This window comes from Sorex araneus, chromosome 4 (genome assembly GCF_027595985.1).
Source record: "Sorex araneus isolate mSorAra2 chromosome 4, mSorAra2.pri, whole genome shotgun sequence".
Classification (NCBI taxonomy): domain Eukaryota; kingdom Metazoa; phylum Chordata; class Mammalia; order Eulipotyphla; family Soricidae; genus Sorex; species Sorex araneus.
The window spans coordinates 109,671,694-109,815,872 of NC_073305.1; the positions used below are offsets into that span (position 1 = coordinate 109,671,694).

General features: G+C 37.7%; 1 protein-coding gene across 5 annotated transcripts; it reads right to left on the reverse strand.

The window, feature by feature from the left end:
* Positions 1–10,845: 10,845 nt before the first annotated feature.
* IBTK (inhibitor of Bruton tyrosine kinase) lies at positions 10,846–89,271 on the reverse strand. 5 transcript variants are annotated; one of them, XM_055136407.1, is made up of 28 exons: positions 88,521–89,271; positions 79,611–80,287; positions 74,816–74,912; positions 72,467–72,591; positions 71,014–71,124; positions 68,579–68,749; positions 66,162–66,279; positions 64,211–64,391; positions 62,099–62,222; positions 60,472–60,649; positions 57,274–57,415; positions 55,442–56,038; positions 54,551–54,637; positions 53,433–53,515; positions 53,317–53,354; positions 52,666–52,762; positions 51,383–51,484; positions 48,503–48,620; positions 45,270–45,330; positions 40,943–41,061; positions 39,530–39,642; positions 35,807–35,955; positions 34,285–34,439; positions 32,936–33,028; positions 31,688–31,828; positions 20,788–20,937; positions 13,521–13,653; positions 10,846–12,055 (listed from the first exon to the last, which is right to left on the reverse strand). In XM_055136407.1, exons 2-28 carry the CDS (start codon positions 79,929–79,931, stop codon positions 11,924–11,926), a joined length of 3,936 nt encoding a protein of 1,311 aa, XP_054992382.1. In that variant the 5' UTR covers positions 79,932–80,287; positions 88,521–89,271; the 3' UTR covers positions 10,846–11,923. The 5 variants fall into 5 exon arrangements, with proteins under 5 accessions (XP_054992382.1, XP_054992384.1, XP_054992381.1 ...); XM_055136409.1 differs by having other exon boundaries at positions 35,807–35,910; positions 57,274–57,448; XM_055136406.1 differs by having other exon boundaries at positions 57,274–57,448.
* Between the last annotated feature and the right edge of the window lie 54,908 nt (positions 89,272–144,179).

Sequence of the window (144,179 nt, forward strand, 5' to 3'; positions counted from 1 at the left end):
GTTTTATCATACTCTTTCTCTACCTGGTAGCAGAGGATTCTTAATCAGATTTAGAAAACAAGACAGTCCTTCGCATTTTTTTTCACAGATATGCAAATTTATTTTATCCCCAGGCAGGGATTCGGGTGCATGCACTCGCACATATACACATGTACATATACACAGGCACATACACACATGTGCGCTCATATACACACACGGACACAGACATATGTACACAAGACACACATGCACATGCACACACAGACACGCACACATTCATACATTCATGCACACATACACGCACACACACATACACACATGCACACACATACACATACACACATGCACGCACACATAAACACGCACGCACACACACAAACATGCACACACAAGCACACAGACATACCAGACACATACACACACATACAGGCACACACACACAGACACACATGCACACACACACAAAAAACACATGCACACAGACAGACCAGACACATGCACACGCACATACTCATGCACATACACATGCACATATACAAACACATGAACATGCACACATAAACATGTAAGCACATACACACTGCATATTTTTTAATTAAAATTTTTTTTTTTTGCTTTTTTTGGGTCACACCCGGTGATGCTCAGGGATTACTCCTGGCTTAGCACTCAGGAATTCCTAGCAGTACTCAGTGGTCCATACGGGATGCCAGGGATCAAACCCAGGTTGACTGCATGCAAGGCAAATGCCCTATCTGGTGTACAGATCATTCCAGCCCCAACAGCAAATTGTTAAAGAGCCAATAATTATCCTGCAGAGTTTTGCTTTTTCTGAATAACAAGAGATTGTAAGTACTATTAATTGCTACAAAGAATATAGTGAGAAACAGGCTTCCGAATATGGATTGGGCATGTATTCCATGCAAGTGAAAGTGGACCTATTGCTGCACTTAGTTTAGCATAGACCTCACCTGAGTGGAACCACTTTCCCACCCATCCTGTCTTGGAGGGGAGAGCCAAAGGGTCATCCTGGACCAGACCATCCCTCTTCTAGTCAGCTCAAGCTGTTGACATTTTACCACCATGTTGTTAAATATGAATTTTCACATCTAACTCCAATTCTTAAGTATTCTGGCTATTTTCAGTCTCTTCCAATCTTTAGGACTAAAAGAGTATGGCTACATTACCTCAGCTGAGTTGTACCCTTCTTACATAGCCCAAGACAGAACTAAACAGATGATAAAGATTTGATGATTTCAAATATGGTAGTATTTTAACTCTTTCCTTTTTGTGTTCTCACCACAAACCTTAGTACCAGCACCATATTCTGTATATTAATTATTCTGTATAATATAATATTTATTAGGTGCTCTATGCCTTACTGACATTTCATCTCTCTGGCCTGGGAAGTGCGGAGTAGAGATAAATCATGTTGCTAGGATTGTACTAGCAGTCTAGTCAACCAGAGATCTATTTAAAAATATCAAGATTAGTTTCAAAGTCTAAAAAATCTCAGCACCACCCAACTCAATTCAATTCACTGTTTCTCACTTAGGTTTCTCAGTCGAATAACTTCAACTATATTTCATTGATAGTTCCGGTTTCTTTCATACTGTAAGGAGAGGAAAAGAGTAAGAAAAAGAAAAGTTATGTGTAAGTCATTTTGTTCCCACTCTCTTCAAACACTATCTTCTTTCTAATACAGTATGGTATGTGGAGCATTTCCTGTTTCAAGGACCATCAGAATGAGTCTCCAGTGAATGCAAAGGGTGTACTATATTTTAATCAACATTGCATTCCAAGCCAGAAGAGACAAACATAAGTTGAAGCTGTTTAATTTATTCAGAAATTTTCCTTAAGACAAGGATTCTAGTTTTAGGATTTTAGGACTGGGATTAAGAGGGGAAACAGAGACTGAGGACCAGAAGAATAGAAGATAGAAATTTTAGTTAGGAAAATATAGCTAGAATTGAATCCATTTGGAAGCAACTAAAGACGAGGTATAAATCAAGAAACGAGAACATTTATATGAAGCTGGGGTTGGCATTTGATGGAGGTTATTAGAGTCCAGGGGCAGAGATGTTTTTGTTTGTTTTGAGTTTTGGGACCAGAGCTGTGGTGTTCAGGGCTTACTCCTGGAAGTGCTGGGGGTGACTATCATATGGGGTGCTGGGGGTCAAATGGGAAGAGTGGGCTGCCTACAGGGCAAGTGCTTCACCCCTTTGCTCTCTCTCCAGTCCCAAGTGATTTGAATTTTATGCCTGAAGTAACTTAGAAACAGTCGGTGCAAATATCAAATTATATATAGTCCTATTGGACCAGCTGGCTGGAAACACACTTCTAGTCTGCTTTCCTGACCCCACCTCCATAAGAAGTTAATTTGTATTGCACAACTCAGTCTTCTGGCTCAGACTGAAACATTTCATTTTTTTTAGAAATTACCAAAAATATTTATAGCTTGACTAAGCTAATTTAAAACACATCACCAAAGCATGCCATGCCTTCCATCCTCTGGGCTGCAGCTGTGGGAGGAGCTGCACATCTCTAAGTCAACCCGATGGCCCGGTCAGAAACTTGCTATTAAAAGCAACACTCCCTATTCAGAAAGACTCTTGCATAGATCATGTAGAATCTCTTTTCCTCGCTAAGTAACCATATGCCATGAAGATGCCTATTTCCTAACATGTTTTCTTCCTAACCTAAACTTTCAAGGCATTTGTGCCTTGAGCAAGATCCTGAGCTCATCTCAGGGTGAGGTTTTTCATGTCCTGACCCAGCAAAATATTTTACCATTTGTTTCCTAATCCAGGAAAAATTGAGTCTTACCCTTGTATAAACCTAAAATTTGCCTTGAAAAAATGAAAGCAATTAAAAAAACAATTCTGAAACGATTTCCTTTGTTCTGATGAGAAAATTCAACATTTGACCCAAGGCCACAGCCAACCCAGCAAGAATCCTCGCCACTATAAGAAGGTAGCCAACTCTACCATGCAGTTTTGAACAACACTCCAGATATTTCAGTGTCTTTTTTCCCCTTAGTGGAAGCTCTGATCATTATTATTATCCTCTTTAACATTAAGAGAAACAGCAGACAATTTTCAAATCTCCGAAGTGTATGAAGTTTACAAATTAGGATATAGAACAAACTCTTATTCTTCTGATTAAACTAGTAGTGCTCCTCTAAGAAACACTATTTTGTTTATACGTTATGAAAAAGCATGCAGGTACAACAGCAACAAAAACCTGTTTTACTCAAAAATGTACACAGAGATGGGGGCTGGGGCAATAGCACAGTGGGTAGGGCATTTGCCTTGCACGTGGCTGACCCAGGTTCGATTCCCAGCATCCCATATGGTCCTCTGAGCACCACCAATGAGTAATTCCTGAGTGAATGAGCCAGGAGTAACCTCTGTGCATCACCAGTGTGACCCAAAAAGCAAAATAAAATGTACACAGAGAAAAGGAAAATGAAAGGGAAGAGGGGAAGGGGAACATTAAGTAATGGATCACCAGTCACGATTGTTCTAAAAGCTTCTTAAAGCAGATGTTGATTTCACAACTTGCACTTGATACACATATGCCTCCTGATAAAAGCAAAGGGAACACATTACAAAATCCAAAATTGTCATCACCATAAAACAACATGCAAATTATGATCTTAAAATAAGCCTTTGAGAAGCCTGGGCAACTTCACTCATGAAGGGACTGTTCCTACTCTCTAACTCGACTAATCTTCAGTGTAGTGAAGATGGAGTTCCTATGAAGCACAGTGATGTGCTGCATGACATTTAACAGATGAGAAGGGGCCCTCTCCAATAACGCGCCACTTGGTTGAGACAGGGCAGAAAATAGCCTGAAATGAGTCACACCATGTAAGAAGGTACAAGAGATGATTCACCAGGTCCAAAGGAAAATAAATAGGAGTGAATGGCTAGTGTGCCTAGGGAAACATAGTTCCAGTGGGAAGAGTTTATTGGTCTCACCACACTGAGCTCCTTCACTGAGCTCAGTGATGAGACGCTGCTCCTGGCAACGTCATGGATGGCGGTGCAGGAATAGTTCTTTTGAGGGTGGTAGCATTGCAGTGGCTCCTGGTTTTCAGTTCAGGATCTCTGTTGCTGAAGGATACATCTGCACTAAGTGCTCTTAAGTGTATGATGTGAAATGATTTATCCAGAAGATTTCATAGCTGGCATCAGATAAAACATTTGGAATCATTTAGATGGTACATTACCTAGAGGCAGCATTCCCTCCCCAAAGCTAAATTTAAACCATTCCTGTCATTTCAGACTCTAATGAAATCTGTTTCTCATAGGATGTCTCTGTCTTGGAAACAACATGTGACACCCCCCCCCCACTCCCCACCCCTGTAAAATGCAAGAAAATTTAAAGCAGATAAATTACCCACCCTTTTACTTCACTCTCTATCTCCATCTCTTTCCCTCTTCCATCTCCCTCTCTCTTTTTTTTTTAAAGAAAAATATTTAAGACAAGAATAAGGAATACATGGAAGTGATAAAGTACTTCCCAGGATTAGAGGAGCTGGTGGCTGCCAATAGCTCACAAGCAGCAGTGCTGACTGACTCATGCAGAAGTCCCAGAGGGATCTTGGTTCCCTAGGTTACTCTCTAGAAGAAGAGGACAGAAAATGTGATATGATAAATATTCCCACAGAATCACTGTTCTACTGATTCCAAGGGAACCACAGCTTACATTGCTCTTCTCCATGCTGGAGTGTAAATAAGTTGATGTCCTACGTTGCTAAAATCCTAACAGAAAACACTCAACACATATTTATGCTTGCATACACACACGCGCGCGCATACACACACACACACACACACACACACACACACACACACACACCATGATTCAAGATCCAATCTGATTGAGTTATCCTGTGTTTAAAAAGCTTAAATATTGAAAGACTAGCTAAAATCTTCCAGTATTTTCTGGTTTAATTTAAAAAATAAGATCAGTATGTGAACATTAGAATCTATATCTCAACTACAGAGTTCAAAGCCTTTCAAAAATTAACTACCAAGTTTAAGCAGAACCCAAGAAGTGTTTCCATGTTAAGTTCCAACAAAGATACCCTGCACTGCACTGATAATGATAACCCAGAGTGAAAAAACTTGCCTGTATTCATCACTTATTATGTCAGTTTATAGAATAAATTACTGTTTTGTATAACTTTCCATATTACCTTGCAATGAGAGGTCTGCAAAGTTCAATTGCAAATACATCTATAGAATACAACCATATTCATAGTGATAAAATGGCATTGCCATATTCTACACTGGCTCTATCCTAAAAATTAGACTGGTATTTACAAACATCACTTGGGCAGACTTAGCCCAAGGTAAATTTCTCAATAAAACTTTGTCAATTGAAGCTAATCATCTTCTTGGTTATCACTCTCTTTACTTAACATGGAAAAAGTTTGATTGGTTGCATGTTGCCATTTAGAATGTAAAGAGAACCCATGTTTTCTTTTTGATTAAATCACTGTATCACTGCATCCTGTCATCCTGTTACTCATCGATTTGCTCGAGCGGGCCCAGTAACGTCTCCATTGTGAGACTTGTTACTGTTTTTGGCATATGAAACACATAGTAATTAGCAGAACCTAGCAATGCCTACATCATCATTCAAATATTTTTAAAGTACCTCAAGATGCTTCATAGCAAAAATTATGAAACTATCAGAATTAAATATAAAACTAGGTACAACTACTGATATCAACTGAAAAATAATCACTGTGAAGGAAATTCAAGTTTTAATAAGTAGAGAACTTTACTAAAGAGATAATTCAGCCAAAAGAGAACACAGATCTTGGAGAAACCATCCAAATACTGTGCAACCAGTCCCCATCTCAAGTCTGGTCTCAATTTGTGTAAGTAAGCAACACTTAGAATGTAAACACAAAACTAGCTCTTCTGTAACAAACAAAAAGAAGACATCTTGTATCTAATATTTCCAGTTCACTAACAAAGGCCGGTTTCCAATAAATTTGGTTAATAGATGGAGAAGCAGTGCTCGTAACTTCAGTGTATTCCCATTTACCCTCTAAATTCAGTGTATCCTGGAGCTCTCAGGACTCAGTACATACAGAAGCCGTCAGACATGCAAGTTAACGGGAGGTGGACATGGGGTCTCAGAGAAACCCCTTGATCTCACAAACTCAGTTCAGTCAGTTATCTGTGTTTGGGAGGATGAAAAGACCAAAGGTTATTTGAATTTCTTATCCTCAAAAAATAACCCAGTAGACATGAGGGCATCTCAAGTTCCTTCCTCTAGAATCTCATAAACATGACAGGGTAGATTCAGAGTGTGAACTTTTGGATATTATTTTCATGTCTCACCACAGAATTGTCTCTCTTGGAGAGCCCAGCAAGATACAGAGAGTATCTCGCCTGCACGGCAGAGCCTGGCAAGCTGCCCATGGGGTATTTGATACGCCAAAAACAGTAGCAGAAAGTCTCACTTGGAGATGTTACTGGTGCCCGCTCGAGCAAAATCAATGAGCAACGGGATGACAGTGACAGTGACCGCAGATCTTGAGAAAAGTACACCACTGTCTGCTGTGCCTCAACTATGAGGTGTCCCTGTCAGGATGGAGATATTTCCAGGAAACCAAAATTTAAGTTCTCTCTCTTCTCTCTCTCTCTCTCTCTCTCTCTCTCTCTCTCTCTCTCTCTCCAGGCATGCGCCAGTTTATAATAATTGCTGTTCCCTGAGGGTTTTCAATGCTCCTGGTTAAGACTGCATTGCACTTTTTACAGAGAAATTAGGATGTCTGAAAGGCCATTGACACTGTATAAGAGGAACTTTGAATTATGCCCTATGGTCTGGGCCAAGAATACAGGTCCTACTTTGACAAAAAGTCAATATTATTATATATTCAGGTTTTGCCCTCCCCCCCCCCCCCGCCCCGGTTCAGCTCAGGGCTTACTCTTGGCTCTATACTCAGGGATTACTCCTGGCAGAATGCAGGGAACTATATGGGGTGCCAAGGATCAAACCCAGGTCAGCCATGTGCATAGAAAAAACTCTCTACTCACTGTACTATCACCCCAGATCCTGACCAAAAAAAAAAGTCTATTTTATAATAAAAAATGTGATGGCATTCCCACTTATGTCAGAAAAGCTCAAAGAACTTGTTTTATTTTTAAAACAATTCTTAATGGCAATATACTGAAATAGAAACAGTTGCCAACTTCATAGTGCTTAAACAGGGGATTGTTTGGCATTCCAGCAAAAGCAGCAAAATTGAATCACTTGGATTAAATCTATTTCATCATTTCCAGTGTAGGTGTCACTAGGCTGACCCGCCAAAGCACCACTCTATGCATCAGCACACCACATACTTAATTCAAGATGTGAAACAAAATTCAGAATCATCTTCCTGTTAAACTAGTATTATAAGACTTCGGCTACTTTGAATCCAGTTATTTTTAAAAGGCAGTCATTGTGCTCATTGGTGCTTGGAATTTTGTTCTAATGGAAAAACCTGTGTAAAATAAATGCTAAGTTTGAAAGTTAGAAGAGCAACTGAGCCAAATTTATGTATCATTAAAACTATTATCTAAAGAGTACCCTGCACTAACCTAGGATTTTGAGGCACTATTTATTAAGTAGCTGATGGGTCTCTCAACTTTGTAAAATTATTCACTCTTAATTTATTACAGTGTACTCCACATAAAGTTAGACATGCTGAATATCCTTAGAAATCAAGTTAGGCTGTAAGATAGCATTTTTAATGTGTATGTATGCACTTAACTTTTCTGTTATTCAAATAGGACTAAATTACTGCTGTGAGTGGGTATAGTTACATGATGCGAAGGCAACTGCAGGGTTCTGAAGTGAGTTTTCTATAATACATTTTTCTCAGAAACGGGAAGGAAAGCGGGACTAGGAATAAGATCGTCAGTATTTGTTCATATGGCCATTCAAACTTCAGCATGGTCACTCACAATGGGAACATGAACTTAATCTATTGCGCTGCTCCCGGTATCCCGAGGTGCAGGGATGCAATCAAAGAAAAATGAACTCACTCTTTTTTTTTAATGGACGAGAACCTCCCAAGGAGTGCTCAGGGAATCGAGAGCTATTTATGGTGACACTCTGGAGTGATGAAATATGAGAGATAGATTCTAATCCCTGTGCATAGAAGAAATGAGTCTCTGACCACAGAACTATCTCAGAGGCTCTAGAAACTCAATTTTATTTTATATATTTTTTCCTGATAAAAATTTAATTTTTATAATTTATTATTTATTGATACACCATGATACAGTTACAAAGTTGTACTTGATTAGGTTTCAATCATATAGTGTTCCAACACCTGTCCCTTCACCTTCACCAGTGTACATTTCCCACCACCAATGTCCCCTGTTTCCCTCCCACCACCTGCCTCTATAACAGGCATTTTTCCTTTCTCTCCCTCTCCCTCTCCCTCTCCCTCTCTCTCTTCCTTTCCTTCTGTCCTTTTGGCATTACGGTTTGCAATAGAGGTACTGAAAGGTTATCATGTTTGTCACTTTACCTAATTTCAGCACTCAGTTCTTGTCCAGAGTGATTCTTTCCAACTATCATTGTCATAATGGTCCTTTCTCCTATCCTACCTACCTCCCCCCTACAACGCTTGAGGCACCCCAAACAGCCCCCTGCACTCCACCAGGAGTGATCCCCAAATGAAGAGCCTGGAGTAAGCCCTGAACACTGAATCAGTACACCCTCAAAACAAAAAACTGTCATGGAGATTTTTATGGGAATTGCATTGCATCTCTTATGTTAGACAAAAAACAGTCATTTTAACAATGATTATTCTAATCCATGAACAAGAAATGTTTCCACTCCTTGTATATTTATATTTATATTTTTCATTACAATGGGTCTTATACCTCCTTTGCTAAGCTGATTCCTAGATAACTGTTAAATTGATTACTAGATTAATAACAATTATCCACAATCATAAATGGGATGGTTTGTGCTTTTGGTAGCGGGGGTTTCCCAAGTGGTGCTCTAACTATTCTTGTTTGGATGCTACTTCAGTTTGTTGATTATATCCCAGCAGTCTTTCTAGCCTGTAAGATTTCATTCTAAAGATCTGCTGTGACTTTTATGTGGGCTCCTTTATAGGTAACTTTTGGGTTTGATCTCACTGTTCTCAGAATATATCTCCGGGTCTTGCCATTTTAATTACGATGTGCTATGATGTTTTTGTTTGGACTTATTATTTAAAATTTTGTTGTTGCTTTTGTTTTAGACCACACCTAGTTCTTAGGGCTTACTCCTAGTTCTATGCTTGGAATCATTTTGGAGGGGCTTAGAGGAACATATGGGGTGATAACCCAGGGTCAGAGGCATGCAAGGCAAACACCCTACCACTGTACCATTGCTCTGGCCCCTTAAATTTATTCTGATTGGAATTCTAGGCTTCATGGATCTAGATAGTTAAACTGATCTTCAGACTGAGAAAGTTTTGGGCTATTTTTGTCAAAATTTCTCCCTTAATCTCTCCTCTTTCTGGAGCCCCTATTATGTGGGTATTATTTCTCTCCAGCCTTCCCATAGATCTGATACTTCATTTTTCTTTTCAAATCCATTCACATCCCCCTACCAGCTGTCCTCATCTCTGGAGGACAGAGACCTCCAATTTGACCCCCTACCAACTAAAACTGATTTTAGTTTCTTGTTTATCTCAGGTCCTTCATGTAAATGAAGTTATACCCTATTACTCTTAACTCATTGCAGATACTCTCAAGACACATGACCCACATCTTATTTACTCAATCGACTATCATCACTAATCTTGGCCACTGTAAACCTGTAAACACAACAGTGAATGTAGAGGATTATGTATACTTTTAATAATTAGGCTTTTCTTAAGATATTCTGAAATTGTTTATAGTGTATTATTTATTGAGAATGCCATATGCTGTTTCCAATGTGACTGCACAAATTTACATTCCTACCAAAAGTGTATAAGGGCTTCCTTGTCTTCATACGTGTTAACATTTGTTTCTATTATCTTTCTGATAATAGTCAATCAACAAGAGTGAAGTGACAATCTAATTTTGGATTTGATATGCATTTCCTTGCCAATTAGTGATACTGGCGTCTTTTAGTAGTATCTGTCATCTGTCTGTATATTTAGAGTGTATACTCTGATCGTCTGTCCATTTTAAATTGGATTTTTAAAAACTGTGAGTTCTGTAGTAAAGATTAACCTTTTCAGACCTATGATTTGAAAATATTTCCCATTTAGTGGGTTGCTTCTTCATTTTAAAAGAAAATGATTCCCTTCGCTGTTCAGCTTCTAAATTTGATACTCTATTGTCAAATACAGCTATTTTGCCCCTACATTTGGGGGCCAGATCTAGAAAAACTATTTTCAGAAGAAGTAGTTTAACACTTATATTTTCTTCACGAAATTTCATGGACTCAGAAATTGTAACACAAATTTTTAATACCCTTGAGGACTCAAGTGTATTTCATTTGAAGCTAGTGCTGTTTTCCATTTGTTTAAGGAACTATCTTTTCTGCTCTATATTTTTGGCATCTTTGCCATAAGTTAACTGACTATAAATAGATGATTTATTTCTGGACTTATTTTCTATAACGTTGCTGTTTTATGTAAATGATAGTTTTAATTACTATAGTTTTGTAATGTAACTTGAAATCAGAACTCTCGATTTTTTTATGATTGCCTTAGCTATTTGTGGTTCCATACAAATTAAGATTGTTTTCTATTTTTATGAAAAATGACACTGAGATTTTGATAGAGGTAATTCTGTTCATAAGGAATAATTCTTCCAACACAGATGTCAATATAGTACAAAATATAGACAAACACGGTAGTGAAATGGATCAAGATTATATTTTATTGCACATTTGCTTATAAGTCTGATGCTTTTGGATCAAGCAAAACCTCAATTCTTGAGTTAGTTTCAACCACATTTCTATCATATCAACTTAATTATAGCAGTAAATTGCCTGTATGCACCCCTAGATTTCTGCCCCAGGAACTAGAACATTAACTTGTCTCAATATGTCTTCGTACTGTAGCAAGAGTAAACATTTGTTTTTGTTTTAATTTAAGCGCTCCAAACCAAATCAAACAACAAACTGTAAAGAAAATCTATTCATATGACCAGGCTCTGAGAATTTCTAAATGAGAAACAACAAATCAACCTTCTATTCATTTCCTGTACGTATAATAAAACATTTATTTAATTCTTTTAACACTTTAATAAACTGATCTGCTCACAATTATGATCCCCTCTCCACCATAAAACAACACACAATGACTACAAGTCTGAAAGAGTATTATCTTGGAGGTGTTAAGAAAGCATGTTTATATTTCTTTTCCACTGCTCTCCATATCTTAATGCAAAATGGAGAATGTGCTATCCAAACCCAAATATGGCATTTAAGCATTTCAAGTTTTAAATAGATACAGAACATTCATAGCTTGATGAAAAGACACAAAAACAGAAACACACTACTAAAACAAAAATAAAATTTTAGCCAGTAGCAGATCAGAAATAATGGCAGATGCTTTAAGTTTATGAGTGTCAATATAATAAAGGTGCAACAGATATATGGCAAATCCTAAAATAATGAAGTCATTTTCAATTTATCACTTTTAAATCTTAGACTTCATTCAGGTTTTCCTTTTAAGACTATTCAGAACAGAAGTTTCTATTTAAATTTAATGTAACAAGTTTTTCCTCACAATTTTACATGAAATGTAACTAAAATCACAATTTGGAGGATTTTTTTAAAATCACACAAACATTACACTTGAGTGAAGAAATTACGTGTCCTTATTTCATCTAGAATGAATCCTATCTTTCTTGTCATATTTCTAGAATTTTCTTTTATATTTTTGAACTACCACAATTTATGAAAAATGCAACTCCAACTGCAAGGCAGACTAGCATCCATGCTTATTCCACATAGGTACTGCCAGTGGTCCCTGTGGTGTCCTTTCAACAATCACAAATTCATCAGGGTTACCAACTGCTTCATAGAAAACCAGTAAGTCCTGTATTGCACGTTCTTCAATCTGAAAGAATGAAAAGTAAAAAGACTTTCTTTACTCTTTAAATTTACAAACTACGTACAATTCTATTAGCTTCCGACCACATTCTATGGACTCTATAGCAGAATTAAATGAGGTATTCCGTTATCCTCTTGTCAAAAGTATTTGCAGCTAAATTCCATCAGATACTTTTATTACTGTACAAGTCTGGCTCTCTGGTCTTTCAGCTAAATCTGAAATTTCTGTTTGTATGTTTTGGCAGTGCTCAGGGAACCATATGCTGGGGACTGAACCCAGATAAGCCACAGGCAATGCAAATGTATCATACTGTCCTATTTCTCTATCCCCTATATCTGGAATTTTGTGTGTGTTTTGGAGGCCACTTCCATCTTGGTGCTCAGGGCAGCTATGTAGTACTTGAGTTCAAACTGAGGCAAACAACATGTAAAGCATGTACACTGACTTTTGAACTATCTCTTTGGTCTCGTAAGTCTGTGGAATTTTAATATCCCCCACTCCACCCCGCATACACACATACAACAAATTATTTTCCTTAGAGACGGTGTCTGTTGCTTATAAGCTGAGCATCTCATTCAAGTGTAGAGCTAGATTACTGTCAAGTTCCCTCTGGTCAATTCCTTTATTTTACTTTGTCATTTTAAAAATTTACTTTCTCTTGGGGCCATACCAGGGCAGTGCTCTGGGATAGAAACAAACACCTAAGCCCCTGTACTATCTTTCCAACCCCATCTACTGGTCACTTTTAAGAGCTAAAACAGGGGCTGGAGTGATAGCACAGTGGCTAGGGCATTTGCCTTGCAAGTGGCCAACCTGGGTTCGATTTCCAGCATCCCATATGGTCCCCTGAGTACCAACAGGGGTGTTTCCTGAGTGCAGAGGAAAGAAGAGAGAGAGAGAGAGAGAGAAAAGAAAGAAAGAAAGAAAGAAAGAAAGAAAGAAAGAAAGAAAGAAAGAAAGAAAGAAAGAAAGAAAGAAAGAAAGAAAGAAAGAAAGAAAGAAAGAAAGACATTATATATCAGGAGTCTGAAAATGTTTGCATTATCACAATTGCTCTAAATAACTATCCTGAATACATTCTATTAACACTTCAATTGCTGAATGTTTTACTTTGCATTTACATTTATTTATTGTTTACATTTATTTTATTTATTATTTACATTTATTTATTGGGTTTTGCACCATACCTGGCAATGCTCAGGGATTACTCCTGGTTTGGCAATCAGGAAATCACTCCAGGTGGTAATTAGGGTGCCATATGGGATGCTGAAGATTGAACCTGGGTTGGCCATGTACAAGGCAAGTTTCAAGTTTCCTACATAATGCTATCTCTCCAGCCCTGCATTTTCACTTAAACTTAGTATGTACTTTTACTTCTACTTTTACTATACAAACAATTTTCTGAAGATCTAAGATGAAATGCAATATAATTAAAACTTCCATAATAAAATTTTCTAGGCACATCATTTACCTGAATCAAAGCCAAGGGTTTTTCTCGACTTCTGATAAGAGCTGCTTCCTGTTGTAGTTCTTCTTCTACAATAGATGCAAAAGTGACTGGGGGTGCCACGGATGGAGTAGTCAATGAAGAAGACAGCCAGGGACTGAAAAAATATTAATAGTTTTCAATCTTCCTAACATTCTGCAGAAGAAAATCTCTAAAATACTCTTGAAAAAAACTTTAAAACAATTTTTTCCAGTAATGTATAAAGTCCCTAGGAACTTTTACATCTCAATTACAGAATTAAGAGGTGAGAAACAGAACAAAAAGGAAAACTAATGTATTATTCGGATCAATGCTATAGAGAATATTTTGGAAAACAACAAAAAGTGGGATGAGTCAAACAGCAAGTTCCTGACAAAACTTTCTTTAGTATCATTCAGTTTCCAATTTCTTTCAGAGCTAAATAGCAACCTAGCTTTAGAGGACCAAAAGCTAATCAATTAAACTTACTTGAGACTATCTACAAGGGGTAAATCTAAGATAGGATTGATTTTTGCACCTAGAATACCATGAGAAGACTTTATTTTTGCACCTAGAATACCATGAGAAGACTTTCTAAAAAAATGTAACACTGTCGTCCCATTGTTCACTGATTTGCTTGAAGGGGCACCAGTAATGTCTCCATTGTGACTTGTTGTTACTGTTTTTGGCATATCGAATATGCCATGGGTAGCTTTCTAGGCTCTCTGAGAGTGATAGAAGAATCAAACCCAGGTTGGCTGTGTACAAGGTAAACACCCTACCCACTGTGCTATTGCTCCAGTCCTTCAACAAATGCCAAAATTAGAAATTAAAGATCCTAGTAACATTCTAAAACTGCTTATTAATAGAAATATAGGGAAAGAATTATAAGCTTGACTCAGAAGACAAAAATGTACACACATTTTCAACAACAATAAAATACAATTAAAAATAATCTTGTGTTATAATACTATATAGAGCTTTAGTAGTTAGGAAGCCTGAGGGTCCACTGGTAATTCTCAGACAATGAGGTTCAATGTGAAGGGAGAGTGCTATGCTGCTCAGGAACTGTGGCTCCAGGAATTATCTGAACTACCTCAGCAAAGCTGTACAGGACTATACCCAATGATGCTTCGGAGACCATGAAATGAGGGAGATGGAGTCAGGGTTGAAAGCATATAGAGCATAGTGGCATGTAACACCTGTATTAGTTCTCTAGCCACTAGGATGCTTAGTTTTAATAAAATTCTAAGGCTTGAAACTTGCTGGATATCTGATATATATTCAAAGACATCTCTGGAGTGTATTTAAAAATTTCAACTCAGGTGGGAAAAAATTAACTAGAGAAATTTATTTAGTTTATTAACTAGAGAAATTTACAGATAAAATTATTATAAGATGATAAAACTGCTAGAATGAATCTTAAAATAAAAAAAGAAATATACATATATATATGTATATACATGTGTGTGTATATATACATATAAAATAAACATTTTGACTGGATGGAGTCTAAACTCAGATTCCATAGGTTAGATTTCTTGAAAGATCTTATAGTAAATCTAAGGTTAGCAATTTAGAAGCTTTATAGAGGATTAAAGTATAACAGAAAAATGACAGATTTAAGTAGTGCTCAGAAATCATCCTAGGATTAGGGATCGGCTAAAGTGTTTTGACACTCTCAAAGACACACAAAAATAATGTAGAGCCTATAATCATTTAACTCTAAGTAAGTAGATTACAAATTCTCATCAAAAATGGTATGTTACTAGCTTACAGGACTGAATGTTATGACTAAAGTATCTTATACAGTTCTTAAAATGAAAATCTAAGGAACAAGAGCTAAAGTACAGCAATTTATATATTAAGACTAATAAAAATTTTTCATATTTATCATCAGATTTAAGAGCTATAATAAGTCTATATAATAGGAATTACTATTCTAATTTCATATTACAACTGATGCTTAAAAAGATTCACAGACAAGAATTAAACGGGTAGGGCGTTTGCCTTGCATGTGGCAGACCCAGGTTCGATTCCCAGCATCCCATATGGTCCCCTGAGCACCGCCAGGAGTAATTCCTGAGTGCAGAGCCAGTACTAACCCTTGTGTGCGACGAAAAAAAAAAAAATTAAATCTGTCTCATAAATTTATATCAGAATTCTTTCAAGAACTGATTTGATTTTCAATGAATAAACTACTCACTAAGGACTGGAGCAATAGCACAGAGGGTAGGGCGTTTGCCTTGCACGTGGCCAACCCGGGTTCATTTCCTCCATCCCTCTCGGAGAGCGTGACAAGTTACCGAAAGTATCCCACCCGCATGGCAGAGCCTGGCAAGCTATCCATGGCATATTCGATATGTCAAAAAACAGTAACAAGTCTCACAATGGAGACGTTATTTGTACCTCCTTGAGCAAATCAATGAACAACGTGACGACTTTTGTTTGTTTGGTGCTGCAGTACCAAACTCATTACAAATTTAACCCAGTCAACTAATTCTTCCAGAATTTTATTGTTTAAAAAAAAACAAAGCTATGATTAAGCAAGTATAAAAATTTTCCACCTTTTAAAAAATAAAGCATTATTATACTTTAGATATTTGCAAAACAGTAGAAGCATTCCCAGTAGACAAGTACATATAATATTTAGCGCTTTGAAAATAAAAGCAACCTAATTTTTTTTTTTTCTAGCTTTGTGGGTCATACCAGGTGTTGCACAGGGGTTACTCCTGGCTCATGCACTCATTACTCCTGGCAGTGCTCGGGGGACAATATGGGATGCTGGGAATCAAACCAGGTTGGCCGTGTGCAAGGCAAACACCCTACCCGCTGTGCTATAGCTCCAGCCCCCACAACCTAAAATCTTTTCAAGAATTCAAGAACATTAACCTGTCAAATTTAGATACCAAATAACTTTTTCCCTCTTATAGTTGGCTTGAATAACTTTTGTATCTTAATTATAGATTTTTATCTTAAGATTAAAGCAGATTTAAAAACATAAAGTGTAGGATAACATAGCCTCAGGTAGTTTAGGTTTACTGGGTTACTCCCATCACAGTGCTCCCATTCCTCTGTTTACTTGTAACTTCTTTCTTTGTGTTCTGTTGACTTGTAAATAGTTTTTCTCTTCTCCTTGAGTCCTTTACATAGTTTATTCAGAGCCAAGTCCTTTTGTATGGGCACAGGAAGACTGTAGCAAATGCTATGCTTTTGTAACCTGGGAGTCATTTGACTCTGCATGTTATTTTCCTCCTGGGCATCTATCTGTTCTCTTGACCTAAGCCTCAGCTGCCCTTATTTCCTAGCACCCCCAAAAGCAGGGTCCCAATGTGGGATGGGACAGACGAGTTGTGTGAGGGCAAGCGGTGAGTTGTGTGCTACCCTGGCATCGAGATGGGCCTGGCCAAAGTGCCTAATGCTTAACTATAAGTTAAGAGCTTGGTCATGGACAAATGCTGTCATGATCCAAAAGTAACAATGAGACTAGGACCCTGCTAGAGATAGGAAAGACTAATCTAGTCTGAGCACTGTAGTCTGAGATTGAAATGGACCCAGGAGAGCTGCCCTACAAGCCTCAATGTATTTCTTACTGTGTCCATACAAAAAATAACTAGTATTAAGATGTTAATGAGTTCTTGGACTAAGGAAAGAGAAAAACCATAAGAAGTATTTTGCCTGCTGGCAGTCAGGAAGGGCTTTTGGAATGCTGGCCCTCAGGAAGGGCTTTCTTATGTTGATTTTGCTAAGGGAGGAATGTGTGTAGCCTAGAGGGCAAGGTGGAGAGAGACAAGTAGGGGGAGAGACTACTAATGAAGAGGAGGAGAATCCAGAGTGAGAGGGGGCGAGAGCCAAGACAGAGAAGTGGGGAGAGATAGGAGTGAATGGAATAAACAACAACTGATCAATCGACTGGCTTGGCCCTTGTTTCCTCCTCAGTCTGCCCCATGGCCCGGGCCGCCCCCCCTGAACACCGGGGGCAGCCAACAGGAAGAGCCACCCGGGCTCTCACCCTCAGCACCCCCCATGTTTTTTTTACAATAAAGTGTCTCACCATTTTTTTTCTTTTGCTAATTAGAAACAAGATTTTTCTTGTTTCTATTTCTATTTCGTATTTTCTGAACAGAATTACATAAAGGGACATTTAAGTGAAAATGAAAATAGAATATATAACACTAAACAAATTCCACAGATGCCCTTTTCTACATACTCATAAATAACAGTAACCCATGGGAGGAGGTGGTAGAGACATCACATCTGTCACCATCAAAACAAAAATGTATGATTTATGAAGTTTCCCAAGTCTCCCTATTCCTGTTCCCCTTCCTAAAGACCATAAATACAACCACTGAAAGTATTTAAGAGTCAAGTCCTTTTTCCTCGATGAAGTTTTCATACGGCCTTATGTCTTAACCTATCATTATTTGTTACCTTTTCAGAACTGCTAAACTGATTTTCAATTAATATATTCCTTATGATTTCTTTAATACTGTCATATTGTACTATATTTTATTCTTACTCTGTCATTTAACTCCCCTGTGTGCAGATTTACACTATTAGATATCAAAACACATTTAAGGTTACACACCTTAATATGCTTAATTACTTAATATAATATGCTTCACATATACTCAGGAGAGTACACAATATTATGCACATTTTAGGTAGCACATAGTTTGAAAAATCAATATTTGATCTGTTGTATTTTATTGCTTTCTAAAAAGTTTACTCAGAACCATAGCGGTAGTACAGCAAGTAGGCCCTGCACGTAGCTGACTGAGGGCAGATCCCTGGCACCATATATTTTCCCCTGAAACTTACAGAAGTGAGTGTAGAGCCAGGCATAAACCTGGGCGCCACCAGGTGCAGCACAAAAACCAAAAAAAGTTTAATCATACATTATGATTAAAAATGAAATAAATTATTTTATCTCTGCGATTAGTGCTTTAAAACACACGCTATAACATACTCTAAAAAAAATGTTCTGGGGCTGGAGCAATAGCACAGCGGGTAGGGAGTTTGCCTTGCACTCGGCCAACCCGGTTTCGAATTCCAGCATCCCATATGGTCTCCCGAGCACCGCCAGGAATAATTCCTGAGTGCATGAGCCAGGAGTGACCCTTTGCATCTAGGAGTGTGAGCCCCCCCCAAAAAAAAAGTTCAAAGTAATGTAATAGCATATGCCATTTTTCACAAGTAAAACTCCTGGTGTCACAGCACACTCTAGTGACCAACTGTGAAATCACAGATCCTTAATATTACAAATTATGAATTAAACGTTCATACCTTAAAAATCTACCCTAAGTACATGATATGACTTACTATATTAAAACAAATGGTACTTTAAACAAAGAAACTATTTAATTTATTCATTTAGTCTTTCACTAAATGTTCAGTAGGCACTTACTACAGATTTAAAGAATATTCTAAGCACTGGATACAATGAACAAAGAAATTAATTTTTACTCTCATTCAAAACATAGTTGAATAAAATACAGAACATTAAAGAGTCACAATAGAAATACTAAGTGCCTTGAAAAAGTAACAGGGAAATGATTCAGTAAAGGAAGTCAAACTTCTCTGACCAAATAGAGATTGAAAGAAGACTTGATTCAATCAACTAGTCAACAAGTGGGAAGAAGAAAATGATATTTGAGACGTCAAGAGAAGCCCAAAATAGCTAGGATAAGAACATGTTGAAAAATAAAAAATGAAATTTGCAGGAGATACAATATATGCTGCCTTCATGAAATCTAGTTAACACGCTGGTGGGTGGTGTGGTGCTACAACGTTGTGTGCATATAACCCAATCATTAACAGTACTGTTAATAAGAGTGCTTAAGAAGAAAAATAAAAATTCTAGCCTTTATCTTAAGAGTGTCAAAAAATTTAAAAAAAATAACCTATTTCAATAAGAAAAAAAAAAAAAAACTATGGGAAAGACCCATCAAAAGGCTACCTGGGAGGCCAGAGAAGACAGCAGTGGGAGGCAGATTTGCTTTTGTAGTGTTGACCCTGTTCAATCCCTGGATACACATATGTGTCGGTCCCTCAAACACTGAGTGATGCCTGAACTCAGCCAAGAGGAAACCCAGAGTACAGCTGGGGATGCTCAAACTCTTCCCAAAATAAAAAATACTGAGGCCATGTGAGTGAAAGACTACAGGAAGGTTGATGTTAGTGTAAATAAAGCTTATTATATGGTTTTGAGAGATACTAAATTTTTGTTCAGTCTAAAATATTGAAGGAATTAGTACTTCAGGAGAATCCAAATTCACAGAATAAAAAAAAAAAAACATTTCTCATGACTTCCACCCCATTTTTATTGAGGTGCCATGATTTTTAGAAGCATCAGTAATAACCTGAAGATACTTGTACCAATACCATACCAACCACCATAATGTACCATTACCCTTCCCCGTGCCTCAATCAGTTAAGTTTCCTTCTATAAATCAATTATCCAGTTCTTTTGTCTTTTGACATTGGTTGCTCCCTTACTATGTTTCTTCCCGCCCTCCTTTATAAAAATGGGCAGGAAGCAGAAAGTCAGTACAGTGGGTAAGGCACTTGCCTTGTAGATGGCTGACTTGGGTTCAATCCCCCGCATCCCATATGGTTAGTCTCCCAAGCACTACCAGGAGAGATTTGAGTGCAGAGCCAGGAGTAACCCCTCAGCATCGATGGGTGTGCTACCCCCCACCAAAAAAAAAGATATAACCATAACTTTTTTACTCCAAAAATCCTTTAGTATTCTTTTCAAATATAAATAAATGACTAGTTTTGTCAGAGAAAAACTGAAAGTACCCAAAAGTATATTAGCAAGTAAAGATAAGCAGCTTGTTTCAGTCATACAGTGAAATTATCAGAATTATCAGTGAAAAAACAGACTGACCTCGTAAAATAAATACAACTAAATGAGTTTCAGGATAAATATTTTTAAAGCACTTAACTGAAGATGCCACTGATATAAAACTCTATACTGACAATTTAAGTAGCAATTTAAACTGACAGAAGCAGATTAGCAACTATATAGGGAGCAAGTTGAGCAAGATAAGAAAAGACAAAGAAGCAAAATGAAATTTCTGAAGATGATAGTTTTATTACTATAATTATTAAAGTATATAGCTGATATTATGAATGCTTAGATGTCAGCACCATATATGAAAGAATTCATAAAAATGTGCTTATAAAATTTTAGAGAATATTTCTGAATATAAAGCTATCACAGAACATTTCAAGACAGAAAGCATATAAACTTATAAACATATATTACCTTGTAACTTTGGGAGGCGGGGAATTTTCAGTTCCTTTAAAGCAAACTTTTTTGACATGATCTCCTGAACTATGGTCAGTAATACTTTGTTTTTCTTCTACTAATAAATCCCGGAATGACTTGGATGTAACTGAATGTATAGAAGTCGTCCTATAAAAAACAGATCATGATTAAACATCCATTTTTAAAAAGGTCACTACTAAGTACAATGATGAGTATACGAGAATTTTCCAATGTTCTTTACCGCTGCTACATTTTCCAATACAGTGCTGCAATCTTGTAATCCATGTTTAACTAATGAAAAGGAGAGTACACCACCCACCACAGCAGGTAGCCCCACTACAATCTTCAACCCCCCCTGCTCCTTCTTCCTGCCTCACCAATCCAGAAGAGTGCTGTGAGTGGAGAGCCCTGGCAGAACTCGCCTGGGAGGTACTCACTGCTGCAGGTAGTGGCCCTGCAACCTCCACCCCACCTCTCACTCTAGAGGGAGCCACCACGAAACCACAACAGCAAGTTTCATCAGAGAATCTCTATCCCCCAGCTAAGGTGAAGCAGAGAGCTGAATAACTGTTGTGGCTTTACACAGGTAACAACGCCACCCCTTCCCTTCATCTATAACCGCCCTACACAAATTCTGCCCCATTGAAACCTTCAAAATATTTGGCCAGAGACCAGGATTATCTAGACATGGGAGCTGCAAACACCTCCTCGGTCAGTAACCAAGTTAAAAGCAGCCACCAACATGGACACCAGATCTGCGAGAAGGTGCAGCATGTCTGGAAATTCTTGGAGACCAGTAGTAACTAATTAAAGGCAAACTAGTTCAAACATGCTATGATTGTGGTCAAGTACCAACAGATGTGAAACCTGAAAGGCTATCTGGTCCCCCAATGGCAAAGAACACATATACTTCCATCCAGGTCAGCACACAACCATACCCTCACTATTGCACATAATAAGAAAAAGCAAAGAAATTCACCTGTACTAATGGAGGATGGGGCTGGAGTGATAACACAGCGGGTAGGGCATTTGCCTTGCATGTGACCAACCTGGGTTCAATTTCTCCATCCCTCTCTCGGAGAGCCTGGCAAGCTACCAAGAGTATCCCGCCCACACGGCAGAGCTTGGCAAGCTACCTGTGGCGTATTCAATATGCCAAAAACAGTAACAACAAATCTCACAATGGAGATGTTACTGGTGCTCGCTCAAGCAAATAGATAAGCAATGGATGACAGTAATACAGTGAATGGAGGATGACAAAAAACTTTGAAGGATATCAAGCTCAGACCTCTCTAATCTCCCTGATGTGAAATTCAAAGTGACAATTAGTCTGATCACTGAATTGAAAACAACAGAGCTCCAACAAGAAAAAACAAAGAGAAAACAAATCAGGAATCACCTATTGAAAAGCAAAGTAGAATTTAAAAATACAATGGAGTGAATAAGCATCAGAATGACAGAAGAGAAGAATGAACTGATGTGCTCAAAAACCAGATGCAGGAAACCATACTGCACTGTCCTATTGTTCATCGATTTGCTCAAGTGGGCACCAGTAACGTCTTCATTGTGAGACTTGTTGTTACTGTTTTTGGCATATCAAATACGCCACGGGCAGCCTGCCAGGCTCTGCTGTGGAGGCGGGATAATCTGGGTAGCTTGCCGGGCTCTCTAAGAGGGATGGAGGAATCGAACTCCGGTTGGTCGAATGCAAGACAAACGCTCTACTTAGTTGTTCTATTGATCCAGTCCAGGAAACCATACAAAAAGAAGGGAAAAAAAAGCATCAAAGTTGTACAGTATACATTCAACAAGGGTTATAGGGGTTAGAAAAGAGACTGGAGAAAAAAGTTTAGGTATGAAAAATTAGAAGTAAAGATTCCTCAATCTGAGGATTGACTTAAGACACCCAGATATAGGCAGCTCAAAGAATTAGAAATATCAAGACACATCGTAATTACAATCCTAAGAGCTAGAGACACAACTCTAAAAGCAGCAAAAGTAAAGCCCAAAACTACATATGAAAGATCCCCAATAGGGAGAAATAGTGGGAACATTGGTGGTGGAGAATGGGCACTGGTGGAGGGATGAGTACTCAACCATTATATGACTGAAACGTAATCACAAAGTGTGTAAGTCTGTAATTGTATCTCATGGTGTTTCATTAAAAAAATTTAAAAAATAAAAAACAAAACAAAAAATTAAGAAATTTTTTTTTAAATCCCCAATAAAAATTACAGCAGTTCTTTCAAATGAAATTCTACAGGCTAGAAGGGAAAAGTACAAAATATACAACACACTAACAGAAACAGAAATCCAAACAATACTTTATCCAGCTAAATTGTTATTCAAATTTAGTGATACAACAAACAACTTCAGTAACAATCAGCAGTTAAAACTGCTCTGAGTCACTAAATCAGCACTGCAAGATATACTAAATAGTTTCATAAAAAAGGCCAAAAAGCAACAGAGTGATAGTACAGAGTGTAAGTTGCTTGCCTTGCATGAGACTGACCCATGTCTGTGTTTGATCCCCAGGTAGGACATGTTTCCCTGAGTACTGCCAGGAGTGATCCTTGAGCATGGCAAAAGACTCACTTCAGAACCCAGGCTTAATTGTATACTCTAGAGTTAGTTACTTAAACACACACACACACACACACACACACACACACACACACACACACACAATCACTTAAGATATTAAACTCTAGGAGACATTTTAGTATGATCTATTCATATTTAAAAGCTATCCATATTTGGCCAGAGAGATAGTCATTAAAAGTGCTTGCCTTATACATGGCCAAGCCTGGTTTTGAAGACCAGCATTGCATATCCCTGAGCCCAGAGCAAGAAGTAAACCCTAACACAGTGTGTGTGTACACACACACACACACACACACACACACATATACACACGTGTGTGTGTGAGTATATATGACTCAAAAGGGATATGGCTCAAAAGCTAAGTGCATGAGTGCACGTCTGTGTTTGACCCTACATTCCACAATTTTAAAAATTGTAATAAGTAACACATACAAAGGAGTAACTACTTGCCTCCTCCTAAAAGCACACATATCTGAAGGTTTTTATTGACAAACATAGTTAACTGTGGTATAAAGTTGTATATTATAAGTCAGTTGGGAGCACTGCTGGAAAGTATACTTGAGAAAATCCGTTGTGTATATTCAATAAATAGCTCATGTCTTTAAATATGTAATCTTTACTTGATCTGTATAAAAAAGTACAACTTTGTCATAGTCACACCAGTGAATTTGGAGGCTACTGGGTCAGGTAAGTATCTTTTACCCTAAAAAAGTTCTCTTTATAAAGATACTCATAGTAGTATTTTCTAAGAATTCATATATGTGGGAATATAAATATACTCATAAACTATCTTAAACATACATGTTCAGTAATCATGTATAATACTGACTCATAAAATGTCTTCACAGATTTCTTTAAATAAATTCCATTATTCTTTCCATTGATCATGCCACATTTGAAACAGAATCTGATTTCCCATAATTTTACTAACTCAGAGGCTCTGGATATTTTCCATTTTAGCAATCCTGGAAATTTTATGGTGAGGCATTGGTAGTCACATAAAAATTAATCCAGACTTTGTTCCAGTGCTAATGTAGCCTGAAATTTTGCTTTAATAAAATTTCTAGTTCAAAAATATAAAATGTTTCAGGTTACATTACTGAAAATGTTTTTGTAATTTATAGGTTAGTCTAAATGGAATTTGGAAAAGTTGCATTCATACATCAAGCAAAGCTGTAAAGGTTGTGTATTCTTCAATATAAGATGACTGGTGAAAAATGCTGTATGATATTTCCAAGTAAAACAATACATAACAAAAGTGGCTAATCCCCTTAAATAGTGTTTTTCCACGTAAGATTTAAAATTCAACTGGTTAGAACTTCATTCAATATAAGAATCAGTCACCTTTAATATTCAACACCAGAACTTAACATAGGCAGCAGAAATACAACTATTAACAGAGTCAATAAAATATGTGAAGGTATACTAGAAACAGAGGACTAATTTTTGATTTGCTAACAAATTCCATATTAAATTTAAAATTAATATTAACATACTATAAAAACATCTAAAGAAAAATTGTATAAGATGATTCTCATGATATATCTTTTACAAGAATTAAGAAAAATCTGGGGCCGGAGTGATAGTACAGTAGATAGAGCATTTGCCTTGTACACAGCCAACCCAGCTTCAATTCCCAGCATTACAATTTTTCTTAGACATTTACAGGTGATATTCACATTTATACCATATGTGTGTATGTGTGTGTGATTAAAAATCAAGGGATATTTTCACTCCCAGGAATTTAAGGAAAAAAATTGTTCAATAATCAAATAATAATTATTTTCATTAATACCAAGTATAAAATTCCTGAATAGCAAACAACATAGTATACGAATATATTTTTTAGTTTGGGAGTCACACACAGCAGTGCTCAGGGGCTACTCCCAGCTCTGTGCTTGTAGGCTATCTGTAGTGCTCAGAGGATCAGGTGGCGCTGGTTATCGAACCCATACTTCCTCCATGAAAAGTACGCACACCAGAAAGGTAAGCTGTATCTTTGAGCTTTTAAATACATTCTTAAGAACTAAAAATGTTTCCCAATCCCTGCCAAACTTTGAATAAAATTTATATAAAGAAGCAACAATTACATGCATTTTATAAATATGATTAATTATTATTTGTAGAAAAAATACCTTACACTTGTGGTGGGATTAGTGATGGAACACTGGATTTAAAATACCCAACTATGAATAACTTAGTAATTCACAGTGCTTTAATAAAATAAATATTGAAAAATAAAAAACAAATATTTCAAAAAAAAATTTAGTCTACTTTCAGCACGCAATACCTTTATTGCGAACTACAATACCCAACAGGAGAGAGAACAAAAGGGAATGCCCTGCCACAGAGGCAGGGTCGGGTGGTGGGGGTGAGAGGGATACTGGGAACATTGGTGGAGGAGAATGGGCATTGGTGGAGGAATATAATCGATCACTGTATGACTGAAATGCAAACATGAAACTTCCTAAGTTTGTAACTGTACCTCATGGTGATTCACTAATAAAAAATTAAAAAAATAAAAATACTTCAAAAAAATTTTTAAATATATACATTACATATATTTTAGTTACCTCATAACAACCTTAATATATATATAATATACATATATTTTACAGTTACTTCAGTTCATTGTTCAAGAAATACAAATAAAAAGCAGTATAAAGATTATAAAGACCTGAAGGGCCAGAGCACTGTACAATAGGTAAGGATGCTTTCCTTGCATGCAGTCAACCAGGGTTTAATTTCTGCTCCCAAATATGGTTCTTCCAGCCCCACCAAGAGTGATCTGAGTATAGAACCAGGAGTAAGCCCTGAGCACAGCTAAGTGTGGCCTCAAAAAGTCTCAAGGGTCATAAAAAAAGTGCTTAAATAATTAATTTTATAACCACTCTGACACTTTTCGTTTGATAATTCAGAGTAAAACAATCTATAATTTATCAGATAAATTTCTGGGATAAATAAAAAAAACATTACTCACTGGACTATATTTAAAATGTCTAGTCATGTTTAAAAATGTCTAGTCATGCTTAAAAACATGATATAATAAACATCACTTCTTTCATGGTCACCAAATTAGATTACAAAGGAAAAAAATAACTTTATTGTACTTTAGACAAGGTTAATAGCATTCTTCCCACATATTTAGAATTCTCATTAATATGCATTCAAGTGGGCTAGAGTGATAGCACTATGGGTAGGGCATTTGGCTTGCATGCAGATAACCCGAGTTCGATTCCTCCACCCCTCTCAGAAAGCCCGGCAAGCTACCAAGAGTATCCCGCTCACAGGGCAAAGCCTGGCAAGCTACCTCGTGGCGTATTCGATATGCCAAAAACAGTAACAAGTCTCACAATGGAGACACTACTGGTGCCCACTCAAGCAAATCGATGAGCAACAGGATGACAGTGATGATGACAGTGATGATGCATTCAAGTCTCTTTTGAAATTTAGGTAGTTTTTTAGGGAGCCTAAACTCATTTTGCTAATAATTACCAGGTACTTTTTTTTTTCTGTATATGAGGGGGAAATAATTGGAAATTTAAGCAGATCAACTTCTTTAATTCTTTCCCCTGAAATCCCATATAAATAAATAGGAAAGTAATCAGGAAAGTATAAAGTCAAAGATGGGAAAAAAAAACCCTCAAGGCATTAATGCAATGGCAGAGTTAAAAGTAGTAACACACTGTTAGAGGATCAAAGAGAGTTAAAAGGGTACTAGAGGAATGGCTCAGAGCTTGAAATAACTGTTTTGCAGCCACAAGTTCAAAAACTGTGTCTCTCATGGTTCCCCTGGCTATCAGGAGTTCCAAAGCATCAACAGGAATGCCCTGCCTCCCTCAGAAAAAGAACAAAATGAATTAAGTGACAACTGATGTAGCAGAAATAATAGAAATCTGATTATCAATTAACTAGTACAGTTACAGAAATGAAGTTCAAACTCAAAAGACTGTACATTAGAGACATTTATTAAGTACAAATCCGTGAAGTAGACATGAGGATTTAAACAAGAAAACTGATTCACAATTTACTTGTGGAGTAGTTGAGAATTTCAGATGTCCTCCCTTATTTCAGTGTGGTCAGATAATTGTACCTCTTTATCATGGCAGAAGAAAAATTAAGACACTTGAAAGGAGAAGGCAGAGTGAATTGTTGCATACGATGTGAAATCTGTATTAAAAACCTCAGTCCTAACCATAACCTCTTTAGTCATCAGCCTCCAGAACACTGACAATCAAAAATACACCTCATCAGCAAAAGATACTCAGTGATTACTGGACTGTATTGTGGTTCAACACCCAGGATACAAAAACATTCATTTGAAAGGACATATAGCACTGTCGTCCCATTGTTCATCGATTTGCTCAAGCGGGCACCAGTAACGTCTCCACTGTGAAACTTCTTAAACTGTTTTTGGCGTATCGAATACGCCACGGGTAGCTTGCCAGGCTCTGCCATGAGGACAGGATACTCTCAGTAGCTTGCCCGGCTCTCCGAGAGGGGCGGAGAAATCGAACCCGGGTCAGCCACATGCAAGGCAAACACCCTACCCACTGTGCTATCACTCCAGTCCTGAAAGGATATATGAACACCACTATTCATTGCAGCACTTATCACAGGTTATGGAATTGACGTAGGTATTTAACAACAGATGACTGAATTATGTTTCACACATATAGCACAGCGGTAGGGCGTCTGCCTTGCACGTGGCCGACCTGGGTTCGGTTCCTCTGCCCCTCTCGAAGAGCCCAGCAAGCTACCAAGAGTATCTTACCCACACGGCAGAGCCTGGCAAGCTACCCGTGGCGTATTCAATATGCCAAAAACAGTAACAAGTCTCAAATGAAGACGTTACTGGTGCCCACTCCAGCAAATCAATAAAAAACAGGATGATAGTGACTCTGACATATACATATACATATGTGTGTGTGTGTATATATATACATATATATATACACATATATATGTGTGTGGAGAGAGAGAGAGAGAGAGAGAGAGAGAGAGAGAGAGAGAGAGCGAGCAGAATATTATGTAGCTATAAGGAAGAATGAAATCATGTACTTCACTGCAACATGGATGGAATTGGAAGATATCAAGTTAGGTGAAGTCAGAAGAGGACAAATACCAGATGATTTCTCTTAATATGTAGTGTACAGAACAACAAGATGAGGAACTACAAGGTAGTAAAATGGGAATATTTAGATTACTCTTGAGTCTAGAGGACTGGAAGGAGAAGAACAGGGAAGTAAGAAATTGGGGGGAAATAAGAAGAGGACAAAAAATACAGGGGGGAGGGGACTTTGGACCCATCAATGGGGTAGAGGTGTGGTATACATACTTATATATCTAAACCAGAGGGCCAACAAAACTAAAGGCATGAAGTCCAAATTACAACAACCAAACTCAAAAACATGCTTGACAAGGAAGGAGGCAGACTGTCAGGGTGAGAGGGAATTCTGAGAAATGTGCTCCCCTCACTAAATAAATATATAAAACAGGAAGATAAATATGTGAAAACTAAAAGGGTGAAACATCAGTAAATTAGAGAAATTTTATGAGGAATACCTAATGTGAATTCTAGAGAAAACAAAGAAAAGTATCAAAGTAGCATATAAGATGTTCTTTGAAATAAAAAATACATTTCTCTTCATTGAACTTCCCTGTACCAAAGAGAAAAGAAAAAAGAACTCTTTGAATGATCCTTAACTTAGAACACTGTTCCAATCTATCAGTCAAGCAAGGGGAGAAAGAGTTTCAGAGTATTAAGAGTTTCAAATATCCATATTCTTTTTAATCAGAAAACTACTGGATTTTTATATCATCAAAACAAAATGAAACAGAAAAACAAACCAGAAATGGGGAGCAAATACTGGAGAGATGGGGGGGAAAAAAACCCAAAAACCAAAACAAAACAATTCCCAGTATTATAGTAAAGTAAAAATCTCAAAACGACAGATTCTCAAAGTGTGGTGAGAAATATGCCTCCAAGAAAACAAAATCGACAGATTATCAGGTATGTTTTATCATAAAGAGCACTACGTTAGAATTTTGGGAGGGAGATTAGTGACTAGTATTGAAATAGCAATGGTAAAACAGAGGGAGGGAAAGCAATCCTATTCATGATATGACTGCTGTGAACATTAATCAGTCACAAAAAGGGAAGGTGTGGTGCATTAGTCTATTGCCTTTTATTGTAAGTCTTAGAGAACTACTATGCCATTATATTTCTAAAACTGCTTATATTTCAGTTTGATCAAGTATTTTTTCATTGAGTCTGAAAAGAACTTCTTTTGAAACTAATTCTGAGCAAAAAAAATACAGTCAACTATCCATTAGCTGGATTCCCTAACTGAAGTAAATATACCACTGCTCACTTATCTTTTGTTTCTAAGTGAACAAAAACTAATTTAAGGCATGCCTAAAGTTTTATTTTTATTAAGGTCAAATGATCCAAATGTGATTTTCACTCAAATAGCAATACATTTCAGTTCCAACTCAATGTTGCAGTGTCTTCTCTATAAATCCTTTAGAAACAGTAAACAAATCAGTTAATGCATTGCCTTATCACAAGAAACCAGCATAGGCTCTGCATGTAGAAGGCATACACAAATATTTTGATACTTAAAAAAAAACTTAATATTGCCATTTTCTTGAGCTTTAACCTTTATTCTTGGAATATTTTATTTTATTGGAACAATCTATTTCATTTTCCTTCTCTTGTGATCATGTTTTATCTCAACTAATGGATCTGAGAGTCAGTGATTTAGTATCACTGTCACGATGAGTGGGTGATCTTTAATTAAAAAAATAATAATTTCAATTTTGAGAAAAATAAAATGGTTTCTTGAGATAAATGGCAGTCTCTAAGATCTTCCCTCAATTCTTACGCAGAGAACAGGTTTCTACTGATCTCTACCTTGTCCATCACACTACACTACAGCTAATTTCAAATTATTGTATGTTAGAAAGAAAAGAGAGGAAGAGAAGGGAACAGTTAAGTATAATATATTTAACATATTCCAAAATTGCTATGTGATCTTTTTTTAGAGAATATTATGATTAATACTAACATCATGAAACTATTCTAGAGGAAATACTGGACATAACTCCCCCATTTTTTTTTAAATAAAAAGACAATGAAAAACTTGGATTTTAACTACACAAAGACATTCATGATGCATAAAGGAAAAGACAAATTAAAAATTTGTGGTAAATTTTTAAAATTTACCACAAATGTGGTAAAAACTGGTTATAGTTTTCTTATCAAACTTTTAAGATAGATTTTACTTACAAAATATAAAGTTAAAAAATAAAATATAAAGTTAGAGTGCATTTTAAATTTGCTTATATAACACTAATTGGAATACCAAAAGAAATCATACACCTGTACAAAAACAAAGTGAAAATCATAATGCACTGACCAGACGAGACCCAGAACGGCCATACACAAACGGCTCCTCTGCTCCTACAAGACCATGATCCCAGAGGCCTACTAACTAATTTCAACACCCAGCAGCTTCTTACAGAAATGCCTCTAGACTGTGAACTGAGCTGCGACCCCATGCCACCCCAGGAGGGGAAATGTTTTTCTCTCTCGGCTTTTTCTTTCTGCAGTGGCGGTGGCCCCGTGGTGACCTCCATCTCATAAAGCCCACTAACTGGAGGTACGAACTTGCAGTGACGCAACTTCTGGCAGAAATTTCTCTGGACTTAATTATTAAAATACCAGAAATCCAGAACTTCGCAGCCACTGTCACAGCCGTGCGACCTCATATACTCTTCATTCTCAGCAATGTAAAACAAACTATCAAATGATGCCTTGTTAGCAAGTTTGATTGTTGGGGGAAAATACCAAATAATAATAGTGAGTTTTCTGTTGAAATATTGAATGTAATCAAAGTATTGAGAGAGTAAAGTGAAGATCATTAGCCACACAGGTGGGGGAGGTGGGGTGGGATAGGAGGTATACTGGGGTTCTTGGTGGTGGAACATGTGCACTGGTGGAAGGATGGGGGTTTGATCATTGTATGACTAAGACTTAAACCTGAAAGCTTTGTAATTTTTTTCATGGTGATTCAATAAAAAAATAAATAATTAAAAAAGTGTAAAACTATTAAAAAAAAGAAAATCATAATGCATTGAAAAAAGAGCAAAAAAAAAAGTCAATTCCAATTTTGAGAGAAATTAAATATTTGAAAAAAAACCCTCAAACACAGGAGAGAATAAAATCTAGAAACTGAGGATATAAATTAATGCCCAGACATAGCTTATTTTAATAAAAACTAGAGCATACCATGCCTTCATTGGTTTGGGAGGTTTTGAAGTAGTTAAAGCTGTTTCCATGCCATTCATTCCTGAACTACCTTCCTTGGTAGTCATTGCAATAATTTTTCGTTGCTTCTGAGAAAGTTTAACTCCATGAAGATTCATCTTGCTAGAAATTAAGGTAAATTAAACAAATCAGTTTTACTGCTTTTGAAAAAGTTTAATTACAAAAGAAATCATTTTGCTTGCATTAAGTTTTGCTTATTAAGTTTACAGATACTTATATATCTGACGTGATTTTACTATTATCAGCAAACATGGCCTCATATTTAAATAGTGATAAGGCTAGTTTATACTATCAATGATTATTGAGTTACATGAGTCCTCCTACCAATACACATGTATCAGAAAGAACTCAGAACAGTTATTTAGAGACAAAGTTCTATGGCTGAGAACTTATAACTGGAATTATGTACTATTTGGCTCCTTTTACCAGTTTTATGCCCCTTGCACCTGGTAACCACCAATCTGCTTTCCGTTATTCGTGAGACTGGCCAAGATTTTCTGTTTCTTTAATAAATATTTTTGGCAACTAATTTTGTTAATGAGGGATTATATGAATCCTTTTACTAATACATATGCATCAGAACTAGATCATAATGATCATTTTAGAGACAAATTTTTGCCCCTGAATAAATACTATATTATACTATATTGCATAAGAGCTGAACAATCAACCTAACTCATTCTCCAGCATTCAGGCACACATTTTAAACATTTTAAAGTCTGTATTACATAGAAAAGGGCTTACAATTAACTACAACATCAAATGCAGAAAATAATAGTAAAGTACATATTTCCAATTCTTTAGGGCAGAAATATAATAAGAGTATTTCCTCTTTTTGTTATTTGGAGGGAAAATATTGACACACTGACAATGTTTAGGATTTATTCCTGGATCTATGCTCAGGGGATCATATATAGTACCAGGAATCAAACTAGAGTTGGTCACATGCAAGGCAAGTGCCTTAATTCTAATACTAACTCTCTGTCCCCAGTATCCCAACACCCTCTTCCCCCAGCCCAGACCTCTTGTATTCTGGGTCACATCTAGCAGTGTTAAGAGCTTACTCCTGACTGCAATCAGGGATTTCTCCTGGCAGTGCATATGAGGTGCCAGGGATAGAATCTAGGTTGGTTGAGTGCAATGAAAGCTCTCTGACTGCTTTACTATCTCCCAGGGCCCAGTATTTCCCCTTATGTGATTTTAACAAACCCCAAATTTGTCTTCGGCGTTGTTCCACATTTTTGTCTATTTTCTTCAATTTGCATTATGGTTCTCAGATCTGTGACAGGAGGACTAACAGGACTGAAAGACAAAAACACTTGCTTTATATCATACTGGCTTACCTATAAAATCTAACCCTCAAGCAAACTTCACTGAAACTGTAGATCAATAATATGAGGCTAATTTAGGTCTATTTCATCAGCTGTGACCAAGTTCACATACGTAAATAATAACTAAATACACCCAATTTTATGTTAAATGATATAACAAAACAATCAAAGAAAAAATATTCAATAGGAAAAATAATTCACTGAACTCAGTAGAACTCAAAGTAATATTTAAAATTTTATTTTAAGATGAATGAATTAAATACTGCCTTATTCTTTAAACACATTCTTACTAATGCTGATAAAGTATATGTAATTGGAGATGACTTAATAATACTAGTTTTACCACAATGAGAACAATTCTATAGTTTTTTGAAATGGGCAATTTTAACATAAATAAAACATATAATGTAGCTAAAAATGTTAATTGTTTGTGGGCAGAAGCTATAGTATAGTGGATGGACAGGGTCCTTGCCTTGCATACAGCTGACCCAGGATTAATCTCCAGACCCCATGAAGGCTCCCTGACCCCTGCCAGGACAATCCCCGAGCACCTCCAGGTATGGCCCCAGAACAATTATTGTTAATTCTTAAGAGATAAAGTTATTTTTCTTTTCTTTCATTAAATTAAAAATCTAGTTATAATTCCAGTGAGCACTTTGAAAAAACTACTTCAGTTTTACTTATGTCTAGCTCATTCTGCTGTAAAAATGTTCCATTGTTGGGACCAGAGTAATAGTATAGTGGGTAGAGTGTGTTTACCTTGCACCAGGTTGGATCCCTGACACCCCATATAGTCCCCCAAGCCTGCTGGGAGTGATCCCTGAGCACTACTGGGTATGGCCCCAAAACAAAAATAAAACAAAATCTCATTCAAAAAATTAAAAAAAAAAATCTTAATATTTTAAATATCTGAATATTTTAGTTAATATTTGAATACATTTAATTTTCTATGAATTAAAATTTATATAGGTTTAAAATATGCTTCATTAAACTGTTTCATCTGATATGGGCCAGAGAGGCAGCACAGTGGTAAAGGCTGTCTTGCACTTGGCTGATGAGGGTTTGGTTTTGAGAACCACACAATAAACTCCTGAGCACCAAGTCAGGAGTAAGCCATAACTGCAGCCAGGCACGTCCCAAACCATCAACCCATATGACTGTCCATTTCTTTATGCCTGACTAAAAGTATTTCTGACGAACAAGTAGAGCAAAGAATGAATATCCTACCTGAAAGAGCCAGTAACCCAACTGGAAGAGCTTGTAGTATCAACTCGGTTACTAGGAATGGGCTGTGGAGCAGATATTTTACGTTTTGGTGATGGTTTTAAATCTTCTCTAGAATAGGTAGGAGGTGTACCATTAACATATGGTTTACTTTTTCCCTGGAGAAAAAAAAAAACAAATAAATGACAGCAAACACCTAGCATAGTAGTTAACACAGTCTAACCATATAGGTCAAACCATCTCACGAGTAAAGGACAAACATCTAGCATTTTCAAGTTAGTTCTAGAGTTTCATGCATTAACCACTGTTCAAACCACATCAGTGTCTAAAAATCAATTACTATGAGGCTGGGAAAAAACTTTCAAGGCAAACAAGTATCATAGTAAATTCTAATTTAATTGAGTATTAAAGAAAAATGTTAACGAAAAATTTGATAAAGTGACACAAAGCAAAAACTTTAAAATTAAGGATGACTTTAATATGAAGTAAAATAAAATTTCAGGGGCCGGAGCGATAGCACAGCAGGTAGGGCGTTTGCCTTGCACGCGGCCGACCCGGGTTCGATCCCCGGCATCCCATATGGTCCCCCAAGCACTGCCAGGAGTAATTCCTGAGTGCAAAGCCAGGAGTAACCCCTGAGCATCGCTGGGTGTGACCCAAAAAGCAAAAAAAAAATTAAATAAATAAAAATAAAAATAAAATAAAAAATAAAATTTCAGTAAAAAGTCATAAAATTTAAATAATCATAACAGTACTTAGAAACATGGACACTTCAAATCAAACCCTAAACCTAATGCTATTTACAATACATCAAGAAAATTAAATGAATGTCATATTCCCTGCCAGGACAGATTGTACTTTTACTGCCAGAGGGTCACACTATACTTTCAACTTTCCTATAAACCTTAATTATCTTCTATATCAACCTTAGTCAATTTAAACTATTCCCCAAACTTCTACCCTATATTCAAATAATCAATTAATTAGTACTTGATAGACAGAAGACACCATGAATAAAGGAGAATTTTTCCTTTGTCTCACAAACTTCTAGAAGTTCTAACATGGTTTTGTACAGTAAATGAATAAAAAATGACTAGCAATTTAGGCATTTTATTCCCTACAGGTTAAGAATAATGAAATAAAATGTTAAGAGGTATCTAAAAGTGATCGTCATAATATGGATTTTGCAGCCCAATGTCAATTAGTATTAAACTAGGAAAATGCCTTTCCATGTTATTTTCGCTCCATTTAACACAATGGGCAAAGGCAGAATTTAAAATTAGGGTCACACTATATTTTAACTGCAGGAAGATTAAAAATAATAGAAAATAATCAAAACTGCCATTAAAATTTTAAAAACCAGAAACATGCAAATTAAAAAATCTCACTCTACTTATCAAAATACTACCATAGTACTTTCTCATATACTATGGAATGTTTTAAATAATAAAATTAATTTAAAAAAATGGACATAGACCTAAATTTTGAGGTTCAGAAAAGCGTATATTAGCAAATAAACACAAACCTCAATTTTATCCAAATGAAATCCTGTTGTGAAATCAGGGGACTGTAAGTCTCTAGGACTACCTACTCCTGCATAGCTTCCTTCAGAATCTGATGTTAATAGTTCTGGAAGAGATTCCACAGAGTTGGTCTTATCACACTTAAATAATCCTAAAATACAAAGTTAAAAAATAAAAACACATGCATATTAAACACATATTATATTCAATGACAAAATAAAGCAAAAAGTTCCCATTTACCTATATTTAGGAATATTTAAATTACATTTGTTATAAACAAATTTTAACTTAACTAAAGAATACATTGATATGAAAAATATGAAATCAGTTCAAATCAGTTCAAGTGAAAACAGACATACTAGGTTTTATTCATTTCAATTACATGCCAACTTTGCAATATACTTAAAGGATTTGGGGCTACCAAAATGGCTCACACGTGAATGTGACTGTTGACACAAATTGCAGTGCTGTCGTCATAGGTTAATAGTGATTCAGAAATTTCTCATTCCCCACAAAAATAAAGATGGTAAAATTAAAAAACCCAGAATCTTAATATCGCTTTCTCTCTGCACAATAACCCAGAAATCATTTAGAAGGGGACTGATTCCAGTCTGAATGGGACACAGCCCATCTGTCTGGCTCTAAAACTGACCCATTAGACAAGCTTTATAGAAGTCAACTGCTACGCCTTCGAAGGCCTCTCCCATCCCACAGCTCGTAAAAAAAAAAAAAAAAAAAAAAAATTCTGTTAGGAGTTCACTTTAAAGCAAAATGTTGTTATTAAGTATAAACATACCAAGCAAACTAACTACATGTCCCTCTGCTCCATCTGGTATATAGGTTCATTAGCAGATTTAAGTCATTTCATATATAAACAGTAAAAAGTAAAGTGTGGCTTAGGTTCCAGTACTTAATTTCATGTATTTTAAGTTTAGTAGATTCTAAATAAAGTAGCAAAATAAAATAATACATTATATAGTCTATATTTAAAAGTTGTATAATTAAGGGACTGGAGAGATAGCACAGCAGGTAGGGCGTTTGCCTTGCACACAGCCAACCTGGGTTTGATTCCCAGCATCCCATATGGTCCCCCGAGCACCACCAGGAGTAATACCTGAGTACAGAGCCAGGAGTAACCCCTGAGCATTGCTGGGTGTGACCCAAAAAAGGCAAAAAAGAAAAAATAAAGTTATATAATTAAAAAATAAATAAAACTTTTTCTACATATTCAAATAGTCTCCTGAAAAGTAAATCACCTTGACAAGATATATGATATTCTTTAATTAAAAAAAAAGTCACAAAAAATTTTTGAAAATAATCTCAAACTATAATTTTAAATGTTTTTAGCATCAAATTTTCATCTAATAGTATATTTAATACTGCAGCACCGTCATCCCATTGCTCATCGATTTGATCGTGCAGGCACCAGTAACATCTCTATTGTGAGACTTTGGCACATTGAATACGACACGGGTAGCTTGCCAGGATACTCTCAATAGCTTGCTGGGCTCTCCGAGAGGGATGGAGGAATAGAAACCGGGCTGCCACATGCAAGGACAACTCCCTACTGCTGTGCTATTGCTCCAGTCCTTAATACTGTAATGTTGCCAAAAGTATACTGGAAATAAATCTAATGATTGAAAGATGACTAGTGATAATTTTTGAAAGATCAACACAAGTATTAAACCTTTGTATAGTCACGTGATGAAATTTGCCTCTACTCAAATTTTCTCCCAGATCAGTCTTCTTGGTTTCAAATCATTTAAATGTATAACGTTTTGATCATTAGCTGCTTTGACCACAGAAAGAGTGGCATAGCAGGGAAGATACAGAACCAGAATCAAGGAAACAAATGTTCTATCACTATCTTGAATTACTAACTTTTCTTAGTTTCCAAATTTAAAGGAACATAAATTAGTACATTACTACTATCTCTCCCGGCTCTCAAATCCTACAACTCTAATATATGTGCAAACAAGAACACTATTTAAAATAAACCAAACATCTGCTTTTGCCAGAAGTTTTAGGTGCTGGAAGAAAATCACTGGTTTCATGACTGTCTATTCATTTAACCATTTTTCCATCAATTCTCCACCTAGGCCTCCTTCCAAAGAACAGAAGTAATTACTACCATAAACAGAACACAAAAATCACAATTTTAATTTTTGAAAGGTTTTAAAAGTAACAGATGGAAACTGTCTTAGGGTGTTTTGTCAATTTATCTTTTATATCATCTGAAACAATTATTCTTGATATCTTTCCTTTCTTGGAGCTTTGAGAAATCTCCAAGCTCCTCATTTGTAGTATTCCATTAAACATAGAAAGAAACTTCCTTCTGTGCCATGAACAACAGCCAATTCTCCCATATAGAATACATTAATTGTGCACTTATATTATCAATGTTTCTTGCATAAGAATAATGAGTAGTAAAGTTCTGTACCAATCAATAAGCACACGTATTATTTCTGAAAGTCAAAACTAATCTCATGATTTTATTTTCATTTTATCTTGCAGTTTTATCTGAAGAGACTTACTACAAATTTACATGATATAACCTATAATTAGATGAATCAATAATGTGATTTAGTCTATAATACCACCTGACTGAACTTTAGAAAACAAAAAGTATAAAGGTGATAAAGGGCTAAAAAGACACTAATAATTAGCATCACTAACAATCTTGATGGAATACTGCACTTTTTTCCTAAAGGCTAAAAAAAAAAAAAGGCTATAAAAACTTTGGAAAAAAATAAAATCTGACTATAATACTACATAATATAAACTGCCTTAGGTATAATAATGGCGTTGAAGTTATAAAGGTACATGTGGATGTGTCTGTACTCTCAGAAATATTCAAAATTAAGTTCAGAAAACAGGATCCAGTATAAACTTTAACCTTTATTTTTTAAAAGACTCATATTATGTCTATATATAAAACTATAGTTACCTAATACAACAATAGTATCTCGTAACACTGCTATATACCTATCAATTACTGAATCTCCTTAATAGTAACTACATCATGTTTTGTCTATGTAACTATGTTTTCTAAAGCCAAACTGCCCCATACCACATGGATAGAATAGTCTTTCTAGGACCAGAGAGGTGATTCAGTGCACACCATTTGCCTTGTAGGTATGAGGCCCTGGGTTTGATTCCAGCATAGTGCAAATAAAACATATTTCACAAAGATGTCTCTAAAAAAATTTCTCTTTTCCAGACACACCTCTGCCTTAAAAATCCATCAATAATTACTCAACCTCTAGAATAAAATTCAAATTATATTTTGGCACAGTATAGCCTCTAAAATCTGACCCTTTCCTACCTATTTCTGCATAAACCTACATGGCTATCAACGCTGTACTGTACACACAGGAACCATGCATCCTTTCTGTCTGCTTCTAGCTTCTATGTTGCCCTCTTTACTAACTATATTGATCAGCCTCCTTTACTTGGCGACCTTCGCCTCATTCTTCAGTATTTACCACAGGATTTACTTTCTTCTAAGACATGTTCCCTAATAATCTCAAGACTTGTTTGAATGCTTCTTTCGTGCTCGAACAAACATCAGAGTACTTATCACAATTCTATCATTTGCTGCTTTAATGGTCCCAGTTGATGGCATATAACACATGTTATTATTTAACAGATGTTAAAAGAATTAGATAACTAATAGACATGAAAGATTAGATCAGAATATATATCCTAAAACACTTTTAACTAACCTGTGGATGGTGGGCTCTGAATAATATCTGAAAGATTATAACCTCCTGAACTATCTGAACGCTTACGGGGTTTCTTTTTTGCTTTTGCTTTTGCCTTCTTGAACATACTTTCACTAGAAAACAAGCAAATATTAAAAATAAGTTAGAGATGAAGCAGCAGAATTATTTATTTTAACCAACAGATGTAATATTTTGATCAAGATAAATGTATCAAGATGTATTGGAACAAATTACTATTGTTCTAACTAATATTCCCTTAAAGTTAGAAATATGATGGCAGAACTACAGGAAATTATTTTGAAAAGCAGCACATTATATATTCACATAGGAGCTATTGCAACTATAATTTTAAGCTAAAACAATAGGAAATAAATGTTTAAACAATTTCTGAGAATATGCAACACCCACATTTTAGTATTTTTAATCAGAAGGAGAACACTTATGAGAATAAAGATTGTTTTATGTTACCCTATTATATATGAATGAATACTATTGGTCTTATTACCAACTCACCTATAGTCATATAGGTCAGCTGTGAATATTATTTTGTAATAACTAGTATATGTCCAAATATTAATTTTATCATTAATTTTACTATAAGATGGTATAGACCTATGTCAGATATCTCTATTCCAAATTCTACCAAAATCTAGAAAAAGGGTTTGGGAAAAAAAAAAAGGTATAGAATCCCTTTGGAAGACCAGAAAGTTTTACTCTCTTATCAATAGAAGTAATTCTGTAACCAGATCCTAAATGAAGTTAAAAAAAAAAAAAATGGAGTGGGAGGTGGGAAGGGAGGAAACTGGAAATTCTAAGCAGGGCTTGTGATATGACTACCCCAAACTAGGAAGGTTATGTTGAATCTGCGAGATTGTTAAAGGGCTCCCAATGCTAATGACTCCTAGAATTTCAAGCAGCACTATTATCAACTGCCCAGCACTGAACTACCCAACCTGCCAAGTACTTCGAGGAGTGACCTGAGCCCCTTGAGCACTCTTAGGAGGGACACACCCATATAAATCATTACTGCTTAGCAGTCACTCCAAGTTTTGAAACTGCTGATACCCTCTTTCTGTTCTTGTACAATGGCTTTTATATTTCTTTACCATAATCTTATCAGTATTTAGGAAGTAAGATACATGTACTTATCCAATCCACATTTTAAATCTTAAACTATGTTGCCTTGATATTTAATTATAGAATAAATTCTATTACTCAAAGAGTCTATTATATTTACAATTATACATGTTCCCTTTATCCCAAAGTTAGAATGAATATAAACAGTTCTTATATCAAGTTTCTCATTTTTTTTCCTGCCAATGTCAACAAAAAATTATCACAAGTACGCAAGATTCATTTAGGAAAGTGGAAAAAAAGGAAAATGAAAAGAGGAAGGGAGAAAATACAGCTTACGAATAATTTTGCTCCATATTCATCTCTTCTTTGAAAAATATATCTCCATCTTCTTCCAAATAATTAATATCTGGTCCATCTGGATATGGTGTTATGACTCGCCTATCCATTGCTGGAATCTACAGAAAAAGATATTAATTTTCTCACTAAATCTATATGGACTTTTTATGGATTGGTATAATGCCCCAATTATTTTAATATGTAGTCGGACTAGCCATAAATATTTAGAATGCTGGGCCAGAGCAATAGTGCACTTGCCTTGCACTTGGTCAACTTGGGTTCAATCCCTGACATCCCATATGGTCCCCTGAAAACACTAGAAATGATTCCTTGGTGCAGAGCCATAAGTAACCCCTGAGCACTACAGGTGTGGCCAAAAAAGAAAACAAAAAGTATGAAATGCTGTCTAAATTATAAAGGAACAGAAGAATACTTTTATTAGATTTACCAGTTTATTCCATGACAAAAAGTCTTAAAAAAGCTCTAGTTTATTATAAAATACAAATTAATCCATTTCTTAAAGATCATCTGATTTCACGTTTTTATACTGTAGCACTGTTGTCCTGAAAATATCTGATTAATATAAAAAATGGAGACTTAAGTTTTCAGCAATCATTTATAAATTTAATTTTATAATTATAAATTTATACTTTAAAATGGTTATAAAATAACCATCATTTATAAACGAATTAAGTAGGTATAAATATCTTCAGGTATTTTTTGTCTTGCTTTATTTTGGAATCACACTGGATAGTGCTCAAGGGTAATTTTGGGTCAGTGCTTGGGGGTCAGTGCAGGCAGTGCTCAGGGGACCATCATTATTTTGTAATGGGGTTAGTTTTATTATTGTTGTTGTTGTTGCTGCTGTTCATGGAATTTGGAGATCAAACGCAGGTCTCTGCATAAACAAAGTATGCACTCACTCAGCATTTGAGCTAGGTCTCTAGCAAGTATTTTCAGTTTATCACACACTATCTATTAAGAAACCCTAGGTCCACATTAAAAAACATTTGGGGAATGGGGGCTTCCTCACTATTTGGACCTAGAGATGAGATGCTAGGCTGAGCCAGCAGTTCTTGGAAGGTCATGCAGTGCCAGGGATAAACTTGAGACCTCAAGAATGCAAGGTATGTACCACCAACCCCATATCATCATTTCTAAATGACCTTCATGTGTAGAATTCATTAGGAAATGTCTCCATAAATAAATACAACACAGAAGCCTAAGGGCTAAATGGCTTAGAAACCTGGCATACCCATGCCTGGCTTACAGGCATGAGGTCTTGAGTGAGCTCAACCTTTGGAACCATAATACGTGTTAGTGTAATCCTGATAAATTGATATTTGGGGGCTGGAGCGATAGCACAGAAGGTAGACTTGGGTTTGATTCCCAGCATCCCATATGGTCCACCAAGCACTGCCAGGAGTAATTCCTGAGTGCATGAACCAGGAATAAGCCCTGTGCATCGCCAGGTGGAACCCAAAAAGCAAAAAGAAAAATCCCTGAAATTTGAACCTGGCTGGTTTACTGCCTGTTCTCTTATGGCACCAGAGGCAATTTCCAATCACTCTGCAGACAGGGGTGTGTTGTAGGATAACATAGCCTCAGGTAGTTTAGGTTTATTGTTACTCCCGTTACAGTGCTCCCATTCCTCTGTGTTATTTGTAGCTTCTTTCTTAATGTTCTGTTGACTTATATATATTGTTTTTCTCTTCTCCTTGAGTCCTTTGCATAGCTTATTCAAAGCTATGTCTTTTTTGTATAGACATAAGAAGACAATATTATGCTTTTGTAACTTAGGATTTAATTGGCCTCGAATATTATTCCCTCCTGGGCATCTGCTTTTTTGACTTAAGCCTCAGTTGCCCTCAATTCCTAACACCCCAAAAGCAGGGTCCCGACGAGGGAGGGGACAGATCCAGGGCAAGCAGTGAATTATGTGCTACCCTGGCATCGAGATGGGCCTGGCCAAAGTGCCTAATTCTTAACTATAAGTTAAGAGCTTGATCATAGACAAATGCTGTCATGATCCAAAAGTAATGACGAGACTAGGACCCTGCTAGGGATAGGAAAGACTGATCTGGCCTGAACACTGTAGTCTGAGATCGAGATGGCCCCAGGAGAGCAATTTTATAAGCTTTAATGCATTTCTTATTGTGTCCATACAAAATGATTAATATTATGAATGCTTATATTGTTTGCTGGATAAGGAGAGGAGAAACACACTCATGGGACTCTGTCCTTGGGTGGATCCTCCTGCTGAAAGAGAATCAGTCCTAGGAGAAGCATCCCCTGAGGGAAAGGAACTTTACTCCTATTGATGGTGACCACACCTATGTGTAAGCCCCAACCCCCTCATGCGGGGAGATTTAACTAGGCTGTATGGGTTGGGGGGCCAGATCAAGAGATCCAGAGAGAGATCCAGAGCCCGGAGAGAAGCAGAGAGAGAGAATGAAATAAACTGACTGAGCAACCTGTTTGGCCTTCTTCCTTCCATCGCCTGCCCCTAACCGACAGCCACACACAGCGGTTCCAGGGCACTAAACTCGGGCTGTGAGACAGAGCCGCCCGGAGAGCCCGCAAGTGCACACGCCCCTCGGCGTGCCTTAAGTTTTTTACAGTGTGTGACCTTAGATGAGCACTGCAACTTGAAAATACATAAGCACCACTGTCAGAAAGTGCATCACAGTGATCCCTGATAAGCACAACTAAATGTGTATGACACCAAAACAAAGGAGCACAAGCTGCAGCAAGTGTGTATGCAAGCACCAAAGCTAGAGGAGGGCATTTCAATGGGCATTTCTACATGTGAAAGTACTAAGGTCAGGCATGGGTAGGACCCCCCCTGGTTACTGCCACATCATCTACAGTAACAATGAAGGGATGGAAAAAGAAAGAGGACATTTTAAAAAATAAATAAAATTAAGAATTAGTTTTAAAATTTTTTTCAGTTTTGGGGCCACACCTTGTAGCACTCAGGGTGTGGTTCTGTGCTCAGGAGACCATAAGTAGTGCTGGGAATCAAACCAGGGTCAATTCCATGCAAGGCCAGCATCTTAACCCCTGTTCTATTTGGCACAAAAAATTGTTTTTGTTTGTTTTGGGGTCACAGCTGGTTGTGCTGAGGCTTATTCCGCCTGGCTCTGCACTCAGGGATCTCTCTTGGCAGGCTTTGGAAACCACATGGAATGTCAGGGATCACAGTCAGCTTGGCTACGTACATGGCAACTGCCTTAACACTACCATCTCTCTGGCCCCTATGAAAAAAATTTTAAGTCTAACCTACTATATTGCTGAGGATATCATAGCCTGTCTTCAATGAAAAAAAAATACAAAAAAAAAGATAAAAAGTTATAAAAAAAAAAAAAAGAGAAAAAAATATAAGCCTTACACATCCAAAAGAACAAGAAAGAACAAGAGCAACTAGTATTGGCGTGGATGCAGGGAGAAAGGGAATCTCCTTTATTGTTGGTGGGAATGCCAAATAGCTTTTTCAGAAAACAGTATGGACATTCCTCTAGAAATTAGAAATTGAGCTTCCCTTTGAACCCTTTGGGGCCCCCAGGGTATATTCCTAGAAGCTTCTAGGAATATACCCTGGGGGGCCCAAACACACAGCAGAAACATTATATATATATATATAATATATATATTATACATATATTATATATTATATATATTATATATATATTACTATATATATATTACTATATATACTATATATTACTATATATATATATATATATAGTAAGACTAAATGCAGGGTCAGGAGGATTAGTCAATGGTTGTAAGCTTGCCACAAGAGTATCTGGGGAGGTGAAGGGCAGTTAAGATGAAGAAGGGACCAGTATGACAATGACAGTAATAGAAATGATCACTTTGGACAGGAACTGAGTGCTGAAAGTAGCTAACGCAATACACCTGATATCCTTTCAGTATCTGTACTGCAAACCAAAGCCCAAAAGGGGTGGGAGAGGGAGAGGGAGAGGGAGAGGGAGAGGGAGAGGAAGTGTGCGTGCGTGCGTGCGTGCGTGCGTGCGTGCGTGCGTGCGTGTGTGTGTGTGTGTATAAGGGGGGGAGTGGGATCGAGGGAGGGAGGGGAAAAGTGCCTGCAATAGAGGTAAGCAGTGGAGGGGAGAGGGAGAAGGAGAGAAACTGGAGACACTGGTAGTGGGAAATGTGCACTGGTGGAGGGATGGGTGGTGGAACAGTCTGACTGAAACCCAATCATGAACAACCCACCATGAACAACTTTATCTCACTGTGATTTAATTTTTTAAAAAAGCCAATAAAAACTATTCAGAAGAAAAAAAAAAACAAGTCTTACCATTTTTCGGTAAAACACAGAAAGATCCTTTAAAACTTCATCACTTAAAACATCAAGAGACCTAAAATATAAAACAAAATTCTACGTTAGGAGTCTTTTAACTTAAACCTGTCAATATTTTCAGAAACGTTCACATTTCATGATGCTTAGTAATATTTTTTAAGCATTAATGAATCAGCTGTTAAATACTCATTTGGTAAGCTTGCACAGTATATTTCATATAAATAGGGAACACACTAAGAACAAAGAAACCTCAAACAATCTTACATCTCAGTTCTTTGTATGTATAATGTTAATATACAATTAACATTACTATCAAAAACTTGAAAAACCCTTGGCAATTCACTTCTCTGGGCTACAGTATCTTTATGGTCAGATTAGTTGTATCTGAAGTAGATTTCAAGGAATTCTAGTTCCAAAAAATAGTACTTATATTTTAAGCAAATTTTACATTCTAAAATACATTTTAAACTAATGCAGAATACTCAGAATTTTTTGGGGGGAGACAAACCCTGCTGTGCTCAGGGCTTCCTCCTGGCTCTGTGCTCAAGGATTACTCCTTTTGGTGTACTGGAGACCATCTGTGGTGCAGGGGATCAAACCCAGGTCAGCTCAGTGGAAGGCAAACAGCCTTATCCAATGTGCTAGTTTAGCTTCTCTGTTCCTTGGATACTCAAATCTATATAAACCAGTATAGCTGAGTAAAAATTTAAATTGAATTAACCTGTGGTGTTACATCTATTCTGGTTCAGTCCTTTTTTTAGAAAATAGGTCTGAGTTCAAAAATCGTGGGTGCTGGGCACGTGTTCAGTGGCCATGAGCAGCCTTCCCATCCTGGCGGACACAAGAAGGAGGGAACAGGGCCACCAAACTGTTTAGTGATCAGTCCCTGTTTATTCCGATCTCTATCCCCATTCCAGACTCACACTTCCCATCCAGTTTCACCCTTCTCCATTCCTATCTTCCAGCATTATTTAAGAGCAAAAACTTCAAAGGTTCAGATAGCATTTAAATATGTGAGTAAGCACCATCAACATATGCAAAGCCCTTTCTTATAGGGAAGACAAAATCCCATCCTGATAAGAGATTCCCCCATGGGCAGAATTTCATGTAAGGACATACATATTTCTCTTTTTTTTAGTCCAAATCCATTTAAACAGTCATTTTAAATATAATTATATTTCTAGTCATTTTGTACGGACACAGTAAGAGATAACATTAAACTTAAAAGGTGGCTCTCCTAGGGACATCTCACTATATATCCAGACTATAGCCCTCAAGCCAGATTAGTTCTCCCTAACCCCACAGGGTCCTTATCCAGTTATTTCTTTTGGGGTCATAACAGTGTCTGACCATGACTATGCTCTTAACTTACAAGTTTTATGGTGCTTGGCCTGTTCATTTATGATGTCAAAGCAGCTTACAGCGTAAAGAGACCAGACATCATATAAACAAAAAAGACCATCTAATTTTTTAAGCCATCTGCTGTCACTTAAATTTCACCAAAGAAATACCAAAATAAATACAGAAATCCATAAGTAATAAATTTTATGCTTTTTAAATTTAATTAAATACTGACTTAATATGTAATACAGACACAGAACAGACTAATTAGGAAGAAAAAAACATATTAAAAATATATTTGTGGGGGCTGGAAAGCTAGCACAGCGGGTAGGGCATTTGCCTTGCACGTGTCCAACCGGGGTTCGATTCCCAGCATCCCATATGGTCCCCAGAGATGGCCGGGAGTAATTCCTGAGTGCAGAGCCAGGAGTAACCCCTGTGGATCGCTGGGTGTGACCCAAAAAGCAAAATATATTTGTTAAAGTACTACTTTAACTACAGTGCAAGATTCACTGAAGGACATTTTTGTAAACTTTTTTTCATAATTATATTTTCATTTTCTGCAAATTATTCACACTTAAAGATGACACTGATGGTGACTGGTGTTAAAACTTTCTATGCCTGGGGCTGGAGTGATGGCACAGTGGGTAGGGCGTCTGCCTTCATGAAGACGACCCAGGTTCAATTCCCAGTATCCCATATGGTCCCCTGAACACTGCCAAGAGTAATTCCTGAGTGCAGAGCCAGGAGTAACCCCTGTGCATTGCTGAGTGTGGCCCAAAAAGTAAAAAAACAAAACAAAAAAAACCTTTCTATGCCTGCGACTCAACGAGGAGTAACTGTAAATCACAGTGCCTTAATAAAAAATTAATACAGAAAATTAACTAAAACAGATGCATGAACACTGTAGCACTGTTTTCCTGTTGTTCATGGATTTGCTCAAGCGGGCACCAGTAATGTCTCCATTGTGAGACTCGTTACTGTTTTTGGCATATCGAATCGCCACGGGTAGCTTGCCAGGCTATGTTGTGAGGGCAGGATACTCTCGATAGCTTGCCAGTTCTCCGAGAGGGACAGAGGAAGTGAACTCAGGTCGGCCATGTGAAAGACAAAGGCTCTACTGCTATGCTAGCACACCAGCCCAAAAATAGCTGCACAAAATATACATAATTGCTTTGTCAACAAACTATAAGCATAAGCGCTAGTTTTTTAAACTGTGAGTTGCCACCCTGCATGAGGTTATATAACTTTAAAAATTTTGCTTTAATATGTATTTCCTTGGACTGGAGTGATAGCATAGGGGTAAAGTATTTGCTTTGCATGCGGCTGACCTGGTTCAATTTCTCCGCCCCTCTGGGAGAGCCCAGCAAGCTACCAAGAGTATCCCGCCCACACGGCAGAGCCTAGCAAGCTACCCGGGGTGTAATCATTATGCCAAAAACAGTAACAAGTCTCACAATAGAGATGTTACTGGTGCCCGTTCGAGCAAATCGATGAACAACAGGATGACAGTGCTACAGTGATATATTTCCTTAACAGGGAGCCAGCTCAAAGGAATGAACACATGCTTGCATGCTGGAGCCCAGTTTCAATACCTGCCAGCATGGTCTTCTAAGCACCATTGAGCACTTGGGAGTAACCCTTGAGTACCACTGGATGTGACCCAAAACAATAACAAAAGTTGCCATTTATGGCTATGAGACTCTTAAAATAAATAAATACTGCTCTTTATGACTTTATGATTATCAGTAAATATTTGATCTGTATATCTATTATATATATATATGTATGTATGTATGTATTTCTGCAGGGTTACATACAAATTTCTTGGCTAAAAAGCATTTGCAATTATAAAGTTTAATCCTTATGGGTGTATGACCCCAACCTACCTTGCTTCAAGTAAAGCTGACATATTCAGTCCCATAAACTGTAAACAAGACAATTTCAACTGGTCAGCATTATACATTGCAGCAAATTCCAGGAGCATAGCAGCATTCTTAAGAGTAACTACAAAGGAAAAAAAGTACAAAGTGAAATAAAATCCAAATTCAATAGTACATTTATATACCATTTCTCAAGTTGTCAGGATGGTTACTTAGATCGAATAAGGAAAACCGGGAAAAAAAATTTTAACTACAGCATATAAAGAACCTATTTTCCATTCTGATATGCCAAAGTCATTTTAAGCAACTGCTTGCAAGAAAAATAAATATACATATAAAACCTGTAAGCAAAAGAAAATACATGAAGTTTAATACAATATGACCAAAGGAACACATAAAAATCTAACACCTAACGCTTTCAATTAGTTTAGTTTAGTTTGTTGTTTGGAGCCACACCTGGCAGTACTCAGGGCATACTCCTGGCTCTGCACTCTGGAGTCACTTCTGATGATACTCAGGGAACCATATGGGATGCCAGGGATCACTCCCAGCGTAAGCTATGTGCAAGGCAAGCACCCTACGTCCTGTACTCTTGCTCCAGTCCAAGAATATCTTGCATTTCCATTTCCATGGAGAACTTTCCATTTCATTTATAAATAAACTTAAGAAAAAAAAGCTAAGAGTAAGAGAAGTTGACAAAATCATTTTATATTGCATAATTTATGTGGGTGTAGGAGATGCAATGCACAGCATGGCTATAGCTAATACTGTATTGTATATTTTAAAATTGCTAGGAGAATAGATCTTAAAAGATCTCATCTCAGTTACAGTGAGTCAAAAAAAAAAGTAAAGGAAATATGATCCACATTGCCAAGATCTTATCAGGTTTTTTTTGTTTGTTTGTTTGTTTGAGGAACAACAGTTGTCTTGGATCAAACCCAGTGATGCTCAGGAGACTACAATGATGCAAGGATTAAACCAAGTTCTGTACATGCATCATCCCTGTACTGTATCTCCAAGATCCTTCCGTTTTATCAGCTCAAATAGATAAAATAACAAAAAGGAACTCAGGGTTTCAAAGTTGAGTGCTCAGAAGCATAGTTATACAATTTCTCAAATAAAGAACAGAAAAAAAAAAAGAGTTCAAAATAAAAATAAGATGTTTCGGTCAGGTATATTAGTATATCAGAGAATAGTTACATAAATATTTCAGTCAATAGTTGGAAACAGGTAGGTAAAATAATTATAGACAAGACAGACCAGTGCCAGTGTAAAAACGTCTGTTCTCAAACTTTCATACTTGATTTTTCACGAATCATGAAATCACGAAATCCCCGTTAATTGTCGATTATTCGAGCGGGCTCAGTAACCTCTCCATTTGTCCTTTCCCTGAGATCTTAGAAGTCTCTCTCTGCTCGGCCCTCTCAATGATGTCACACTGGAGGCTCTTTCAGGGTCAGGGGAATGGGATCCAGCTTACTACTGGATTTAGCATATGAATACAACATGGGAAGCTTGCAAGGCTGTCCCATGTGGGCAGGAAACTCTCAGAAGCTTGCCAGTTTCTCCCAGAGGGCGAAGTAGGATACAAGATACCGCTTCTGGGAGCTTGCTTTTAAGTCTCTGGGCGCTGACCGTTGATGGACTTACACACACCCGGGTTCCTCTGCCGGCAACCCCATGCGCGAGGCCCGTCCGAATGTGCGGAGAGGGGCCCCGAGCATAGCTGCAGCTAGGTTCCAGTGGTCCTCGGCCGCTGGGTGGGGAGGGAAGCTGAAGCCCATTTCCTCCGAGGGGCCCCGGGGAAGACAGCCAGGTGTGCGGGCAAGATTTTTCAAAATAAACTATATATCTTTGCTATTTAGGCTTTTAATATATCTCAACAAAAACTAATATATTTTAATAATGTGAAGGACTTATTCTCACATACTAAAATCTCTAAAAAAATCAAGTATTTATAAGTAATGACACGAAATTGCTTAAATGTTCAAAAAATGTTTGACACAAAAATATTATAGTGAGTTTTACCATAAGGAATTTTGTTTTTGTTTTGGGACCACATTAGCTGTGCTCAGATATTACTCCTGGCTCTTCTTTGGGGATCACTCCTAGCAGGACCTGGGCGACCATATGGAGATCGAACCTGGATCGACAGCTTGCATGGCTGCTGTACTATTTTTCAGTCCCCATACAGGATAATTTAGACACCATTACTTAGCAATATAATGGACTTTTAAATGTTAATCTTAAAACATCTGAAACTGTCACTGTCATCACTGTTATCCGTTGTTTGTCTATTTATTTGAGCAGGCACCAGTAACATTTCTATTATACTCAGCCCTGAGGTTTTAGCAGCCTCTCCTTGCTTGCCTTTCCCAGTGACTGGAGGCTCTTTCAGGGTCAGGGGAATGAGACCTATCATTACTGTTTTTGGTATATCGAATACGTCACGGGTAGCTTGCCAGGCTCTACTATGTGGGCGGAATACTGTCGATAGCTTGCCAGGCTCTCTGAGAGGTATGTATATATCTGTTACTGTATTTTGGATATGAATATGCCACAGGGAGCTTGCCAGGCTCTCACAAGTGGGCAATAGACTCTCAGTAGCTTGTCAGGTATAGTACTATATACTACAAATAATCTAAAGCAACTAAAATACACAGAAAGACATTCCCAGGTGTATACAAATGTATTTCTGTGTGTGTTTGGGGGGAGCTGGCATGGGGGGGAGGTCAGTGCTCAAGGCTTACTCCTGGATCCACGTTCAGGGGTCACATCTGGTAATGCTAGGCATCCAACTGGGGACTGGCCTGTGCCAAGACAACAACTTATTATTAATTTAAAACACCTGAAAATAACTTAATATTATAATTTTAAGATACTCACGGTTTTCAGTTAATGCTACTTCACAAATTTCTTTTAATCGAGTTATGAGAAGCTGATCAGCAACCACAAGAACCCTACATATAAAATCCACATTTTGAGATTCTAAAACAAAAAACAAAGCATTAATCTTTATTGACAGCGTTACGCATAACAAAGTTCAAGTACCTAGGACACCATGAATTACTGTATAACTGCCTAACTATTGCAATGGCAACTATGATTAATAAATTTATTTCTGTATTTTATTTATAAAGGGGGGGGAGGCACACCTGGTGGTCCTCGGGGCTTATTTCTGGCTCTGTACTTAAAGATCACTCATGTATCTGTGCTTGTCCCTGGCTGTGTTCAGGGGACTACATGCAGTACTGGAGGTAGAACCTGGGTCACCCAGGTGCAAGACAATGAACCTTACCTGCTATACATCTCTCTGGCCCCTTATTTCTACCTTATAAATAGAAAACTTTAAAGAAACACATCTAAATATCCTGGCCTACCCTAAAACCACAAATTGGGCAATATAAATTGACCTTTTACTCCAGAGCGCTGCCAAATTACATGATTTCTTAAAATTCCCCTCATTATTTGACAAATGCTTCTCAAACTAAAAATGGGAAAAAAAGTAAAACCTCAGAATAAAACTTAGTATACACATGTATGTTAAATACATGTAACACATCGATGTTAAGAGGGTAGGAAGGAAAGGTAAAATACTTCTCTTTGCCTTATTTAGAATAAAACTGATCACTTCAGAGTACTTTTTAAAATCGAAGTTCCTACTTTAAAATAACCTTCAGCTGAATAGACACTTTAGCAAGCAAGACAGCAAGACACAGAGATGGCCAAAAGACACATGAAAAAAATATTCTCAACAGCAAGGCTTTGTAAAGAGATATACAGGTGTTAAGGCCTTGCATGTGGCCAACTTGGGTTTGATCCCCAGCACCACATATAGGTTCCCTGAGCACCACTGAAGTGATCCCTGAGTAGCACAGAACCTAGATTAAGCCCTGTGCACTGCCTGATGTGTACCCAAAATGAGTAATAACAAAATACTCATCATTATTGATGGTCAGGGAAAGGCAAAACCATAATACAATGAGCTAACATCTCACACCTCTGAGAATAGATTAAATTCAAAAAGGTCAGAAACAAAAAGTGTTAGGAGTGTAAGATTTAAAAAAAAGAGAACCTCATTGGTAAGAATGTAATCTGGTTTTTCATAAAATCAGTATGGAGACTTCCAAATATTTTTTTATACAAATAAAATGTTCTCTAATTAATACCTTTTATCACCACAGCTTCATCTGTATAGAGGTAGTCCAAAACAACTTTCAGAATATCAGAATGTATTGGCATTTCCAGAGCTGCACAACTGGAAGCCTAAATCAAAAAAGTAAAATTATTTATTATAAACAAACAAACTCTATTATATTCTGATTTGGTTACTGAAATAAAAAAATTATCAGGAATTGTATCAAATTTTAAAAAAAATTTTAACACAAAATGCAAAGCATTAAAATGAGATGTATTTATCTTTAAAATACCTTATATGTAATATTAATATAAAAAGATTAAGAAAAATTAAGAAAAAAACACACTAGCATTCTAAACACATGACCAAACAATAATGGGGAAATTCTGATTTAAATGATTTTTTTTAATAACAACTTTATTTCTAAATATTGCTATTTTCAACATGATGGTGTTTAATACAATACACATATTCAATAATGTTATGTTTGAAGCCTGGACTCAATTCTCAGAAACACACACACACACACACACACACACACACACACACAATTAGATACAAGTGAAAACCTGAGTTAAGAGTATCAGGTTTCCAATTTTCTTTCCAAATTTCCTCAATAGTATACTTTTTGCAAATATATAAAAAAATTACCAGCTTGTATGGTTCCTATCTTAAATCTTACCTCAATCCAAGAGCTACTCAGCATACTATGAAAATATTCTGAAAGAAAAAAAGTACAGTTCAATAACAGTAATACAATATGATACTAAATAAGCAACTAACATAAAGCATACCTACCAAGTCTAGCACAAAGAACACATTTATGACAAGGAAATTCCTTTCCATCCACTGATTTCATGGTCACATCACATAGAAATGAACTGGGGGAAAAAAAGTACAACTGAAGCAATTGTGATTACTTTACCTTAGTTATCAACTAAGAAAAATAATAATCGGATTTTTGTTTAAACTCGATTTGTCTTAATTAAAGGAGAAAGTAAAGAACTAAAAGATATAAAATAACTAAATAAATCACTTATTCTGTGCTATATACTGCCAATTTCCCTCGTTTTGAAGTTTATCACATAAAGTACAAATACTAAAAAATATAAACTTCTAATAATATACTAAGAATAGAATTTAAGGGCTGGAGTGATAGCACAGCTGGTAGGGTGTCTGCCTTGCATAAAGCAGACCCGGGTTCGATTCCCAGCATCCCATATGGTCCCCTGAGCACCGCCAAGAGTAATTCCTGAGTGCAGAGCCAGGAGTAATCCCCATGCATAGCCAGGTATGACACAAAAAGCAAAAAAAAAAAAAAGAAAAGAAAAAAGAAAAAAAGAGTTTAATTATAGCAAAAAGTTATAGTTATATATATAGAGAGAGGCAGGCATACTATGTTTACTATGTTTTGTAGTGGGATACCATCTTATTACAGTAAGACACAAGATTCAGGCAAGAAAAGAACTAAAATTTAAAACTCCTTTAATAAAAAGTTTGCTGCAGGTTTACTTTAGGTTGACCTTGTGAGCACGCACTATTTTTGGACTCTCAGAGAGCGCAGCAAGCTAGGGAGAGTATCCCGCCTGGCAAGCTGCCCGTGGCATATTCGATATGCCAAAAACAGTAACAAGTGTCACAATGGAGACGTTACTGATGCCTGCTCAAGCAAATCAATGAATAACAAGACAACAGTGTTATAGTGTTTAATAAAAAGTAACCAGGTAAACTACAGTATCAATAAGCAGTTATCATTTTATCCATTATATTTTACAGTTTTTAAACATTTCAAAAAGTTAAGACTAGAAAAGGTTGAGAGGGTATCTATCTAAACTGTCTATGTATCTGAGAAAGAACTGTCTCCACATTTAGCTGCCAATATCTAGGGATGAAAATTTTATCATTTCCTAACTTACCATTTTTTCTGATTTAGCTTTGGTTTACTACCCGGTTTCTTGGCAACAACAATAATTTTTTCATTTTCAAATTTGACTCCATCTAACCTATCAAAATATGCAAAAAACTGGTTAGATACTTTTTCCAATAAAACAAGCAAACAAGAATTCAACTTACATCTGAATATGACTATAATTTTTATTATATGGAAAAGTATCTCAGTGAATACTCATTTCATGATAAAGAAATACACATTGTCCACCAATTTTACATAAAATTTGAACTGTATTAAATATGCATATGTGTACATATAAATATATACAAAAATCAAGTCAAAGCCATGGCACAAAGTCCCAAACTGTTTTTAAAAAGAAAACAGGATATACACTCCTTGTTTCACTACCTAACTATAATTATACTGCTATAAACAATATACTTTAAAAAATAATACCCAAAAATTAGGAGAAATACCGTTAAGTACTTCATATATGCTTACGACAAAACTATAACAAAAGTGAAGTTAACATTATTCCTATTTTATACAGTTGAATACTAAGAAATTTGTCCCAGCTAATAAAAGTAGTGCTAATGAACAGTCATGCACAGGTTTTTAAAAATTCAAAAAAAGACAGTATTCTTAATAGCCCACAAACTGCCCTCACTCCAGATACCTGCTACAGATCCATACTAGAGTCCAAACCCACTTAGCAGTCTTCCCTCCCATTAAGATTTTAATCCAAGAAGTCCCAAAAGAGACAGCAAAACATGAAGGAAATATATCCATGTACTTCCTACCACAAAAGGAAGGGAGAGAGAGAAGGAAAGAAGTAGGAGAGAGGCATGCATTAATCAATAAAATAGGTTTTAAAAGGTGGACAGAGGTAGGACAAAAAAGTATTAAGGAGCCATACCTACTACTCAAATTATTGAAACCAAATTTCTTTGCAACACTTTGCAACATTCTTATTGGATCCTCTTCCCCAACACTTTTTCCTTTTTTGGAAGATTTGGGCTTGTTTTTCTGCTTTTCACTAGTTGTATGAGCCTGATTACTTTTATAAACTTCAAATGCTGATTTCTGATTATCTTCATGGAAATTAATTTTATTGATTTGAGGGTTTGGAGTACCCTGACAATCTTCTGTTTTTTTGCTTAAGTTTATTCTTGGTTTGAAGCCATGAGTTAAAAAATCACAAGTATCTGTGTATATAAATTGTAAAAGGTACTCAAACAAGTCAGGATGAACCTTCTCTACCACAAAGAGATGACATCCTGCAGAATCTTCATCTTTCTGGTAAACATCTATGAAGTCTAAAGTACTATCTGAAAGAAATAATTTCTGAAAAAAGTCAGAACGCACTGCCAAAATAAATTTATGTGCAGGGAAGATTCTATTACCAACTTGAAATGTCACATCATGAATATTGTCCATTTCATCTGTTTCCCTCAACAATTTACCAAATTCTTCAAAGAAAGATGATGAGGACACAGCCGGAATTTCATAAAGGCTAAAATTGAAACAAAAATAACTTTTACTTTCAAGTAAATTTTTTAAAGCATCCCATGCATAATCTTTCAAAACAGAATTTTCTTTTATTTTTCAAAGGTGTAAGTTTTATACTTAGTACTTCATATAAGAATATTTCATTCTTGGGGCTGGAGAGATAGCACAGCAGGTAGGGCGTTTGCCTTGCACTCGGCCGACCCGGGTTCAAATCCCAGCATCTCATATGGTCCCCTGAGCAGGGCCAGGGGTGATTCCTGAGTGCAGAGCCAGGAGTAACCCCTGTGCATCGCCAGGTGTGACTCAAAAAGCAAAAAAAAAAAAAAAGAATATTTCATTCTTAAAGATGGTATCACCCTTTGTCTCTGTTCCTTTTACTTTGATTCTCATTGAAAATTTTTAAAAAATTCAAAAAATGTATTTCCCAACCTCTTTCTTTTACATCTTATACAAATGAAGAAAACAAAATTACTATAGGTCTCACAACCAGGAAAACCTGCAAAACTCAAGAAAATAAAGATAAATGTACACACATTTAATCAGTCTGTATTCTAGTTCTTTGAGTACTAAAGAAATAACAAACATAAATACATATACTAAGGAAATGTAACAAATTAATAAATAACACCTTCTCAGCCTTTTTTATCTTCCAAATTAGGAAGTCAAAGCTCCTGGTTTGCTTGGGAGTAAGGTACTTCACAGGAGACAAACTTTTATTGTTAAGAATGTGACAAACCAGAAAGACAGGATGGATGGTCACCTTACTTGGAGAGCTCTTCCTTGTTTAACAGTACCCTTAATGTTTTATCTTAACTTGTCATCTCTCTAATGTGAATCAGCAAATGCAGGGAGGTTTATACTGCCCTAAAGATGACTCTATAGTACTTACCTCTTCTGTCATTTGCTGTTTTATTCACAAGACATAAAAACTTTGCCAACTGCATAAGAGTTTTTCAGAATGTGGGAACTCAGTATACATTATAAAATATTATATACATCATAAAATGATACAGATAGGAATTATGTGTATTATCAATATTGTCAACAAGTATCAGTTTCCAAAATAAATGAAATTCATCTTTTACACCTTTGAGTTACATTGGTAACATGAATATATATCCAGTCTACAAGATTTGGTAAAAGGTCTCTGATCAAATTTGGTCTACAAGTTACTGAAAACAAAAAGATAATGCAGTTATTGTTTTTCCTAAAAATGAAGTTGAATATAGAAGAGTATACCTTGCTTTAGGATCTGATTGCAGGAGTGCAAAGTTGCATCCACTTGGATCTGTGCTGACACTTACAGCTCTATGGGCAAAAGTAAGTTTCTCAAGCCGAATTCTTTCATAGACACTATTTATGTCAGAAATACAAGACACATCTGAGGAGGAATTATGAAGGTTTGATAAGATCTCTGCTAAAAGAAAAAAAAATTTCCATTAATCAAGTCTATCAAATTGTTAAATGACTTAGGAATAACTGGAATATGTACAACTGGTAGAACTATGAAAGTATTTTTCTATGCATTTAATCCTTTAAAAAATGTATTCTCTAACATACCTTAGAATCTATAGATTGATTTTATTACAAAGGATACTTTAATAGGCTAAATTCTCAATTACAATGATTTTATCACATTCCAATAAATACATTTTTCACATTGTAATTATTATCTTTCTAAACACAAAAAACAAAACCTAATGCTATGCCAGCTTTTAAAATTCTTCACCCTCTCATTAAAAATGTATAACTTAGTGTTTTCACAATCTTATTTGTTCTCTCCCTTCCTCTACAGAGTTTCTCCCATTGTTTCAGCAGGTACTGGATCAATCTATACAATTTTCATAAATCTATTCCTGGTGTTATAGTAGTAAACATTTTAGCTATTAAAACAAACTTCATTCTTCATAAAATAGTTAAGCAAAAAAGATTCTTAGTATCTGTCCTAAAGAGCACAATGAGCAGACTTATGCTTACATAATCATTATCAAGGCTATTAAAGAAAAGTATAAAGATCCTTTGAGAAATCACTTTAGAAGTAAAAAAAAAAACTGATGTAGCTGAAGATTAAAACAATGCTGGGAAGATAAATTTTTTCAGAAATATTTGACATAGCTAAAACATTAAGCCTGTCTTCTCCCTTGAATGTGTATCTTGTTTGCTTGCTTTGTCTCTTTAACAAGCTTCAACCACTCTGAAGAGGGTCATGTTTTCTTTTGAACACGTATTGCCTCTCTTTCTCTCCCCTCATATCTATGCCATAAAGAGGCAAATAAATTCTACTTTTTCAGGGGAAAAAAACAAGACTACTAATTCTGGACGACATTAAAAATGAGCAAATCTGCAGACCAGAATCATAGTGCAACAGGTTGAACACTCACTCTGCATGCAGCTAATACAGGTTTGACTGCCAGTACCCTATATATAGTCCTCCATGCAGAGTCAGGAGTAAGCCCTGAGCACTGCTCGGTATGTCCCTCCCCCTGGCAAAAAGAGCAAAGTTTTAATAACCAATACATGTAATACAAAAGTTAACAGGCAATACCAGTAATCCACAAATTTATAGATGTACAAACAGGTAATAAAATATATAATGAGTATACCCTCTATTTTCAATGTTACATCTTAATTAAAACTATATTGTTTTTGGTTATTGGATCACTCCCACTAATGCTCAGGAGATACTCCTGGCTCTGCACTCAGGAATTACTCCTGGCAGGGCTCTGGGGACCACAAGGAATGCTGGGGATTGAACCACAGTCAGCCATGTGCAAGGCAAGTGACCTACCTGCTGTACTATCACTTTGGCACAAATTTGTTCTTTATATTACCAACCAAATAAAGCTTATCTTTAATAATTCTGCCACTGTTTAATCAATTTATTAATGCACTGAAAAACACTCCATAGACATAAAAACCTTACTCTTTGTGTGAGATTTTCTTATATGTCATAAGATGTATTTCTTTAAAAGTTGTTTGTTTGTGGTTTGGGGATGACACCTAACAGTGCTCAGGACTTACTCCTGGCTCTGCACTCATGAATTGCTTCTGGTGATGTTCAGGAGACCAAAGAGATGTCAGGTATCAAACCCAGGTCAGCCACGTGCAAGGCAAACAACATACTGTTACTCGGGCCCCCAAATTTTAATCTTAATATTAAAGAATACAGGTCAATAGTAAAGCTCATACCTTGTTATATTCAAAGCACTGGACTGGATCCAGGCACCAAAACAAAGCAAAATATATAATTATATATGTAAGAATAAAAAATATATATCCATATATATGGATATGAATAAGTATACTAGCACTGTAGCACTGTCATCCTGTTGTTCATCGGTTTGCTCAAGTGGGCACCAGTTATGTCTCCATTGTGAGACTTGTTGTTACTGGTTTTAGCATATCGAATACACCACGGGTAGCTTGCCAGGCTCTCCATGTGGGTGGGATACTCTCCCTAACTTGCTGGGCACTCCGAGAGGAACATAGGAATCGAACCCGGGGTGGCCGCATGCAAGATTTTAGCTATTAAAATAAACTTCATTCTTCACAAAATAGCTAAGCAAAAAAGATTCTGAGTAAGACATATATACTTCTTTCAAACTTTTGTACATACAAGATCCAAGAATCTGATTCTCATTGAATAAAGAAAATTTATATTGTAGCTCAGTGTTTTTCTCCCATCCTAAGTATATTATATACATCTACTTATATACTACACACACACACACACACACACACACACACACACACACACCATGATCAACTCAAATCTCAATTTGAGATAGATTAAAGAAAGCCATATAGGAATCTTGGAAGTTCTAAAATTCATTTTATATTATAGGGGCCACACCCAGTGGGGCTACGGAGAGGGATAGAACCACTCCCATGCTTGCTGGAATTACCAGAACTACAGTACCCAGTAGTGTTGGAAGGGGCCATGAGGCATGCAAAACCAGGGATCAAATTCAAAACCTTCCACATGCTAGGAAAGTGCTCTACCACTTGAGCTATCTCCTCACTTTTTGGATAGTTCCTTATTCAAAACTACATACTTTCTTTTGTACTGCAATTACCAGTAGCCCAGTAGCCAACCTCTGTTATTAATATGGATAGGAATGTGACCTCAAGACACACTGAAACAGAAAACAAAAATTAAAAGCAGTGTAAACTTAAATAAACTGGATATTTCCTCGGTTTATGTGCATATGCACAACAAACCAAAATTGAAAGACAATACAGGATAAAACTTTGTCAATAAAACCTAATAATAAATGCTTGTGAATATGACCAAGTGAATCTATTTTTTTCCCCACTGCAAGGCAGGGTATTGGACCAAAGTATGCAAGGTTTATGTTTTACCTTGTAACCAAAAATATGCTGGGCCCTGTATTTTTGAAATGGAAGGTTTCAAATATAAAGTATATGTGAACTGACCTTTCTTTTCGGAGCTCTTTCTTTTTTCTTCAAACCATTTCCCTCTAAATCCTTCTCCATCCTGTGTGACAAAGAAAGCTTCATTTCTATTTAAAGCAATATCAGAAATGAACACTTGGCGTGGATAGGCCCAGCGACACTGCTTCAGAGAACTGTTGACTGATCTCCAACAAAATACCTAAAATAAAACCAACCAAAAATTGAAACAAGAAATTTAAGAGATGTCTTTAAAATAAAAGCTCTCATTTTCATTCTTCTTGAAGTTAAAAAAAAAAAAAAAAAAAGAATTGGCCAGAGCCAATTTAGGAAAGAAATGGCAGTTCAGGTGCTAAGCTTCCTCATTCAGTTATATCCAGAGTATTAATCTTACCTGTATCATATACTAGCACTTCAAGTAAAATTTCATTTGAAAAATTAACATACTATTAGAAGTTTAATTTTCTCATGATTAAGATACCTAGCATACAAAATAATTTCTACATCGGAGAGTCAACAGCTTTATCTGAGTCAATTAAAAGTTTTATACTCAAAAGACAATGTCTCTGTGATTAATTCCTTCACAGTACCTATACTGTTGATTTCTACATACACACACACACACACACACACACACACACACACACACACACACACACACACACACACACACACACACACACACACACACACAGGAGGCAATAAAGAAGGCCAAGGGATTCCAGCAATCCTCATGCTGGTGATAGTCAGCGAACACCAGACACCAGAGCCACACCTGGAAGTGATTGCCCATGTGCCAGAGATCAAACAAGTCATATCTCTGAACACTATATTTTTATCTTTTTTCTTTTTTTGCTTTTTGGGTCACACTCGGCGATGCTCAGGGGTTACTCCTGGCTTGCACTCAGGAATTACTCCTGGCAGTGCTCAGGGGACCCTATGGGATGCTGGGGATAAAACCAGGGTCGGCCGTGTGCAAGGCAAACGCCCTCCCCGCTGTGCTATCGCTCCAGCCCACACTATATTTTTAAGTTAACAATTTTAGCTTCCGAGATCAGACAAGATTGGGTGCATTCAGGGAATTCTATTAGAGAAATGTACTATTAGTACAAGGAAGTAAAGATACTTGTCTATTAACTGAAGAGATAAAATTCTTTATTTTAAAACTACGTGACATAAAATTGTCATCTGTGTGTAAACTTATACAAAACTGGAAGAAAATTTTCTAATTATGCATAAGTTTTATTTTTTTAAAGAGAAGTTACATAACACATCTACTATCTGTGTAGTATGATATTATCATTAAGTAGTCCATCAAAATCCCTTATTTCCATTTAAGTATAGGAACACTAAGGTTTGAAGAACTATCTGGGAGCCACTGAACTCTCATCTATCACTAATATTTTGTTTGAGTTATATATTTGACTAGTATACTTTCAAAATAGTCTCACAAAACAATACTGTGCAACATTAGTTATATGTCACCATAATTTCTTTGAAACACCAGCTTCATACTAATTCTCATTAATGTCAAAAACAAGTAGGGAAATATGACTATCACAGAAATATTTGTACATTATTAGGTCCCCTGCAGCTATCCATTGATTTATTTGGTTCCCAGATTATTATACTTTGAAATAAATCTACTTACTCTTCCTGCTCCATCCATTGCAAGAATGCAAATTTTTTGACCCCCATTTTCTTTCAAATGTTCAGGATCAACCTTGTATTCCATTCGTCCCCCTGAGACAAGAACCTTTTTCATGTTTAGTTGTCTGAAGTTAAAAAATAAACAAAAAAATGCATCAGTAAGTTTTATAAACTGGCTAGCTTTTAAAAGTTATTGTGAAATGAAGTAAGATGATTTTACCCTTGGAATCTCCTCTTTCCATAAGTTTACTCTATACAAGTGGAAGTTTCCTTCTTTAAACAAATCCTACTAAACCATCAAGCCACAAAGATATATTAAATACTTAATGCCAAGTTGCTAATGCCCACATTACCTTTAGTTTTATAGTAGTAACTATACCTGTATTAGACTAAAAATTCCAAGGTGTATTTATATTTTAACAGAAAATTAAAAATGTACACCTCAAAACAGAAATACTTAGCTTCAAATACAGGCAACTAAATAGATACAGCTACCCTGAAAATCATTCTTATTGCAAATTTAGTATCTTATCCATTAGTCACACATTTCATTATAAATTACCCATCATGTCAGTTAAGTAGTATGTAAAACTTTTCTCCAATAATTTTGGGCTGGAGTGATAGCACAGAGGGTAGGGTGTTTGCCTTGCACGTGGCCGACCCGGGTTTGATTCCCAGCATCCCCTATGGTTCCCTGAGCACCGCCAGGAGTAATTCCTGAGTGCAGAACCAGGAGGAACCCCTGAGCATCGCCGGGTATGAGCCAAAAAGCAAAAATAATAATAATAATAATAATAATAATAATAATAATTTTACTGCACTAAATTTCAGATATTGCCTGCATTAAATAACTAATTTTGTTTAAATGTTACTGGTAGCAAAAAAGTTCTCTTACTGAAAACTTAGTTAATGTAGCTTTTATCTGTATACTTAGTGTTATCAAGGCAATTTTTATAAATGTCAAATAAAAACAAAAAATTATTATATCTTGTGTAAAAAGAACACTGGTCAATTCCATATAACATCTTTGCTCAAATTTTCACATTTCTGTAACTGACACATGGCTTTCTGTAACTGACAATTTTCCAGTTGTTTTAATTTAGAAATTATAACAAATTTAGAGTACACACTTTCTATTCACAGAAGGTATCTGCATATAAAATTATATTCATTTACATTAATAAAAATAAATTTTGCTACATTTTAATTTCAACTTAAAACCTTGACTTAAAATTACATCCCTTCTTTGAAAGTTAGATATCCAATTTCTAAAATTCCTACATACAACTGCTTCCACTAATTAAGTTATACTTATGCAGATTTATCAGTTTGCATATATTAGTATACTTATAAAAAAATATTAAGCCAATGAAAGAGTCTGAAAACAATGCTTCCTATAAACTGTGACAACAAATGAGCAAAAACATTGCTGTCAAATCAATTATGGATTAAGCAAATGTAAAAGATGGATAGCATATGAAAAAGATAGTACTCTGTACTTCAGAATTTTTTTAAGCACTTGTTCTTTATATTGTCAAAATGAAATCAGAGATGAAGCATTGTAAAATATAACTTATTCAAAAAGAGAAAATTCCAGTTAATCTATAGATACTTAAATCTTAAGTTTAATGGTTCTTTTTAGCTTCAACTTATTGGCTCTAAATCTTAGCTCTATCTGACTTTTATTAACAGATTGCTAGTTTTCTTATATCTTCTATAACATGTCTAAACATAAAAGGCCATACAAATAAAATTTATAATATATATATAAATTAGGTACAAACACTTGAACATACCTATTATGTAAGGTTAACTATTTGTTAAAAGAAGCACATAATATATAGCTAGACATAAACTAAGGAACCAAAAATTATAATTGACCTATGCATAAAAATTAAAATATTAAATATAACCTAGGAATATTACATTAAAATTGTTTTTACCTATATCTGGATTCAAGCCTAAAGACTAATATATATAAGGCAAAAATTCCTGTCTATTCAATGTTTCCCTTTCCTGACTTCAAGGCATAGCATAAAGCTGCTTCCCAGGTATTTACTAGAACAGTTAAGCTATTAATAATGTTTTGTTTCTTTCTCAGAAATACACATACTTAGAAGCCAGTTTCTTGCACTGATAGTCTGCAAGTAAGTAAATATCTCCCTTCGTGGTAACACAGACAGTGGCCCCATCACTTGCAGCAACCAAAGACAGAGCAATGTCCTTATGATGAAGGGCAGAAACCTGACGAGGAGCAGTTACACATTTTTCTCCATTTGGATCTAGTAAATAACCTTAAAAAAAAAAAATAAATAAATCACACACAGAGGAAAACATCTAAGAATCTCCACTTACTTTTTAAGATATTCTCCAAGATTTATTTGGGGAGGAAGGTTCCCTTTTCCATTCTCTCTCTGGGATATTTCACTCTGAACCTCTCTTTGCTTTCTCTTCAAAATTACAGAAATTTTACATTTTTTAAAAAAGTTCCCTTAACCATACTTTCTTCCAATCCATTTGCAATCAAGTGTTTTGACAATAGTTCTGCAAATAGCCACTGATCTTTGAAAAATATTTGTCATGTACTCTATTTAACACTGGTAAACAAAATATTCCTTACCTCCAATATACTTCTAGCCTGGTGGATAACATTGGGTTGTTCTTGCTCCTCCCACAAGAAGCTTAGGTTTATTGAGTTACTCCCACAACGATGCCCCTGAGGCACACCCAATTCCATCAAGCACTAATAATCCTATATTGTTTTTCTCTTTCCTTTGTGTCATTTGTATTATTTAGCAATTTGTATACACAAAGGAAGACAGTTGATGCTATACTTTTGTAACATGAGAGTTAATTGACTCCAAATAACATTTACTCCTCGGCATCCATCATATTTACTTAACTTAAACCTTAGTTAATTTTACGTCCTAATATTCCCAAAATGAGGGTCCCGAAAAAGGGACTGGATGGATCCAGGGCAAGCTGTATGCTACCCTGGCATTGGAAGGAGACAAACTAAGGAGACCATAAGTATAATAGGAGCAACATCATGGAACAAACTCTGTCATGGCCCAGAAAGAAGTAACTGAGTAAGGACCCTGCTGGGGTTAAGAAAGACTAACCTGGCCTGAGAACTATATAATCTTGGATATATAGCGAGATGTCCCTAGAAAGAGCCAACCTTTATTTATTTATTTTTTTTTTTGCTTTTTGGGTCACACCCAGCAATGCACAGGGGTCACTCCTGGCTCATGCACTCAGGAATCACCCCTGGCGGTGCTCAGGGGACCATATGGGATGCTGGGATTTGAACCCGGGTCGGCCGCGTGCAAGGCAAACGCCCTACCCGCTGTGCTATCACTCCAGCCCCAAGAGCCAACCTTTAAGCTTAATATATCTGTGTTCATACAAAATGACTAGAAATATTGTAAAAAATAAATCTCTTATTATAAGTTAGTTATTTAACTACTTAACCAATGGTGTGTTTGTTTAAATTTAATTTAATGTAAATGTTTAATTTAATTTAAATGTTAAATATTTACTAGCTGAGGAAAGGAGAAAGCAATACACCCTAGATGGAATCCCACCCTCTACTAATCTTCAGTGCTGAACCCTCAGATGAGATCTTGTCCTTCAGTTAATCTCCTAGAACTTCCCCTGAAAGAGTGATTTTACCTGTTCATTGTTACCACAATGTTCAACCCCACCTATGTATAGCCCACCCTTGATGATTTCTATAAACCTATACTGTAAGGTGGAGGACTAGGATGATTGGGACTATGACCAAACTACAATCAAACTACAATTACGACTGTGCTGTAAGGGAGAGATAGGGCTATGTTGGGGAGGAGAAATAAACTGTTTACCAACCAGCCTGGGGTCCTGTTTCTCCATTCCCCGTACCCCCAGTCCTTCATCTGTCTGTTGCCATGGGCCAGCCAGGCAAACGGTTCCTGGCCACCAAATACTCTCGCCCCACACACCCCCATGCATTTTTGAAATGCACACTAACCTGATCAAAGATAGAGACATTTATAGCCCAGACGTCATTAAAGATTTCTTACCTAGTTGCCCACCATTTAGTCCCATAGTGTAAACAGCTTCTCTAGTCCATAGCACTGTATGAAATCTACCTGCTGCTACTCCGACGATTGTCTTTCCTTTCAGATATTTTGCCTGCATCTATTAAAAAAAAAAAGACTACGGTATATAATAGTCTATAAAATAGTACAATTCTGCAAACATGCAGTAGAACAGACTGGCAAATATATAGCATACTTGCTGAAACTGTACCTTCAAGTATAATGGTAGCATCACTAACAGATCTCTAAAGTCAGAAAAAGAAAACAGCATGTAGGGTATTTGCCTTACACTTGGTGGGCACAGATTTGATCCCTGACACCATTTATGGTCCCTGAGCACAGCCAGGAAAAATTCTTGAGCAGAACCAGGATTAAGCTCTGAGCACTGCTAGGTGTGGTCACCAAACCAAAAATAAATATAAAGGGCATAAATTTTGGGCTGAATAGTACACCAGGTAGGGTGCTTACCTTGTATATACCAGACCTGGGATAGATCCCTGGCATAAGATCCCCTATGCCCCATCAGCAATGATCCCTGAGCAGAGTCAAGAGTAGGACAAAAGCACTGTCAAAAATAGTCACCCCCCAAAAAAAAAATTTAAAAAAAAAAACCTGATATCAGCATTAACTCTGAATATCCAACTCTTCTCAGAATGTAATGTTTTAGAACCTGAATAATAATACAGTGTGTAGGGGACTGGCCTTGCAGGTTCAATCCCCAGCACCCCATTTAGTTCCTGGAGTACCAGGAGTGAAACCTGAGTGCAAAGAGAGGAGTAAGTTCTGAGCACTGATAGTTTGGCAAACAAACAAACAAACCCAAAACAAAACACCCCCCTCACCAATAAAACCTCAAAACCCCAAACCCATAAAGAACAGGACACTTTGATACAACCACTTTCAGTTTTAACATTAAACACCAACATGATACAAATATCAAATCACTGAAGTTGTGTTAACATGTAACAAGCAGTCATTCACATTTTTATTAGAAAACAGAATGCTTTTAAATGTAAAAGCAAGGGACTGAATTTGACAAAATCTTAGCAGTTAACATTTTGGAAGAAAAGTTTCTTTGTCATTCATAAATGATTGTTTTGTGCACTGAAAAAGCTTTAATTCAAATCACCAGATGTCTGTGTCATCATTTCCATCCATACCCACAGTCAATACAACTAAAATTCTCTATACATTGCCAAAGTGCCCAAGGTAAAAGGCTGGGAACTATCCCCACATGCTAAGGCATATTCGTTGACCCACAGAATAGAGCTGAGAATGAAGACAGGACTAAAATTTACCATTCCTAAAGATGCCCATGAAAATGATTCTCTATCCACAACTGACTAGACAGAATGGAACTGCTAAAATATTAGAGACTATTTCTGATTACTGTGAGGTAATTCCAATTGGTTCATTAACTATCCAAAATTAAAGTGTTGAGTTTAAATTCTTATTAATCAAAAAAGGTATACCACCAGTGATTTATTTTTTGAAGTAAAATAGTGTTTTTTAGAAATACTACAGTGAGAAGGGAGGGTACACATTTCTAGGTTGACATACAGGAGATGTGCCTATCAACAATAATTTAAGTAAGGTGAATTAAATCAGTGAGTAAATTTAATGTCTGGAAATACAACATTTATGTGCTGAAAACACATTTGTTATGAATAATCATGTTAGGAACATATTCACTTAGAGCATTAGTCCCAGTTCTTTGCATGTTATCCACAAAGTTGAGGAAAGCGTAAGTTCTGGTTGTGGTAAAATGGAAGAGAGAGTAATGAAGAATGGCTTTGGAATCTATACCTCTCACATTAACATTCCAGGGATGATTTCTGTGCAGGATCAGATTTATCATAAAGCTAAATAAGCTTAGGCTTCTGGGTACCTCACTTAAAAGGCCACTTCTTCTTTTATAATCTTTCTTATTTTTGTTTCTTGATGAAGAAATTCAAAAGTACTTGGTTTGAATCCCCTGGACTCTCATGTTTGTAAATATTTAAAGTCGGACTTTAAGACTGTGTCATTTCTCAAGTGAAATATTCTTTTTTTGCTTTTTGGGTCACACCTGGCAATACACAGGGGTTACTCCTGGTTCTGCACTTAGGAATCACCCCTGGTGGTGTTCAGAGGACTATATGGGATGTTGGAAATCGAACCTGGGTTGGCCGCATGCAAGGCAAACACCCTACCCACTTTGCTACTGCTCCAGCCCCTAAAGTGAAATATTTTTTATTCCAAACAAAAGGCATGATAATTGTACCATATTTAGCTACTATTAAAATGATATATAGAGAACTGAATATAAGTAATGTAAGTTGCTCTGTGAGTAACTTCTTTTTGTTCGTATTTGTTTTATATCAAATAGTTACCTTATTGTTTATAAAATAAAAGTTTACCTGTCTGGGTACATTACAACTGGAAGGTGGAGGAATAATTCCTAATTGATGAAAAGTATTTAGACCAAATGTATAAACACATCCGTCTTCAGTTAATACAATAGTATGATCTTTAGCAGCTGCTACTTGGGAACAATTTTGACCACTGAGTCCTTCTACAAGTCGAGGGACCTACAAAATGAAAATCGCTTTAATATATTAAATATTTAAATAGGAAGGCAAATAGACTTTGGTGTTATGTGAAAAATGATAAGACAGACATATCCCTATATCATAGGTAACCTCTACAATTCAACAAGGAATATATGAATGTAACTCAAATCATGCAATTTGCTGCAACCTGGTGGTAACTGGAAGATAGAAAGTTGAGAGAAGCCAGAAGAAAAAAAACAAACACAAGATAATTTCACTTGTATGTGTTATAGAGAACACTGGATACGGAAATGTAATAGTAAAAGAGGGATGCCTAGATCACCCGAACCCAGTGTTTAGAGAAGACAGGCAGAGAAGGAAAGAAGAATCAAGTAGGGAAGAAGAGAATGGGGAAGTAGTGGGTGAACAGGAGTCAGAGCTTCAGTTATATGGGTGATATGGGTAAGTGGCATAGCCATACAACCAATATACAGATTCAACACTGAAAACATGAGACCTAAGCTGCATCCATTGGAATTCTGTAATGCGCCTGTCAAGTTCACACTTGAAGGAGATGGGGTGGGGTTTAGTGGTAGAGATGGAGTATGAGAACACTTGTAGAAGGAAACTGAAATTGGTTGTGGGATCAATGTTAGAATATTATACACCTGAAAGTCAACTATCAATAACTTTGTAAATCAATTATTTAATTAAATAAAAAAGTTTTAAGTTAAAAAATAGAACATGGACGCTAGTTTGTGAGCAAAACAATTATCTCAGTAAAATATTTCAATAAAATTTGATTCAACAAATGATTTTATGGCCTTTATCATACACCAAATTAAATTTTGTGAGGTGTGAATACAGAGAACTTTCCAGCACAGTATTCTTTACTATACTGCAGAAGGAAATAAAAACACAGGAATTGAAGGATAGCCTTTCATCAAGTAACTCAATGTCAGCATTTCTTTGAAGTCCCCTGTCTAGGCCTCAATCTTAATTTTGCCGTGTATTAGCTACCTAATCTAAACCAAAATTCTTAGCTTTTCTGTACCTCTTATTCTCTTTACCATAACACAATTTTAGATAGTACATTGGTATAAGAAAAATAAGTAAGTATAAAACACAATAGCCTGTGGCATAGAGTAAGTAGCCAATAAATGAATGTTATTACTACTATTGTGTCTAAAATGAGTATAATTCCCATTAAATCACAGAATATGTAAGGGTTAAATTAATGATACTACATGAAAAATCATGAACAATGCCTAGAACATACTAAAATTCTTTTTTAAAAAAATTGGCAAGCTGGGGCTGGAGTGATAGCACAACGGGTAGGGCGTTTGCCTTGCACACGGCCAACCCGAGTTCTATTCCCAGCATCCCATATGGTCCCCTGAGCACGGCCAGGGGTAATTCCTGAGTGCAAAGCCAGGAGTGATCCCTGAGCATCTCTGGATGTGACCCAAAAAGCAAAAAAAGAAAAAATAAGCAAGATACTGTATTTCTCTCCTTTTTAAAGAATCCTTTAATAAATAAGTATACCAACAGAACCTACCAAGACAATTTTACCTTAAAAGTAACTTTTGAGGGGCTGGAGAAAAAGTAGAGGGATTAAGATACTGCCTTTATTTGGCTGACCATGGCTGAATTCCCAGCACTGTATTTTTCCCAAAGGCTCCCCTCCTACCCCAAGCACAGAGTCAGGAGTAGCCTGAATATCGATGGATATGGTTCAAACAATTCCCTTTCCCCCCAAAATAAATGCATAATAACAGATTGTTTTCTGCAATGTGCAAATGATCAGGTCTCCTAATTCACAATAAATTTCAGCAGCTTAAAAGTCAATTTGGAGGGCTGGAGCAATAGCATCGCCGGGTGTGACCAAAAAAGCAAGATATTAAAAAAAGGCAATTTTGCAATTATATAATAAATATATTGGTTAACTTTTTAAACCAAATCATTGAGATGTTAAAAATTAAAAATCCCAAAGTTCCTAAGGAAAAGAACCATATATTTAGCCTGATATTTTAAATTTAAACTGTGATATATTTTATTTTTTTACACATTTCTCTGACTCATTATTTGCAGGAAGCAAAACAGAACTTTTCTTGATGCTTTACAATTTCACATATCAAAATTTTTTTTAAAAAATCAAAAATTTACTTTAAAAAATCTATTACCAATTAAGTGTATTATTTTCTCCTTAAAGTTAGTTTTAAAAACTTTTTAATCAACTGAAACTTCCAGTTTATCAAAATTCTACTGAAGTTACCTAAACTGGGTAATGACATTTCAATTACCAAGCAAGTCTGTTCATCTCCGTGACCTAAACGTCCTCCAGGACCATGACCACAAGTATAAACCTGTCCTTTCTGAGACAGGAACACTGAGTGAAATTTACAAAGCACCACCTATGGAAAAAAGAAAAGTATTATTAAACTTCTCTAAATATTCCTTATTGCCAATTGCTTAAGTTGGATAATTTCCAATATCTTAATAAATCCCAAATAGTAAAAACTAAGCAAAGGAGCATAAAGAAGAGTATAAAGATCACTTGACCATTGTATGACTTAAACAAAAGCATGGAAGTTTGTAAGTCTGTAACTATACCTCACAGCGATTCACTAATAAAAAAAATTTTTTAAAAATCACCGAATAGCAATAAATATTATTAAATAGTGAAAACAGTTTAATATAACATTATCACCAATGCATGGGGAAAGAGGAGTAGGTAAAATGTCTTTTTAAAATCTAATTTTATCTAATAATGCTTTTTTTTTTAAACATTTTTTGAGTATTATTTGGATTTATTTTGGCTGGAGCCCTCCTGGCCTCAGGATCTGGGTGCATGTACTCTCCAGCTCCACAAATTTCTCTGTAATGGTTTGACTGCTGCTCCTTCAACAGGGTTGGCTTTTTGGCCCCCGGGACCTCAATAATTCTTGTGTTTCAGTTGTTTATTTAGTCTTTATTCTGTCTTTTGTTGTTGTCTGAAGGTTTTCTGCACCTCTCTCTCTCCGTCTCTGTCTATCTGTCTCCCCCCGACCTCCGTCCACTCCCCCACTTCCTCCCCCTTTCCAACTCTCTCTCCCTCCCTCTCTTTATAATCCAGGTCCATTCAAATCCTCTTTCCAGTACTATCTCAATGGCACACCAAAATTCTAGCTTTTGTAACACCATTCCTATAATCCCTATCCCATACGGGTTTTTGGTACACTCAAATTGTCTACGATTCAACTCTTCTGGGTTTTTTGTTGTTGTTGTTGTTATGTTTTGGGGTCACACCCAGTAGTTCTCAATGGCTTACTCCTAGCTATGCACTCAGGGATCACCCCTGGCACAGAAGGAAATGACATAGGGGTGCCAGGGATTAAACCCATGTTGACATTTTGACATTGATATTTTGCATTGCTCACAGCCCACCTGAGTTCAATCACTGACATTCCATATGATCCTCTAAGCAAAAAGCCAGAAATAAGCCATGAGCAGTCAGGAGTAAGTTCTGACCATAGCTGGGTGTAGCCCAAAATCCAAATCAAAGCAACAAAAAAAAGCACCTCACAGCTTTATGGTATCACTTCATCTCAGTCTACAGATGATTAAGAGTAAGAAAATCTAAAATACAAGTAGTTCTTAGTGATTGATTTCTTCATTAAAATGTTACTATACCTTCAAAAAAATCAACATAACCCAAATAAAGTAAATTATCAAATATGAAAGTATTTGGAAAATTCATACTATAATTCTCAATACCTGCTTGATATAAATCCCACTCCTGGAGAACAGATCCACCAACTCTGGATGATGTTTGCTATTTTGACTTCCATGTCCCAAAGTGAAATTTGTATTATCTCCCCACGTATAGACATCTGTAGGATCTAAATGAAAATAAGTTTTAAATTTTTTTTATTTTAAAATAATTTATTTTAATTCCATTATAAAAATGTTACACAGCTTATAAAAAGTTACTTTTATAGGAACTAATTTAACTACCATATTTAGAAAGATGTTTGTAATATTTTAAAATATTATTAATCTACCAGTCAGAATGGCATATATCAAAAAGACTAGAAACAACCAGTGTTGGCATGGATGCAATGAGAAGAAAAAACTCATCTGCTATTGGTGAAATGTTTTTGGTTTATCCTCTGTGTAAAACAACAGATTCCTCAAAAAAAAATAGAAAGTACAGAACTCTCATACAATACAGTGATTACAACTGTTGTTATCTAACCACAAAACAAACATACATTAACCTGAAATAATAAATGCACACCTATGCTCATCACTGTGCTAAATATAATAGCCAGAATATGGAAACAGTCTAAATGTCCAATGACAGGTGAATGAAGAAGTTGTCACATATACACGAGGAATATTCCGCAGCTGTAAGAAAACATAGAATCACACAGTTGGCTGCAAAAATGGAGGAAATTGGAAGGTGTATACTATGTGAAAACAGTCGGGGAGGAGGACAGATACTGAATGATCTCATGTATTATCTATGGAATAGAAAGAGAAAAATGAAAGAACTGACAGTACTGAATAATGACAAGTCTTGGCCTTGGATTACCAAACACTGTAGGGAGAATAGGGTAGGAATAAAGTTTGGGATAGAATTGACAAGGGCACTGATGGAAGGGTCGCGGGTACTTTCTTGGTGATGATGGGGTACAGGAACTTTATATGTCAATAATATACTAAGTTCAACACTATTGTATAGTTCAATTAATATATAATTCTAGTAATAAAAATTTTTAAATAAAAAACCAACATAGGTCTTTCTCAAGTTAAACAAAAAGGTATTTGTTCTTTGCTACCTTAGTAGCTAAACTGCAAAATGAGTAAAATACCAATTGCCATGTTCACTTATTTTCTGTGAAAATAATACAGATATTTAAATATTAAAACATATGCAGGGGCTGGAGTGATAGCACAGTGGTAGAGCGTTTGCCTTCCACACAGCCAACCAGGGTTCGATTCCCAGGATCCCATAAGGTCCCCCACCACACCAGGAGTAATTCCTGAGTGCAGAGCCAGGAATAACCCCTGTGCAACGCCGGGTGTGGCCAAAAAAGTTAAAGAATAAAATAAAATAAAACATATGCAGAAAGTCCTAAATCAGGCAAATTGTAACTTGTTATTCCCACAAAAATATTAACCTGTTTATCCCCCTCCTATTTTAGGGAAATAGAAAGGTTTATTGGAAAGTAGATAAGAAAGGAAAAGAAACCACCAGCCAGGGAAGAACTTACTAAAGGATTGTTTAAAATATTAATTTTTATAGTGTATTCTTGAATGCAAAATCGTGAGTGCTTCAGGGAATAACCAATATGCTTGAATAAAACTTAATCACAGGGAAGTTTATGATATAGTAATTTCATTTTTTAATCTTTTATATTTTATTGAATCATCGTGAGATACATTTACAGACTTACAGACTTTCATGATTATTCCAGTCAAACAATGTTCAAGTATCCATCCCTCCACCAGTACCCATTCCCCACCCCCAGTGTTCCCAGTGTCCCTCCCCCACTCACACCCCTTCCCACCTCCTGAGTAACTCCATTCTTAATATGAAGGCTAATAAAGTCACTGAATAAAATTTTAACTCTAAGTTGAAAAATAGTTTCCCAGTATAAAACTAAAAACTGTTCTTGTTTACCAGATAAGTACAAATCACAGATTGTTCTATTAAATCTCTTTTCCATTCTACCAATTCCCATTTCTAAAGTTCAAAGAGCAAACAAAGTTTAGGGACAGGTGATGTTAGAAGAATATGTTGTTATAAGAACCCAATTCCTGTTTCTCTTTATCTCAAATGCTAAAGTTACTTTCTAGATGCACATTAAGTACCTTACAATAATTATAATTGCAGATTCCTACTTCAGTCAGTACTTTTACTCTTAGAGACATAATATAAACTAAAATTAAGAAATTAACAGTGCTATGAGTGGATAATCAAAAAATATTAACCAATGAAAATTAAATTAAAAGTTCTCCCTTCAAATACACAAAAGATTTTCTAAGAAATTCTATAAATAAAATTTAATTAAAAACATGTAAGTTGGACCTTAAATGATATATACAGCATTTTCTTACCGGTATTTTTGAATACAACATGAGCTGGTCTATCTTTCATTACAAGATCCAAAGCTGATAAGCCTTCTTTATCTTGAATATACAGACTAACACCATGCTTAAAGAAAAAGCAATAAAAAACACATTTATAAATGTGTGTATACATACAACACCTAAATTTTATATTTATTTTTACATATTAACCATCTTTGTACAAGTAACTTCTTATAAGAAAAATCTAATATATGAGGAAAGGGTTAAAAATATACTAAGAAATAAAACGAGGGCTGGAACAACAGTACAGCAGGTAGGGCGTTTGCCTTGCATGCGCCTGACCCAGGTTCGATTCCCAGCATCCCATATGGTCCCCCAAGGACCACCAGGAGTAATTCCTGAGTGCAAAGCCATGAGTAAAAGCTGTGCATTGCTTGGTGTGAACTCCCCCCCCAATAAAAAGAAATAAAATAAATTAAATATTAAAGTTTTCCCAGTTACTGAATGTTTGGCTGCCTAGAAAGCATGTAAATAAGATGCCTGTGTATATATGTATTTACACACTTAAGTATTTTTTGTATTTAAAGAATCATGTTCCATATTACCCAGGACTATAAAGATTTCAAGGCAGTAACAGAGTAATCTTATAGTAGAATTTACTCTATAAATTTAATATTATCACCTATGTCACCAGCTCTTTTACCATCTACCACAGATACAGAAGCAATTATATTCTTTTGTATCTATCTGTACATTAAATATTCGTCTCTATTTTTATACCATTTTAAATTATGCTCTCATCAATTATATACAGATATTTCCAAAATTAATGTATGCACGTATCTACATTGTGTGAATTTTCAATAACTGTAATTTATCTCCAATATTCAAATTCAGGCATGAAACTGAACTATTTAGAGTTATTTTAGGTAGCCGCACACCTTTTCTTTAGTACTACACTTATCTTTCTAAAAACACTGGAAGAGGGCTGTGGTGGTGGTGGTTAAGTAGCAAAGCACCTGCCTTACAAGTAGAAGAGGGGGGTTTAGATCCCTAGTACAGGAAAAAAAGAAAATATTAGTGCTAGGATGAAGAGGCATGAGACAGAATAAAGATTTAAAGTAAACTTTGTATTATTGTGGGGCTGGAGCAGTAGCACAGCGAGTAGGGCGTTTGCCTTGCATGCGGCCGACCCGGGTTCAATTCCCAGCATCTGATATGGTCCCCAAGTTTTATAAATTTTCTTGAATTTTATGCATACCAGCTAGAACCTATTCAGAAAACACTTGCATTTTTCTAAGTAATCCCAATAGCATATACAACTAGAATATTTTTTCCTCTACAGCTTCATATGGTAAATTCTGACACTTTCTAATATGCTCACCTTAAACTTTAAAGATAGTATAACCAGCCCTTCTCACTGGTTATACTCTATCCAATATAAAGATTAGTTCTTACATATCTCCCAAACAGAAGGAAAACTGATTAGATTATCAAACAGTATTTAAGCAGCATTCTTATAGGCCTGTGAATTTACACCAACACTGTAACAAGTAGCAGATGGAGTTAAGTAGTTATTTTTCCTTCACAAACTAGTGTTAGGCTATTGAAAATGTCTTTCAGGAAATAAAATCTATTTTGTTTTGATGTCTTCTTTAAAAGTAAAATAATATAGACAGGCATTCAGCCAATTTTCTTGGGAAGAGATACTAGAAAGTGTTAGTAAGAAATCAAGAGTAAAGGGAAGGTGGAAAAACCTGTACAACAGTGAGTTACACAGTGTATCATAGCTAAGAAGTCTTATGAAAGATCCTACCAGGATATTCTGAGACTGATAAAATATAACTGTTCGATCAAAAGACAGGAAGAGGAATTTTTAAGTATTTACACTACTTCTCATTCTTCATTAGCAAAGAGTAGGGTTAACTCACCTATATTTTGGATGGTCAAGCATGAATGAGTACCAAGCCCTAGGGCTCAACGTAAGATTTTGAGGTAAGAGGTATGCAATAAGAGGTATGCAATACTTTCCAGAAACAAGGTGCAGATCACAGACCACACCTACAACTAGCAACTAACAGTGTGTGCATAATTCCAACTTGGAATAAGAGATGAAGTCAAGATGTTACAAGGTGGGTTCTAAGCAGAAGTACCTAATCACTCATTTTTCCAAACTGGTTATGAACTAAACTAAAATCATTTAATGTTGTTCTCTGGCTAGTGCTGTCCATTTACTGACAAAAAAGTTAAGATCAAAAGAGTATTTTAAAGTTACAGCACTTCCAATAGGTTAAATATGGATACAGTCAATTCTTCTTTCAAGTGTATGCCTTAAAAAGTTTCGAGGGGCTGGAACGATAGCACAGTGGGTAGGATGTTTGCCTTGCATGCGGCCAACACAGGGTTCGATTCCTAGCATCCCATATGGTCCCCTGAGCACCGCCAGTATTCCTGAGTGCAAAGCCAGGAGTACCCTTGTGCATCACCAGGTGTGACCCAAAAAGCAAAAAAAAAGTTTTGAATAGTACTTTAGGTTAAACTGGTTAGATGCCCTCCTTCTAAAACAAACAGAAAACATTCTTTTATATGTAATTCATATGATTTCAACATCAAAAACTAGTAAGTTTTAATAAGCAACTGGTATTACTACTACAGAATTATTAGGTGAGGATTCAGATCAGTTATTATATTTTACTTATAGGTATGATAAGGAGATTTTTCTTATTTTAAATTTGAGTTAACTGCATTCTTCTGTCCCATGACTTCCTTCTCTACTTAGAGGTACTTAGAGGTATCTGATACACTAGCATCTGTTGCTTAGGTTACCATAGTTGGTTTCTATTGCATGTAAAGAGAATTCTATTATTAATATTTGTTAAGAACTTCCTATTTGTTCATTTAATTATGTTTTTTATCTCCTTTTACTAAAAATCTAAGATTTAAAAAAAGAATTTTATAGAGCCAGAGAGACAGTAAACAATTGTTTTACCACACTTTTACAGTGTCAGAAATTAAATCAGGATCTCACACTTTAGGAAAGTGCTCTACTGATCCCTAGCACCTAAAGTAATTATTTTAAAGGTCAAAAATAGATGAAAACTTCAAAACAGCAACAAGCTCTTTGAGGACAGCAACAGTTTGTTCTTCTCTGGGTCCTCTACAAATACCACAAACTGTTTATATAAAGAACAAACTGTTCAGTTTAAAACTTAAGACTTCTTCTGGGGCTGGAGGATAGCATAGTGGGTAGGGCTTTTGCCTTGCAAGATGACAACCGGGTTTTGATTCGCAGCATCCCATATGGTCCCCCGAGCACCGCCAGGAGTAATTCCTGAGTGCAGAGCCAGAAGTAACCCCTGTGCATTGCGGGTGTGACCCAAAAAGAAAAACAACAACAACAACAACAACAACAAAAACCCTTATGACTTCTGATTGTAAAATGACATTGGATATATCTTACTTAAAACATTTCATTACTTAACTATACAGTAGAACAAAGCAAAATTTAATCTTAGTGGAAGCTTAAACAATTAAGTTGGTACAAATTATTGTTTGGACTGGAGCAATAGCACAGTGGGGTAGGGTGTTTGCCTTGGACTCGGCCAACCTGGGTTTGATTCCTCTACCCCTCTAGGAGGGCCCAGCAAGCTACCAAGAACATCTCCCCTGCATAGCAAAGCTTGGCAAGCTACCCGTGACATATCCGATATGCCAAAAACTGTAACAAGTCTCACATGGAGACATTACTGGTGCCCGCTCGAGCAAATTGATGAGCAACGGGATGAAGGTGATGCAGTGACAGTGAAATAACTGTTAAGTACATATAAACACTTTGTCCTAGTCAGTCAAATAAAGAAACTGACTATTCAAAAACAGTCTCTAAATTATATGACTATAGAGTCATTTAAGAGGGCTAGTAATATAGTTGCATAAAAGTAAACAGGGCCAGAGATGTGACTGTGAGGTTGAGTGGCATACCTTGCATGTATAGGCCCTTGGTCTTGTGCCCGGCACTTCAAAAAATAAAAGCAAAACCATATTAAAAAGCACTAACAGCTACATAGTATTTAATATATGATAAAATATCTAGGATTTACTCTGAAATTATATGTGATGAAAACAGTCAGTGGGAACAATTCATAACACAAATTTGACCAATAGTTAATTTTAAACATACTATAAATTTGGTGCATACTGTCTCAGTAACTGAACGTAAGGCCATGCAAATCATACCCTACCAATGAGCACATATCTAACCTTAGTATGTTTAAATTTTTGCACACACAAAAAAATTAAATAAGAAGTATACATGACAATATACATAAGTCATGGATGGAGGATCTTAAACACCTCAATGGTGGTTAGGTAAATGTGCACACCAAGGTTGTAAATATCAACACCACTGTAAACATATTACCTAATATAAAATATATATAAAGGAAATATAATGAAAAGTATATATGAAATTTGAGCTCTATTTTTTTCTTTATAGGGGCCAGATCCAGAGGTGTTAGGTGAGTTCAAACTAAGTATGTATTCTATCACTTAATTTATAGCTCCAGCCCAGGACTTGTTTTCTAAAGTTGTACTACACAGTAAAGAATATAAAACAATAAGAACATCTCAAATCCCTGTTAGAAAGAGAAATGCATTTTTTAAAAAATTAAGAAACATATCTGTTAGACCAATTTTATTTTTGACTGGAGGGGGCGTTGGGGCGTAGGCGTGAGGAAGTGGAGGCAACAGGGAGTTGTTGGGTTATAAATGGTGTTACTCAGGGGATATTCCAATTCTGAGCTCAGGAGTGACAAATGACACTTACCTTCAGTAGAGACCAAACACAATCAATATGTCCATAAAAAATGCTTCTGTGCAAAGCAGTCCATCCTGATTCCTTGTCTTTCACTAATGGATCCACTCCTTTCTCAATAAGCCAATTAAGCACTCCTTTCTTCCCACAGGAGGAAACAAGGTGAAGGGCATTTCTGCCAAAGGCATCTTTGATAGTAGTAGCATTGTAACAATGACTGGAAAGAAAGGCCTTAATCTGGTTTTCACTCCCCTTTGTTATTACAGAGAGGACATCCAATGCATGCTTCAGTGATCGACACTTCGATGTACAGTCAGGAATGGAAGAACTCATCCTGTTTCTCCTATTCGGACTTCTTCAGAAAAATTAAGACTAATTTTAGAATTGAAAAAAGTCAGGACACTAAGGTGCTACTCAAAATTTATAGAGAATAAATGGCCTGTTCAGGATTACAATGTAAATCCTTATGACAAAAGTGTAAAACTATATATCTCCATACAATTTATTTTGACACGTATTCAAAAAATTATAAATAGCTCTAAAAAGTTTGTATCAAATAAAGTTCTTTATTTAAAAAGTTTTCCACGGTTTATAAATTATTCCTAGTCAAGCACCAAGGGGGAGTGAGGAGGGGAACTCCCCCTCCACACTGTCTGATCCTTTCAGATATCCATAATTGCAAGGGTGACCTATAAGAGAAAGAGAAGAGCAGGTAAAAAATACAAAATATTTCTCTTACTATGTTCAACTATCTCCACATTTAAGTGCTTCTAACTCCCATTTCCACACAGGGTATCATTTTTTAGCTCTCATAACTGTGTTAACAAAATGTGTTTCAGTTATCCTATCCTCATTTATTCCAAACTCATGTTTAAGGTAGGGTTTGTATTCAAGTCTACCTCTTTCCTTCCAGAACTTTCATTCCTTCTTTTTTTCTCTCTAAATATTAGTTGTCTCCACAAGCCATAACACATTTAAATCAAACATCTCTATGGAAATCCCATCCCAATGCTTTATCCCTTAAAATACTTTATCACAACCAGCACTGCCATCACCACCATAACAAACAACATTCTCATCATTGATTTAGTTTTACCAAGTGCCAGGCATTATGCTAAGATTGTTCTCTACCCATAAGGTCTTTTGCCATAAAAGGATATGATAAACAATGAAGATCACTGACAGTACTCAATGAATAAAAAACCTTGAATGTATGTTGCATTTTTTACAATAAAAATTCTAGATGGCTCGGGGCTGGAGTGATAGCACAGCCAGGTAGGGCGTTTGCCTTGCACTCGGCCAACCCGGGTTCGATTCCCAGCATCCCATACGGTCCCCTGAGCACCGCCAGGAGTAATTCCTGAGTGTAGAGCCAGGAGCAACCCCTGTGCATCGCCAGGTGTGACCCAAAAAGCAATAAATAAATAAATAAATAAATAAATTCTAGATGGCTCAACCCAAAACATGACAATATAAAAACACTCTTTTTTTACACTCTCAAAGCACAAAAGGCCAAAGTATGAATTTCAATGAGAAAGTTACGTTAAGGATAGTAAGTTTAGGAAGGTTCATGAACATAATATTAAAGACAGAAAGAAGAAAATTCTCTTTTAATGTAGTTTCTATTTAATATGGCCTCTATAAGTCACTGAAACCAATGAAACCAACACAGTGGGATTTAATATGACAGCTCTGTATTTTAAAATGTGATATTTCTTAAATACAATACACAATGGGGTAGAATTTAAATGGATTTTTTTTTTTTTTTTTTTTTTACTTTTTGGGTCATACCCAGTGATGGTCAAGAATTATTCTTGGCTCTGCACTCAGGAATTATTCCTGGCAGAGCAAAGGGATCATGTGGGATGCTGGGGATCAAACCTAGGTTGGCCCTACCTGCTATACTATCGCTCTGACCCCTTACGTGGAGTTTTTACAGATGTCACCTCACTCAAAAGAAATATATATTATTATTAATATTATTACACACAGACACCATTTTTCAGAATGGCAAAGTCCAAAAAGACTAGTATTACTATATACTGACAAGTTCGTTGGGGAAAAGGAACCCTAGCCCATTACAAGTAACTTTGAATGTGTACAACATCTAAGATTTACTGTTGTCTATTGTCTATCAAAACATAAAATGCACATTCCTTTTAACCCAAACAATTTTACTCCTAGGAATTTATCCTATAAAAATAGACCTCTATATGAAAGGACAAAAGTATAGAACATTTATTGTTTCATTATTTGATAGAAACCTAAATAACTTAGTTAAAAGAAATTACGTGTTGTCTATATAACAAAAATTTTAAAAAGCAGGTATCTATTTTTGATAGGCAAGCTATTTTTTGATATATGTAGTTAAAAAAGATTTAACAATTTTTTAAAGATATTCTGTTACATATTTTTAAATGAGATACCTTTATAATTTTTAAGGAAAATCAGATGTGTGTACGTGTTTGTGTTTGAATACGCAAGAAAGGTATCCACAATACAGAAGAAACAGCGGCCACTCTTGGGTAGGACACATCAATGATTAGAGACAAAAATAGAAGGCTGACTAACTTTTCACAATGATCCCCTTTTGAATTTTTGTATACCTTCTTAAAAAGTCACCTAAAAACATAAATGTCAATACAGTGATTACAGAAATCAAAGAAATATAGAAAAAACTCAACTATTAGATGAGACACTTTTCTTCCAATATGCTACTCTGTCTGCTCTGCACCACTTAAATTTAGAAAAAAGTTTATTTATTTACTAATCAAATAAATCATTACTGATTCTTCACTTCCTTCTAGAAATCTAACTATTAAGATATTCACTATATCACTGTCACTGCTCATCAATTTGCTCAAGCAGGCACCAGTAACGTCTCCATTGTGAGACTTGCTGTTACTGTTTTTGGCATACCAAAATACGCCACGGTAGCTTGCCAGGCTCTGCCATGTGGGCGAGTTAATCTCGGTAGCTTGCCGGGCTCACTGAGATGGGTGGAGGAATCGAATTCGGGTCATCTGTATGCAAGGCAAATGCCCTACCACAGTGCTATCACTCCAGCCCATTAAGTTATTAAAATGTTTATATCTAAAGTGAAGTTACACAAGTCATTTCTCCATCCTTTTATTACCTCCTAATTATTTATCATTTTTCTGTATTTTCTGTATTTAAATATACAGACCATCTATTTAAAATGTCTAAATTTTAACTTTTATAGTAGAAATAACTTTGTATATTCTTTTCTGCTTGATACTAAAACATTATATAAACACTTAAATTCCAAAAAATACCCTTTACATTTAAATTTTTTATAAATGCTCTAACTGACAAAGAACTTTAAGAAGTTTTTTAAAAGAAGAGATAGAATTATAAGTGAAATTTCTGCCTCAAAGACACAAAATATTTCAATTTCAAATCAGACTAATCCAAAGTTCCGATGTAACTGGTTTTTTATTCTTAACTATTCTGACTTCCCATACACAAATGGTAGCAAACAACCTGATGTCAGGGATCCGCAATTGTTTCCATTTGTAACCACTTTTTACTGAGAAATTAATTACAAAATAAGTATGCAAATCAAACATTTACCCATGATAAACCATAAAGAAATGTATCTAAAGATAAACAGAGAGGAAGGCAAATAAGCCCACATCTGGCTGTACCTAGGGCTTATTCCTGACTCTGTCACTCCTGGCAGTACTTGGGAATCGACCATATACTTGATGCCAGGGTCTGAACCCAGGCCGATCGTGGTATCGCTTACTATCTCTGTCCCCTTAAAGTAAATTTTTTATTTTGTTCACAATCCCCCCATTCAGTTACACAACTCTATATGGGATCGAACTCACAGCTTAAGAAACTAGAACCAGATTCTTTTTTGATATCATTTTGGACCACACTGCAGTGCTCACAGATTACTCTTGGCTCTGTGCTCAAAGATCACTGCTGGCAGCGAACTATACAATTAAACCTTCCTAGCTACAGATCTGGCTCTTTGACTCTCCTCTTAAACCTGACACAGTATTTACAAAACTTTTACCAGTCCAAACTGTTGGTATAAATCAAAACAGACATACAAAAAAAATGGGGGGAGGAGGGGAATTGTAGTTAGGGACATAAAGAAGAGTATCAAAGCCTCAGTATTTTTTTTTTCTTTTTGGGTCTCACCCAGCGATGCTCAGGGGTTACTCCTGGCTTTGCACTCAGGAATTGCTCCTGGCAGTGCTTGGGGGACCATATGGGATGCCGGGGATCGAACCCGGGTCGGCCGCGTGCAAGGCAAACGCCCTACCCACTGTGCTATCGCTCCGGCCCCAGCCTCAGTATTTAAAATGCTGAAACTAGCAATCAAGATAGAGAGCAAAATAGTTGCACATAATTTCACTCTCGAAAGTTTATAAAATTTTGCCATTTTTGTATTTTAAATTCGTTCATAATACAACTAAAAGAAACTACTTAAGAGTGAATCATCAAATCTTATATGGAAGAGTCTAGATACAATAAAAAGAATGGCTCAATCTGTTAATATATATTAACATAGAAAGGAGGGAAAGAGATATTTAATAAAAAGTAGTATCTGTAAAAAAAGTGGTATCTATAATATATGCAGAGAGAAGCATATACAGAATACTATAATCAAAAATATAGATATGACTAATACCTTTTCTTCAGAATCCTACCTATTCGGATTCAAAAACAGCAATGCTGGCAGTTACTGTTTATATAACCCTAAGAATTACATAACCTCTCCAAGCCTACATTTTTTTCCATCTGAAAATGAAGACAATGTTACCAACTTCACTATTATTACTATGGCTTTGGATAGTACTTGATAACAATGTATACTCAACAAGTAGCTTTGATTACTATTATTTAATAATTAAAGGTCACTGTCATCCCGTTGCTCATAGATTTGCTCGAGTGGGCACCAGTAATGTCCCCAAGAGAGACTTGTTACTGTTTTTGCTTGCCAGGCTCTGCCGTGAGGGCGAAATACTCTTGGTAGCTTGCAAGGCTCTCCGAGAGGGACGGATTAAAGGTAACAAAATCCAATCCAAAATTCGTATTTTTATCTTCAACAACTTTACTATAAAGTTTCTTTGGAATATTTTTCCAATAAAAGAATATTGAGGTTACCAGGTTACTAATGATCTTCAAACTCCCAAATATGTTTGGCTATTTCAAGTTCATCTTATTTTCCTGCTTTTTAGTTAATAGTACATCTCCCATAGGATTTAGGAAGGGACAATAAAAAGGTACGGATACCACTAAGGCATTTAAGTACAAAATTTCTCTTTTATACCACTTCTTATTCAGAATTTTATCCTTTTCTTAGATCTTCAAATAGTGAATTTCTTTAAATGTTACATAGTCAGTTGTCTTCCTTGCCATTTTTTTCTCTTATGATAATTTCAATGTCATGGTTTAAATTTCAACCTTCATGTTCCTAATATCCTCTGTTTGCCCTGCCCTCACATCTCACATAAATTTCAGGGCCATATTTTTTAATATCTATATATATAAATCTTATAAATGGAATGGAGCAATAGCACAGCTGGTAGGGTGTTTGCCTTGCACGCACGCGGCAGACCCAGGTTAGATTCCTCCATCCTTCTCCGAGAGCTGGGCAAGCTACTGAGAGTATCCCGCCCACAAGGCAGGGCCTGGCAAGCTACCCATGGTGTATTCGATGTGTCAAAAACAGGAACAACAAGTCTCACAATGGAGACATTACTGGTGCCCGCCCAAGCAAATTGATGAACAATGGGATGACAGTCCTACAGTGCTATAATACAAATCTTGTGCATGCATTCACTGAATGCTTACAGAAAACAGACCTTGTTTACTATCTCTCCAGCCCTAAATATATTTACTCTTAACACAGAGTTCCATCTCTAGCCCTAGAAAAAAAATTTAAGCACTTATACATACTGGATACTTTGCATCTACATTTCTCAACTGGGGATAAGATATATTCCTAGATATTCCAAGGGTTAAAAGGGGGGCAACATCATAAAACTAGGAAACTAACTGATTGGACAGGGTGAGTCACATTAAAGAAATAATCAGAAGAAGGTTACAGTTGAAAAAAGGATGAGAAATACTGCTTTATATCAAAGAGATTAGGCCACCCAAATCATATCACAGTTCAAGAGTTAGAATTCAAACACAATCTGTTTAACCGTAAAGTCTAAGTTATTTTTGCTACACCATATTGTCTCTTCTCAGTGTGTCTACACAGGCGCTGAAGATACAAACATAAATAAGACTTAAATATTTTAAATAAAATATTGAAATACTGGTTCTTGATAATTAGATGAAAGAATAGTTTAACAACTGTATAGGACAGTTTAACAACTGTATTCATTAAACAAAATGTATTATCTATTACAAAGTCCTTAACATCAAAAGGTCACAGTCTGGTGGAAGAGAATATTTAATAAAAATACAACACGACTATCAGCAGGTAATGAAAATATAACATGATTCTGGTAAAGATAAAAGAAAACAGTACTATGTAAAGATAAAAGTGACTCATGGCGAGTGGACATGAGGAATTAGAGAAGATTTCCCACAGGAAATGTATAAACAAAGCCTTAGGATGAGTAATGTATGCCTGATAATTTGGAAAGACTTTCAAACCATAAATAAAAGAGTTAGATACAGTCCAGTATGAGCAAAGATTATGGCCAGCCATAAAAGCCTTTCTGCAGAAGTAAAAGTAGACTATTATAGAGACATAGAATCTTCACAAGATGTGGCAATAGCTCCTGGGCTTCCACTTGGGAGCAGTCTCGAAGAACAGAAAGGGTAAATATATAAAAATCACATAAACATATCAACAAATTAAGGTGATAATTTATTTGACAGGAATATCAAGTGTTGACTGGAAACCAAGTTGGATGAATGTACTTAGCTAGAGACAATTGATTAGTCTTAAATATTGGTCCACAAAAGGGCATTGCGCCACTGTAAGTTAAGTCCTCAACAATGTCTCACCACTCTTCTGTTTAACCTTGGTTAAGAATAGTTCAATTATCTTCCTAAAACCTAAATCTGACAATGTTATTCTCTAACATCTAAGACCATAGTGGAACCAATATCTGTATTTTATGTGTTTAGAAAAGCCTATCACTAAGAAAAAGGATCCTAGTTGGTTCTGGAGACTACAGATTTAAATTTTAAACTGAGTTCAGAACAGCACATCTAGTAACCCAGGTACACCACTAACTAGATAATTGACACAGACATATCACAATTTCTAATTTTCAATTATTGCTTGTAAAACAGGGATAACACTATCTCTTGAGTTACTCCGAAAAGCAAATGGGCTATTCATATACAAACAAACAACAAAAATCTAAGAAAAAAAATGGAAAGGAAAAGGAGGGTATTATGGTGTACAGGTCAGAAAGTAGCCTATGTATAATGCAGTTCTTTCTTTTCACAATGTTTTTTACCCATATTTACCAGATTACAACCTGTAGTTTAACTATGTAGTTAACATAGCATAACTTTCCTTTTTAATCTTTTTAAAGCTTTTTGGGGCACATGCAGAAGTACTCGGTGCTTACTCCTAGCACTGCTCTCAGGAGTCATCCTGGCAGGGCTCCGGGACCTTATGTGGTTCGAGGGACTAACCTAGGGTGCAAGGCTGGTGCCCTTACAGTACTAGCATGCTAGCCCACTTACAAACATATCATCTATTATCATTGAGTATTCTATGGACAACCATATTGGTTTACATACATTAACTCATCTAATCCATTTTCAGCTTTATTATTTTAAATATGTGTATATGCACATATAAAATATTCACTTTACAATGAGGAAATTGATGTGAAAGTTTAACTAGCCTAATCAAAACTGTACAGATATTCTAGATTATAGCTATGCTACTCGATCTAAACATCTCTCAAAACAGGAATTATTCAGTGAGAAGTAGTATAGAGAACTGGAGATTGCAGTGCAATGCAGCCAACCCAGATTGAATCTCTGGCACCCCATATAGTTTCCTGAGCTCCACCGGAAGTCAGCAGTGAACACCACCAGGTGTGGCCCCAAAATAAAGAAAGAAGGAATTAAGTAAAGAATTCATTTTTTTAATTCCAATTTAATTCTACTTTAAGTTTTCTGCAGATATCCTTAATCCTTTTAGAAAACATTTCTCTCTACCCTCATTTTAATATTGTCTTCTAAAAAGTTTTTTTTTTGAAAGAAAGAATCTTAAGAATAGGAAAGAGGAGGGAAAAGATCATGAAGGGACCATGCAAGGATGGGAAAGTGTCCATCCTGGGTATACAAACGTTCCGCAGTCATATTTCTCCCCATATTTTGATAAATGCTACTTCGAACCGTCCAATTTCGCTTCCTGAAATCTATCCTGTCCTGCTAAAACCGCTTCGAAGTTTGAAGAAGCGGACTTGAGAAAGCCCCAGGGTCAATGAAACTTATTTGCAACCTGAGCATACGGTGCGAGCTTTGAAGGCTCTGCCCGGTTCCTCCCCCCAAAAAGGTCCCTCCTCACGCAGTGACCAGCTCGCCCAAAACTTGGGTTCTAAGCCCCGAGTGTCGCTGAAAGTGCGACGCCAGCGGAGGCAGCTTTCGGGATTCCCGGCAGGGCTCGGAGGGCCGCGGAGCCACCTCCCGGAGGGCGTGTCCGCCAGGGTTCCGAGCGCTCACTCGCCGGCGAGGCCGCGGGAAAGTGGCCACCGGGCCGCTGGCCACTAGCCGGGCCCGTCCGGCTCCCTGCCAGCTGGACGCGCCTCGCGCCGCCGGGCCCTCTCCCCGCGGACTCGCAGCGCCACCGGCGCCCGCCCCTTCGGCCAAGCGCACACGTCGCCCCCGCGCTGCCGGGGGGAGTCCCGCTGCCTCAGCCCGCTCCGCACCGTCGGGCCGCGCCGAGCCCGCCCTCACCAGTCGCTAGTTGAAAGTACGCCGGTGACCTCCGCGGACTGCGCACACTGTCGCGCAGGGACTCATCCTCAATGAAGGCGTAAAGACAAACCGGACGGCGCCAGGGGGAACAGCTCCCCAGACCCGCGTCAAGCCCTGGAGGCGGCTGCAGCCACAGCCGCGACTACAGGCACTAGGAAGGCGGGGGAGGGAAGTGGAGAGAAAGGGCCGGCGCAGGCGGGACCCGGGAATAAGCCGTGTTTTGATTGGCTGAAGCTCGTGTATGCGGTGTGCTGATTGGTTGGCAGAAGCCCGGCAGGCCTCGCGTGGCAGCTCCTTAATCTGTGGCCTTTCCCGGGCGCCCTGAGAGAATTTGACCCGGCTGGCCTTGGGGCAGTTCGCACCAGAAGTGGGCGGGGAATAGCCAGCTTGGGGGACTCGGGGACAAACTCTGCGTGGTGGGCTAACTTGGGCGATGTGAATGTGCCTCTCGGACTCTGCGGTGGCGCCGGGAGAAAGAAACAGCGCTCTCCCTAAAACTGGAGACGTGGACGGGAGGGTAGACCCGGAAAGAAGAAACCGCTGCGGAGACCGGGCGGGATTCCCGGGTCACCGAGTACCCAAGCAGCAGGAGGCAAATGTATCGCCATCTGGCACCAGAAACTTTCCTCCCGCCACGGGCATTAGAAAGGTGTTGTACCCAGGAACCGCAGCTCAGCCCTCCTTCCCTCCTCACCCCCTCCCACCCGGAGTTTGAAGAGTGGCTCTTGGAGGTCTGCTGGGGTGGGGGGGTGGGGGGGAAGAGTAGGGACGCGTGTCAGGCTGGCCCGGGACAGCGCTGAACTTTTCACCCTTTAACGCTGCAGCCAGCTTTATGGATTTTTCGAACTGATGGAGCCAGTAAAGGAGAACTGAACACGAAGGGGCAGAGTCGTCCGTGACCAATCCCAGGAGGCCGAGTGTGGTGCTGCAGGTCAAGCCCAGGTGGCACCGGGCACAAGACCAACTCGAGGGCCTTGGCGATCGGCCCTGCCACGTAGTCTGTGCCACACGCCACGGAGAGCAGCTTTTGGAGCTGGAGTTCGGTCCCGATTGAGAGTCGCCTTCCTTGGCAAAGCCCAGTGGGGAAGAAATAAGGAATGATTAGCCATGCTTTGTCTTCTGTAGTGTTCTATTTGTCCCCTGCAGACCCCCTCCTTCCTGTTTGACATGTAAGAAAAGCAAGTTTGTTTGCAATGTAAGGAATTGTGTGCAGTTCATCAATGAAGATGGCAAGTAAAGCCAAAAATCGAAATAAAGGCTGTGATATGAGCTCAAATCTTGTTGTTTGCTTCTATCTGGATACCTTAATTAGCTACTTTTGAAGTCTCCGTTTCCTCACTTGAAAAGGGGGCAATAATTTATCCAAGAGTTGTGAAGGCATATTGGTGAAACTGGAGAAATATAGCACTTAGCAAAGTGTCTAGCTCATAACACTTCAAAAATAGTGTTACTTTTTATAAAGAAATATTTCCTTAGCAGCATTATTTCAAGCAGTCCATCATTCATTTTAACAATCGCCAAGTGTTACCTAGGCTCTTGTAAACTCTGGGGATTCTGTAATGAACAAAAACACCAGGTAAAAGGAATGGATTGCAACTTTTCAAGTACTGTGAAGAAATGCTGTGATAAACTTAATTTTATAAAGAAGTGATACTTGAATTAAGATTTGAATGATGACATAACTAGAAGAAGAAAAAATGACATTCCAGGCCCAGGAATAAGGAGCTATTCTTCATTTCTCTGGAAAAATTAGATGCCCAGGCTAATTTTCAGAGACACTGGCCATTTGCAGAGCAGAATATTAACATGATTAGTACAAATGAAATTAAGTTAAATGTAAAATTCATGTAGATAGGAGATGAATACACCAAAGCTAGTCTTTATATATATATATATATATATATATATATATATATATACATTTCTTCTATCTATATAGAAGAAATATACATGCGAAGATCCAGTTCTGTTCCAGGGCCAGCCAACCGAAAGATAACATGAATGATCAGGTGCACTAATTTGAAAAGATGGTATCATATCCTAAAAAACCATCTGCACAGTCACCATAGGGGATTTTATAGAAGAACAAGGAAACTCTTTAAGAGAAAAAAAAGACTACAAGTAGGTATGTGGCAGAGTGATAAATTCCCTGCTGACTGGTCCCTTTGAAGTCCGTGGGCTCCCCAGGTGGCTTATGTGAGGGAGGATGGAGAAAGGTCACTTACTCCTGATCCACCTCTGCCACCAGGGACTGGCTGAGAAGGCTATAACTGATAAAGTCTTCTTTCTATGAGTCCCTGCACAGAGTCAGTCCAAGGGCTTACCCAGGGTTTCGGGGTCCTTTTCTCATCTCACAGAAAGGAATTTCAGGAGTAGATGAGCAGTGAAGTAAAGGCAGATTTTATCTGGAGGCTTCAGGAAGAGGAAGAAGGGAGAGAAAGTGAGAGAGAGTAATGCACTCAAGGGAGAACACATCTTCTCAAAGACCCTGCACTCATCCCAGCTTTAAATATGAAGGCATGAATGTACACATCTCTGGAGGAAAGATGAAGGAGCTATATGTTGTGCTCAAGCGCTATATGTGCTTGGCCATGTGGGCACAGGCAGCATATGCATCCCCTTCCTTTTTTCCTTGGTGGCTTTTATAGGGTTTTTGCCAAGGTTTTTTGCCCTTGGGGCTTTCTGGCTAGGTAAGAGTCTGTTGCTAGAGTGGTTACTGGTTGCCAAGGGGGTGAGTTGGGAGTGGCTTTCTTTTTTTTTTTTAATTTTTTTTTTTCATATTTCCATATAGAACTCACTATTATTGATTGGAAATTTTCCCCAACAATCAGGCCTGCTGAATAGGCATCATCTAATAATTTCTCTTCATTGGTAAGAGTGAAGACTTTGAAGTGAAGGTTTTGGGTTTCTAATATTTTAGCTCAGTTCACAGTCAAAATGGATGGCTGCAAGAATCCGCTCTGGTGCCAAAATGGGTTAGGAGACCTCAGGATCACAGTCAATAGGCGCGGAGGGTCTGCTTCTCGTGCCGCGACTCTCGGTTCATCTCTGGGCGGAAGGCGCGCCGGGAACGCCCCCCCTCCCAGAACCACCTACAGGCTACGTCACTAAAGCAAGTCCTACCTCCTGGTGGAGGGGTCTTAGAGGGTGGCTCTCACCGTGTGGCTGCTGCCGCTGCCGCCATTTTCGCTCAGAAAAATGGGGTGGAGAGGGAAAAAAATCCCTCCCCGGGCTGCACGAGGTTGTAGCTCAGTTCACAGTCAAAATGCATGGCTCAAGCATCCGCTCTGGTGCCAAAATGGGTTAGGAGACCTCAGGATCACAGTCAATAGGCGCGGAGGGTCTGCTTCTCGTGCCGCGACTCTCGGTTCATCCGGGAGTGGCTTTCTTTGAAATTCCATTCCTGGCCTATAGTCCCTACTGGAGTTTCCCTCTGAAGGGGGGTCCAGTCTTCTTGGGGGACTGTCACTTGTGCCAGGAAGATCTTATCAAGCCTAGGCCTTAATGCTTGGAGCTTCAGGGCTATTGAATTTATTACTTCTCAAAAATTCCTTTGCCATGGGGGCCCTTCCCTGTCTACTTGCCTATGTTACCTTGAGGCACTATTATGTCTGCAAATCTAAAAGATTTCTGATAAGTTCTACTGTCTTTGCCTCAGGCTTTGGGAACAGACAAATTAAGGACAACCTTCCCTGCTGGTTTTTGACTAAGAAAAAGAAAAATCTTAATTTGGGCAGTGTTGAGACTGTTTCGGAAAGAAGTTACATAACTATACCAATCACTGTATCACTGTATTACTGTATCTGTCATCCCGTTGCTCATAGATTTGCTCAAGCAGGCACCAGTAACATCTCCATTGTGAGACTCGTTGTTACTGTTTTTGGCATATTGAATACACCACGTGTAGCTTGCCAGGCTCTCCTGTATGGGTGAGATACTCTCAGTAGCTTGCTGGGCTCTCCAAGAGGGATGGAGGAATCAAACCCGGGTAGGCCGAGTGCATAGCAAACGCCTACCCACTGTGCTATCGCTTCAGCCCAACTGTACCAATAATAGTGATTATCTCTGAAAAAGTCATGGGTGAAAATAAATTTCTATCATTTTGAAATTTGTAATTTATTGCTCTTTGCAATAAATTATAAATGTTACTTGAATAAATTTTAAAATAAAAGTAGGAGGACTGGGGATGTGGCTGAACCGCAAAAAACATGGTTTTCATGCAAAAACCTGGGTTCATCCCCAGGTACACACACACACACACACACACACACACACACACACACACACACACACACATACATACACACAATGACAATTGAAATTTCTGAAGTAGGTTTACAGAAAGAAATAAACCTAGAGACGGCTTTAGAAGATTGCAGTGATTTAAATGTGGAAAAGTAGGAAAAGTATAATTTAGGGATAGAGCTTGAGATGATGGAAGAGCAGAGCACTAGAGAAATGTTTGTAAACAGTATAGAATTTGTAATAAATCTCTTAAATTACTTTTTCCCAGAATAAATTAATAATACTATTCTTCAGAACCAAAATGCATTGTACCTTCATTCAAAATGTGTAAAGAACAACAGAGTATCACATTTCAGCTGATGGTAGAATAGAGAATAGAATGTGCAGTTAGGAGGGATCGAAACCAAATTAGATTTGGTTCTGAAATGCTTATTGTACAAATTCAAGAGTGCAACTGACCTAAAGATTTGACTGGAACCTTACTCATTGTCCCTGTTCTCTTCTGCTTCAGATTGTCTTGCACAGGACACTTAGCTGAAGGTGGTTCTTCCGAAACTTAGTTTTGTCTAAGCTACGAAGCACTCTTCCTAAAGCTCAGAAATTGCAGAAGACTCTAAGTTTGATCAAGTTGGTTCCAACTGTATGAGGAGTCAAAGTCATGATGATTTACAACCCTTATTTTAGTAATAAACTTTCAAAGAGAGGAGTAATTCCTTTTTCTTGAAGTTTTTGGGCAACATCTGACAGTGCCCAGGGCTTACTCCTGATTCTGCACTCAGGGACCTTGTGGGTTGAGGAGATCATATGTGCTGCCAGGGATCTAACCCTGGGTCAGGCACATGCAAGGCAAAAACCCACCCCACTGTACTACCACTGTACTACCACTCTATCACTCTAGCCCCAGAGTATTAATAATTTAAGGAAAAGCAAGTGACCTTCCGTTAAATACACAAGGCCTATCCAAGCTTTGGGATTATCTAGGCATCTCTGAATGAGCTCACAGACTAACCATTTATTCAATACAGTTTCACCCTCCCATCCTGGTTCCCAACTTGTGAGTCATTTAGTAAGTTGACAGACTTTTAGAACAGTTATTAAGCTCATTAAAATTCAATGGGTACTTCAGGAGGTTGGCTCCATCCCTTGGAAGCTAGCCTCACATGCTGGGGGAAAAGACAGCTCAAATAGAGAAGGAAACACCAAGTAAAATGTGGTTGGAGATCCCGCTTGGGAAGGGAGATGCATGCTGAAAGTAGACTAGAGACTGAACATGATGGCCACTCAATACCCCTATTAGAAACCACAACACCCAAAAGGAGAGAGAGAACAAAAGGGAATGCCCTGTCACAGAGGTGGGATGGGGTAGGGGGGGTGGGATTGGGGGGTAGGAGGGATACTGGGTTCATTGGTTGTGGAGAATGGACACTGGTGGAGGGATGGGTTCTCGAACATGTATGAGGGAAACGCAAGCACGAAAATGTGTAAATCTGTAACTGTACCCTCACGGTGATTCACTAATTAAAAAATAAATTAATTTTTAAAAATTCAATGGGTACTTTAAAGAACAGAGGCTGGGTTATTTCACATAGCCAATCAGAAGGTATTCTTAAAGTATAAAGTCATGACAATTACCTATTCTATTCTTGCCTATGTTGCTCTCTACATCTAAAAGAACCTAAGTTGTTTTATCCTTTCCTAAGTTTCCTAAGTTGTTTCTATCCTTTTCTCAGTGCAACTTTTCTGCCCCTTCATCTATTCTATTTATTCCTGGGTGTGTGGTTTGCTACACCATTATTTAATGAAAAATCTGTGTTGTTTTCCCCAAAACCTTTGTGGATTGGTTAGGAGGACATATCCCACAATAATCCTTCAACCCTCCTTACAAATTCGGGACCCTTCCTTGATAGATTTTCCTAACAGTTTTTCCCCTCCTTCCTATTAACTCTTTTAATTATTATTGCTATATTTTCATCAGTCATATTATTGTATCACAAGGCGTCTTTTTTTAAATTAGTTTTACACACGGATGCAGTGAAAGCAAAGGCTTTGTAGTATAAATATAAAATTTTACTCCCTGTCTGTGTTGCACGTTGCATACCCCTCCTAGCCCCAGTTTCCTCAAACCTGAGCAGAATTTATGGCATTGTACTTTCTTCATACAGTTCTTGTAAAATTTTAATAAAATGGTGTAGGTTAAGGTCTTAGCACAACTTTTTGTATTTATATAACAGTTAAACGAACTCTGCTGGGTGGGTGTTTTTAACAATAGCACTTGAGGGGTGGGATGGGAAAGCAAATAAAAACCCACAAGATGGCAGTGTTTGAATGTAATTTTAGAATTTCCTTTTAAAGTTCATAAGTAGAGTCCATTAATGTTATTTAAGGCAAAATATTCAATGGAGAAATATAAGGTAAATTCAAAGCCCACATGACACAAGCAAACAAGTGAGAAGTTGAACTTATAAATTTGACTAGATTTGCATTCTATTACAATTAGAACGATGTGAACGCTTTATATTCTCATGTTTATTATGACTGAGGATTTACAGCACTTCTATCTTAGCCTATCTTATATTTGCTTATGCTCCCTCTTTGGCTAATTAAAGAACTAAATCATATTCTTGACACTTGTTTATTTAAAAAAAAAAAAGCAGAGATGAAAACAAACTTCAGTCTCAGTGACAAGAACACTAAGAGGGTGGAGAGCTTTTTAAAGCAGGTAAAGCATTTAACTTGCATGCAGCTGGCCCAAGTTCAATCCTAAGGTAAATGTGCACTGCCAGGAATAATACCTTAGCAGAAAGTCTGGAGTAAGCCCTGAACACAGTCAAGTGTGGCCCAAACTGTGGCCCGCCCCAAACCCCTACCAATCACACACTACACAGATAATTCAGTCTCCTTTCCATGTTTTCATTCCTATAAGCCTGACAGAAAACACAACTTAAGTCATTAAATTCTTAAATGAATTTGAAAAACAAGATTAGCTATTGATGATCAAAAAATTTATGAGGATTCCTAGAAAAATTCCTAGAGGCTGAATCGGACAGGAATAAAAGAGGAGTAAGAGCCCCAACAAGAACAATGGACTACTAAAGAAGATATTGGCAGCACCAAAAAGCATTCCCTAGCTAGAAGTGACATGAAGAACTGGAAAGAGTGTAGACTAAATCATAAAGCAACAAATTAGAGCATAAGAGCAGGACCAGGTGAGCCTGCTGAGTCTCCTTCACATAATCCAAAATAGCAAAAGATTTCTGAATCTAGGCAGAATACAGGGCCTTCAGTTAAACTGATAGGACAAGTTCATGAAATTGAAGGAAGCTATATTAATTGGGAAACTCCTATATCTTGAACCCTCGCTTTGGCTCTTACTATTCAGAAACATGACCCGTCCTCAAGAACCTCCAAAGAAAGGTATTCTGATGCTGATCTAATTCCCTCCCTTTCCTAAAGGAAAAATTACAACAAAGGGAGCTTTCTCTGTAAACTTTTTTTGTTTGTTTTTTTTTTGGGCCACACCCAGCTGTACTAGGGTTTACTTCCTAAAGGGTCAGAGGTCACTTGATGTGCTTGGGATGAAGCTGCATGAAAGGCAAGCACCTTAACCTCTGTACTATCTCTCCAGTCCCTGTAAACATTTTTTTTAATATGACATACATAGATAAGGACAAAACCAAGAATTTCTGGGATTGGAGAGATAGTACAGTGGTTAGAGCACTTGTCTTACAAGTGTTTACCCAGGTTTGATTCCTGGCACCTCATACGGTCTCTTGAGCCTTGCCAAGAGTGTTCCTTGAAAACAGGAATAAGCTACGAGTACCCCAAATCCAAATAGAAATTCATCATCATCATCTTCATCATCATCCCGTTGATCGTCGAATTTCTTGAGCGGTCTCAGTAACGTCTCCATTCGTCCTAGCCCTGAGATTTTAGAAGCCTCTCTTTACTCGTTCTTTCCAATGGTGCCACATTAGAGGCTCTTTCAGGGTTAGGAGAATGAGACCCATTATTGTTACTGGTTTGGGCATATGAATATGCCACAAGGAGCTTGCCAGGCTCTCCCTTGTGGGCAGGAAACTCTCGGTAGTTTGCCCGAGGGAGAACTAGGCTAAAAGATGTCCGGGAGCTTGATTTTATAGTGTCTGGATATTTGCCATTGGTGGGATTACACGACCAGGCGCAGTCCCTGGGTGTGATTGCTTAGCTACTGGAAAATGGGAAATCTGGATGGAAGAGGCCCAGTCCTGATTCGAGCAGGCTTGGAGGTCTCAGCCCCAGGTGGATGTGGCGTAATCTCAGCGTCCCATTGGGGTGGGGGGAGGAAGAAGGGCCCACTCCTTCCGTGTCCTACGAGACTTGGGATTTACCATTACTGCCACTCATACCTGTGCTACTTGCTGGCTTCTATAAAATGGCAACTGCTGGAGCTCTTAGAGGGCAGGAGGAGGGACAACACCTGCCCCCATCTGGAGCAGCCTAGCGGAGAAGGCCTGTTGTTGTTGTTGTTGTTCTTGTTGTTGTTGTTGTTGTTTTTCTTTTTGGGTCACACCTGGCGATGCTCAGGGGTTTCTCCTGGCTTTGTACTCAGGGATCAATCCTGGAGGTGCTCAGGGACCACATGGGATGCTGGGAATTGAACCCGGGTCGGCCGCATGCAAAGCAAATGCCCTACCTACTGTGCTCTCGCTCCAGCCCTGACCAGCCGAGAAGGCTTTTTGTAAAGTCCTAGACCATCTCTGCCTCAAGTAGCTCGGGTTAGAGATTCCTTTGTGTGTCTCTGGATTGTGGCCACGTGGGAGCTTAAGTAGACAGTGGGTGGATGTGGCGTCATCTGGGCATCCCATCGAGGTGGGGGAAGGAGGGCCCACTCCTCCCCTGTCCTTCGAGACTTGGGATTTACCATCACCACAACTCATATCTGTTACTACTTGCTGACTTCTAGAAAATGGTGACCGCTAGAGCTCTGAGAAGCAGGCGTCATTCTTACTTCTCGAATATATGGTGCCAGCAAATTCATTGCCAGAAAAATTGTCTTCAGAATTTTTCTGCCTGTTTATCTGCTGCTTACGTGACTGTCTGCAAAAATTGAATGACCCATGACTGTTAGAAAGACTTCTGTTAAAGTCTAACTTTCAATCTTCCCTTTTTTCTCACTTTCCCCACTTCCATTGATGCCCCCACCTCCAAAAAAGACTATTCATACCTCAACTCTTTGTTTCAGTATTGGCCTCTGAAGGCACTCAAAGTGTGGCTTAGGTTTATGGAATTTTATTTTATATTATTGACTTTGGGGCCATTCTCAGCAATGCTCAGTGCTTACTTCTGGCTCTACACTCAAGGATCACTCCTGGTGGAACTCAGAGGATCATATGAGGTCCTATGGATTAAACTTGGGTTGGCCTAATGCAAGGTGAAGATCTTGCTCACTGTACTTTCCTCTCCAGCCCTGGGATTAATGGCATCTTAGTTACTTTTTTATTTATTGAAAAATTTTAAGTAAAGAGTTTTATTTAGGAAAACTTAAGGGGGGAGTCATGAAAAAAATTAGTGAAAAAATATGAAAAAAAATCACTAATTTTTCATAAGTTCTATGCCTAGCAGCACTTAAAGGCCACACATGCAATGCACACGTCCTGGGGAGGAGAAGTGAGCATGCAGTGCTGTAGTGCTGGGATCACATTCAGGGCCTTACACATATTAGGAATGTGCTCTATCACGTGAGCACTATTCCTGATCTTTGTCATGTGCTTTTTTTTTAATATTTCTTAATTTTTAGAGATCTGTATTAAAATACTAGGAGGAAAACCTTAAAGTCTGATTTTTTTCAAAATAAGCATGGAGGACAGAACTAGGACAGGCAGCAGGGTACTTTCCTTGCATGCTTCTGCTTAGGCATCAATGCTGTTTCAATCCCTCTCACCTCATATAGTTCCCTGAGCTCTGCCAGGCATGATCCCTGAGCAAAGGAACCAGGAGTAAGCCCTGAATACCACTGGGTGCATTCCCCTCCAGAAAACAAACAAACAAAATTCAATAAGCAAAGGAAAGTTGAGTGGATATGCCAGTCAATAATGACAGAATAATAATTGTTGAAGATCAGTAATGAACATTGGCATTCATTTTACACGGTCTCTTTTGTACACTTGTCTCCTTTGCTCAGACAAACTTGCCAGTAGGGGACGGGAGGGATAGTTCACACAAATTTTAAGTTGTAGTGCTTACAGACATCTGGCTGTGGTACAGTTGGAATTGCTTACAATATAACAAATCCAATAGCTTGGCAATCACACCCAGAAACTGCCTCCAGCACCATGTAATCCCATCAACAACCAAGATCCAGAGACTACAAAACAAAGCTCCAGGAAGCCTCAGCCACTTCTCGCAACCTCTTATAGTCTAGCCCACTGGTGTGCCTAAAGCAACACACATGTGTTTAGTTTTAACATGCTTGCTTGTATTCTTTGATATACATTCTCTATCCCTCTCCGAGAGCCTGGTAAGCTACTGAGAGTATCCTGCCTGCAGGGAAGAGCCTGGTAAGCTCCCTGTGGTGTATTCATATGCCAAATACAGTAACAATAATAGGTCTCATTCCCTTGATCCTGAGTAAGGAGAGGCTACTAAAGTCTCAGGGCTGGGACGAATGGAGACATTACTGGTGCCCGTTGGAACAAATCGATGAACAACCGGATGACAGTGATAGATACAGTGATACAGTGATACAAGAGGTCACAGATAGTATTGTTGGCCTGATTGAATTTGGTAACTGTGGATGGTCCTGGTAATTAAGCTCACAGCTTCAAACTTTCTAGGCAGGAGCTTTAGCTAAGCCATATCTCAGTCTGCAGTTACATATCTTGATTGTGATAGTAGTTTTGTAAATCTATACATTTGAATAGAACTGTATGGATAAATTTTTTTAAGAAAGAACTGTATGAACAAATATTCATGAATAAATAAGAGCATGTAAAATAGTGAAGTCAGAATAAAATCTCTATGGATTTGACCAAGGTCATTTTTTTAAATTGTGTATGGTTATTTAAGATATAACTATTAAGGAACATGTGTTTCTGTAACTAAAGGGTTATTTCTAAATAGTTTATAATTTTCATAGGATCTATACCTATTTCAACTTTTTTTCTAAAATTTTTTTTTTTTTTTTTTTTTTTTGCTTTTTGGGTCACACCTGGCAATGTTCAGGGGTTATTCCTGGCTCTGCACTCAGGAATTACTCCTGGTGGTGCTTGGGAAACCATATGGGATGCTGGGAATCAAACCCGGGTTGGCCACGTGCAAGGCAAACGCCCTGCCCACTGTGCTATTGCTCCAACCCCTTTAAAAAGTTTTTGACAAAATGCAAATAAAGCATTGAAAAGGCATCCGGAGTTCACAGATAGCTATGGTGAATACTCTTTTTTTTTTTTTTTTTTTTTTTTTTTTTTTTGCTTTTTTTGGGTCACACCCGGCGATGCACAGGGGTTACTCCTGGCTCTGCACTCAGGAACCACCCCTGGCCGTGCTCAGGGGACCATATGGGATGCTGGGATTTGAACCCGGGTCGGCCGCGTGCAAGGCAAACGCCCTACCCGCTGTGCTATTGCTCCAGCCCCCTATGGTGAATACTCTTAACAGTTTAAGTTCACATGCAGTTTTGACACATAGAAATGCAACCTTCCATTACTTTATCCAGCAGCAGAAGGGGTAGATTATTCACCAGAAAATTGAATAGCTTAACTATATAGGTCATGAAGCCTATAAACCTAATATATAAAAGGTCCTATTGAAAGTTTGGTAAACAGCCCAACATCTAATAAATTCCTCTTTCTGTTTAAACTAGACAGTGTGACTTCTGTTATTTGCAGCTTTGAAAGCTGCAAGTTTTTATTCTTGTTCAACCACTTGTCTTTCTTTTCTGAGGAATTTTTAGCAGTGATAAAGCTAAAAGATATCTTTGTACTCTGAAACCATGGATGAAATTGATATATCAGACTAGAATGCAGTAAGTTGATATGCAATACTTCTCAAGAATTTATTTTGAATGGGATCATAACTGCTTAGTTGCCTCTAGAAGCAGAGAGAATAGAGCTTGTGTTGTTTTGCAGTTATTTATTTATTTGGGTTATGGGATATACCAACGAGTGAAAAGGACTTACTCTTGGTTCTGTGCTCTGGGATCACTCTTGGACAGCTCTGGGGACTGGGGTGCTGAGGATCGAACCTTGATCAGGTTCAAGGTAAGCGTACTACATACTATACTATTGCTTCAGCCACCTTGCAGTTATTGATGGCACTCACTCTTTTTTTAAAAAAATTTATTTTTTTTTATTAGTGAATCACCATGAGTTACAGTTACAAACTTGTGAACTTTCATGTTTGCATTTTGTTTATACCCCTCCACCAGTGCCCAGTCCCCTCCACTAATGTTCCCAGTATCCCTCCCACCCTCCCACCCCATCCCCCCGCCCCACCCCACCTCTGTGGCAGGGCATTCCCCCTTGTTCTCTCTCTCTCCTTTTGAGTGTTGTGGTTTGCAACAAGGCACTATGTGGCCATCGTGTCTGGTCTATGTTCTATTTTCAGAGTGCATCTCCCATCCCGTGCAGGTCCTCAAACCACACGATGGCACTCATCTTTAAAGGTTTCTGTTATTTTGTAAGAAATAAAAACCCAAAACTTTTAGGTGTTAGACTATGTCCAGAATATGGATTTTTTTCTCCTACATCTCCCAACTGACCAACTCATATACAAAACTATCTATCTTCAGAACATCTAAGAGTGACTTATGCTGGCCACTCTTAAGTGGGTAATACCCAGAAAAATTTTGTGTTAAGTACACCATCAATAAGAGCTCTGAAGAGGGAGAGGGTGATAGGCTTTGCAATTAGATTCCATTGTAAGACGATTAGAGGTGGATAAGAAGACAGGCAAAGAATCAGAGAAGAAAGCAAGGGAAAAGAATAGAGCATGCAGTTCAGAGAAAAGGAATGATAGAAAGTTGGGCCAGAGAGATAATACAAAAGCTAAGGCACTTGCCTTACAAGTGGCTAAACTTAGTTTGAATCCACAATACCACATTTTGTTTCTTGAAAACAGAGGGGTAACTTCTGAGAATAGAGCCAAGAGTAGCTCTTGATCACCACTGTGTGGTGCCCACCCCACCCAGTCTCCAAAGACACATAAATTATCTTGTACTAAATGAAAAGAAGAAAAGACACTTAAGAATTTTTAAGGTCTTCACTGTTAATATTTCCCCTTATTATTTCTTTGCCTTAAAAATATATGAAAGTAAAATTTCTTGTATGCATTAGGACTAGTATATAATTTATTTAGATTGCAATATAAAGAACTAATTTATAAATTTTTTAATGGTGGACTCACAAGATTGAAAGTTAGTTTTGGTTCAAAACAGAAATGAGCAATTTGTTGTACACACGTTTATTAATCCAAGTTTTATGTTTTTCAGTAAAATGTAGCTGAATAAGCATATTCAAAATTTGTGTTCTATTATTTGATGGTCTGTTCAAAACCAGAAATGATGGAAAGGCTCATCAGAGTACATATAATAATTTTTAAAATAATAATCTTCTCTTCATAGCTGTGTGATTATTATTTTTATATTTTTCAGGTTTTTTTATATTCATCATTTTGAGTTTTAACAAAGCAAAACTCAGGGAAGCTGAGATAGCTGTGGATTTGAAAACGATCACCATTCATTATTATCATTATTATTATACAATTTTCTTTTTTGTTTTCCACTTAAGAGAATACATTTTACTTTGTATTATAAATTTGAATCCCTACAAAAATGCCAAAAAGAAAGTAGGGACATAAGGCATCATAAAAATATATAAAAATTAAAAGATGATACAGAAATGAGTTGAGATTTGCTCAAGTTGCTGGACTAGTAATAAAAGATTACTTATCGCTCACAACAGATAAAAGGAGTAAGCTGGCTACATTCTCAAATCTAACAAATTAAATGAGAGAAAGAGAGCCCTGGGGAAATTTCTCTAATCATCCCACATTAGCTGAACAGCACAGATTGCCTTCTATTTTCCTTCAAATCCCATTGCACTTGCCATCTGTAACATTCACTTGAATTCTTCCTCAAGTTTTGCCTTGTCTTGCTTTTTAGAGTTTAGTAACTGACTTAGGTGAATTGTGTGTGTGTGTGTGTGTGTGTGTAGAGACAGAAAGAGAGTTGTCTAATTACAAAGTACACATATTGGAAGCCTAGAAGTTAGCATAGTACAATGCTTGTAAATGCATTTTTATTTGGATTTTTAGATAATAGACTAATAATTAAAAAAAACACATATGGGACCTAAGAAGATTAGAGAGAAAAGTCAAGGTCTAGTAAAGGTTAACCAAATACTTCCATGTCTGTGTATTCAAAAAATAAATATGAAAGCCCGCAGTGTCTCTCTCTTTCACAGGCTGCATTCAGTAGTCTCGCATTGCTTCCCCCATTCTGGGGTGACTGATGGCAATGGGCAGACTAAGGAGGGAACAAAGGCCAGGCTGGTTGGTATCAATTGCAGTTTAATTCAGTCTCATCTCCATTCTCCTCTGATTCTCCAGATTTTCCCTCCCAGATCCCCTTCATCCTCCTCTTGGGTCCAACTCCTTCATACTTCCCTTTTCTGCTTTTGCCTCACACTCTTACAGTCTTAGTTAAATTCCAAACCAGGAGGGATTGGAGTAATAATTACACATAAATGTGGTCATACAGTCAACAGAGGTAAAGTTCTTCCCTCAGAGGAAGTTTCTTCTAGGACAAACTCTCGTTCAGCAGGATGACTCACCCAAGAGTGAAATTCCATCTCTGGATGTTTCTCCTTTCCTTAGTCCAACAAACATATAAACATTCATAATATTAGTCATTTTGTGTGGACACAGTAAGACATACATTGAGACTTGCAGGGAGACTAGCCTGGGAACATTTTGCCACAGACTCAGACTACAGTGCTCAGGACAGATTAATCTTTCCTAACTCTAGAAGGGTCCTAATCTAGTTATTACTTTTTTTTTCTTTTTTCGGTCACACCTGGCAATGCACAGGGGTTACTCCTGGCTCATGTACTCAGGAATTACTCCTGGAGGTGCTCGGGGGACCATATGGGATCCTTGGAATTAAACCTGGGTCAGCCGCGTGCAAGGCAAATGCCCTCTCCACTGTGCTATGGCTTCAGCTCCAAGTTGTTACTTTTTGGATCACGACAGAATTTGTCCATGACCATAATCTTAACTTATACTTAAGTGTTGTGGCATTTTGGCCTGGCCCATTTCAATGCCAGGGTAGCTCACAGCTTGCCCTGGGGCCATGCAGTCTCTCATCAAGATCCTGCTTTTGGGGTGCTAGGAACTAAGGGTAACTTAGGCTCAAGTCAAAAAAGCAGATGCCCAGGAGTGAATATCATTCGGAGTCAATTGCCTCCCAAGTTACAAAAAGATAATATTAACTGTCTTCCTGTGTCTATACCAAAAGGACATTATTCTGAAGTAACTATGCAAAAGATATAAGGAGAGGAGAAAGGAAATATTTCACTTATGAATACAAGTCCTGTGTCCTACAAGGATCTGACCTTACAAGTTAACAAAATACGATTAGGGGAAAAAGGTGATAGACTGCTTGGGAAGCAGAGAACAAAGAAAGAGGTTACAAACAAGCAAATGAATGGGAGTAACTTGGGAGCACTGTGATGGGTGTAACTTTATATACCTAAGCTCCCTGTAGCAAGGAAAAAAAGGACAAACTAATGTTATCCTATACATGTCTATTGTGTCTGTCACCATAATTGAAACCATTATTTTACCAACACATTTAGTTTCTTAAACCATCTTGTCACACAGTTAGATTGGTAAACAACGTGTTAGTCAACCTTCTTCTTTACTTACACGATCTGGCTAGTGATAAGGTTAAATGAGATAGAAATATTAACATACTCTTTTGTGAATAATAAAGGGCATTTGGATTCAAATGTCCAAAGGTAAAATGGGCTGCAAATTAAGTTTTGTCTTGCAACTCAAATAATGTCCACAAAATCAATTTTTTTCCCCATCTTTTTTATTCTGCCTTCCTTGGGTTGTCTTCATTCTCCAGGGAGGCATTGCTCACCATCTTCTAGTTTTCAGTAGTTTCTGTTCCCAGTCCTTAATGTGTAACCTAATTTTTCCACTAGATTTTAAAATTTTTAAATACTCCTTTTTAATTCATACTCTGCAGGAAAAGCAAATGTTTATTCCATTATCCAGTCAAGTCATAACTAATGTCACAATCACTTTGGCCAGATATATGGGATTATATCATAAATTAATCATACAATAAATGAAAAATTTATACACTACTCCTTGCTTTCATTTTGGAGCTGAGAGTGAATTAAACATCCTTAGAATCATCACTGTATCACTGTCTTCCCATTGTTCATTGATTTACTCGAGCATGTGCCAGTAACGTCTCCATTTGTCCCAGCTCTGTGATTTTAGGAGCCTCTCCTTACTCATTTTTCCCAACAATTGGAAGTTCTTTTCAGGGCCAGAGGAATGAGACCTGTTATTGTTACCATTTTTGGCATATCAAATACACCACAGGGAGCTTGCCAGGCTCTTCCGTGCAGGTGGGATACTCTCGGTAGCTTGCCGGGCTCTCTGAGAGGCATAGATATATATCTCCCTTTATGATAATGTGTCCAGGAATATGTTTGCTCATGCGTGAGGCTTGGCCCAAGCGTGTGGAAAGTGGCCTGGTGTGTGGCATAGTAGGTTAGTGGAGGTTGGCTGCTGGGGCTGGGTCCCTTGGGGGCAGGGAGGGCTCTCACCCGCCCTCTCTGGGGCACCCCTGGTGTGGTGTCCAGTGTCAGGTTATGGGGGACTCATTTTATGCTCCCTTCCGGGAGAAACAGTCGTGAGTTCTGGAGGCTGGCCAATGAGATTATTTGGTGCCGGCAGGAGGTGTCTTATGGGTGTGACCCCCATTAGAATCATATGGGTCCAAAATATAAATTCATAGCCATGAGAACAATGGAAATAGATGTTATAAGACTAGCAAACATGGACTGGAGTGGATAGAGTAGGGTATTTGTCTTGCATGCTGCCAACTGGGTTTCCACCCTCAGAACCCTATATCATCCTCCATGTCCACAGAAGTGAAACCCTGAGCCCAGAGCCAGGAGTAAGCACTGAGCACTACCCGTTGTAGCCCCCAAACAAAAGATAGTATTTGCATGCCTATGCTTTTATTTATCTTGACTGATAGTTGTTAATAGAAATCAAACTATGCAGACTGGTGAAAAGCTGAAAGTTCCCTTTAAGATCAGGTACAAGACAAGGATGTCACCGACTCTCAGCCACTTTCCTTCAACACAGCATTGGGTATACTAACCAGAGAGATTAGGCAAGAAAAAGAAATTTAAAAGAATCCAACAGAAAATGAGGAAGTAAAACTCACTATTTGTAGATGACATAATATTAAAGATAGAAAACACTTGCATGTTACAGAAAAGAACTGTTCAAAATAGAAAATTAGTTTGATAAAGTTACAAGATACACAATCAATGTTAAAAAAACTATTATATATCTATTTATTAATAACAAAAATATGAGAAAAATCAAGAAAATAATTCTCTTTTTATTTCTAAAAAAGAATAAAATATCTGGGGTAAAACATAATCAAGTAGTGAAAGAACTATACAATAAAAAATTATCTGGCTTTGATGAAAGAAATGGAAGAAGCCATAAATAAGTGGAAAGCTATTTCATATTCATAGACTGGAAAATGATACCTGCTCGCTCCAGGCACAGGAAGAGCCTCAAATCGTTCATTCAGAGATTTGACGAAGAAATCTGACCATCTAGTTAGTGGGCTGCCATGAGGTCTTCTGACGTCCCGTGGAATCCAGTTGGTAACAGCTCTAGTCCAATGGTCATCTCTGAATCGCATTACATGACTGGCCCATCTGATTTTTGATGCCTTGGCAAATGAGACAGCATCCCTGATTTTTGACCGTCGATGGAGGTCAGAACTCCAGATTCCTTCTCTCACTTGAGTGAGACATGATATTCCCAGCATAGCTATTTTGATTCCTCTATAGCATTCTCATCCTGTTTGCGTAGGGCCCAGGTCTCTGAGGCATATGTTAGTGCAGGAAGAACGGTGGAATCGAAAATATATGCTTGGAGTCGGAGGTTCTTCATTCTCTAAACCACCTCTTCGACGCTCTTGAAGGCGTTGCACACTGCTCTCTTCCTCCTGTGAAGTTCTGGCGCCAAGTCGTTTCTCATATTGAGTTCTCGACCCAGGTACACATTGCCGCATTCAGAGATGTTTTTTCCATTGAGAGCAAATGGAACATCAGGGACTAGTTTGGTTTTCATGAACATTGTCTTGGTGTGATTTAGCTGCAGTCTGACCTTTCCACACTCGCGGTCGAAGTCGGCCAGCATTTGTGTCACTTGGCTAATGTTTGGTGTTATTAGAATGTCATCAGTGAAGCAGAGGTGGTGTAGTTGCTGATCATCTATCTTCACTTCCATTTCTTCCCATTCCAGTTGTCACATGATATGCTCGAGGATGGCACTGAAGGGTTTCAATGAAATGGTATCATCCTGCCAAACCCCTCTCTTTACAGCAATGATTACTTCCTTGTAGAATGGTGAGATCCTGGTGGTGAATCCATAATACAGCTTGTGGAGGATACTGATGTAATGAGTTTGAACACCCTGCTTGGCTATGGCTTTGATGACCGCTTCAGTCTTAACAGTATCGAAGGCCTTCTTTAAATTGATGAATGTTAGAGAGAGTGGCATCTTGAACTCACGTGAAACTTCCATGAACTTGGTCACTGTGTGGATATGGTTGATCATGCTGAATCCCTTTTGGAACTCAGCTTGCTCACATGGTTGTCCTTCATCCAGTATTCTGCCTATTCTATTCAGGATGACTCTGGTGAAAAACTTGTAGATGATGGAAAACAGGAAGATTGGGCGATAGTTGCCAATGTTGTGGATGTCTCCCCTCTTGTACAGCTGGTTTTCCACTGGGACAGAACCTTGTATACAGAGAGGTAGCATGTGAAGAGCTGAGTCAGTGTATTGATGAATACTGGTGGCAGATTCTTCAGGTGTTCAGGTTTGACCTTGTCTGAACCAGGTGCTGTACTCGTCTTTACCGATAAAATGGCATGTTGGATTTTTTTTCTTTTCTTTTTCTCTTTTGCGTGTTGGATTGTGGAAGGGAGAACATTGAGAACAATATATCCATCCTGTGGAATTTGGTATGTGGCCTCGTCTCAGTCAGACCAATGATGTTGGTCCACTTGATCTTCTGCACTTGCACCATCAGGTCCTTGATGGATGCTTCTGATGCCAGTGTACATGCATTGAAAGTACAGACAGTCATTTTAGTCCTCCTTCGTTTTGGCAGTCTAGTTCGTCCCTGAGATTTTATCAGCCTCTCCTTGTTCATCCTTCTTAAGGCTGCTGTATTGGGGGCTCTTTCAGTGTTGAAGGAATGAGGCCCATTGTTGTTATTGTTTTGGGCATATTGAATATGCCACGGGTAGCTTGCCAGGCTCTGCTGTGCAGGTGGGATACTCTCGGTAGCTTGCCAGGCTCTCTAAAAGGGATGGAGGCTTTTAGGGTGGCCTCTAATCACTTTTATAGGTGTTCCCATGGTTCACACCATATTTGAACCCCATCAAATATGGTGTATTAATGTTCTTGGATATATTCATTAAATACATTGAAGTATTTTTAATTTCCCTTTATTATTAATACCAGCATACTCAAGGTGATTTTCTCTGTCCTCAGTGTAATTTCCTCTAATAAATATTCCAGAATATTTTTCAGCGATCTTTCCAAAATTCATATCATACTAGGTCACTTTCATATATCTTTTTACTTGGCCTGTGACTTCTTTCAAACATTCCTCCTGTTTGTTGGTCAACACCTTCCAAACTAGTTCCATACCCAAGTCTTGATGCATTTTCTTGAAGTGATTTCAAAGCATATTTCTAACATTTGACATACCTTTTGAATGTCTTCAGTGCCTAGAAAGTTTCTTCATCTGACTAAATTTTACTTTGCTCTTAAAGATGTGGCTCAAACATTTCCTCCTCTCAAAAGTCTTGATGAATATACTTATAAGCCATTGGTTTGCATTTATTTCCTCTATGAAATGTGTCACACTTTATAGTCTTTACTTATTTGTTTTCCCTGTGAAGCTACCTATTTCTTGGGGTCCACATCTTTGTCTTATTCATACTGATATCCTCTGGCAATGAATGACACACAGGGTTTTGTCCTACAATATTTGGAAATGTAAGAGAGGGCTAAGGTTACAATGCTAGGGATTGAAAACTGCTTTGTGAGTAATATCCAGAAATAATAAATGCTTAGCAATATATCGTGAAAAGTTCTGCACAAATAATTATGTCAAGTATTTTACCCAAAATGCAATAGTATCTCCAAAAAAAGAAAAAGCAAACACAGAATCTTGATAGGGGACCAAAGAAATAGTACAGTGGGTAGAGCACTTGCCTTTCATATGGCAGACCTGGGTTCAATCCCCAGCATCTCATATGGTCCTCTGAGCACTACCAGGCATGATACCTGAGCACAGAGCTCAGTCCTGAGCAGAACTGGGTTTCAGGTGTGCCCCCCCAAAAAGAATTTTGATAGTTGTTGGTTTATTGAAGGCATGAATGAATTAATATTATTGCATAGTAAAATAATGAATAAATTAATACATAAAGAGGGAGAAAAACATCATGAGCAATGAATTTGGAGAGAAAGGTAGGAAAAGCATCATCAACTGGGAATTATAGGCACCAATACCAGAATGAGAGGTATCAATTGGGAAGTCCTTGCTTTGACAACTTAAATTCTGGGTTTGCTGTTCGTTTCCTTGTGATTGTAAATTCAAGGTGAAATCTGAATTGGGACACAAATTAAAGTGAAAAGGTTCATGTGAAGAATATGGGGCAGGAGATAGAATAGGCTATCAAGAAGTAAGAGGGAAGGCATTTTTTAAGGCTTCTTAGACTATTTGGTCTATGACATTTACCTTACTTTTTCCAAGATAAAACTCTTACTTCTTATATGAACTTTACAGTCAACCATTTAACCCTAAGGCCCATTATCTGCAGTTTATTGCTGCTGCAAATTAAAATCCACGGGGAGCAGCCTTGCACTGTGGTTTTATTTGCCAATATAAGTACTATGTGACTCATATCGTCTCCTCATCAGAATCTTGGTTAGGTAAAACTTTGCCAACCTCAACTTTTCCTGGAATAATTTTGTCATTAGAGACATAGGCATTGAATCAAAAATTAATTGAATCAAAACTAATTGGAAAAAATAGTGCATAAATAACTGGGACTAAGTATCTTTAATGCAACGATTCCAACAACTTTTGAGTCCCAAAACATCATTTCTAGTTTTAAAGTCGTATCTAGTTTTAAAGTTTTTCATTTTCATTTTAGAATTCCAGGAGCACAGAGCCACGAGACATTATATGCTATTCATAATAAGCAATACAAAACAAATTGTCTAGCGTTGCCCTTTCAGCAGGTTTGAATGGTGGTGGGAAAATCCCAAATAATAATGGTGGGATTGGTGTCAAAATGTTGAATGTAATCAAAGTAGAGAGAGTATTGTGGAAATTGTCTGCCACATAGGCAAGGGAGGGGTTGGAATAGGGGAAGATACTGGGGATTTTGGTGGTGGAAGATGTGCACGGGTGACGGGATGGGTATTTGATCATTGTATAACCAAAAATCAAATATGAAAGCTTTGTAACTATCTCAGTGATTCAATAAAAAAAATTTAATTAAGTTTTTAATTTTCTAGTTTTAAAGGCTACACTTTAAACCTTTAAACTTTTTCTAAAAAAACTTTTTTTTATTGAATCACTGTTAGATAGACACTTACAAAGCTGCTCATGATTGAATTTCAGTCATACAGTATTATAACACCTGTCCCTTCACTTGAGTACATTTCCCAGTACCAGTGTCTCCCAAACCTTTAAACTTTTAAAAATATTTTTATATACACAGTGACATAGAGATTTTGGTGTATTACCAGCTTGCAAATGATCATTATAAGCTTACTTTACAGAAAATAATGAGTCGGTATTCAAAAAGTTAACAAAATATTTTAATCTACACTTGAGAATGAAATATTTTTCTTCCATTTTTGTTTTTCTTCTGTTTTTTTGTTTGTTTGTTTTGGGACCGCACCTTACTCTGCTCAGGGATTACTCTTGGCTCTGCACTCAGGGATTACTCCTGGCGATGTTTGGGGGAACATATGTGGTATCCATGATCGAATAACATGCAAAGCAAACTCTCTGCTTGCTGTACTATCACTCAGGCCCCTGGAAATATTTTTCTCATTTTCTAATTTCCCTGGAGAAAATAGCACTAGAGTTTCATCAGGACGACCATGATGGACTCCTTTCTGTTAATCTTCAACACAGGTTAATCCAGTACTTTGCAGACTCTCAAGTATTCCATTTCCCATTTGCTACTTAAGAAAGAAAAGGTGGAGCAGGGGAGGTAAAAGAACAGTAAGGGCTTAACCTTGCATTCGGTCGACCAGGTTTCTATTCCCTTCATCCCGTATACTCCTGTCTAGTCCCACTGGGATTGATCCCTGAGAGCACTGTATATGAAGCTCAGAGCATTGCCAAGTGTCACCCAAAACCTGGAAGGGGAAAACAAACAAACAAACAAAAGAAAAGTAAAGAAAAGAAAGAAAGTTTTTCTTTTGAAACTTACCAAATTTGTAAACTACTAGATACTTATCTTTTTATTTCTTTTTTTTTGATGTTGGATTGGGGGGAACACCCAGTTGTGCACAGGCTTATTTTTGGCTCTTATTCCAGGAATCACTCCTGACAGTGTTCAGGGGACCATAGGCGATGCTAAGGATTGAACCCAGGTTGGCCGTGTAGGAGACAACTGCCCTACCACTGTACTATCTAGCCAGCTCCTCAATAATTATCTTTTAGTGGAAGGTAATTTCTAGGAGACAATGAAATATACTTTTAGAAATGATTCTTTAACTTACTATTAGTTTCATCAAGTAATAAAAATAATTACAAAATTATAAAATTTTGTGTAGAAGTGTTTTTAGACATTTATAAAGCAATTTGTGAGAGAGAGTTAGGATTGCAGTATCTACAGAAAATGTGGTCTAGAGTTCTTCATTCTTTTGCTAATACAGTGAAAGATGATTCCATCTATGTTTTGGTTCCTGAGATACACTTTCAAGGAAGTTGCCATTTTTACAGTTAAGCAAGACTAATCAGGACTAGATGAATAGACATAAGAATTAGATTAAATCCAATGAAACACCTATTAACTAATTACAAATATCAGAATAATTACAGAGGATTCTTTTAAAAAGCAAGTAATAATCTACCATGGGGATTAAGATTGATACATAGTTATTACTGATGATTAAATGAAATATTGCCATTAAAAGGAGAAAAAGTATTGTGAAGACACGAAAGAGGGAGACTACAACCATTTGAGGGAGGTGAGAAAAAAATCTAAATAAAGCTTAGGGGCTGGAGCAGTAGCAAAGCAGGTAGGGTGTTTGCCTTGCACGCGGCCGTCCCGGGTTCGATTCCCAGCATCCCATATTGTCCCCCAAGCACTGCCAGGAGTAATTCCTGAGTGCATGTACCAGGAGTAACTCCTGTGCAATGCTGGGTGTGACCCAAAAAGCAAAAAAATAAATAAATAAATAAATAAATACATAAATAAAGCTATTTGAGATAGTATTTAGAATGAACAGGATTTAGCAGTACATCTGAAAGTAAGATCTTATTTTCATAATTGTCAATATAGAGACAAATTGTGAAAGATTTTTAAATATATTAAAAAGATTAACGAATGATTTCAATGAAAAACTGGGCAAATTACCTGAGTTTCTACAGTTGCTAGGACTTTCACTCTGCTTGGGCTATTTTGCAACACTATAAATTGTACATAAACGATAGCAAAGTAAAGGACTCTCATAACCTACTTATTTATCTGCTGGCAGACTATTCCTTCAGGTAGACCCCTGGAGCCACAGAGTTAGTGCCCATATTGTCAGCAGTGCTTCTGTCACCTGTCTCAGTGCATCTCTTCTTATTAGGGAAAGTATGAGTGTCTACTAGCCTTAGATCTCTTTCTCAGTAAGGGGCATGATACCTGTCCCTTCCCATTTCTGAGCCTGTACCTTCCTCTTACTCTTGTCTCTAACATATAGAAATCACCTTGTTCTTGTACCAAATTATATTGTCTTGTACCAAATTATATATTATATATTCTTGTACCAAAAATACCACTATAGATGGAGAGCTTTAGAGCATGAAGATACGAATTTCTGCTTTTGTTAATTCTTGTTAATCACCTTCTCTTAGTATCACTGTATCACTGTCATCCCGTTGCTCATTGATTTGCTCGAGTGGGCACTGCTGGAGTGATAGTCAGTGGTAGGGCATTTATTTACCTTCCACGTGGCTGACCTGGATTCGATTCCTCCGCCCCTCTTGGAGAGCCCGGCGAGCTACCCAGAGTATCCCACCCGCACCGCAGAGCCTGGCAAGCTACCCGTGCCATATTCAATATGCCAAAAACAGTAACAACAAGTGGAGACGTTACTAGTGCCTGCTCTCTTAGTATCCAAAGCATAAAAATTTCTCTTGAGGATGAGAACTATAACAGAAGGGTTCAATGATACCTTAGAGCTCTCAGAGTTTACATCCTTCTCACATAATAAAACATTCTTTGCTCCACTGCACTCATTTGTGGAGTGTAGGGTAGCATCACATGAGGCTGACACCCAAGGACAGTAGATACAAGGGCCAGGGGGATTGCCCCATAGCTGGAAGACCGCTTCATGAATGGAGGGGAGAAGGCAGATGGAATAGAGAAGGGATCACTAAGAAAATGATGGCTGGAGGAAACAGTTGGGATGGGAGATGCATGCCGAAAGTAGATAATGGACCAAACATGATGACCTCTCAGTGTCTGTGTTGCAAGCTATAATGCCCAAAAGTAGAGAGAGAGTATGGGTAACATTGTCTTCCATAGAGGCAGGGGGAGGATGGGAAAGGGGGGTATACCTGGGATATTGGTGTTGGGGAATGTGCACTGGTGGAGGGATGGGTGTTTGATCATATTGAGATTGTAACCCAAACATGAAAGCTTGTAATTATCTCACAGTGATTCAATAAAATTAAAAACAAAACAAAACATCATTCTTTGCTCCTTAAGTATATTTATTTATTTATTTATTTATTTATTTTTCCTTTTTGGGTCACACCCGGCGATGCTCAGGGGTCACTCCTGGCTCTGCACTCAGGAATTACTCCTGGCGGCGCTCAGGGGACCATATGGGATGCTGGGAATCGAACCCGGGTCGGCCGCGTGCAAGGCAAATGCCCTCCCCGCTGTGCTATCGATCCAACCCTTAAGTATATTTAGAATGCCCATGAAATTTTAATGAGAAATTTTGGGAGTGCCATCAGGAGTGCCATCACAGACATGTTCTTATGGTATTTTGAAGAGGACATTGGGCTTCTCATCCACAATCCACAGGCCTATTGTCACTGCTTGTCTTTGACTAGAGCTGAGTAGAATTCAGCAGACAGTCTCACAGGAAGGTCTTCTCATACAGTTTCTAATCCACTTTATTTTTGGGTCTTATTGTTTTTCTTTTAAGCATAGCAGAAAATAATGTTTTGTAGGTGACTAGACAGCCTAAGAACTAAGAGAAATCAGGATAACAAAGAAGGAAGTCGAAGTAAAACAGAAAGTTCAAAAAAATAAAAAAGAACTGCATAATTAAGAAAATAATTAATGCCCATCTGGAAAGAGATGCCAACACAAATTATGTGTTACCTTAATTGAATCTCTGCATGTAATTTGATAATATTTTTCCTATTTAATGTTGCAAGCTATTGCATTTATCATGACCTTGCATACTTTCATGCTCTGACTATGTAACTATAAAATAATTAAACTGCCTTCATAAAGTGACATAAAAATTGAATGATTACATTTTAGAATTACACTGCATGCTCCAGTTCAGCTTTTAACCCATAGTAGACCTGGCATTACAAGGAAAGTCTGAAAGTGAGACATAAAATGAGCACTGCCTGGCATTCTTCCACTAAAATTCCTGCTGTGGAAGATTGGTCCTTTCAAATAACACCATATACTAAACTGGTATTTAATTATAAAATCCCCAAGCAGCAAAGATCCTAACCACTATTTACATTTCATTAGATATCAATTCTACCTATCAATTAAAACTTAACAACTATGGCTCCATGGCTTGGAAGCTGGCCTCACATGCTGGGGGAAAAGGCAGTTCAGATAGAGAAGAGAACATCAGGTAAGCTGTGGTTGGAGGATCCGCTTGGGAGGGGAGATGCATGCTGGAAGTAGACTATAGATTGAACACGATGGCCACTCAATACCCCTATTACAGACCACAACACCCAAAAGGAGAGAGAGAGAGCGCAGAGGGAATGCCCTGCCACGGAGACGGTGGGGCGGAGAGCGGGGATGGGATTGGGGGGTGGGAGGGATACTGGTTTCACTGGTGGTGGAGAATGGGCACTGGTAGAGGGAGGGGTGCTCGATCATTGTATGAGGGAAACACAAGTATGAAAATGTGTAAATCTGTTACTGTACCCTCATGGTGATTCACTAATTAAAAAAAAAACACTTAACAACTAATGCTATTGGGAAGATATGAATTGGGGATATATGGTTTATTGAAACCAAAAAGATTGCTATCTTGTTTTTTAAAAGGAATATTCTGTAGTAGTGTAGCTAAAAATAAAAACAGAGGCTTTCCATTCTTTTCCATTCCATTACTTTAGATGTATATGCTCGTTGACATGGTCAAAGAACATAGATCCTAAAATTTGCATCGGAAAACAAAGCATTCATTTTCAGTTCTGAGGACATTTTGCCCCTTCTCTTTCCTATGTTGATGTTTTGTTGATAGCGGTCACACACTTGCTTGGTTTGGAGTGCTTTCTGGGGATTGCAATCTGTGTTAGGGTGCTTACACATATTCTGTCTATAGCGTTTGCCAGGAGTCTTTGGGAAACTCACATACATGCCTATCCTGGGCCTCATTCTTGACCAAAGCGTTCTGATGTCTATTTAGGTTCTTGAATATACCTGACTGTGCTGAGGGGTTGCTTAGCTTTTTGGAAGCGAGGATGGGTCACACTTGGTGGTCCTCAAGGCTTATTCCTTGCTCTATGCTCAGCGATCAATCCTGGTGGTGCGTGAAGGATCATATGGGGTATTGGGGATTGGAGATTGAGTAAGAGTTGATCACGTGCAAGGCGAGCGCCAATCTCTGTACTATCTCGACCTCAGTCCCTCATTTACAGATTTTCATTTCATCATCATTTCAATGGGATAGTGTCCTACTTAAAAAATACAGAAGTGCTTTGGAAGTAGTAGTTGATAAGTATGGGACAATGCAGGGGCTTGATCTTGGAAGTATCTCATAATCGAGGCAAAGCCAACCACAGCTACAAATCAGTGATCTGTCTTTAAAAGGTCAAATCAAGGAGCCAGAGCAATAATACAGCAGATAGGGCATTTGTCTGGCATGCAGCAGTCTTGGGTTATATTCCAGGGTCCTTGAGCACAAAGCCTGGAGTAGAGTAAGCCCTGATCACTGTCGCATGTGGCCCCAAAAGCAAAAACATCAAACAAATAAAAAAGTCAAGTCAAATCTTGAAAACATGAATAAATTATACAGGAATTTATGTTTTGACTTTTTTAAAATTAAAAATTGAGGAAGGCTTTGTTTCCACATAATCACATATTTTAAATTTAAGAATGATAGCTTTAAGTGAGAAAAGTTGGAAAGGTGAAAACACAATCTTTTGAGTGGAATGATCATAGCAGTTTTCTTAGATTATTACATGTACCTGTTATCAGTAGTATTAATATTCTATTTCATCTAGGCAAACAGAAGAGAGGCAAGGAATAATCTACAGTTAAAATACTAGGGCAGTTATTCTTCTGTGTTTTCAAGTTCTTATGCTTATTGACCCTTCCTCCACATTAAATCAGACTAAAATTAAAATCTCAGTGAAACCAAAAGAACACCCAGAATTGGATTATCGCTATAGGAAGTAAACAAAGCTAGAATTAAAATCAGAGTGTCCAAGTTGCAGTAACTTTCCAGGCTTTTTTTTTAAAAAAAAAAAAGATTCCTGCGTGAAATAGCTTTTACAATTATCTGCCACTAGATGGCACTATATAAACACCTTAATTTAAAATTTCCCCCCCTTTTTCTTAAGTAGCCAAATATTAAAGGAGGCAAGTATTACATAAATCCTTTAGTGTTTTAAAAATTTCTATCGTTTATAAATATAGCTAAACCATTAAGCAATAAGCTTTTATATATATATTGCTATTTATTTGCCTATACTTTATTTCTCTACTAGCAGATAAAATTTAATTGATGAAAGATTTACTTCAAGCAGCTTTAATTTGCTATTCAGTTGATAAGAAACTGAATAATAACAAGGCAGAAAAATGATAACATGTAAGAGGGCAGACAGAATAAAGTACACTTATAAGAAAATGTATAATCTTGCATTTTCTTTTTCTATTAAAACCACCAGTATCTCAGAAGATTGTCAGTTTAATGTTCTATCAGTAGTACCATAAATTATTCTTTTGTTCCCCAGGAGGATTGGAGCAGAAAAGGCCCAGGCGAGTAAGAGGAACAGGACAAAATTATAAATGCAAATAATTTGGTAGCTCTTGTAGTAGAAAGAGGTTTGTCTTATAATATTTCTTCTAAGTCTCATAAGAAATCTTTGGTTGTTGTGAATATAAAAAGAAGGGAAGAAAATACTTTAAAAGGTATATAAGCTGTGATGAAAAGTCAGAAGACATATGATTACTGCAACATGTGTGATTTTTATTTCTAAGGGTTAAGATTGGAGGAATGAGGGGTAGGGAAACAATTCAAAGCCGTTTGGCAGGGCAAGGTTAAGTGAATTCAGGCCTGGGAATTGAGGACATCTGGCCACATCCAGGTAAAATTTAATCTATGTGATGGGTGGTAGGTAAGAGTAACCAAGGTCATCTGCCTTCTGGCACTTGGACTGCTCCTAGGTTTTCCATCCCAGGAACTATCAGCCATCTTCTTCATGGATCTGGTGTCAGGTGTTGTTTCATCTTTGCAGGAGAGGCTTGGAAATGGAGACAGATATGGAAGATGTTCGAGAACCTCAGTAGACTACTGCCTTCCTGTAGCTGACAGTCTTACTAGTCCAGTAAGGGCAGAAAGGCAGAGAGATAAGGCAGTGGGGCCTGAGGGGTGGGAATGGGGGCAGGGGTGGGGTGAGAGAAGGGAATGGTTTGAATGAGCTCCTTCTGGCACAGTCAATAAGTAACGCTTCCTTTGCCTCTGCATTTTAGTTTACAAACACTAGCTTCTCTTTATAAAAGGACACTCCGCTATTCATTCAGAATTTGTGATCCTCTGGAACTGAAGAGAAGCTAATAGTAGAAGAAAATAATAATACTATCATGACTAAGTCCTACCAAATGGAGAACAGATTAACTTTGAAATTTTTTTTAAGGACAAGAAAATACAGCACTTCTCTTTGATTCATAGCCTTGATAAATCCTACTTATAGTTTACAATAATTCTAAGTTATTCTAAAGATACTTTTTATTAGAAAAGAATAATATCTATCTGAAATAAATTTAGTAAAGAAACACCCTTCTATAAGAGAAAGTTATAGGAAAATCTATAGTGAAACTTTTTTTACTTTCACTAATGAAGAAAGAAACTAATAAGGATTGTTGAATTTTGGAACTTAGGAAGTTCTGTTCATACCCACAAAAAAATAAAATATTAGGCCACTACACTAGAAAAGACTTGGTTCATTTAATTTGATATATATATCTTAAATAATTTACTTTCCTTGGTAAATGAGCTATAGACTCTTCAAAATGATATTATTTAGAATATTATTAATGTGAACTCATTCGATACAACTAATAATTTTGCCAAGAAATGAAATGTGAACACCACAGCAAATATTAAAGGAAGGGAGAGGAGAGAGGAACAAAGATGAACAGTATAGTTGAATTTATGGAGTTCAGAAGTAAAAAGTGGAAGGCACCAGCAACGGGGTGGGGGAAGGGAAGGGTTGGAGAGGGGGGAATCTTCGGTCTTAAATTTTGTTATCAATTATCATCCAGTTTTAGTTGAAAATCAAATACCATGGTTAACAAACATGTAGGGAATACTTAATAAAGAGTTTACAGCCTGCTCAGTGAAAGTCCTTGCAAGCATTGCAAAAGCTTCCAGGTAATAAAATATTGGCATATTTGACTCTAATAATGAATAAAGTATAGCTTAGTCTGACTAAGTCCAAGAGGGAACATTTCTATCGTCCCTAGAAAACCTTTTGCATGAATGAATTTTTTGTTTTGTTTTACAGTTTGGTTTGTTTGCAGTTTTGTTTTGGGGCCAAACTAAGGGTTACTAAGGGTTACTCCTAGATCTGTGCTCAGGGATTATTCTTGTCTTGGCTGGGGGAGAAAAGGGGGATTATGTATGGTACCAGTGATAGGATAAAGATTTGGCTGTGTGCAGGGCAAGTGCCTTAGCCCCGTTAATATCTCTCCAGTTTAAGAATAAATTTTTGTTTGTGTGGGGACCACACCCTGCCAGATTAAGGGCTTAATCCTGGCTCTGTGCTCAGGGATCATTCCTAGTAGGACTCGGGGGACCCCTATGTGGTCTGAGAATCCAAGTTGGGTTAGCCTTGTGCAAAACAAGTGCCCTACCTGCTGTACTGTCACTCCAGCCCCAAGAGTCAAATTTTAAGAAAGAAAAAGACAAGTTTAGAGGAGAGATTGAGATGAATCTCTATTCCACAATTTCAATTATTGGCCCAAGGCCATAGGTCTCTGGTGATTTTTTTGCTTTGCTTCTATGGTGGAGCTCTAACTTCTCCACTTTGGCACCGCTTTCTCATCTTCTCTGAGTCTCCTTTATTCTCTCATTCTAGGAAGAGTCATTCGAGGACACCATCAAAGGCCCTCTAAAATGCTAGTTTTCTGAGTTTTAGATCAAGTCCCTGGTTCTTCTATAGCTTACTTTATTATTGTTTCTACAAATGACATCAGACATTATCAAGCTAAGTTTTTTTTAGACTGTGATATTTTTTCAGAATTACATTTTCAAATAACAGATATTTAACTTTACTAGCATCACCTAATCTGTACACAGTGCCAATAATAATATTCTACATGAACTATGGGCACATTGCTGAGATTTTCTTAAGCATGACATCCATTTAAATTAATTTTCGTGTGATATATTCATTCACTTAACAAAGTGTCCCCAATGTCCTATCTACTTAGTGATGATGTTTATGTTGGACATCAATTCTAACATGATTACATTCCCACCTCATCTTAGGCTACATTAAAGGAGACTTCTCTGCGTCCAGATTCTGCAGAATTGAGGGTGTTCCTAGTGAGATTTTTTTGTGTTGAATGGGGATTAAAAATTGGAGTGGTTGGTCAAACCCTTTGAGTTTACTTCTGTTAAAGTTTTATAAATGGGGACCTAGAAGACAGTTTAAATGTCTCAAGCAGTTTCCATTTCTAGACAGACATGATACTACAGAATCTTCCCAGGTAGACTGGTTGGAGCTTAGAATAATGTGACTGTCTTAGAATGGGGATGGGCAGATTCCCCTTTCAGTCTGAAGTAAGCAGTCATACCTGATAGCCTCTGATATAGAAATGGCCTAGCTACACACCTAAATCTCATCAAACTGCCAGGTTATCAAATTGTTCCAAATCTATAGCTCCCAGACCATAAAGCCACATATGCTGCCACACGACATTTCAAAATTTCATGGTACAGTCAGCCCAATAGGATCACTGCAAATCTGATTGGAAAGTTGTATCACCAAATTCAATACGCTTGAACAATAGCACAGAAGTCTCACCTAGCACACTGTAGATCCTCAATGACTTTAATAATATCATTATGAGATATAATTATCACAAATGAACTAATTGACCTAAGATATAATTTAATTTGCCTTTGTGTTATAACAAGCAATATGAAGTAAATTTTTTTGTGCCTACAAAGGGGCAGGTTGGGATGGCAAGTGGGAAACTGGGGACATTGGTGGAAGTGACATAGCAGTTAAATAGGGAAGGGTGCCCCATGACAATGGAATTTGTAGGGAGTAGTAAAACCAAGGACTGGAACGATAGCACAGCGGGTAGGGCGTTTGCCTTGCACGTGGCTGACCCGGGTTTGATTCCACCGCCCCTCTTGGAGAGCCTGGCAAGCGACCGAGAGTATCCCGCCCACATAGCAGAGCCTGGCAGGCTATCCGTGGTATATGCGATATGCCAAAAACAGTAACAACAAGTCTCACAATGGAGACATTACTGGTGCCTGCTCATGCAAATCGATGAACAACGGGAGGACAGTGCTACAGTGCTACAATAAAACCCCATTGCCCTAAGGCTGTCAGGACCCATCTGTGTTTAATGGATCCCAGCTCTGAGAGAAGACCCAGCAGGAACAAAGGTCAAGAAAAGGAGTGTCAAAGACCATGGAAACTCTACCGTCCTTGGCAACAATCCTAGCAACAAACTCTTAGTTAGAAGCCCCACATGGAGCAAGTTGGGAAAATCCCTATAAAAGCCACCTTGAACAAAGGAAGGGACCATATACTCTGCCTGAGCCCATGTGCATGGGCCAAACACATGTGGCACCCACATCTCCCCTCTTGAACTGTGTACTTTCATGCTTCCATATCTAATGTTGGGATGTGGGTAGGGACTCTCTCTGCCTTTGGAGAAGCATGCATTCTCTCTTGAGTGCATTACTCTGACTCTCCCTTTGCTCTCCTTCCATAAGCTACCAAATAAAATCTGCTTTATTCACTGCTTGTCTCCTTCTGAAATTCTTTTCTTCAAGATAGGATGAAGTACCTGGAAACCCTGGGTAAGACCTGTCACTGTCACTGTCATCCCGTTGTTCATCAACTTGCTCGATTGGGCACCAGTAAAGTCTCTATTGTGAGACTTGTTACTGGCTTTGGCATATCGAGTATGCCACAGGCAGTTTGCCAGGCTCTTTCGTGAGGGTGGGATACTCTTGGTAGCTTGCCAGGCTCTTCGAGAAGGACGGAGGAATCAAACCCGGGTGGGCCGCATGCAAAGCAAACGCCATACCCCCTGTGCTATAGAAATAAATATTTAGTACTGGAGAAATGGGCAGCAGCTAAGGCACTTGATTTGCACACAACAGACCTGGGTTTAATTCCCAGCACCCCATATGGTCCTGAGTTCCACTCGGAGTGATCCCTGAGCACAAAGCCTGGAATAAATCCTGAGCAGTGTGGCCCAAAAATCAAATAAATAAGTGTGAGTTTCTCCTACCAAGAGAGGAATTTCAAACAAGTAAGAATGGCCACTCTTTAAATTTAAAACAAACTATATTGAGGATAGAGAGTTTGCCTTGCAGGAGGTCAATCTGGGTTCAATTCCCAGCACCTCCTTACGGTCCCCCAAGCTTGCCAGGAGTGATTCCTGAGCACAGAGGCAGGAGTAAGCCCTGAGCACTTCCAGGTGTGGCCCAAAATACAAAAATAAACAAACAAACAAGCAGACTGATGACAACTTTGTTAGCATCATAAAATACATTCATGCGTGGCCTCAGTTAAAATCCTCAGATTCCAGAGTCAGGAGTAAACTGAGCACTTCAGCGTGTGGGTCCCCAAACCAATAATAATAAATAATAAAGTTCAGATTCCAATCTCTGAACAGCTTAAGTCAATAGAGTCACCCAAGATCCACAAAAAAGGAAAAAACAAAAATGCTCAATCTTATAGATACCAAATTTCTCCATAAAAACAATGGTATTTTTTAGAAGCAGATATTACCCATGAGAGAACCTGCAGAAAAACTCAGATACACAAGACCCATGACTAAAGTCTCCAAGCTTGCTCAGAGCAGGACTAGGTATCCTCCCCTCAGCTCCCAAGTTTTCCAGTAGCTTGGCAGTCACACCCACAAATTGCCCCAGCATGCACTATATTTTCATCAGTGGCCAAGAAGAGAGCAACATAGGCCTTACCCATGAGCAATTCTACTATATAATCATACTGAATTTCAGAATTTCTGGAGCATGTGTATGCATTTGCGGCTATACAACCTCTCATACTCAGGCCCACTGATACACCAAAAATAGCACACATTTGTTTAGGTTTAACATACATGCTTGTAATCTCCTATACAAAAGCTTAAATGGCTCCAGGATGAAATACAACAATCTTCACACACTTTCCTCTTATGGTGGTGGGAAGGTGTTTGAATATTGAATGTAATGAATTATTGTGAACAACTTTAGAAAACTTTAATTTGTAAAATTAAATTTTAAAAAAGAAGCAGATATTACAGCACTTCATGAGAGAAGAAACAATGAAACCACCCCAAGAGAGGTCAGAGAAATAGATAAGATAAGGTGCTTGTCTTGCATAAAGTCAACCCTGATAGAATCCCTGACGCGACATATAGAGTTAAACCCAAATCCCTGGGTTTGATTCTAGGCATTGTGGCTCCCAAGCACTGCCAGGGCTGACTCCTGAGCAAAGAACAGGAATAGCCTGAAAACTGCTGGGTATGGTCCCGACCCCATCAAAAAGCAATTTCAGAATTCAAGACAAAGTCAAACTATATATCATTAGCAGAAAAGTATATATTAATGTCTATAGTAAACAGGGTTTTTCTGGCGGAGGGGGACACACAACCAGCAGTGCTCAGGGAGGTACTTCAAGCTCAGTGCATGGGGGTCACTCCCAAAGTTGTTGGGGGAAATGATGGTAGTAAAGGGGCTCAAACTGTTTCTCCTGCATGCAGAGCCTATGCTCCAGCCCAGCAAGCTCTGCTTTCTCCAGCTCTACTTAAATGCTATTTTTGCTTCTGGGTCACACCCAGCAATATTTAAGATCTCCTAAGCTGGTGTTCAATGGTTGCTACTGGCAGTACTTGGGGGCCAGGCCACACTGCCTAGAATCAAACCCAGCCCCTCAGACATGTAAGGCAAGTGCTCTACTACAAAGTCACATCCCCAGTGCTAGTCATCTACATTCATTTTGTTTTAAGTCACACCTGGTCATGTTTAGAGGCTATCCCAGATCTGTACTAGAGGTATCATGTAGTGCTGAGCATCAAACCAAGGTCTCTGGCATGTAAAGCACATACTACATCCATTGAACTATATGTGTAACCCTACATTAATTTTAAAAACTAATCAGGGGCCGGAGCAATAGGTAGGGCACTTATCTTTGCACACGGCCTTCCCAGGTTTGATCCCTGGCACCTCATTTAGTCACCCAAGCCCCTCCAGAACACAGAGCCAGGAATCAGTCTTGAGCACCACTGGGTGCGGCCCAAGAGCAAACAAAAAAAATTAAAATTACCAAAATATTAAACATTAAATGTCATAGGAGTGAAATAAAAAATGATCAAGGTCGGAAAGATAGGTCAACATGCTGGAGGATGGGGCTGGAGCGATACAGTACAGCGGGTAGGACATTTGCCTTGCATGCAGCCAACCTGGGTTAAAAGCTATACACTTTTAAAAGTGTATAGCTTCCATTTTCAGAATTTTGGAGTCAGGGTTCCCTGAAAGGAAGAGAATGGAGTTAAGACTCTACAAACAAACTATCTGGTATTTAAGCCACACCCAGCGGAGCTTAGGGGACTATGTTGTGTCAGGGATCAAATCTTACATGCAAAGCGTATGCTTAGCCTGTTGAGCAATATCTCTAGCCTCAAGTTTGTAGTGTTTCCCATCCTAGTCTAATATTTAGGCAAGGTGAGACTTTTAATTTTCTTAAATGATAAAAAATTTGTAAATTCCTAAAGAATATAAAGTGAGAGGTAATTTTATATTTTGATATGAAATTCAGTTTTCTTCTTTGAATTGAGATGGGGGATTAAAGAGGGAAATCCAGGAGGAAAATAATGTGTAGCATGCACAAGCACAAGCAAATGTGTTTAGGGGTGACTTCTGGTAGTGCTTGAGGGACTAAATGTGGTGCTGGGGGTAGACTGGGAAGGTGCATGCAAGCCTAGGGTTTTAACTACCTCAGGAGTGATTCCTGAGTTCAGAGCCAGGAATAACACCTGTTGACTGTGACCCCCAAACAAACAAAATTACAAAAAAAAAAGACAAGGGCTTTAACCCCTGTACCTTTTCTCTGTTCCTAGAAGGAAAATATTTTGTAAGGACAAATATCTGCTATTCGGTATTTTGGATAAGATTTTGGTGTGCCTTGGACTTAAGCTTCTGTATTACAGAATTGTGATTATATTCTGCTTTAGAAAGAGGCTTTGGTCTTCTCTTTTCTGGCTGTTGTGCCACACATGGCTTGGGAACTCCTCCTGACTCTGTATTTAGGGGTCACTACAGGGGATGTCAGGCATCTCTGTGGTGCCAGGGAACAAACCTGAACCTCTTACATGCAAAGCATATCTTTATCTCCAGCATAGTTCTTTTTTTTTTTCTTTTTGAGCCACACCTGACAATGTAAAGGGGTGTTTGTTACTCCTGACTCTGCACTCAGGAGTTACTCCTGGTGGTGTTGTGATCAATGCTGGGGTAAGACTTAGGACTGACTTTTCCTTTTCTGAAAAGAGCAATTCCTCGCTGTGGCTTGAGTCCATGGCTCTCCAAGAAATTGGATGGCCGGGATTAACTCCCATGAGAAGACCAAGTACGTATCAGGTGTGGCTTGACGGCCACCTCATGGGGCTGGCAGGACTCAAGGTCCATGCCGTGCAGGGGCTCATCACAGTCTTTATTAGTTATAGACTTCCCAGCTAGTCCTGGGGTGGCAGAGGCAGATTGGAAGAAAGTGACCATCTCTTTCCTCCCTGCCTGCCATAAGTCACCATGGGAGCTCACCAATTTCAGAAAGAAGGGCATATAAGTGGTGGAATTGGAGTTGGGAAATTTAATGCCTTTTCTTGCCAATAGAAAATTTGTTCTCTTATATAAAATTCAAAGATAATTGAACAAAGCAGTAGATGAATAGATAGATCATGAGATGTCACTGTCACTGTCATCCTGTTGCTCATTGATTTGTTCGAGTGGGCACCAGTAAAGTTTCTCATTGCGAGACTTATTGTTACTGTTTTTGGCATATTCAATACACCACGGGTAGCTTGCCAGGCTAAAATCTGATCATCAGCAGGCATTTTGATCATTTCCATGTCATAGCTATTGTAAATGGTATTGCAATAAACATTGGGTGGTATTAACATTTTGTTGTTAAAGTTTTTGATAATGCTTGCAGGGGACTGGAGAGTTGGGCATGGACAAGCACAATCCTTTTGCCCCAATTTTTCTGCTTCCCAAGCAGGATGTCATGGACAACACAAAATATTTTAAACAAAAATTCATTCAAAAGTTTGAGGAGGAAAGCACCCGTTGACAGTTTTAGTATTTAAGAAAAAGAAAAAGTAACAAAGAAGCTCATCACAAGGGTAGGGATTCGGGTCCAAAGCAGAACACTAAGATTGTCTTCATTTCATCTCTTTTCATGACTCTGACTTCCAGCCTTTCAGGTTTCTTCCCACACTCCTCTCCAAACGGGTAGGAATAGGGTGCTCGGGTACTTTATGGGTTAGCATAGTAACTACAAACTGGGGTGGACCGCTGCATGTAATTTTTCTATGCAAAGATATTGTAACAACCATTTAATAAGCTAGAGTGTACTCAGGGTATTTAATAATACTCTGTAAATGGTTTTGTTTATTGTGTTTGTGTTGTCCTTGTTGAATGCATAAAAGAATGGATAAGTAAATACTTGAAGAGAAATAGGAAAAAACAGCAATGATTTACTACTGGTTGTGGAGGGTTTGTGCACACTGAGAGGTTCTCAGGGCTTTTCCTGATTCTGGGCTCAGAAGTGACACCTAGTGATGTTCAGAGGACCAGATATGGTGCTGGGAATTTGAGCCCAGATAAGTGGGATGCAACACAAGTGTCTTAACACCTATACTATCTTTCTGTATTTCAGTTATATTGTAGACAGTTTCCAAGGAAATTACCATCAGCAACCCAGAGTTTTATGGACAACTTTGTTTTCCTCCTGAAGAAGAAGATGAAGGAAAATATCATAAGCCATTCACTTTCTTTTATATACTCAAGTGTTCTAAAAAGTGGTTTCTTTCATTTTTGCATTTGACTTTGGGAAGACTTAGTTGTTTACCGTTCCAAAGTTTGATAGCATGTTTGCTTATTTTGCTACTCTGAAAGCATTTTGAATTATTTGTATCTTACTCATTTTTGGATCACCAGATACTAGCATTGTTTCTGATCTATAGCAAGCATTCAAAAAAGGAGTAAAAGAAAATGTACAGATTTAAGGAAATTTATTTAGAAAAGTTTCATAAGACATCTAAACAATTTTATATGGGGGTCAGAGAGATTGTACAGTGGGTAGGTCATTTGCCTGCACACTTCTGATCCAGGGTTGATTCCCTGCATACCATATGGTCCCCTGAATACTGCCAGTAATGATTCCTGAATGCAGAACCTGGTTGGTAACCCCTGAGCATCACTGGGTGTGGCCCCCAAACCTCATAGATATGTATATATGTAAGATATGAGTTGAGATGATTATATATGTATATACATGTTAGAGGGATTAAATCTGAAATAAAATTCTTGATAGCAACATAGATTAACTGTATAAGCACTTTATATACATTATCAATTTAACCCTCATAACAAACGTCTTTAAGTTTGAACTGTCCACTTTTATAATTTATTTTTATTTTTTTATTGAATCACCATGTGGAAAGTTACAAAGTTCTCAGGCTTATGTCTCAGTTATACAATATTCAAACACCCATCCCTTCACCAGTGCCGATATTCCACCACCAAAAACCGCAGTATGCCTCCCGCCCCCGCCCCCCCCCACCCCCAACTGCATAACTGATGAATTTCACTTCATTTTCTCTTTACCTTGATTACATTCCATATTTCAACATAAAACTCACTATTGTTGTTGGAGTTTCCCCCCCCATGAAAGACAGCCCTACTGCCAAGGAAGCATTTGATAATTAGTTTTCCATTGCTTAGAATGAAGAGATATGTAGCCCCACTGCTCCAAGTACATAACTCTTTATTTTTTTCCTTTTCTCTTTTCCTTTTTTTTTCCTCCTCCCCCTTCCCACGCCTCATAGTATAGTGGACGCCTCGTTTCTCTCGAAAATGGGAAACAACCGAGAAAGAGGAATATTTTCTCTTAGTATTAGGTATCCACTCTCCTAATACTAAGAGATTATATATGAAGATAATAATATTTGGAAAAACTGGTTCCTAGGACATAATAAAGATAAGGAGGAGAGTGGATACCTAATACTAAGGATATTGAAATATATTTTTCTTCCAGATTTTATTTTATTAAAAATGTTTTTCTTTATAGTTACAAAACTTTCATGTTTGAGTCTCAGTCATACAATGATCAAACAACTGTTGCCCTCCACCAGTGTTCATTTTCCACCACCAATGTACCCAGTATCCCTCCTCCTCCCCCTCCCATCCCGTCTTTCTCCCTGCCTCATAATAAACAATTTTATGAGGCAGGGTTGATTCCAGGATTGATTCTCATTCCAGGCAATTTCTGTCTTACTCTCTCTCTACTTATGGGTATTATGATTTGCAATACAGATAGTGAGAAGCCATCATGTTAGGTCCTTTATCTACTTTCAATACACTTCCCCCATCCCAAACAATCCCTCCAACCATCATTGACTTATTGATCCTTTCTCCATCCCATCTGCCTTCACCCCCAGCTCATAAGGCAGACTTCCAACCATATAACACATATATTTAATAGTGAGATATGAGTTAATATGATTATATAATATTTAGGAACTAAGGACAGAAGAAAATCCGGTTCTACATCATGCCCAGTTTCCAAACTAGGCAGATTTTTCGGATTCTCTATCCAATTTATGAAAGTGAGAACTCTAAAATGAATGTTTGAAAAGGATCCAAGTACTGAAAACCTTATGAATTTTCATGAAGTGTTTATGTATATGTAGGTTGGGGTGAGATTGTTCAGAGTTAAATTTTACTGTATTATAATCAGAAATGCAGAGAAATACAGCTTCTGTACTTCTTTGTGGTTTTATTTGTGTGTGGGATGTGTGTGTGGGGGGGTGGATGTGGTGGATTGCTCTGAGATTATTCTTGGTTCTGTAGGAATGACCCCTGTTGGTCTTTGGGGGGCCATATGTGGTGCTGGGGTTGAAACCTAGGTTGGCCACAATCAAGGTAATCACCTTTCCTGTAATATCTCTTAGACTCCTTCTGTACTTCATATAACTAGGGAATGAAGTAGGGGATGAACAAGAGACACTTTAAAATTTTGAGCTTCAATTTTTTAAATTGTGGTAAAACACACACACACACAAATTTTTAAGTGAACAACTCAGTGGCAGAGCAAGAGATGTTTTAACTTGCTAGTTAAAATAACTTCTAGAATAGACAGCTGTGTTCAGGTAAATATTTTATCAACTCAAAGGTCAACTCTCTACTGGGGCTATTTTTCCATCTTTGTTTTTCTATTCATAACATTTAGAGGGTAAAGTATTCTTGACAGCTCACTTTCTCTGGTCTTTTTACCAGGTACACTGAATTAGTGTTAGGATGTGTCCACTGAATTTTTTTTATCTGTTTGTTAGTTTGGGGTCACACCTGGAGATACTCAGCGCTTACTCTGCATTCAGGGATCACTCCTAGCAAGACTCAGGGGACCATGTGAGATGATGGGGATTAAACCCTGGTTGGATACATGCAAGTAAAGTACCCTACCCATACTATTGCTTAGGCCCCTGTGTTTATTGAGTTTTGTTTTGTTTTGTTTTGTTTTGGAGCCAAACCTGCAATACTCAGGGGTTATTCCTAGCTCTCCACTCAGGAATTAACTCTTGACAGTGCTAAGGGAAACGTATGGGATTCTGGAGATTGAACCCTGGTTGGCCGCATACAAAGCAAAACCCATACCTGGTTTCATATTGTTCCAGCCCCTACCCATCAAAAAAAAATTTAAGACTGTCCATTGAATTTTATTTTATTTTGTTTTTTTTTGTACTGGAGCAATAGCACAGCAGGTAGGGCGTTTGCCTTGCATGCAGCCGACCCAGGTTTGATTACTTCATCCCTCTTGGAGAGCCTGGCAAGCTACCGAAAGTATCCCGCCCACATGTCAGATCCTGGCAAACTACCCGTGGCATATTTTATATGCCAAAAGCAGTAATAACAAGTCTCACAATGGAGATGTTATTGGTGACTGCTTGAGCAAATCGATGAGCAATGGAACAGTGCTACAGTGCAGTGTTTTTTTTCTGTCACAATGGCGATGATCAGGGGTTACTCCTGACTCTGCATTCAGGAATTACTCCTGGCAGTTCTTGAGAGACCATATGGGATACTGGGGATTGAGGGCAGGTTGGGAACATGCAAGGCAAATGCCCTCCCTGCTAGATTATCACTCCAGCCCCTGATCATTAAATTTGAACTGACAAGTCCATTGTGTGTTCTCAATTGTCTCTGCCCCAAGGTGGCATATTCAACTTCTTTCTCCATTGTGAGACTTGTTGTTACTGTTTTTGGCATATCAAATATGCCACTGGTAGCTTGTCAGGCTCTGTCAATCGGAATTTTATATTTATTTTAAATAATTTATCTTACATTGCTTGTTATAAATAATTTGCTAAAAGGATGATCAAAAAGTGCTTCCTTAGAAGAAAGTTAGTGAAGATTGTTGTATCTTACCATGGAACCCTTAAGCCCTGAATAAGAGAATGCTAATATGTTGTTACAGGTTAAGCCTTCTTTTGTTTCGATTTTGTTAATCGAAATTGGTTGTCTTCTATATTACATCCCATCTAATCTGGGTTCTACTCCTGGTTTATCAGTGTTATAGAGTTTGAGATATCACAGCTGCTCATTCCAGGATCTCTAATGGAGTGATAGAGCTGGAGTTAATTTTTTTTTTTTTTTTGCTTTTTGGGTCACACCCGGCGATGCACAGGGGTTACTCCTGGCTTTACACTCAGGAATCACCCTTGGCAGTGCTCAGGAGACCATATGGGATGCTGGGAATCGAACCCGGGTCGGCCGCGTGCAAGGCAAACGCCCTACCCGCTGTGCTATCACTCCAGCCCCATGGAGTTAAATTCTTAACTGGCTGGAGACTTTGGGACATGTGTTTGGCTGCCAGGCTTCCAGAAGTAAAGGGAGATGTAAGGGGAGGGATGGGGAGGGGGAAGGTAGCTGATCTCTGACCCCATGAAAACTGGAGATTTCAGACACAAAACCTGCATACCTGATTTTTTCAACAAATAAATTTCTGGATGAAGTTCATTCAAATGGTGGGGTACGGCCAGGAGCATGGAGGTGATTATGGAGTGTGGAGGTTTTTGGCTGCCAGGCTCTGTTTGGACAGGTGCAGGGGTTCATCTGCTCTACTGCAGGTTGCCTCTGATGACTCAACCTTGTGTGGGATCTAGGAGAAATTCTGCCACTTGTATATCTCTTTTGAGATTTACTTTTGAGCCTCTGGATCATGACTGGTGAAAGAGCTTATATGGTGCCAAAGATGGTTCCTGGGTACTGGCAAACTTTCAAAGTACAAGGAGATGAGTGCCAAGTTGACTTCTTAATATGAAAACTTTGTCCTAACTTAGAAACAGGAATTACTGAAGATCATTCACCACCAAAATACTATATGTCACAATAAATTGACAACTTTGAGTAAGGAATTGCATGACACACTTCCTGATGCATATCTAAATACAATATTGAAAGAAAATATTAAGAAATCATTTTCTTTTCTTCAGAAGGCAAATAAAAAATAAAATATTTAGATTTTATTTTTTGACTTTTTGTTTTTTTTTGCTTTTTGGGTCACACCTGGCTATGCACAGGGGTTACGCCTGGTTTTGCACTCAGGAATTACTCCTGGAGGTGGTCAGGGGACCACATGGGATTCTGGGAATCGAACACAGGTCGGCCACATGCAAGGCAAATGCCCTACCTGCTGTACTATCTCTCCAGCCCCAACATTTAGAATTCTTATATTTGCTTGCTAGACATCCTGCTTATGTATTCCCCAAACTGAGTTTAGCAAAAGATCAAAATCTCAAAATTGAATTTTAATTTTACAATACATACAAACACACACGGGCTGGAGTGATAGCACAGCGGTTGGACATTCGCCTTTCACATGGTGGACCCCAGTTCTATTCCTCCGCCCCTCTCAGAGAGCCTGGCAAGGTACCCAGAGTATGGAGCCCGCGCGGCAGAGCCTGGCAAGCTACCCGTGCGTATTAGGTATGCCAAAAACAGTAACAATAAGTCTCTCAATGAGAAATGTTACTGGTGCCCGCTCAAACAAATCGATGAGCAACAGGATGACAGTGACATACAAGCACACACTCTCACATCTACACACACTCACACACACATACACACTATTTGATTAGAAATGAGTTTCTTCAACTTTTGACTGTAATTAGAGAAACACTATAAGTCTATAATTAAATCTAATCTTTTATTCAATGCCCTAGAATGAGTTAGTTATTTCTACTAAAACACTTTTTAAAGAAAGAACCATCTTACTAGGCTCTAGAATAATATTAGGTTTTGTTCATTTGAAAAACAGCAAAATATTTAAATTATTTAGAATTTTTGCCTCCAAAATTTTCACTGATAATACAGTTATTATGTTACAAGGTTTAAGAATTATTTGACTCTAATATTTGATGATTACATACCGATATATACTTAGTAGGTAAATTAAAAATGAAAGTTTTCTAAATGTTTAATATGTGCTTTTCTTCAATAAAAGAAATAATGTGAACTAAAGATAAGTATCAATTTAATTAAAAATTCAATATGACTAAGTTTTTATTTTCATTGAAATCAGTTGGACATTGATATCTTAGCCATTGCTGGTAAATTTACATTAATATCTTTGGAAGGAAAAAAAAAACATTTATGTGCCTATAGTCCCAGAGGTCTTTAATATAGAAAAAAGAAGATCAAAAGATAGTAGGCAGAACATGTGTCTGAATTCATCTGAATAGGATTAAAAGAAATTCATTTGGATTTTTTTAGAATTATATGGATAGGATTGAAAGCACAGAGACATGAATATCCACAGGTAAAATCCAAACAATACTGGATGAAATAGCTATTTACTCTCACCTATGCTTAGTTGCGTATAGTTTTCTTGTTTGCTATGACTTATTCTGTTATAACCATATTTTAATTTTTATTTCAGTTACTTTCATAGATAGACAGCAGTAAATATTTTCATTTTTATTTAATTTAAGTTCTTTTCATAGGTAGATATCAGTATCAATCCAGTATGGAAATGGATTTCTAAGAACAGCTTTCTAAGATTTTTGTAAAAAGCTACCTGTCAATTTCAAACTAAACTGTACCAAAAAGCTTTAGTCACATTTTTAATTTGATCTTAGTTACTTCACAAAAGATCAAAGAAATGGGAGGCAGAGGGAGTCTCTAAAGGTTTTCTAATCTATTTTGGACTCATGATTCAATAAAAGCTAAACACCAACTTTAAGAAACCACAGAGACCTTTACTTTCCTTTTATTTTTCCAAATATTGACTATTTACTATTTTTTGCTTCCAAAGGAAGTATGGGATGAATAGAAGGTTGTAAACCAAGTGTTTTATGAGGTTAAGATAAAATTTAAGATAAAATTGGGTGTTGGAATATTCATGGAGACTGCATAAAAAGCATGGATTGTGTTGGTGTTTACAACTGATGGAATATTAGGATCTGAAGAGCCATAATAATCTATGATTGCATGAGATATACCCTAATAAAAAATTGTGAGAAAAGTAAATTTAGTCAATAATAAAAGCTGAGATTTGTTGAGTACTTTCTATATAGCAGGCATTTTCTAACACTTAATATTTTTAAAATTTTCACAATCCCACCTAGATGAATTAATACAGAATTCATACTGAAATCATCTAGGTGAGATTGTGAAAATAGAAATAGATTTCTACTTCTATAGTATAGAAAGATACTCTAATTACTATTATTTTACATATGAGGAAAATATATTTCAGGAAGGTAAATTGTCTAACATCAAACAGCCCAGTAAATGGTGGAGTACTTATATTCATGTAGTTATAAGAGACTATGTCATGCATTAATCTATGTGAAGAGTCACCTAACCATGATGGGTTTAAGTTCATTAAAAAATAAACTTGAAGCAAGTGGGCAGAGAATACTTCAGGGGTTAATAAACTTGCCATTTATGTGACCAACTCTCTGTGGTTTGATCCCAGACACAAATGTTTTGCTGAATGCCAGGAATGATTCCTTAGCACAGAATTGGGAATCTGAGAGCTCATTAAATGTGGCCCTCCAAACAAACAAACTGAAAAAGAATAAACAAATAAACTGTGATGACTATTTGTTTAAATAGTCACTTATAGGTTTAAATGAGCCTCACCAAAAGTGTAAAGAACATTCAATGAGAAAGTTTTCCCCAACATAGGGTACTGGGAAACTGGTGCTTTCAACTGATAATGAAAAGAAGTGGACTTTTAAAGCATATATAGTAATTTATTCAAATAAATTAGAGTTGTAGATATAATAGCCCACAGTATAAACCCCTGAGATAAAATATAGAGGAATATCTTCATGGATTTGGCAATAATTTCTTGAATACAGTACCAGAAGCATTATTAAAACAAGATACATAAATGAGACCATAAAAAAACTTCATAACATGTGTGTTGGGCTGAAAAGATAACAGGCTGAGCACATGTTATGCATGCAAGAGGTTCAATACCTGGCACCACATTATTCCCCAAGCACTGTGCTAGGAGCAATCTCTGAGCACAGTTGTGGGAGTATCCCTCACTGAGTTTGGCCCTAAAAGATAAACAAACTAATTAAAGAAAATACACATACATCAAGTATACAAACATTAGGGTTAAAAGAAAACTATGGACTGGGAGAAAATATTTGCAAATTATACATATGGAGATCAGAAAGATAGTAAATTAGTAGGCACTTGCCTTGCATATATTTGACCTGAGTTTGACCCCTGGTAACCCATACAGTCTTCCAAGCCTATCAAGACTGATCTCTGAATGCAGAGCCAGGAGTAAGCTCTGTGCAATACCAAGTGTGCTCCAAAACAAAACAAAACAAAACCCAACAAAATATATTTGATTCCCCAGAGTAAATAAATAAATAAATAAATAAATCCAGAGTATATAAATGATTAATTTCTATAATGGATTAATAAAATCCCCAATTAAACCAGCAATCCCAACTTAAAAATAGACAAAACTCTTGAATGAACATTTTTACAAGGAAATATATAAATGACAAACACGCATATAAAAGATGTTCAAATCACTAATCATTAAAGACATGCAAATCTAAACCACAAAGAAATATCATCTCATATTCCTTGGACTAGCCTCCTTTTTTTCTTCTTTTTGGGTCACACTCAGCAATATTCAGGCATTACTCCTGGCTCTGCACTCAGGAATTTCTCCTGGAGGTGCTCAAGGGATGGGATGCCGGGGCTCCAACTCAGGTTGGCCTCATGGAAAGCAAACGCCCTACCCACTGTATGATCACTCCAGCCCAGGAAGAGCTACTTTTGAAAAACAGAAAACAATATGTTGATGCAGAGAGATAAAATGAGGATACAGTAAGATTGAAACACTTGTGTATTTGCAAGTGGAAACCAATATTCAAAGTAAAACTTCCATTTGACTCCACAATTATAATTTTGAGTATATATCCAAAAGAACTAAAAGAATAAAAAATACGGTCACAAAGAACCCCATGCTCACAGTAGCAGAGCGAGAAGTAATGCAATGTCCTTTGATAATGAATGTATGAACAAAATGTGGTATAACCATATAATGAACTAATACTTATCCTTAGTTTAGAAAAATAAGAAAATCCTGTCACTTAATGCAACACAAATGCATTTTATGGATAATATAGAAAATAAAGAGTCAGTCACAATGTGACAAATACTAGATGGAATCATTTATATTAAGTATTTGGAATAGCTGGTTTTATAGAAACAAAACATGGAAAAGTGGTTAATAGGAACTTGGAGCAAGGGAGAAACTGTGTAAAAAGGATTCTGTTTCAGTGATGTGAATATAGTCATCACTACTAGAATGCACAGTTAAAAATGACTAAATGTAAATGTTTTGCTAAGTGGCTTTTACCATAATTAAAAATAAAATTAGGGACAAAGAGATAATACAGGGGCTAAGATACTTTTCCTAGATTATTCCCTAGACCAAACCTAGGACCTTGGTTTGATCATTGGCTTTGGCATGACATATTGGACTCCCCAAAACTTCCAGAAATGAGTACTAAGTACAGTGCCAGGAGTAAGCCCTGAGAAATTGGACTATAGCCCAAACCACTTCCCCCATTAATTACATAAACCAAAGTTAATAAACAAATTGACTAGAGATTATGGCTAGGTAACCAAACGCATGTATCAACACATTTCTTTTATGATTTCTAAGCTATATTCCTACTCTAATTTTTTTTATTATTCTAATTTGTATGTAATTCCTACCTCACGGCAAAATCTTTCTCATTAAGTTACTGGTATCCACTATGTCTGAACAATGTATTCCTTATCGATCCTATAAATAGTAACATTTAGTATTTCAAATCTGCAGAGCCTTAGCAACTTTGCAGATAATGATAGTCTTAGACTAATTAGGTAAACCAATTTTGTTAACATACTGTCTCACTGAAATAATAATCAGTTCTTACTCAATATATATGCCTAAATATTAAATGTTAAAATAGGTACATTTGAATAACATTATTATTCAAATTATTATTATTATGAGAAAGAAATATTTTGTGCAAAAGGGACCAGAAAGGGAGTTTGCTTCTCCACCAGTGTGAGTACCACACACAAAATCACTGAGTGACCTCTCAGTCAATGAAGAGCAATATTAGCCAGTTAAACTAAACAGCATGCCTTAAAGTGAAAAAGAAACTACTAGGGGCAGGGAGATCAGTGGCTTGGAATTCCTATCTTGCAAGTGACAGGACAGGAGTTTCATCACTGGTGTGACCACAATCCTGGCAGCTCTACTGCCTGTGGTCCCCTCACGTCACAGTGATTTCTGGCCACATTGCAGATCACTGTGTCCCACAAATACAAGAATGAGACCCCGAGTAAACACCACTAAAAGATGCGTGAGCACCATTGCCAGGAAATGCACCCCCTGGCAAACATATGTATAAGCACCACAGCGAAATTCCCAGTGAGCATTACATCAGAATTTAATGAGCCACCCAACCAAAGATTCCAGTTCCAGGCAAGCTTGTGTATAAACATCACAACTAAAGAAATGCAGCTCTCAGGAGCGTGGAGAGTGCAGGCACCACAGCCTGAAATGCAACTTCTAGCAAGCACCATAGCTAGGTGTATGTATACCTTGGTTTTAATGAAAGGAAGGGATGAGAAAAGGAATTGAAAAACAAATAGCTTGATCTTTAAACACATTTTCTCCCTTGAACACCTATCTCCATTGCTTGTCTTTGTTTCTTGACTTGCTTGTTTCCACTCTGGAGAAGCCAACGTTTTTTCCCTCCCTCATATCTTTCTAAATAGTTTTCAAAGGGAACTATCTTGCTTCAAAAAAATAAACTCTTGGAAACCCAACAAGAATGTTTGCTTTGTGGGTTTCCCAAGATTAATAAAAAACAATGCTATTATTATTATTATTATTATTTTGCTTTTTGGGTCACACCCAGCGATGCACAGGGGTTACTCCTGGCTCATGCACTCAGTAATTACTCCCGGCATTGCTCAGGGGACCATATGGGATGCTGGGAATTGAACCCGGGTTGGCCACTTGCAAGGCAAATGCCCTACCCGTGTGCTATCACTCCAGCCCCAAATGCTATTATTTTTGGTGAAGAAAATAAATTAGTATAGTTTATTTCAACCTAAATAGAATGTGAATTTTATTTTTAAAAACCAAAAAATAAATACCTTATTATTTAACCAAGACAGAAAGAATGGGTGTTTTCCCCCTATAACTGAGGAGAGTCTGGCTGCTGCTTAATTTATATCCCCTAAATATTATCTAACATTGAATATACTATATTGCTTCTTTTCTTTACTGATTTTAGGTCATCATTAATGAATCTAGCTCTTCTCTTGCATTTGGAGGAGTTCTTAAGTCTCTCAATGACACTGTATTCTGAAGGAACTTTCGAAGCATAATAACAGTTGTAAGAATATTGCAGGGGCCCGAGTGATAGTAGAGAGGGTAAAGTGCCAGCCTTGCATGTGGCAGACCTGGGTTCGATCCCCAGCATCCCATGTGGTCCCTGAGCACTGCCAGGAGTGATTCCTAAGTGTAGAGTCAAGAATCACTCCAGAGCATCACCAGTGTGGTCCAACACCCCCTTCCCCCTGCAAAAAGTTTTTTTTTTTTTAAAGAACACTGGGAAATCCAGTAGGTAGTTGACATTACCCTGCTCAAAACAAGAATGTTATCATAGAGAGGAAAAAGGTGGTGATCACTGGGTAATATAAGTTCTCTTCCCCTTTGCAACAGCAGAAATCTATCCAGGTTTCACACGCAAGTGTTTCTATGATTCAATGGCTTCCTGAATGATGATGACTGGCATGTAGACAAATGAAGTAAGAGCTTCTAGATATGAGAGATAATGACCCCACAGACCAACACCCAAGAAGAGGAACTCTAGATTGTTTTCTTGTTTAATTTACTTGAAGAATTCCAGAAAGCCCTGGGAAGTGGAGCATATTTTACTTGACTAGTTAATGTCATAGCTTCTCAGGAAGACAGTGGATCAGAAATTTGATGAAAATGAATGAGCTCTATAGAGAGGGGTTGTATAGGAATCTCTGGGATCTCTGTGGAGAATAATCTTTTTGTATTTGATAGATATGCTATGAATAATTTTCTGTAACTAAAACTTTTATTTTAATTTGATGGTAAGAGTACTTGTATTGAATTTTAAATATTTCTGCATTTGGGGAAAAAGGGAGGAACAGGGAGGAAATTGTGATACTGATAATATTATAAGAAATTAATTATTCACAGGAAAGTTGCAAATGGTTGATTACAATAATAATTGTCTTCTGCCATGCCATGATTTCCTCATTCTTTGCTAACAGTGTTTCTAGCTATCGAATCAATGTGCTATTTCAGCAAAGACTCCAGATAGTCTTAAAGTTGTTGTTTAAGAGTTGTATGAAGATTAACCAGCAGTCTTTCTCCTTTTTTAAAAAAAGCATTATGCAAAGTCAAATCATCCAGTAATCTATTTTTTTGTCCTGGCAAGTGTTTTTAAAAAATATTTCTTTGAATTGCAAACTTGTATATTGTTGGCATTATACATATATAAATATATGTATATATATTTCACATTTGGGTTAATTGATTAGAATGGGAACGATTATAAAATTTGAGAAGGTAGTGCTTTAAAATTACACTCTCAGGACACCAGTCTTTCATGAGAATTTCTGTGGGCAAGTATGAGAGAGCAATGGTCTTTCCCAACTTCTATTTATTTACTAATTATTTTATTTCCATATGGTAGAAATGGTTTGTTGACAGTGATGGGTCACGTACAGGAGGCCAAGGATAGAGCCAGAGCATCCAGGTCTGACCCCGAGCTCAGCGCAGCTGCTGGACCTCTCACTATGACTGCCGCAGAGTCAGCACGTCACCCTCGGTACTGGGCCTTTCACGTTGTGGATGATGGAGTGGCTCATGTTATCATAAATTCCATGCACACCTGTGTGTACTGTCCTTGTGATCAGTTCTTCCCAGCACCGTGGTGACTCAGGCTAATTTGATGGACTGTACTTAACTCATGACTCTGACAGTGTCTCAGCAGCATCGGGCAGAGAGCTTTTCCCCTAACTTTTAGACTACTGTCATCCCATTGCTCATCTATTTGCTCGAGCGGGCACCAGTAATGTCTCCATTGTGAAACTTCTTGTTACTGTTTTTGGCATATCAAATATGCCACGGGTAGCTTGCCAGGCTCTGCTGTGCTGGTGGGATACTCTCGGTAGCTTGCCAGGCTCTCTGAGAGGAACAGAGGAATTGAATCCTGGTCGGCCTCGTGCAAGGAAAATGCCCTACCCACTGTGCTATCACTCCAGCCCTAGACTACTGTAATTACTGGATGTCATTAGTTTGGTTTTAAGGGTTTTCATATATGTGTATTTGTGTGTGTGTTTGTGTGTGTAAAATGATTGGGTTTCAGTCACACAATGTTCTAAAACCCAATTCCACCAGTATAGATTTCCCACCAGCAATGTTCCCAGTTTCCCTACCACCACCTCTTCCTCCTTGCCTCTATGGAAGGCACTTTTTTCCTTTATCTCTCTTTCTCTTTTTTCCAGCATTATGGTTTGAAATACTGGTACTAAGAGGTCATTGTCTTTGTTCAGGGCTTTCAGTATTTTTATAGGGAAGGTAAGGCTGGAGTAGCTTTTTCAACTGGGTGGCACCTTTAGGGTGACTGCTGGGGCTTCCGGAGGTACAGGGAGGAGCAGGGAGGAGCCCATCTTGATCCTGAGAAAGTCTAGAGATTTCAGTCACAAAACCCAAATACCCAAATTTCTAGCATATTAATATCCCAGTGAGGTTCATCCCCAAACAGTGGAGTTCAGCCAGGACCATGATGGTGATTTTGGATTGTGAGAGTAAGCAGTAAGATTTGGATTGTGTGTGTTCTGTTTGGGTGGGCACTGGACCCAACCTCCTCCAGTGTACCCCCAGTCTGTTCAGCCTTGTGTGGGTCCAAAATTAAGTGCGGCTTTTGATCTCTCTCTCTCTCTCTCTCTCTCTCTCTCTCTCTCTCTCTCTCTCTCTCTCTCTTCTCTCGGTATATGAAGTGAGGCCTGTAGAAGAGCTGATTTGTGAGAAAACTGGTAATCCTGAGGTCTTCATGTTAGAAAAACCACTTACAGATACTCTGGTCATTAGCTGTCTGCCATGTGAATGAGCCATTTATATTTCCAGTACAGCCTAACATTTAATTCCTGAAAGCTGCAAATGGATGAGATTGAAATGCATAAGAGATTCCTAGAGAGAATTAGTTGGTTGCTATGTTAGAGATGGGGAAATTCATTATGCAGTAATAACAAGGACAGTCTGTAATAAAACCAGTCTACTGGACTCAAACACTTATTTTAAGCTTTGAGATTTCATTAACCCTATGATAGTGTTACTATTTTTCTATAATAAAATTTAGTATGAGATTCAATTTCATATAAAATTATATGATTAGCTATTTATTTAAATTTATAATAAATTTAGATGATTAAGCTTAGAATATCCATACTTTTTTGATTTCTGCAAAACTTTCTATTCTCCCCCATTTCTCCGCGCCCGCACCCCCAGAATGACTGACGAAGAGGACGGAGCTGCTTGGGACACCGGCAGCCCACCAGCAACCTGCAGTATGTGACTTGAGAGTTTCCGCCAGGTCCCCCGAGCGGGGGCCTGGCGTTTCTCTTTTTTTTTTTCTTTAATCTATCTCTCTTCCCCTCAACCTCTGGGCACAGCACAGCATCTATCCCACTTCTGAGCACAAAATGGAGAGACGCACCCAAGTGCGCGGCGCGGCTGGCGGGGGATCGAGGGCGGGGAAGTACCGGTCTCCGCCCACATCGGACACTTAAAGAGAGTGCAGCCACGTGGGCTTTCCCATTTCTCCGCGCCCGCACCCCCAGAATGACTGACGAAGAGGACGGAGCTGCTTGGGACACCGGCAGCCCACCAGCAACCTGCAGTATGTGACTTGAGAGTTTCCGCCAGGTCCCCCGAGCGGAAATCTCTCTCTCTCTCTCCTTCAACTTTCTCCCTGGACTTTAGACAGAAACCCAAAACCGCGCGGCCGCTGCTGCGGCCGCGCGACTTAATGTCATCTTAGTATCAGCAGTATGTAATGGTTCCTTCTTAATGGGTCGGACTTTTGTGGGTGTTCCTAACAAGAATAGTAAGTATTTTGTTGAAATATTGAAGGCAATCAAAATGGTAGCCATCTCTCTAGACTGAACTAAGCTATATCCCCACGCTGGCTGAGAAGAAATATCCTTCTTTCTCGGGAAGAAACGTGGCGTGGTGTCAAACATAGTGTGATGTCCATTAAGCAAACAGACCTGGTGGCGTGGGAATGGGAAATAAGGGGAAAAATTAGGTACATGGACCAGCGGGACGCTGGTGGTATCTCGAGCCGGAGCCGATATCAGCGCAAGAGCTTTGGTTCCAGAAACTGCTTCCAGACACTCTACTAGACTATCAACTAAGCCAGAGCCCCACGCCGGCTGATGACGGGAAATAACCATCCTCTTCGGTTTTTTTTCCCTTTGTCAGACAGCGTGGCGATTACTAAACAGGCGTGAACTCGGTGGCGCGGGGCAAGGGGGAAAAAGAAAAGTTATGTAACAAACAGCAGGACTTAATATCTCTATATGCTTAGTAATGGAGAATTATCAAAAGCCTCATTGGCAATAGGACTGTCTTTTTCTTTTTGGGGGGAAACCCCAGCAACGGTAGTGAGTTGTGTGTTGAAACATGGAATGTAATCGAGATAAGCGCAAATGAAGTGAAACCTATCACGTATAAGGGTGGGGACTAGGGAGGTGGGAGGGGGCGGTAGATAGACTGGGGGGGTTGGGAATGTAAGATGGGCACTGGTGAAGGAAGGGGTATTTGAATATTGTATAACTGACATAATCCTGAGAACTTTGTAACCCTCCACTTGGTGATTCAATAAAATTTATAAAAAAAAAAAAAAAAAAAAAAAAAACTTTCTATTCTGTCTCTTAAGAGAGAATATAGTTTAACAAACAATGGTCAAGTTCTTATTCATTCACTGTCATCCCATTGCTCATCCATTTGTTAGAGCTGGCACCAGTAACATCTCTCATTGAGAGACTTATTGTTATTGTTTTTGACATATCCAATATGTACGGGTAGCTTGCCAGGCTCTGCCACGTGGGCTCGATACTCTCGGTAGCTTGCCAGGCTCTCCAAGAGGGGTGGAGGAATCGAACTCGGGTTGGCTGCATGAAAGGTGAAAGCCCAACTGCTGTGCTATTATTCCAGACCTATTAACCAAGATTTATTTTGTGGAGCCTCAGCTCCTAAAAATGTAGTAGGTGGGGTGTTTGCTTTGTGTGCTGCTGACCTGGGTTTGATCCCTGACATCCTATATGATTCCCCCAGCACTGCAAGGAGCAATTCCTATGCAGAGCCAGGAATAACCCCTGAGCATCACCAGGTGTGACCCCCAAACTAAGAAAACAAAATATTTTGTAAGTCAGACAGGGTAACATTTGTGTAGATTAAACAAATAATTAGCATGAGCTTTATCATCCTATCAATGATGGAATACTGGGAGGAAATGGGAAAATATTAATACGAAATAATAATAACAAAAGTGAGAAGTTTGAATGAAAGTACAAAAGGGATTTCTGTTTGTGCAGAATCTAAAGCTTTTCAGGGGTCAGAGAGATAGTACAGGGCTAAGTACTATCTTTCATGTAGCAGACCCCAGTTCTATCCCTGGCATGGCATATGCTCCTGAGCAGTTCCAGGAGTGATCCCTGAGCACAAAACCAGGGGTAAGACCTGAGTACAGATGGGTGTGACCCCTAAATCCTAAATAAATAAGAAAATAAAGTTTTTCAGGTAAAAGTGTGAGGTCTTGGATTCAATCCCCAGAACCTGAAAAAAACTAAAATGAAACTTTTTCAAGTATTTGGAGAAAGGAAGAGAAAATTGGAGAAGTAAAGGAACTACCCAGGTTGGTTTGTACCATTTATGGTACAATCCTCAAGTATCCTCTAAGACCTTTTGAACACTCACTATCAGAAAGTGGTTGTAAACTGGAAATAAGCGTCCAATAGTGAAAGATAAAATGCTATTCTAGAAAATCAGCTTTTTATGACTACTGAGCTTAAGAGAATTCAGAGGTAAGCTTTGAGATGATACTGGGCCAGGACAGTTGTTTTTAAATGAAAGTTACCTGGGGCTAGTGAGATGAATCAGAGGGCAGGGGATCATCACCATAGTAAAACCTCAGTTTTGCCTGTGAGTTACCCTCCCCAACAACAACAACACAAGATTGTGCATATTCATTCAGTCTACTAAGTACTAAGGTTTATCCCGGGTTCGATTCCTTCATCCCTCTTGGAGAACCTGGCAAGCTACCGAGAGTA

Coding starts and splice junctions, on each gene's coding strand:
- IBTK (XM_055136405.1), bottom strand. CDS start 79,931: ATGAGTTCTTCCATTCCTGACTGTACATCGAAGTGTCGATCACTGAAG. Junction 72,592..74,815: donor TGTTGTATTCAAAAATACCG/GTAAGAAAATGC, acceptor ATTTTCATTTAG/ATCCTACAGATGTCTATACG. Junction 56,039..57,273: donor CAATCAGATCCTAAAGCAAG/GTATACTCTTCT, acceptor TTTCAATTTTAG/CCTTTATGAAATTCCGGCTG.